Below are 144,179 nucleotides of genomic sequence, written 5' to 3'. Positions count from 1 at the left end.
TGTTTGTATTCCACTTTTTAAGGGAAACGTTATGACATAATTGGTTCAGAGTTTGCCCACTTAGAAACACTGAGCACTCACCAGGGGTCAGATGTTTCATATAAACATTACCTCATTTAATCCTTACAACAGTCTGGAGAGGCAGGAACAATTGTGCCATTTTACAAAAGAGGAAAAAATGAAGCTCAAAGTGTTTAAAGAACTATCTCAAAATAGCATTGTTTGGGGGAATCAGAACCAAGACTTGAAGTCGAAACTGCCTGATTTAAAAAAACACAAAAACAAAAACAAAAACAAACTCTGTTTCCTACAACACACCAGACTGCCATACAGCAATCTCCTCTATATTCTAGAGATACCTTCATCCAATTCCTCAGCAATTTCTCATTTCTAAATAAAAAATCACACTGTTCTTAGGAAACACCTCAAATCTTATTCCCCTGACATATTAAATATATTCTGGCAGCTTTCAGACTAAGAAGCACTTTTATAGATACTTGGACATCCCCAGGAAGTCATCAGTTGGAAATACTTTCATCGCTATGGGCAATGTCCCCTCCTCACTTTAGCATCCCTATTTATTTTAGCCTTACTCGTTTTTCAAGATTCAAGTAGTACCTCTTCCATAAAGCCTTTTCTTTTATTCTCAGCCAGGTATGGTCTTTCCTTCCTCTGTTAACGTTTTCTTTCTTTTTTCCAATAGTGCTTTGTTTATAGATCTATATGGTAGTTCATTGTATTTATTTGTGCATATTTATTGCCTCAACTAGCATTTATTGATTGCCTTCCAAGTATGACAGTATCTAAGTCACTGCTAAATGCTGAGTCTACAGAAATTAAAATTATGCAAAGACAGTCTGACTTCGGTTCACAGACTGGCAGCACATGCTTGCTTCATGCCTTTTTAAGACTGAAATATCTTTTATGTTTCAATTTATGTCTTGTTCATTTCGACATAAAACATGAACCATGTGTTATATCAGTCAACACATTGTCTTTCCCACAGCTGCTTTCTTTTTTTTTTTTTTTTTAGATTTTATTTATTTATCAGAGAGAGAGAGAGAGAGAGTGCACAGGCAGGTGGAGGGGCAGAAGGAGACAGAGAAACAGACTTCATGCTGAGCAGGGATCCCGGTGTGGGGCTCGATTCCAGGACTTTGGGGTCATGACCTGAGCCAAAGGCAGCCACTCAACTGACTGAGCCACCCAGGTGCTCCACCACAGCTGCTTTCAAAAGTGGTTGTTTAATTTAATTAGATTAAAATAACATGCAATACTTAAAATGAAAAAATCCATGTATAGTTATTTATCAGAAAATACAGCATTTGTGTCACTATCTTGTTACTTCAGGTATTTGAAACTAAGACTTTTTTCTGAAATATAAAACTAGGAACTAAGTATATGGAATTCCATGTTTATAGGCATATGCCAGGATTCAGTAGACTCTTAAATGAACACAGTCTGACATTAAATGCATTTTGAATGCATTACTGGTCAAATTAAATCCTGAGAAATGTCAAATAAATTACATAATTACAGTGCCTTAGGCATCATGCTCACAAAAGAAATACCCACATACAACAGTCAACAGAAAGCAAATCAAAACAATGTCCACTTCTTTCTCCCAGTGTTAAAAATGGATTCTCCTGTATTTTTCTTCAACTGAAAAATAATGAGATCATGAAGCTTATTATAGGATTGATTTAAATTTTGTATGGGAGGAGGAGTTACTTCTGTATTTTAGCCAGCCTACGTGACATTGTCTTAAAATCCCAGCATGGGTGATTCAATTTTTGTCAATACTTTTCCTATCCTTTTAGTCCTTTCTCCTGATAGCTGATTTCTAGATCCAAATGACTTGCTGTCTTTAGAATCTTCTTCCACTAGTTGCTTGAGAAGAAAGTATGTGTGTATTCCTCCTTGAAAGAGTTTTGTTCCATCAGTGAAATTGGGGCAGTGTAGAACATCTAGAAGAGTGGACTTGTGTTTTATTTCTTTAAAAAGCTTTTTCTAATGAAGGATATCTTCCGTAGTTTAAGTGGATTAGGAGTTTTCTATGTCAGTGCTTTGTAGAACACCTCTATTTCACCTTTTATATCTTACTCCTGTTGTTTCTCAAATAAAGACAGTAAATTCAATTTATTAATTTAAATTTGGTCTCCAAAAATAATCCACGTGGTGTTGGTGGAATAGAGTCTGATATAAGGACTAAAAGGTAAAAAGCTAAAAAAATAATTTGAGAACTCTACTGCCTGATAAATTTAGAGATTTTTTTAAGGAACTTCCTGCAATCATTGAAGCGGCACCAGAGTAAGAAGTAAAAAGAAAGGGGGGGGGGGATGGAAACAGAGGTTTACGGAACCAAATTAAAAATGGGTGAGGAGGTGGGATAGAGGAAGGAAACTGGAGCTCTATGCCCAGAGGAGGCCAGTGAGAAAGTCCCCCTCTTTAAGGTGGAGTAGCCATCCTTGCGTGAGTTCTAGTACTAGAATGAATGAAAGATTGTCTAATTTCAAAACTGCAGTTGCAGGTAAGCAAGAAGGAGTGGACGTTTATTCTGTGTCCTTGGAACTCTCTTCCAGTCACCCATGGGTGATCTTCTGATCACCCATCTCCTGCTGAGCAGTTGTGAACTGGGTAAGTTCAGCAGGTGTGTCCAAAGCATCTCATCAGATGTCTTCATTATATTTTATATCTTCCTCTGGCTGTATTTGTTTTTTCATTCCCTGATTCATATTTTGATTTTTTCAAACTGACAGAAAGTTAAAAGACTAATACAATGAACATTTTAATGCCCTTCACCTACATTTGCCATCTCCCTCTCTCTCTCTTTCTCTTTCTTTCTCTCTCTTTGACATTTTTCCTGAGCAATTTGAAATGTAATTACAGAAATCATGGCACTTCACCCCTAAATATTACATCGTGCGTCTCTTAAGGATAAAAACATAATCCTACCAAGAAAATTAACAATACCACCTACTCTCCATATTAAAATGTTCCCAGTGTGTTACCTGGTGGCTCACTCAGTTAAGCATCTGACTCTTGGTTGCAGCTCAGGTCATGATCTCCTAGGTCTTGAGATCAGGTTCTTCATGGGGCTCCACACTCAGCAGGGAGCCCACTTGAGATTCTCTTCCTCTGCCTCTTTCCCTACTTGGATGCACTCTCTTTATCTCTCTTTCTTTCTTTATCTTTCTCTCTCTCTCTAAAATAAATTTATAAATCTTTAAAAAATTAAAATGTTCCCAGTTACCAAAAGTATATTTTTTCTGAAAATATATTTTATCACTTTAAAATACAAGATTCAATGAATGATGAAGCATTGCATTGTCTTTTTAGCCTTTTTAAATTTAGAAGTCACATACCTTTATGTTGATTTGTTTTGTTTTTCAAGACATTGTGTATTGTTCGGTTTTCTAGAGGAGTACAGACCATTATTTTGAAGAACAGATTACATTTTGAATTTTCTGATTGCTTTTTTAGGAATGAGTTCAAGTTAAACATATTTGGAAAGAATAACAAAGATGTTATTGGTACTTTTTTATTATATCACATTAGAAGCATAAGGTATCAAATTGTCACACTAATAGTAATGCTGTTTGATTATTAGTTAAGGTGTTGACTGCCAAATATCTATTCATAAAACTGCATTTCCCCTATAAATTCAGTTAGTAAATAATTTGTGGGGGTGAATCATTGGGTTTGACTAAATATTCTGTACTCTAACCATGTTTCACCCAGAAGTATTAGCATCCACAAAGGAACCTTGCCTAATCTAATAACTACATTTAGGGTTGCCAGTAGTGATTTCTTAATTCTACTGTTTCTTTTACATTTACTAATTGATTTTTTTCTGAAAAGTGCTTTAATTTGCACCCACCCCCAACATACACAATTTCACAGGTATCATTACCACCTCATAAATATTTGTATCGGTATGTTATAATCCATTTCCATAAGTCTTTCATGCTCAAACTGTCCAACTTATGGTGAATGGGAGCCCCTTCAAGCCATCTTCCATGTCATTTTCAAATGAGGTTATTGTTCCTGAGCCCCTTTGCTTTCCGCCACAGATATTCCAGGCTCACCTTATGTTTTCCTGCCTCGAACTAGACGTCAGTCTTGTCAGCTATTTGTTAAATGACTTGCAGGTCTTTTCAGTGGGGAATGTAATTTAGAAACCAACTCTGCAAGCTAGATGTGCTCCTTAGTAATGGGATGTCATTGCTTTGAGATCCTTTCAGTAATCAGATTATTTTCTCTTTCTCCCCTTTCTTTATCTCTCTCTCTCACTCTCTCTCTCTCTCCCTTCCCCAGTGTTGTGTAATTTTCTCATATATTGCTTTGCTTTCATTGGTGTAATAACTTTTATTACTTTTTTTAAGATATATTTTTAGAGCAGTTTCAGATTTTCAGTAATAATGCTTTCTCTACCCATATCCTGAGGTAGATGAGAAGAACAAATAAAATAACATATACTATACCCTTTGAAAGATACAAACTGCTGTAAAAAGCTTAGTGCGTCGCCAGTGCTATTAGTCTATATGTTAAGAGTTGATCTGACATTTGGCTTTAGAAATGTGTCCCAGAAATTTTCTTAGTTTATCTATATTGCTAGATGTTTATGCTCTTTTGCTTTTAGTTAAAAATACCATTTGAGAATTTAATAGTGTAGTGTGTTAAATCTGGCATGGTTCTTATAAAGTTAGAAAATCAAAGTTTGGGAGGCCTGCAGTAACCTAAGGAATGGGCAGGTATTGCCAGATTTGGAACATGAAGTTTTCCACTTTACTGCTGGCCCTTATTGCAATCAGCAAACAAAATTCCTTATCACATTTCTTACTCCCAGTGAAGTCCAATGTGGTGAAGTACTCTCAAAAAGCATTGAATCATTGTGCAAGTCATAAGGCAGGTTATTAATAAGTGATTATTTCTCATAACAAAGCATCTTGTTATAATCAAAACTTTTGTCTATACTTAGAAGATATGTTCTTCTGTTCAAAATGAAGTTTTTTCCCATTTTTAGTAGAGTTTAAGTGTAGGTAATTAGAATGTAAAACTGGGTAAAACAATAAACATTACCTGGCAAGGTTCAAATATCAACCTACAATGTTTCCATCTTTCTCTGTCTCTGATGCTGCTACAGACACACACACACACCCACTGTGAAAGATCATACTTGTAAAGACCTGACACAAAAACACTGGAGTCATGAAAGCAGAAGAGACCATAGGGACATAAGAAACACTTGACCCATAAAGATGAAATTGAGATTTAGCAGGAAACTCTTTGGCCCAAGTTCACAGCGCAAGTCAGTGAAAGAGCAGAGCTAGAGCCCAGGGTCCCAGACTCCAGGTCCAGTGCTGTTCTGTTATGTGAAACAGAGACAGACATTGATTAAGTTAAACAATCAAGAGGTAAACAGAATGTAACCTGGTTGGTTGGGTGTGGGGAAAGCAAAAGGACAAAAGGAAGAACATGAACAAATTCTTACCTCATTCACCAGAAATCATGCCCCTAAAATTTGGTTCTTGAAGGCTACAGTGATTCTGTGATTCTGATTAACATTCCTGACATGGAAAGGAATGTTCTCTTTCATGTAGATACCTAATATAAAGACTTTACCGCACCAGGACTTCCAGTCCCTGAGTACTCTACTGCCTGCCAAGAGTATGCTTATTTTCTTAGTTTATATGCTTGAACAAGGGTGATGCCATGCCTGGACCCTAGAGACATGTGCCTAAGAGTAATGTCGTCCCTTGATGGTTTTCTCAGCAAACACTGTTGTTCTTAACTCCTGGGAAAAGTCAGTAAGAACTGTCCCTTCTTTTAGGATGATTAAGGGTCACAGTACAGGGCTAGGGTGAGAGAAAAGAGTATTCTTGTAAAATAAGAAAACAACAAAAAAAAATCTATAAAGAAAATTTTTAGTATATGAAAGGTGCATATGTCCAAAACAAAGACAGATTTTTCAAGGAAGTATAAATAACAAAAATATATATTAAGTGCATTGACTACAAGAAATAACAATTTACTATACACATCACTTGACCAGACCATACAAAGAGCTCAGATACGGAAGTTGTTAAGTCCTTGGTTCAAATTTGTGCCAAAATGTTACATCCTAGGGTCTTTATAAAAGTGTTCTGAGAGGGCTCTGTTAAAACACAAAGCACCTTAAATGACTGCATTCAATATGGAGAGCTGGGAGTGAAAGAAAAACAATGCCAACCAATGCAAGATATTGAGCCAGTTGCATGTAGTTTAATTCATAAGGCCTCACAGATGATTATAAAATGACCACCTTGATTTTCTTTTTGCAGTCACCTACTGAGAATATTAACGTAATGACAATTTGTGTATACCAGGTGAATGGGAAATACTGCATAGAAGGAAGTCAGTATTTTTGAACCCTCTTGGTTCAGTCAGCTTTTGAATCTAACCCAGGGAAATGAGGAGAAGCCTCCAATTAAGCTTAGAGTTTAACCCTGGGGAGCAAAGAGGGATAGGGGTGGTAGTTGAAGAACAAAAACTGAGACAAGGAACCAGGAAGCCAACCAACAAAGAGCAGACTTTCTGCCAACAAGAACCTTTTTCTTTGCAGGATGAACTTAAGGAAATCCAACAGGGGGTTGAATTTTTTCAGTGACTATTGAAAAAAAAAAAAAAAGTAAAACATGGGAAGTAGTCATACCTCTCAAAATATATGGCGCTTGTTAATTTAAAGGAGGTTGTTGTCATAAAATTTAAAGCTTAGTGCAACTTTCAACAAAAGTTCTTATTTGATACCCCTCAACCTTCCCCACAGTCCATGAATGGCCTGTTTTCAGCAGTTTTCATTTCTGTTCACACAGAGGTATTAGCTCACTCTCCTTACCCCATGACCTCTGGCCCTGCGAGAGACTCTAAGTAATAATGCAGGAAGAAAGCAGTACAGGGCAACCCTTCAGTCTTTATACTTCCCCTTAGATGTCATACCAGCTCACCAAGCAACTCTTCATTCAGGAAATCTGGTACAGAAACCAGAAGGTCATGGGCAGAGTCATGAGTCATGAGAACTAGCTAAATTCTGGGACATAATAACAACTACCTTCTCAGGGTGACACTAAAGAAAAGCAACTGGCTCTAAGAGGCTTCTTGACAATATGGAATAGGAGTCCAGAATAGTCCCTCTGCACCTTTGCTGTGGTTTAGAATCACCTGGGGGAGTTTTTAAAAAATATCCATGCTCAAGTTCACCCCAAGCTAATTAAATGAGAATCTGTGAGGGTGGAGGTTGGCCTTGGTATTATTAAAGCCCTTCAGGTAATTGTAATATGAAGCCAAGGGTAAGGACTAGTGTTCTAGAAGATCCAAGGAACAGATAATTAATATAATCTAGTTGCTTATCAAGGGTGGTTTTCTAACAAAATATTTAATTAGTAACTAATCAAGGCAGTTGAAATGGAGAATTAATCTCGGGGGTTTTTTTTACTGCATTTTTTGAGATCACAGTCTGATACCAATTTATAAAGTGATAGATTACAGAAGGCCTAGAAGAGTGCAATAGTAAAGTGTGTGAGGGAGGTGGGTGGGAGTCAGCCAATGGAAGTACCCCAACTCCTGACAGTAGGGACTGCATCTTGTTCATCTTTGTATTCCCATCACTAACATGGCAAGTCTGCACAGAGTGAGTTCACAATAACTACCAGGATTCGAAAGAATTGTCAGGATAAGCTTCTTTTGGTCTGGGTTTCTTCAATGGGTCTTGATACTAGAGGGTTTTTCTCCTGGAAGCCAGGATCCCTTCAGTAAGCACCTCCTGACAAGGCTGGGTAGACTTGTTGGGCATATAAAACTGGCTGATAATTTGGAGTTTCTTAAAGTGGATATTCACTTTAACTATTGGCTGGCCATTGTTTAGAAGAAAAGCCAGTCTCCTTTTGGGAAGGACAGGACTGAGAAGAGCTGGTGTTAGTAATATGGCTTTCTCACATTATGTGGACAAATAAGCTCTGGACCCAAATTTGCATATAGCATTTTGCAAAACAAAAGCCCTTCAGTTAATTAATCCACCCTACTCAAAACAATTTTAGTGATAATCTATTGTCATTTAAGCTTACTGATGGAAGTGTCACCTACACCATCCCTAAGTACGCTATTAATATTCCTACTGATAACATCTGTATTTTCCCTCAAAGAGACTATAAGAGATAAAATTTGATGGCTGTTTTACCTTTCCTTGGTTCCCTGGGGATTTACTTGTGCCCTGCATCCGTGGTACCCTGTGGCTGGCACATCTCTAAACCTACCTTATTTTCCTGATTAATTGCCAGTATCACCACTACATAGCAGTACCTCAGACGTTTTCTGGTTCTTATTGGAGATTTCAATCCATTGCCAGGTCTTCTACTCATCTTCAAGTTGTCCACTCTGAGATATTGCTTGGATTCCTCAAACTGACTCTAGAATAGTCACCCACTCTTCTTCCTTGGAAATCCCATGCCTCTACCATACTGTAATATTTGACTATCCAGAAATTCAGCTGACTCTTTGTCACTTGTGAATGTTTTCTCATCCTGGTCCTTTTCTTCCATCTCTGCTCTGAAAATATGATCTAGAAGATTTGCCTCAAATGTCATCACTTAAAAAAACTTTTCAGAACTAAGTATGAATCTCTCTTCTCTGAGCTTTTTGTGCTGTAATTCTTCTGCAGCACTCACGCTATTTTACTTCATATATATGTGGGTCTTTGTTAGCTGGAATCTTCTAGTTACAAGTAACGTAAAACTCACTCAAACTGACTGAAGCAACAAAATACTTAACTGAGAAGTCAAGAAGTAGAACAGGCTTCCCGCATGGTTAAAGAACTTGAGTTCCAAATTATGTGTGACTCTTAACATTTTTTCAGTCTGCTCTCTTCATGGGTTGGCCTCATCATTAGAACTGGCTTCTTTCATGGTAGTAAGTTGGCTGCTGACGGCAACCATAACTTCCTCCTTCACATATGGCAGATAGAAAAAATGATATTCCCTAATAACTGAAAAAGGAAATCTTTTTTCAGCTGTCTAACTCCATTTCCCAAGAATCCCTTTACCTAAGGAAATGTCATGCTTTGATTAGTCGATGCCTGAATCAGTCGCTGTACCACTGAAGTTTGGCTTAGACCAGGGGTCAGCACTGCCACAAACTGCAGCAGAGAGGACAAATTGGTCCGCAGCCCATTTTTGTAAATCAAGTTTTATAGGAACACAGACACGCTCATTTGTTTACTTTCTCATTGTGGCTACTACAAGGCCAGAGGTGAGTAGTGTGACAGGCTCTCTTTGGTTACACAAAACCTAAAATATTTACACTCTGGCCCTTTACAGGAAAAGTTTACTAATTTCTTGGTTAGTCCAGGTTGGGACCATACATGAAACTGAACATGGGATCAGCTCCAAAGGGAATGGCTGCTAAATAATGAGGAGGCGAGGGTCTTAAAAGGACAAAAAAAGGAGGAGAGGTTCCTTGAGAGCACTGACCAGACTTACTGTTTATACTTCACACAATGCTTTGAATTGAATTAGAACTCAACAGTTATCTGTAGATTTGCTGAATTGAATTGAATTGTTGCCTTCTGTCCTGTTAACTTCCATTTCCTCTGGGAACATAGATATTGAATACTCTAGAAATTCTCTTGGGTGTAAAGCAGTTTCTCCAGCTTCCTTCCTCTATTACTTTGCTGAAGGAAATTATGGGATGTGACATTGGATTTGTAATCACCACCTCTGTTTATTTGCCCAAGTCAACCATAAACCATAAAAATACTGCAAAAACTCTAAGAATGGAGAGGGACATCATGTTGTATTTTTTTAGAGAAGAACAAGACTGAAAATTCTGTAATTATATATTCAGGGAGGTTTCCTTGTTTTGTTTTGTTTTATTTTCACAGAAACTTTTACAAATATGGGTCAAATTTAAAAGTATATTCTTCCTTTTGTATAGCCTCATAGTAAATGAATATTTTCATGGACTAATTAAACTGGGTCTGTAAAATTTAGTTTGGAAGATTTCCTAGGCTGCTGAATGATATAATTGTCATTATCTGAAACAAGAATAATGTAAAAAATACATATAACAATTTAGTGTTTATAGTTCTGCCATGAAGAAATCATACATCTGACTGGAATATTTTTAATATAAATAAGGCACATGTTTTTCAGTTATTTGACTTATTAAAGTGCCAATGAAGTCACGAAGTCAGTTTGTCAAAATCATTCCTGCTTGATTATTAACTGGTATAATTTAGCCTTCTCATTTGTCTTTTTCATAAAATTCTGATTTTGAAAGGGAAGGGACCGAAATAACGAGGGAGTTGTAGAGCTGTTAAAGTTGCCTATTAATTGCAATAAAAAATTACAACAGTATAAAAATAATTATGTTATCCTAAGACCCAAGATAGTCAATATTGTATGTGAACATCAGGTTGAAAATGCAAAGGAAAAATGCTTTAATTTTCCAAACAAACTGCATAATTTCATACTGAAAGCAGAAATTGAATAGATGAGAATTTGATGCTGTAGCATACTCTGAGTTCAGAATCCTGCAATTTCTAAGGATTAAAATACTAGGGGACTCAAAGCTGTGCAATTCCATCTGACATTTAGATTGTCATTTACTATTCAGTTTCCTGCTCCATCACTCTAAGGAAACAAGTACTCTCCAACTGCATATTGGAGAAAACTGCTCCCCCATCTCAAATGCATGCTGTGAAGGGAAATGTCCTGCCTCATCACACCTAATTTCTTGTCTTCCTGTTTGGATTATGCATTGCCCACAATGGATTTCAAAACAACCTTGAAATGTTGTGGTATTAGAATCTCATTACCTGATATTTACCACTGATTTCCTTCCATTCAAAATATAATTTTATGTCCTTAATTTCTTAGCATAAACAAACCACTTCCAATACCCACATCTACTTGCACACTGTGGAATTGGTAATAACTCAGATTCAGTCGTTCTAATTCACCATGGCTCTTGAGGGCTGCCTCTGGAGAGGCAGATATTCTGGTTTCCTTGTAAATAATAACCCACTGTTGCCTGAAGGCTAAGAGTCTAATTTATCTGATTTTACAAATATATGCAGCCTGTAGCACTATAGGTATTATTGAAATACTGAAACTTTTACTTTGGTTTACACATTAATTTCCTTAAAAACCACCTTTAGCCTTTTAAAACCATTCACCACTTGGTAAGTTTCATGATTTTCATCCACATTTGTCAAGTTTCTGACTTCCACACATCTTCCACCCTGTTTCTTATTCTTTATTACTGAAAATAAGGGGTTGAGACAACAGAACTGGGGTTGTTTCGCCTATTTTGTAAAACATTAAAGGTTGGGACAAAAATTATGGCACTGGTTTAAAAAAAAAATTACGGCACTGTTTTCTTTCTGAGTTGCTCTTTGTTCCTACTCCACTTTACTGAATCTGAATGGACTACGTAGAAAGGTCCTTTTACCTTCAACTGCTATTTAATCATCAAGACTCAATACTCCCTTCTCTCTCCTCTGTTTACCAAGGTCTAACATTTACTTTGTCCCCGGAAGGAATAATCACAATAGACATATGTTAGTACTACTTTACAATTTTGATGTCACTACATCGCAGCATTTCGTTCTATCACAGACATAAAATAAAAGATTATATTATAGTTGGTAATAATCTTTTCACATGGATTATCACCAGAAAAAGGCCATAGTCTACATCTGTTTAAAACTTCACCCACATCAACCAGAAAAAGGAGAGAACAATGTCATGGTACCTTTGTATTTGAAGTTAAACTGAGGTGCAGTTGAAAAGTTTTGATCCCATGCATGTATATGCCTTTCTCCCTGTCCATATGACAGCATAGGCACATCTCAGCAGATCCAAGTGACAGAGACAGTGGACTTAGAACAAAGAAAATGTTTCAATAAAGGATGTATCAGTTAAGTATGAAGAGGAGAGGACATACACAATTTAGCCCCACAGATATGCTAAATAAGTATTAAATGAAGAAATTAACAAGATAAATTGCAGTAGAATTTCTCACTTACCACAGTAGGAGACCTCTAATGCTACTAAGTCTTGAAGGGAGAAGAACAAGGGCTGATTTACTGAGATTTTGAAGTCTAGATTCAGCAGAGAGGCTTGATTAGGATTAAGTAAAGGTGTTGGTGTGATAGTTCAAGGTTGACAGAATCAGCAAGGTGAAGATTTTGAGGTGAGGGTTTCAAAAAATGTTTGGAAGTAAATAGTCCACTGATACTTTCTATTGAAGATTTAATGAGTCTTTCAGGAAATTTCTGGAATGAATAATAAAATTATTTTCAACTTCTATATTGCTGGCAAAAGTCTCCTGGAATAATAATATCATATTGATATAGATGGTGATAATACTAGATCCTACACTTAATGATTTCGGTAATCTGGTAAAACATTTATTGTCTCTATGTCTCATTTTCCCCATCTGTAAATGGGGATACTTGTAGTTTGTTTGTGAAGAGTTAATGAGATATTTTTTAGTTTCTGACACAGTATTTGACTTAAGTCACCAACTTATAGTCATCTTATGCTTATAGTCATCAATGCTATTTTTTTTTCCTTCTTCCCTAATTTCTGGACTCTGGCTCCAAGGATTCAATCAGCTTTTATTATTTTATTCTGTTTTTTAATAACTGGAAGGTTGTACTCTTTGATCACCTTTACCCATTTCCCGTGCACCTGCCCCTTTCCCTGGCAACCACCATTCTGCTCTGTTTCTGTGAATTCAGTGTTTTTAGATTCCACATGTAAGTGAGATCATATAGTACTTCTCTAACTTACTATCTTTAGCATAATGCCATCAAGTTCCATCCATGTTGTTGCAAATGGTAAGATTTCCATATATTTGTGGCTGAATAATATTCCATGGTATATGTATATAACACCTGTTCTTTTTTTTTTTTTTAAAGATTTTATTTATTTATTTGACAGAGAGAGATCACAAGTAGGCAGAGAGGCAGGCAGAGAGAGAGGAGGAAGCAGACTCCCTGCTGAGCAGAGAGCCAGATGCGGGGCTCGATTCCAGGACCCTGGGATCATGACCTGAGCCGAAGGCAGAGGCTTTAACCCACTGAGCACCCCATAACATGTGTTCTTTATCCATTCATTTGCTGATGGACACTTAGGTTATTTCTGTGTCTTGGCTATTTGGAATAATGCAGCAATGAACATGGAAGTGCAGATATCTCTTCATGATAGTGATTTTATTTCCTTTGAACATACACCCAGAAGTGGAATTGTTGGATCAGACTGTAATTCCATTTTTAATTTTTGAGGAACTTCCACACTGTTTGCCAGAGTGGCTGCACCACTTCCAGCTTTCAACAGTGTAAAAGGGTTCTCTTTTGTACCCTTTTGCTTTACCCAGCTTTTAAATCTAACCCAAGAGTTCCTTCCATCTACTTTCCTGCATCTCAAAACTGCTGTAAATAATGACACAACCCTCCCAACTATTCTTTTACTGGATGTTGTAGGAAATTAGTACCTGAGTTTTATTTTTTTTTATTTTATTTTAAACTTTTAGTTCTAATCATCTTGGGGGAAATAGATGCGAGGAAGTTGTACAAGTTCCAGATAGTTCAGGAAATTTGTGTCATGGTTATTCTGAGATTTACTGAAGCACTCAGGTTGGGCCTTTCTTTTATTTAGCTTGGCCAACCTATTTCTTAAAAGCTTCCCAAGGAGGTTTAATTCATATATTTTTTTCATATAACAGGTCAATGTGCATACCAACTAAGAGAATGCATATACAAATGAACAATGACCAGACCGTACATGGCAATATAAATGTGACCCACATCATGACAATAGAAATCTGGTTTCTCTGCAGAAACCAGTCCAGGAAGCCAAACCACAACTTCTGCAATATTTGTTAGCCCAAAAAGGTCAGGACTTGATCAGTGACTGCCAACTTATCTATTTTTTGTCCTCCACTCAAATCAGAATCAACCAAAGAAAGCCAGATATGATCCCTAAACCAATATAGATTCTGTGCTTCTAGTTAGCCCACCTTGCACGCTGATAACCTCCAGTCAGAGAATTCCTAAAGTTTTCCCCATCCCTCCCCACTTTATTTTTACTACACTGCTTTCCCGTTACCCAGCCTATCTTTGAGTTTCTGCCAAATACAAAGACTCCCTTGCTATAGCAAACTCTAAATAAATAGCCTCTGCTTGTTCTTATTTAGATGGTCATGTATTTATACACAGTAAACCTTCAGCAAAATCCAGAGTCCCCATTCACTTTCAGAGAGCCACTTACTAAATACATCACTCACGTGTGAGCCCCTGGTTCCCTCTTGGTCTTCCAGCTTTCATTGACTTGATTGTACTCATCAGGAGCAAGCTACATTCCTGCCAATGGATCTAACCAGAAGTCAGTATTAATATACGAGGCTTTCTTCATCATTCCAATTAACAATGTTCATGTTGAAGTCCCACGCATGGATGCCATGAGTTAAAAAATGTACCTCCAAGGAGTAGGCCTCGGACACAAGAAGGTGACAAATATAGCTGATGAAACAGAGCAATCAGTCTCCTACTTAAGGAGAGACAGGCCCTAAATTTCATGACAAAACATTTGATTTATGCCAGAGAAACACCCAAATGTCTTCTTAGGTTTTAATAGATATTTTTTATGAGATTTAATTCTCAAAGAAATCCAGTGACATCAATAGATGAGAAAACCAAAGTTCAGGTACATGAGCATGTCCACAGCCAACCAAAAATTATCTGGATGACTACCAAAGGCAAAAACCAGGGATTCAAGTCCATATGGTTTGTTTGAAGTCTAATGTTCTCTCTATGATGTCCTAACAAAGTACATAGTGTGTGTTCCAAGCAACAATTTCACTTGAAAAACCAATGTCAAACTCATAGAAATGAGGACATCTTAAGTTAAATCAACATGTAAAATTAATTAGTTCTTCCATAGGGCAGGGGATCTGTATGATGTTTGTTTTGACTGCTGTCCTTACCACATTGCTCTATAATTATCAGATAGTCTTCATTGTCTCCTAGATGTTAGGAACTGTGACATTTTTGTTTTTGTGTCTCCAGTCTTTTTTTTTTTTTTTAAGATTTTATTTATTTATTTGACAGACGGAGATCACAAGTAGGCAGAGAGGCAGGCAGAGAGAGAGGTGGAAGCAGGCTCCCCGCGGAACAGAGAGCCCGATGTGGGGCTCGATCCCAGGACTCTGAGATCATGACCTGAGCCGAAGGCAGAGGCTTAACCCACTGAGCCACCCAGGCGTCCCTTGTGTCTCCAGTCTTAACAGTTTGTAACACATGATGGACACACAATAAATGTTTGCTGAATAAATATAGAAATTTTGTGAGGAAGTTGAGATTTCAAACCAAGAGCCATATTTGCACTATCCGTGGAAATTGGTCAGGTCAGTTAACCTGGAACTGGAACTTGCTCTAGATTAGTGCTTCTCAACTATTTTCTTCATTATTATTCCCCTAAGGAGTCTTTTGTAGACGTTTTCTAAAATATCCGGTCGCTCATAAGATTTTTTTTTAATTTTTTATTTATTTTCAGCGTAACAGTATTCATTGTTTTTTCACCACACCCAGCGCTCATAAGATTTTGCCACACATATACTATGTATCAGTTTATCATATACATATATATATATATATCTGTGTGTGTGTGTGTGTGTGTGTATATGTCTCTCTCTATATATGTGTGTGTGTGTGTGTTTTATACATAAAAAGAATAAGGTTTTTTCTTTTCCTCCAAGAACCAATGTTGCCCTCACTGAAAATACATGGTACTACATGGTTGATGTGTATTTCAGCTACAAAGTACTATAATTATTTGATTTCCTAAGTTTTACAAATGATTACAAATGATGTGCCTTAGTCTTCAGGGAAGTGAGGAACTGTGTGAAACCCAAAGAGGTAATTGATTGTAAGAATTATAGGATCAGGGTAAGATGAAACTTATTCTTATCATATATAATCAGGCTCCTTCTATTCTAGACCTAGACATTGACTTTTGACTAGGGATTAAAATCTTCTTGTGGTATTGCTTTCCAGTTTGTACCATCTGTCTCCCAGGGGCTACATGCTGGTAGACCTCACTCAGAAATGATGTACATTAAAGGAGAAGCTTCCAATCATAAATCAGATCCAAAGTCTCTAAACGTGAACTCCTCAGCAGGGATTGTAATATTGCAGCTTTAATTTGAACATTCTGATTTTCCTAAGTATTTATACACATCTTGGGTAGTCTCGGGGCTTAAAATCAAGGAACAAGCATATTCTTATAATGGACTTAATTAATTTGTGCCTAGATTTATATTGTATTACAGCCGAATAAGGATTAGAAGAATAATTTGTCCTCCTCAACACAACATGTTTCTCTGAAGTTATATAGGCTCATTTTTACATTCTTATACAATAATTCTCTAGGATTCTCTATCTCCCCTTCTCTCTCTCACTTTCTCTCTCTCTCTTTCTATTCCTCCCTCCCTCAATTCCTCTCTCTGTACCTCCCTTCCTCAGAATTTTCCAATATGATTGATGGACGAATGGGGTCTACAACAAACCCAAGCTGTATCATAATAGGTCATGATGAAACATTAGAACGATATTGACTTCAAAAATATTACCATGGTAACTAGCAAAATTTGGATTTGAATGCAGTGAGAGAAAACGACTGTCTCTCAACAAACAAAAGAAAAAATAATAGTCAAGGATATAGAGTGATCTTGTCTTAGTAACCTGATTAACAAAGCTCTCTGTAGGGAGTATCGCTCAGTGGTAACATTGCCCTTCATTTCCTTGGCACCGAAATGAATAAACGGTGGGACAAAGAAAACAAACTATGTCTGAGTAATAAGCTAATAAATACTCTGGTTTTAAAATTTGGGTGCTATGTTGCCAGTGATGGCGCTTTGATTGAACACATTTCAGTAGGGGTTTAAATTTTTTTAAATGTACTACAAAGAGAGAAATGTCAAAACCCAGATATAGTCCATCTCTGGCAATTTTAGTTCATGAAGGTCACAGCTCTCTGCTCAACACAATTTCAAAGCCTGTGCTCCTCTCACCAGACTTCCCTAAATAATGCCAAGTCAAGCTAATCCCCAGAAGTTTTCTACAGGCAATCTCACCTTATTGCCCACTCAGTCAGATGGGCTTTCTAACCATTTCATTTTTTTTTCCCAAGTGTTCAGATTTTCAGATTTGGTTGTACAAATCATTAGAATACGCTTGCCATTAAAAGATATATGTGCTGTTGCATATTTGATGATATTGTTTTGAAGTTGGAACCATCCTGTTTGAAAACAGCAGTTGCCATAGGAACAGGTTTTCCAACTAGATCTTACAAGGAGAAGTATGTCATAAATAATTGGCAATGTCCTGAGGGAGCTGTTAAACACCCAAAGAAAGGCAAGAAAAGAAAAAGAAGAGAGATGCCAGAGGACAGCCATAGAGTATCATTCCACAGGGGAAAGGCAAATGCTGTCTAAATACCCTAGATTCCGATTAAGGAAATAAATTAAACTTTAAGATTCCAAATCAATACCTAAAATGCAGTGCTGAGTTAATTCTAATGCAGAGTTAAAAGAAAAGTGGTCATAAATAAAAGACCACAATCACATTCTGTATTAATAACTTTTCTATCCAGGAGTGAATTAATGGCACTCAGTTCCCTGTTACATAAATGTAATAACATAACTCAAAAAAAGCATATATTATAGTTCAAAGACTCATTCCTAAATGCACAGATTTCTCTTCAGGAAGAGCTGCTCGGCCATAAAGCCCTTGGCAGCCAGGATGCAGGAACCAGCTTAGTGGTGTGATGCAGACGTGGAGGGAGCGGAGTTTAGGCCCTTGGCTCTAGGCTCTTTCCTTTGTTGCAAAGGGTTGACTTTTTTTTTTTTAATAAAGATTTTTATTTATTTATTTGACAGACAGAGATCACAAGCAGGCAGAGAGACAGGCAGAGAGAGAGGGAGGAAGCAGGCTCCCTGCCGAGCAGAGAGCCCGATGCGGGGCTCGATCCCAGGACCCTGAGATCATGACCTGAGCCGAAGGCAGAGGCTTAACCCACTGAGCCACCCAGGCGCCCCAAAGGGTTGACTTTTAATCTTACTACTCCCTCTCATTTTCTCCTCAAGCCCTCTCCTTTCACATTAATCTGTAGTTCTAGCTCTAGTTACAACCCTGTTGATTTTGCATGGGAGAAATTGTCACTTGGGATTGAAATCTAGTTGAAAGGGAATGAAAAGAAAGAATGCTGGTATGTCTGGGGGAAGGTCTGTGAAGTCAGAAATGTGTACTGGTGACCTGGCATTCCTATGGAAAAGGAAAAGCTATTTTCAGACGTATTTATTTAAGAAACAGACCCATAAGGACTCTCTTTACATGGACCATGCCCTACCTTTAGTTGAAAACTGAAAAACAAATCAGACGCTGGCTCTGCATCCAGAGTTCTCCTCATTCAGGCTCTCATTGGTTCTAGAAGCCTCCCCAGGGGTGGGCTGCTCAGTGGATGAAACACTAGAGGCAGCAAGTGCACAGTCCTCTCCTTAGTTCCCCTTACCAAAGCTTTAACAGGCTGGATTATTGTCAGACATAGCTCTGTTATATCAACAAAATTATTCAAGAAAATAAAGACTACACATTCCCATAGACAAGTTTCCAAAATCCCTGATAGTAAAAGCACTATTGAATCCCAGAAGTAGAAGGTACTTGCCCCCTTTCCTTTTTTACTGTCTTCACATGGTGCATGTGGTTTACACAAGTCAAGATGCAAACCTGAGTTTTAATCCAAGTGGTATGTTTGCTGTACTGTATGGTTAAGCCCAATGATTTTGGCAGCAATTAGGACAAATTTTTTCAATTTAGAGTCAGAAAAGGGGCAGGCAAAAACGGTCCTTTGAAAGTAAGGTGCATTACTGGAATTACAAAGAGAAAGAAGAAAAAAGAGGAGGAGTAGGGGAGAAGACGGAGGAGGAAAAAATAATGCTGCAAGCTGTTGTAAAGAGTTTTGTAGAAAGACAGGACTTCCTTAAATTCTCTACAGTAAAGCCCAGGATATATAGTGGATGAAGATTCTTTTTTAAAGTCTAGAAACTGCAGTTGCAAACCATGTGGTTGAGAATTCCTTTCATGTACCAGTATGAATGTGTTCAAACAGGTAAATAGATAAAGCATACTCTGATCTCAGGAAAAAAAGAGAAGGAACCAGAATAAATTGGTCCAAAGATACTGCTAAAGATTAAGAAACCATGATTAAGAATTTCGTGAGTTTTCTAAAAGACGAAAATGCAACATATTGTTATTAATTTATTATTTGTAAAACTAATTTAAATTTATTATTAAAATTATGAAAGTTAATTTTAAATAATAATAATATTTAATTACATAGTTCATTATGTTTCATCTCAGTTTCCTTTGCTGGACCTACCCAGGAGCCTGGGTTTGTGGGTGCCTGATGGCCATGGGATCCACTCAGGTGTGCTGGAACCAGCAGGTGCCAGGGCAGGTTGAGGTGGAAGGGAGGGAGAGGGATGGGTTCCTAGAAGCCCTCTGGAAGCCTAGTGCTACAGAAACCACCTGGGTTGCCGCAGGAGCCTGGTGCCACTAGCGCTGACAGGCACTGAGTAAGCTGGGGCATGGGTTCCTGGGAGAATCCAGGGAGCCACCCTGGGGCCGCCAGCTCTTGGGTCAGCAGTGAACTTGGCACTCACTTCACTCTCCTTCCATGAGGAACGTGTGTCCCTCCACGCTAGCCCTGCCAGGGCTTAGGGGATGAGTGTTGGAGGTATGTAAATCTGTTATTCCTACACTCCTCAATGCATTTTTTTTTTTCTTATTTCTCTGCTTCTCCCAGCTGCTCTTATACCTCACTTGGAATCTTGGCTCTTTCGATAGTATTTTTATGGTTTTAACACCCAGTGACTACAAAGTTCCTATGTTTGAAATTCAATGGAAATCAATTTAATACCTAGGAATAGCTATCAGGGGCTGTTTTAATTACTTCTATTCATTAACATAGAAGAAGTTAAGAAGAGCATGAGTAAAAACCAAAATGTATGCAGAAATTGAAGAAGCACACAGAGGTAACATCTATCATTTCTGCTTAAACGCTTTGTGGCCACTCTGCAAAATATATGAGATAATGATGACCTAAATGGTGTGGCATTAGAAAGAAACATTTTGAAAAAAAAAAAATGCAGTGTGATTTAGTGATTAAAAGATGATGGAATCTAACTAAGTTCACTTTAATCAAAGTTTTGAACCTAGACAATTTGCAAAAAATGATAATTCCATGAATGGAGAAAGAAAACTGGGGAGGTAATATGTTTTGGGGGTAGAATGATTAAGTCAGCCCTTAGGTAAGTGTCATCTAATGTGACAATATAGCAAAATCATGTGACAGTCATAGCTCAAAAACAGGATGTAGCTGGAGACATAGTGTTTGATGTCATCATTAATCCAGCTAAAGGTAAATAGAGATTATTTATACATTAAGGCAATATTTTGAAAGCAGAGACTGAACAACAGGATAAGTAAAGCAGTTTGAGGTTTTAGTTTAAACAACACTGTCTCTCATGTAGATAACATAGAAATAGTTCTCAGTTATTATTCAGTGTGACAATCTGTGGCTTTAAATTAGAGGTTTGGGGCCATTTTTGTTTAACGTTTTGATAGGATTGGATTTGGCTCTATTGCCATTCGTTTTCTTTTAGTCCAATTTTTTTTTCCATTTCTTTTTCCTGTCTCCTTTAGGATTAATCAAATATTTTTTTGGAATTCAGTTTCAATTCCTCTATTGGCTTCTTAGCTGTACCTCTTTATATTGTATTTTATTTCTTTTCTTTTTTCTTTTTTTTTATTTTGTTAGCTGTTCCAAGGTTTGCAGTATGCTTTATTTTTCATAATCTACTTTGAATTAACATTATCCTACATTATATAAAACATGATATTTTTACAGCAGTGTGGTTCCATTTACTCCCTACCTTTATGTTTCTGTCATAGGTATTACAAATATATCCGTAGATTTTATAAGTCCCACAACACAGTTTTATACATTTTGCTTTAACAACTGTCAAATGTCTTGGAACGCCCGGGTGCATCAGTTGGTAGAGTGTTGGACTCTTGGTTTCAGCTCAGGTCATGATCTCAGGGTTGTGAGCTCGAGCCCCACATCAGTTAGTGCAAAGTCTGCTTTAGAGTCTCTCTCTCTAAATTAAATGAACAAATTTTTTTTCAAAAATGAATAAATAAATCTTTAAAAAATACTCATATATATATATTTTTAATGAGGAAATAAAGAAAACATAAGTATTATGTGTATTATATATACATATACATATATATTAAGTATTATATGTTTATTCACATCACATCATATCACATGTATGATATTTTTAATTACTTCATATAATGGAGTTGCCATTTGATCTCATTTTCCTTAAGTATAAAGAACTTACCTTAGCATTTCTTGTAGTACAGATTAGCTAGAAATGAATTCTCTGTGTTTTATCTATCTGAAATTTTTTTTTTAATTCATGAAGAATTTTTTGAGAGAGAAAGTGTGTGAGTGTGAGCGGGGGAGGGATGGGAAGTGCACAAGGAGAGGGACAGAGAATATTAAGCAGGCTCCATATTTAGCTTGGAGTCTGATGCTGAACTTGATCCCACAACCCTAAGATCAGAACCTGAGCCTGAAATCAAGAGTCGCATGCTTAATGAGGTGCCCCTTGAAGAATATTTTTGATGGATGTAGCATCTCAATTGACAAGTGTTTCTTTTTTTTAAGACTTTAAAGATATCATCCCACTGATTCTAAACTTTACTGCTTCTGGTGAGAAGTTTGCCATCATTTTGTAAGTAAAAGATCATTTTCTCTCTGTCTGCTTTCAAGATTTTCTCTTCGGGGCACCTGGGTGGCTCAGTGGGTTAAAGCCTCTGCCTTCGGCTCAGGTCATGATCTCAGGGTCCTGAGATCGAGCCCCGCATCGGGCTCTCTGCTCAGCAGGGAGCCTGCTTCCTCCCTTCTCTCTCTGCCTGCCTCTCTGCCTACTTGTGATCTGTCTATCAAATAAATAAATAAAATCTTTAAAAAAAAAAAAAAAAGATTTTCTCTTCATCTTTGGTTTCCAGAGGTTGAAATACATTTCTAAGTATGGCTTTTCTTTGCTGTACTCTAATTGAAGTTTGCTGAGCATCATGAATGTTGAATTTATATCTTTCACCCTATTTGAGAAAATTTTGGCCATTGTATCTCTAAATTTTTTCTGCTCCATTATTTATTTCCTCTCCTTCTGGTTGAATTACATATATACTTGACCAATCAATAATATCTTATGGATCATGAAAGATATGTTTATTATTTTAATCATCTCTTTCTCTCATCTTCACATTGGGTAATTTTTAATGATCCATCCTCAAGTTCAATGATACATTCCTGTGCAATCTAAAATTTTCTTTTCAGATATTACACATTTTGTTCTAAATTTTCAATTTTTATATTTTTATAAAAGAGGATTTTTATTTCTCTTATGAGATTCCCCAGCTGTTTATTCAGCATAAGCGCATTTTCCTTCAAGTCCTTGAATATGTACATAACAGCTTTTTAAAAATCTTTGTTTGCTAGTTCTAGATTTAGTTTTGAAAGACTTAATTTTTCTTGACTATGGGCAAGGTATTCCTATTTCCTCTCAAGTCTAGTAGTTTTCACTGTATACATTAGACTGCAGACAATGGAAGGTAGGGAGTCTGAGTTATGACTCCATCCTTTAGAGGGTGTGGACTTTTGTTCTGGCAGTTAATCAAATTACTATGGGATGATGTTGGTTCTATCAGACTTGGTCCTGTGATTTTTTTGTGGCAGATTTTTTTTTTTTTTTTGGTGTTGAATCTAGAAATGTGATCCTTTATCATAGATGTGATAATATCCTTAAAATATCGAAAATGTGGACATTGTGAAGTCTCTAGCACTGATAGCTCCAGCTGTCCAGCAAGGCCTCCACTCTGACTTGGCTGGAACTCCAGTGTCTTCCAAAACTGCAGAACCTCTAATAATCAGCTGACCTCTTTCAACTCTGTCTTTCAGCAGGCAATCTCTTGCTAGACCTTATAAATACTTCCCTGCATGTGTGCAGCTCAATCCTTGACCGATTATATATGAGGAACTCCCACACAGATGTCTGGGTCCTCCCTCTCTCTGTTCAGCTACCTCTCCTCTAGTATGCTGCCCCACAAATTTCAAATATTTAAGACAATGTGGAATTTTGCTCTGCTTCCTCAACCCAGAAATCCAACCCCCTCTTCTATTTGGGATCCATCTTCCTGCTCTACAATAGCCAAGTGCCATAGATGAAAATCCAGAGAAATCTTGGTCAATCACTGGCCTCACATTGTGTGTTTGCCTTTTCGAAACAATCACAGTCCGATGTTGTCTTTTGGTCTATGCTTGAAAATAGTTACATTATATATTTTGTTCAATTTTATAGTTCTCGCTATTGTTGTTTGTTTGTTTTATTGAGAAGGCAGTTACCTTGTTGTGGCCAAAAGCTAAAATCATCTGGATCTATTTTTTCTCATAATAGCTATCAGCCCTTGATATATTATAGATACTAGTTTATTTTCTTATTATAAGTCTCCCCCATTGCATCTTGATTGAAAGGTCTAAGAGAGCCAGTATTTTATCTACTGTTTAATGCTCCAGTCACCTCATCTAGAAAGTAACTAACACGTGAGGTTTTTTTAAAGTCACACTAGTATACACACATCCATATTCAGATGGGTTAACTGGGTGATGCACATTGGGGAGGGTATGTGTTGTAATGAGCACTGGATATTATGTTAGACTGATGACTCATAGACCTGTACCCCTGAAACAAATAATACATGATATGTTAGTTAATTGAATTTAAATTAAGAAGAAAAAATATAAATAAAAAAATCACTCATTACTCAAGAATAGATGAACAAATTCTGTAATCTTTTCCATAATCTCATGTCTGTAACCTCACATATTCTCAGTGAATTGGCTTTTTAAAACAATATTACAAATTTTTTGTTTGTTTCTCTAATTATGAAACAAAGATCTCTAAACTGGTATATCTCACCTGACAACTGTGACCAGTATTTCATTCTCAGAGTAGTGGCCATGTCCTTGTAGGGTATGTTTATGTACACCATTGTTTGCCACATTCCAAGTCCACCATTTTATTATAAAATTATCAAACCTATGAATATGGATGTGTGTATACTAGTATACATAATGTTTTACATAGTTTCAGAAATAATAATAAAAACTATGACCAACCACCCTAATCATGAAACTGTCCATTACCATTAACTTTGAGGATCCCTTTGTGCCCTTCTTGATTTCATTACCTTCCCTCTCCTCAGGTAGATTCACCTACAAGTCTGATTTTTGTGTTAATTATTCTTTTGCTTTTATTTTTAGTTTTGTGTGTTATATATAAACACATATATATATTGTTTGCTTTTTTATGATTTTGAACTGACATTTATTGTAGGTAGTCTGTGGTTTTCTCTTTCTACTGTTTTTGAGATCCTTACATGCTAATGCATGTAGCTATGATTTCATTTTCTGTAATATACCAACACATGAGTATGCTGTAATATAATTCCCCATTCTGATTGCTTCCAGTTTTTTGCCATTGCAACGATTCTTCTCACGATGAGCTTATGCATGTCTTCAGATATAACATACAAGTTTCTAAAGGGTGTATTTACACCTAGAAGTGGAATTTTTAGGTCTTTGTTATGGAAATATTAAATTTAAAAGGTGATTTTAAATAGTTTTTCCAAAGAGTCTGTTCCAATATACACTCCAAAATGCAGCTCATAAGAGTTCCCATTGCTCAATGTACTTATCAATATTTAGCACTATCAGATTTATAAATTACAGCCACTCTGGTGGGTGAAATGCTATTTTATGATGCTTAATTTGCCTTTTCCTAATTACAAATAAGGTTGAATATATGTTCTCGTTTGCAAGCCGTGTGAATTTCCCCACTGGAAAATATCTATACATATGTATTGCTCATTTTTTTCTATTATGTTGCTTCCTCTTGTTGATTTATAGGTATCTTTATATAGTATGGGTACTAATAATCTCTTTATTTTAATGTTTATCAAATGGCTTCTCCAGGTCTGTGGCTTCTTTTTCCCTCTTCTTAAAAGTTGCTTTTGAAGGACAGAAATTATTAATTTGAATATAATAAAATTTCTCTCTGTACTTAGCTGTGTTGTAAAAAGGATCATTTGTGTCTTGTTTAAAAGTCCTTCTATACCCCAACTATAAGTTCCTTCTCTCAAGTTCTTTTCCAAAATGTTTATAATTTCACCTTTCTCATGGAAGTTCTTGTCCCAGTTGGATTTGTCTTTTGTGTATTTGAGGAGAAGATCCATTTTCATTTTTCCATATGGATAAGTAGTTTTCCCAAATGTCATTTATTGAATAGTTCTTTCTTTACTCTCTGTTCTGCAACACCAACTTGTTTAATTATCAAATTCCCATATATCAGCATGAGTCAATTTTTAAGCCCAGTTGTCTGTTCTGTTGTCCTCTTGGAGCTAACGGATCTCCTTTACGGTGCCACCATAAGCATAGTCCCACTCCCTAGATTTTTTTTAGTCTCTTTGCCTTTTTAGATTTTCTGGCTTTAACTGTCAGTTTTATATTCACAAGAAAGAGATCCTAATGGGCCCTAGTCAATCAAGTATCTACTCCAAGTTCCATAATGGATGGTAGGGACCAGGATCTTCCCCAAGCACAGAGAGGCTCTACCTCCAGAGAGGGTGAAACTATTGTAGGAAAGGAAGCCAACCCAGAGCTTTCTGTTCTGAGGATGTCAAAGCATGGTACTATAGCCATATGCAGTTACAAAAGAGCATGACTAAATTCTTTGCAGAAATTGCTCACAAAGAGCTCCAAAATAATTATGACAATGAAGTATTCTTTGCCTACCAAACAAAGATTTATTCAAATTATAATTAATAATATTCAAAAGGACACAATGGAAGAAGCACACATGCATTGATGGTAAGAATTTAATTCTGTACAACTTTTCTACAGAGCAAATTAACAGTGTTTGTCAAACACTTTAGAAAGTATGTACCCCGTAAAAGAGTAATTCTAAGATACTATCTTATGAGAATAATCATATATTTATGAAAAGATGTCTTAGGCCAAGTTCTTCATAAGCAGAGTGCAAGACAAAGATTTATTCCAAGTGATTTATTAAAGAAGTACTCCCAGGGGGAAGCGGTAAGCAAGCGGAAGAAGCAGGAGTGGGAAGAGAGGAAGCAAAGGAAGGGTGTAGTTGTAGGTAAAGCTCCAGGCAGGCTTCAGCTAATCCCTCAGGGAAACTTTGAAGTTGAAGTCATACCTCAGAGTTGTCCCACCAGAGGCAAAGTTCCTGTGCAGTCATATCCGGACATCTGCCCGTCATTGTTTCAACATTGAATTTCCCAGGCATTTAATGATGTTGTTACAACAGTTGTATATTCCAGTTAATTATAATAGCAAAACAGAACAAAATTAAACTGAAACAATTATTTAATGGTTAAAAATGGTAAAAATAATAGCATACTATCATTAAATATCTAGTTCTTTAAGAAAATGACAAACTGCTCATAATATATTTTTAAAAATCAGAATAAAGAACTACATATATATATTATAAGGCAAATTATGTTGTAAATAGATGATAGAGATAAAGAAATAGGAACACATATGCAGGAATAGTTATATTTTCTACCCTATACTCTGTATTTTCACAATTATTTACTGTTACAAGTACAACAGTGAAAGCAAATGAGAAAGCAAGAGAAAGAGAGACAGAGAGATCTCTCATTAACATATATAAATGTAAATATGCAAATGCATCAAGCCTAATGCCATTCCCTCCTGGGCTGCTATTACTCGGAAACTATTTGAGAAGTACTTGTCTCACCTCAACTCCACTTCATCCGTTCAGCATCTGGCTACCTGTTCCCTGTGTCTTGGGGCAATGCTTATACCACAGCCTATGATGTAGACACCCCGATGATTCTAAATGCTGTGGCCATGAGTGTGTGTGTGTGTGTGTGTGTGTGGATGGGTGGGCGGGTGCATGGGTGGGTGGGTCTACCTGCCTTAATTTCCACAGAAATCAACAAAACTGTTCTATGCAGTACATTGGAAATTGTGACTGAGAATCATTGTCATAGGTGATGCTGGAGAATATTGGACAACTTTAGAAAGCCCTGAGTGAGCTACAGGGAGAGGAACTGAGCTGCTTCAGATAACTGCTAGCCTCAGGAAGGACATTTGAGCTGCTATCTCTCGTGGACCATCTCACTGTTGCTGGTATACAACTCCATAGGAGAAACACTGGGGAGTCCTCTAGGGCAACTCCACACGAGAGCCAGTACCATCGATGTGCTAAAGGCATCTCTTTCAAATACTGCATATTTGCTCTTTCTAATCTACGTTATTTTAAGTCAAGTAAAAGAATTACTTAAACTGAAGGCCAAACCATTTTTGAATGATCAAAATCTTAAAATTAGGGTCAAAAACTTCATCTACCTGAAATACGTCCTTCACATTTGGATGTCTCAGAATTGGCGAAATGAGTTTTTGTGTAACCTCACAATATGTGGCTGAAATTGAGATGAAGCGTGAGAAATTTCAGCAAATGGGATAACAGGAAATAGGAGTTTTAAATGAAAATGACTTTTCCACCCATAAACATAGGGTTGGCACTTTCACATTACTATACAATCCATTTAACATCCTTGGGTGACATAAAATAACTTTACTATCCATGGCCTATACCTATTTCAAACAAAATGTTTCTGATTTCTCATTTTAAAATAAATTCTGGATTGTACCAGAATATGCAATAACATGTACATACACATAAGGCCATATCATACTCCTTACATTGGGTTTTATTTTATTGTATTTATAGTCCTTACAGTAAAGCAACATCTGAAAAGTCATGTGAAACTATATATTATTGTTAAAAATCACATTTTTGTTTTATTTCTCCCAACTAAAATCAGTAGATTATTAGTCTAAATATATGTAGCAAGAGATTATCCTATCAGTTAGAGATTTACTTTGAAAGATAAACTTCTACCCTTCGTCACTGTATCAGTTTTTTGGGGCTGTCTTAAGAAAGTGCCACAAACTGTGTGGTATAAACAACAGAAATGTAGTTTCTTACAGTTCTCAAGTCTGAAATTCTGAGATCAATGTATTGGCAGTGTTGGTTTCTTTTGAAACCTCTCCCCTTGCCTTGTAGATGTTCATCTTCCCTTTTTGTCTTCAAATGGTGTTCCCTCTGTACCTGTGTCCAAATTTCCTCTTCTTATAAGGACACCAGTCATACTGGATTAGGGCCCACCCTACTGGCCTCATTTTACCTTATTTACCTTATTTACCTTATTTACCTTATTACCTTATTTACCTTATTTATCTTATTTATTTATTACCTCATTTTACCTTAATTACCTCTTTTTAGACCCTGTCTCCAAATACAGTAAACATTCTGAAGTATTGGGGGTTAAGACTTCAATATGAATTGGAAGTTGGGGAAGACATAATTCAGTCCAGTCATATACATTTGGGCTCTCTCCATAGTTTGGCTGTAGTTGATAATACTGCTATAAACAGCAGAGTGCATGTACACCCTTTGAGTCTGTATTTTTATATTCTTTGGGTAAATACCTAGTAGTGCAGTTGATGGGTTGCTGGGTCATACGGTAGTTCAGTTTTTAATTTTTTGAGGAAAAGGAACATTTTTGATGTAGGTAAAGGTTTGGAAATCACTTACATACAGATATTAACTGTAATTGAAATTATGGAACTAAATAGACATGCCCCAGCAGAGAGGGCATGGTGAAAAGAGGAAGGACCTACCACCCCTAGAAGACCAAAATTAAATGGATGAATAGAGTAGGAGCTCTCAAAGTAGCCTAAAGTTAGGGGCCAAAGAAACAAGGAAAATGACAGAAGTAGGGCATCTGGAAAGACACAAGAAGAGAGTGTTTAAGGGAGCAGATAGTGGTATATAATGTTAAATGCTCCCAAATGACCAAAAAAGAACAGGGTTGAATTTTATAATTTTATAATTTATAAATTTAAATTGTACTAAATTGTAAATTTAAATTGTACTAAATTGTACTAAATTTAAATTGTACTAAATTTAATTGTACTGAATTTAAATTGTACTAAAAACATATAATATAAAATATTAATATATAAAATAAAATATATAAAATATATAAAAAGATATATATTATATATTATATATTATATATAATAAATATATACATATATAATATATATAAAATATATAAAATAAAAACATATAATATAAAATTTAATTATATAGTAGTGAATTTAATTATAATTTATACTTTAAAATTTTAAATTTATAAATAAAGGTCATTGGTGACTCCCTTTTTTTTTTTTTTTAAGATTTTATTTATTTATATGACAGAGAGACCATGAGAGAGGGAACATGAGCAGGGGGAGTGGGAGAGGGAGAAGCAGGCTTCCCAGCAGAGCAGGGAGCCTGACACGAAACTTGATCCCAGGACCCTGGGATCATGACCTGAGCCGAAGGCAGCTGCTTAAGGACTGAGCCACCCAGGCGCCCCCATTGGTGACTCTCTTAATCAGTTTGAACTACTAGAACAATTTACCATAGACCAGGTAGCTTAAAACAACAAATATCTGTATCTTACAGTCCTGGAGGCTGGAAAGGTCAAGATCAGGGTGTCAGCATGGTTGGGTTCTAATGTGTCTGTCTTCTAACTTCTTAACATGGTGGAAAGCAGAGAGCAGAAGCAAGCTCTTTGGTGACTCTTCTTATAAGGGCACTAATCCCATTCATGAGCACTTCACCCTCATGACCTAATAATGGCCTCCCAAAAGCCCACCTCCTAATACCATCACATTGGGGGTTAGGATTTCAGTAGATGAATCTGGAGGGACATGCATATTCAATCTATAACAGTGACCTCAATAATTGTGATGGTATAGTGGAAGCAGAACCAAATTACTGTCAGAAGAGTGAATGAAAAGTAAGAAAGTAGACACTCAGGTAGAGATAATCTTTCAATTGACACTTCATACTTTTTCTTCACTGCCTACACTGTACTCTCTATTAACGTACTTTGTTGTTTAAGACAGTGTACATCCCAATCAAGATTAAAGTTTATGCAGATTTACTATTATTTATTTACTAAAAATATGGTTAGAAAAAAATACTTTAAAAAATCTTTAGAATGGGTTACAAAGACCTCTTTGATTTGGTCCTTATATAGCTGAATCCCTTTATCTTCAGTTATTCATCACCCCAGCATCTCATCATATTTCCATCCATTTGCCCCAAATGCCAGAGTATCTCATGCTTCTCTGTTTTCACATACAGTGCTTTCTTCTGTATGCACTGCCTTATCCTTCACATCTATACCTGGCAAACCCCACCACATGCTTTTAGGATATATTCAGGTAACGTTCTCTGAAAAGCCTTCACTGACATCCTTCTCCTCCAGTGTAGGAAAGATGACTCTAAAACTCACACCATGCCTTATATTTATCTCTGTTATGGCAACTATATAATCTGAATCCAAACACCCTAAGATTTCCTTAAATTACCTCACTACATTTTTTTAGAGAGGGAGAAAGAGAGAAAGCAGGAGAGGGGCAGAGGTTGAAAGAGAGAGAGAATTCTAAGCAGTCTCCATACCCAGCATGGAGTCTAATCAGGGCTCGGTCTTACAACCCTGAGATCATGACCTGAGCCAAAATCAAGAGTAGGACACTTAAACAACTAAGTCACCCAGGCTCCCTGACATTTTCTTTCAATAGAGACAAATTCCTCAGAAAATCATAACTAGCAAAGCTTTCTTTCTTCATTATTCTCATATTATCTCCACAAGATAAAAACCACTGGGTCCTATATTTTCTTTAGCTAAGAGAAATCTCAGAAAGGCATTTTATGTTATAACATCTAAAAACAATTTTTAGGTTATTCCTCATATTAAGCAGAGAAGACTTATGATACCGTCAGTATCTGAAATGAACTGTAGAACTCACTTTCTTAATAGAAATAGTTTTCTTCATCAATTTAATCAACTATGTAGTTTTTCCCATGCCTCACAAATGTGATCAGCTTTCAGGAATTGGTGAGTATGTTACCCCACATGAAATTTAGAAGCATTATGAGCTAGCATGTTGGAAATGTGGAGTTGAAGAACAAGAAGCCCTATAGGAAAGAAGGATTTGGAACATAATAATGATTTATCTGTGGTTCAAGGAGTGAAACAACTCTAATGACAATGCTATAACATTGCAAGAGATTAAAAATAAAAATAATAATCTCCCAACCCATCAGCTTTTAATGAATGCAAAATACAGTAAAAATAAATAAGACAAATCTATATAATCTCCAAATTCAGCTAAGTAAAGTATTGACAGACTAAAATAAGAAGATGAAAGCTAAAAATATATTATTAAATATAATATATTTAATATTTAATTAATGATTATTAATTGATCTTCATTAATAATCATTAATTAATTAATTTTATTAAAATTTAATATTAATAAAAATCTATGAAAAGGAAATTGTCCTGAGTATATTACAGACATGAGTCAGATAGCAGAATTACAAAGAGTATTACGTAAAATATAAGAGCCCTGGAAGAGAGCAATATGATCAACTTTGTTAAAACCTATTCAGACCTATTTTGCAGCTTGTTATAGAGCAGAAAGGATGATTAAATATGGACATCATCTCAAAATCTGGTGCTCAAAGCATTAAGCCTAGAAACATTTGTATTTTTAAATAAATTGAACACAAAACTAGATTTAGAGAATAAGAAACAGAACAAAATAAATAATGCATCATATTTAGTTAATAATTTTTCTATTTTATCTCTGAACTGAAATCCTGCTCAGGCATGGAAGCAAATTGCTTCAGAGACTCTGAGAAAGGAAATCAAGTTAGTAATATGGAACTGGACCAAACATAGACTGTGATGTCAAAAGGATTTTTTTTTTTTTGAATCAGTAGGTGATGAAAGACTTATAAAAATCATCCAGAGATTTATTTGATCAAAATCATATGTTTCCCAACCAGTACAGCTTTGTAGTAAAACTACTCAAATTTTGTATGGTCAGTGCTCAAAGCATGTCTTTTTCACCACAGAAGTAATTGCCTTCCAGTTTCCAAAATATGGCATGGTTAATATTATTTTTTTAAATATTTGTATTGGTAATACAGTCATATTATTCAGTATTAAAGCAATATAGCAGAAAGTCTTCCTTCACTGTCCCTCATGCAAGTATAACTTTCATGAGTGTCTGGTATATCCTTTCAGAGTTTCTTTATGGACATAAGAGTGAATATGATTCTATGATCTTGTTTTCTACCTCTTTAGACACACAAAATTATAGATTATTTTTTCCAGTTCCTCACCTTGTTTCCACCAGTAAACACATATCTTGGTAAGCATAATATATCAACAGCATTTCCAGATATATTTGGAATAGATTTGAAGGGAAAAAAGTAATCTCATAAATTTTCTAATTTCTATCATTTCTCAGAATACTTTTATTTATTTCCTGTGTTTTATATTTCTACTTTCCCCTTCTGTTCTTGGTAAAGTTAGATTGTTGTTTAACTGTTTATGATTTGTTGAAATAAGACTAATAGCATATATTATACACTATATGTGCACACATATATACATACATTTACATGTATAGGTGTGTGATTTTGACAGGAATTACACTATAAATTAATTTGGGGAAAATGAATATAATTTCAATCTTCCCATCTTAAATTTCCCAAATCTTTTTGTCACTAAATAACATTTTTTTCCATGAATTTTCTCATTAAATTTTTTAAAAATTCTGAATTTTTAAATAGAAGTATAAAAGTTGAATGACTATTCTTTTTTTATATTCAGAATGATTCAAACTGCCATTTTTCCCTTTTTTTGTTTTTGCAAAACTTAGTTGTTTAGTGAAAGTGTTTTGAGATCAGCCAGGTTGCCTTTAGAGCCATACTTTGCCACTTTCAAGCCGTGTAACTTGGGGCAAACTATTTAATCTCCATGAGCTTCATTTTCCTCTTTTGTAAAATGAGAATGATTTTAATAACAGTATCTACATCATAGTGTTGTGACAATTAACTGAATAATAGAGCTAACCAGCTAGTAATGTTGCCTGCTATAATAAACACACAAAAGCGATGATGATTATGAATATGATACAGTAGAGCAGTAACTTGAATTGATAACCCTGGCAAGAAATGTGCAAGGGGCGTGTGTGTGTGTGTGTGTGTGTGCACGCGTTTATGTGTGTTTCAGTAAACAAGTGCTTACCCAAATTTAATTTGCTTCCCTTTAGTTGTCATGAAACAGTTATCCTGTTGCTCAGGGCAAAGACGAAGAAAACAACCCTAATTACTCTTTTTCACATACCTGCAACTCACTAGCAAGTCCTGGAGTTCTTCCTTTAAAATAGAACCCAATTCAGACCTCGGGGTACCATCCCCACTGCTAACACTGTGTTCCAAACCAACGTCTCTGGAACGACCTATTTCACAGGCTTCCCCACAAGCCTTCCCACTTCGTCTCTTGTCCTTACATTGTCTGTTCACACAGCAGCCAATGTGGTTTCCTTAAACTTATTAGATCACATTGTTCCACAGCCAGAACTTTCTAATGACTTTCCATCAAGTGAAATACAAATTATTTGCAATGGCTTAATGAACCTCTGTGATATGACTTATGTCTCTGTCTCCAAAACAGATAGCCATTCCTCCTCTCTCAAGCCAACCCCGTCATGTTGGCTCTCCTGCTATTTCTTGAACAGTCATATTCATCCCTACTACAAGATTTTACACTTGCCATTTTTTTTAAATCTTGAAATCTCTCTCTCTAGATCCAGTATGTACACAGTCTTATCACTATTCATATCTTGGCTCAAATATTATGTTGCCAGATTAGGAAATAAAAATTCAAGATACCCTGTTAAATTTGAATTTCAGATAAACAATAAATTCTATACTCTAACTATGTCTAAAATAGTGCATGGGACACACTTTTACTAAGAAGTTCTTTGTCCTTTATCTACAATTTAAATTTTATTGGTCATCCCATATTTTATTTGGCATTCTTACAATTAGCTCCTCAAAGAGGCCTTTCCTGTTATCCTGTATCAAATAGGCCCCTCTCTTCCTCTATCACTCTTTAATCTCCTACCCTGAATTATCTGTCTTTATAGCACTTATCACTACCTGAAGTGTTATTTACTTGTTTGTGATTATGGAAAAATATTCCTATCTAAAAGTGTATATTTCATGAGGATAGAAGATTTGTCTTTTATTATACCTTTTTACCAATTCCCAGCATGTAATAAATGCTAAAATATATTTATTGAATGGTTAAATGAATAGCACATGGTTATGTTAAAAATGAACATAAATATTTCTTTCTTACATTTTCTAAGCACAGAATATTTCTAGAGAAATACAAAGCTATTTCCATCACACAGTCTTGGACAATTTAAAAATCAATATGAGACTCTTCTGTTCCTAAAGATACACTCTCAAACCACAAAAAGAGGTTATTTTTTCCACTTTTATGTTACCCTTATACAACATCCAGACTCAGTTAAGACTTTCTGCAAGGTAAATAAAAAAAAATTAAAATGTAAAGCAGAACATTAACTTATAGATACAGGAATTATTAGAGATCAGCATTCTAATTTTATGAATAGAGAGACTGAGTCTCAGAAATAAAAAATAATTTTTCCCAAAGCCATGAAGTTAACATATTTGTTTGTATAGTTTACTATCTATTTTCTCTCCACTATGTTATAAGCTCCCTGAAAACAGAAACTTCTCCTAATTGGTTGACTGAATGCTCATAGCTCTTTGAAGAGTGCTTTACACATAGGAGGTGCTCAACAAATATTCATGATTGAATGATGAGTCAATGAACTGAAATATGACTCCTGTGAATTTCAGCCAACCAGTCTTCCTATAAGATACAGCATATTGTTTCATTTAACTATGATGGGCATTTACTGAATTACACCAGTTCTTTTATTTAAAAAAAAAAACTAAAGAAAAAATTTATTTACGATATTATAAATAAATACCAAGTTGTCAACATTTAATTAAGTCAAAAATATCCACATATAAAAAGAGAGCCCTATCTTTGGAAAGTGTTAATTGACTCAAACCTCACAAAATGATACACGAGAAATTTAAAGCTTTAAATTTTCTTTAATTTGTACAAAAGTAGATTTATGAAATAGAACTCTCTAAATTATCCCTGCTAATGAGTGTCTTTGGAGCATATCAAATAATAACCTGTCTTCATTGGATTTCAATGGTCATAAAACTTGTTCTCTCTGTCTTGTTAGAAGAACAACTACATTACAAAAGGATTTGGTGATAGGAGAGGATTTTATGAAAGAAAAACAGAGCAAATATATCTTCAAAGATAAGCCATGTGTCCAGAAGTATAAGTCAGGGGATTTCTGAGTGGACTGGAGACATGTAAGTGACAGAGAAGCATGGACAAAATGGTTTACCTAAATGCCTATAGGGCCTGACAGATAAAGGAATAAAACAGGAAACCAGTAGAATGTATGTTCTATTTAAAATGGACAGTCTCGGGGCACCTGGGTGACTCAGTGGGTTAGGTCTCTGCCTTCAGCTCAGGTCATGGTCTCAGGGTCCTGGGATGGAGCCCCGCATCTGGCTCTCTGCTCCACAGGGAGCCTGCTTTCCCCTCTATCTTTGCCTGCCTCTCTGCCTACTTGTGATACCTCTCTCTGTGACAAATACATAAATAAAATATCTTTTAAAAAATGAAAAATAAAATGGACAGCTTCTACTCACCAGGAAAAACAAGGCTTTAGTACTCCAGATTTTTCAATTTTTTTTTAAGGAATCCAAAATCATTGATTTTTTAAAATATGAAATCTGGTATTTTATAAATATCATACAAGCCAAACAAAATTGGGGTCAGACGCAATATGAATGCCAGAGATAAAATAAACAGGAGAAGAAATTGGAAATTACAGAAAACAGAGAGAGAAATAATCACTTTTTAAAATTTAATTAACATAAGCAGAAAGATTAGAAAAGTATTACATCCATAAAAAAGAACAAGATGCTATTAATTTTTTAAACATAAAAGAACATTTAAAATGAAAAATGGCCAAAAATACAAATTAATGGTATGGAAAAATCAATTAAATAAATGGAAGATGAAGTCAAAATAATCTTTCAGACATTATAGTAAAAAGGCAATATGAGGAAAAAAAAATTAGATCATTCAAGTCTCTCTTCCATATTACAGAATTTTTAGGAAAAGACAAATGTGAAAAAGAAAAGAAAAATTGGCATATCGGTAATACAGATAATTTCCCCAAACTGTTGGAAATGAGTTTCCAGTTTGAAAAGACCCATCAAATGCTCAAGAGAATAAATTTTAAGAGATACACATATCATTGTGAAATTTCAGAAGATAAGAAATAGACAATCCCAAGATCTTCAAGTGAACTTCAGTAGCCCTTCAATGCAGAACCACAGATCATAAATGTGAAATAAGTACCAGAAAGATGTCAGGTTTTTCAGCTGTACTCCCAAATTTTAAAATGCCTTCAAACCTTTAAATTCTAAGGGACACTGATTTCCAGTCTATGATTCTGAGCCAAGTCAGAATAGTGTGGTCATATGCAGCAATGATTTCAGAATTACTACTGTCATTTTACAGATGAAGAAAATTATTCTCATGAAAGTTAACCAGTTTGATCAAGATAAAGCAATAAATGATACAAAAGCACATGTTCACCAAAATCCCCAATAAATTAAGAGCTCATGTTTCACAGATGGTATGATCTTATATAAGGAAAATCCTAAGATTCCACAAATCAATGAATTCAGTAATGTTGCAGTGTAAGTCAGATCCAAAAATCAATTGTATTTCTATACACTAGCAATAAACAATTCACAAATGAAATTCAGAAAACCATTCCATTTATAGTAGCATCAAAATAAAATATTTAAGAATAAATTTAACAGAAAATGTGCAAAACTTACACACTAGAAACTAAAAAATGTTATTGAAATGGATTAATGAAGACCTGAATAAGTGGAAAGATATCACATGTTCATGAAAAGACTGTATTATTAAAATAGCAACACTCAGGATGCCTGGGTGGCTCAGTTCACTAAATGGCTGCCTTCAGCTCAGGTCATGATCCCAGGATCCTGGGATCAAGTCCCATATCAGGCTTCCTGCAGAGGGACTTTTCTCTCTCACTCTGCTGCTTCCCCTGCTTGTTCTTTCTCTCTCTCTCTCTCTCTGGCAAATGAATAAATAAAATCTTCTTTAAAAAATGGCAGCACTCCTCAAATTTGTCTATATGTTCAGTACAATCCTTATCAAACTCCCAGTTGCTTTTTTTGCAGGAACTGAAAAGGTTATACTAAAAAACTATATGGACATGCAAATGACCCTTAATAGCCAAAAAAATTTTGAAAAAGAACAAAGTTGGAGGACTCATGCTTCAAGGTCTCAAAACGTACTACAAAACTATCATCATGAAAACAATGTAGTACTGGTAGAAAGCTACGCATAGATCAATGAAACAGATCTAAGTGTCCAGATAACTCCTGACATTTATGACCAATTGATTTTCAACAAGGATGCCTAGACAATTCAATGGGGAAAAAATAGTCTTTTCAATACACAACACTGGCACACTGCCACATGCAAAAGAATGAATAACTCTTACTTCATACATGTGCAAAAATTAACTCAAAATGGATCAAAGAGTAAATATTAGGAGCTAAAACTAAAGGAAGCATGCAAAATCTTCATGGCCTTGAATCAGGCAATAGTTTCCTAGTATGACACCAAAAACACAAGCAACAGAAGAAAAATAAATTGGGCTTCATCAAAATTAAAATCTTTTATATTTGAGAGGTCATTATTGAAAGAGTAAAAAGATAATTCACAGAATTCGAGAGAATATTTGCAAATCATATATCTGATTAGAGATGTGTTTTCAGAATATATAAATAACTCTTAAAATTCAATAATGACAGGAAAGGAAGGGGAAAATTTTAAAAATAAAAATTAGCAAAGGATTTGAATACACATTTTCTAAAGATTTACAGGTGGCCAATAAGCACATGAAAAGATGTTCAATATCCTTAATCATTAGAGAAATACAAATGAAAACCATAATGAAGCATCGCTTCACATCTGCTAAGATGGTTATAATAAAAATTTTTTAAAAGCTAGAAAATAACAGGTTTCCATAGGATGTAGAGAAATTGGAGCCTGCATATATTGGTGGGAATGTAAAATCGTACAGCTGCCTTGGCAAACAGTTTGACAATTCCTTAGAAAGGTAAGTGTAGATGACCCAGCAATTCCACTCCTAAGTAGATACCCAAGAGAATCAAAAACATATCCACCCAAAAACTTGTACACGATGTTTATAACATTATTCATATAGCCGAAAGGTGAAAACAACCCAAATGTCCATCTATAGATGAATACACAACATGGGGTATACTCATATAATTGATATGACTTGCTCATCGAAGGGAACAACATGTTGATAATGCTACAACATGGACGACCTGTGAAAACATGATGCCAAGTGAGAGAATCCAGACACAAAAAGGCCACATAATATATGATTCCACTCATATGAAATGTCCAGAATAGCAAATCCATAACAACGAAAAGTAGATTAGTGGTTGCCACAGGCTTTGAAGGTGGGTGATGAATAATGGGGAGTGATTTGTAATGTGCAAGAAGTTTCTTTTGTGGGTAATAAAAATTAGATAGTGATTTTTAATCTCCTAAAAATCAGTGAATTTTATCTTTCAATAGAGTGACTTTTGTAGTATGTAAATTACATCTTAGATTTTTTTTGGTAAATTGTTCGTTTGTTTCATCTTTGTTCTACCAGTGAACCAAATAAACTGGAACTTTGTTGGAGATTCTAAGGGGGGGTATGAATCTGGGAAATAAAATAGTTTCTAGCATCTGACTTTAATAAAAATAAACAAAAAATGACCTCTCCTTGCAGAGCTCAGAAGTATATCGAGGATATCCAGAATGAGTACTAGGAAATAGGTGTTTTGTACACTTGGACTAAAGGATGTGTATGGGGAGTGGTAGGCAGTGCTTGGGAAAGGACAGACAAGTGAATGAAAGGTTAAAGGGCCTTTCATGAAAGGATGAAGCAATTTTGATTTTTTAATATGGAACAAGTAGTTTCAAAAACTAGCATTATTTAAGAATCACCTGAGAAACTTTTGAAAATACTGCTCTCCCCTCAGTGCTATCACTTCAGAGCTGCTGATTGTGTCCATCTCATAGGGGCTGGGAATCTGTAGTTAAAAGTCGCCACAGGTGGTTCTAATGGTAGGCAGGTCTCAGAAATGCTTTGGGAGGCTATGGCTATTTTGAGAGTGCTGATAAGGAAAGACAGGTTCTGAAATGAGGGTGTGAAGAAAGGAAGAAAGAGAAGAACATTTAGAGAGGCCTAGTAAAATTCATTCCACACAGTCTTTTTTTTTCTACCTATTTTTATTAAGCAATCATCCTACATGGAACACGTGGTCTAAAATGTTAAAATCAATCCTCCTGCAGCCTTTATCTATTTGACAAAATATAGTATGTATGGAAGAGTAAGAATTCAAATGATAACTCTAAGCTTTCTAGCAAAACTGGCTGGATAGGTGGCTTATGTTGGCCTCATTCATTAAGGAATAAAATAATAATATCAGGAAACCTTTATGTGTCAGGTTAGGACTATGCACATTCACTCTTTCATTTCTCGCAGTAAACATATCCGTGTTTTAGAAACCTGTGCCACATGGAAGATGATGGGCTGCTTCTCACGCCTCAGCTAGGGGGTTGAGGGGAATAGTGGGGTACAACCAGAATTTGAACCAAATAGTTGACTCCAGAGAAACACTATAGTAAAGTCAGTGCTTTTCTTTACCAAAATCTCATTTTTATTGGATTAGTCTATCCCTGACTTCCATCTCTAGGGTCTGCAATATTTATTCTAGAGAAGACATCCTTCCCTTGGAGTCTTCAGATGAATTACAGGAGGGCCTTGAATCCCTGAAATAGTACGGAAATTTTTCATGTGTATGCTCACTTGCATTCTTTTTGGAGAGAGAATCCATAGCTTCAGTAAAATGAATTCAAATTTTAAAAAAAGATTAAAAATACCTCTTCTGATACCCATTTAACTCATTTTATCACATGTCTGATGAAATTTGTGGGAGAGTGCTTCCTGTGCAAGCATGTGTGATGACAATAATTAAGAGTAGAAGCCTCTCCTCCTCCTCTCCCACCGACCTTCCTCCTCTTTTAGGAACGCTCTACCGAGTACCAATCAGGCAGAAGCCTCCCTGCGCACTGCCTCCAACCTCAAGCCTTCAGCTGGGTCATCCCCATCCAGGGGGAGAGCATGGATCTGTTCCTTCACCATGTCACTAAAGTTTTTCTTGTCTCTAAACAAATTATTATAAAATTTCCTTTGCTAATTAACCTATTACATGTGCCTGAATGTGACTTTTCTGAGGTCCTTGGCTCACATCTTCCACAACTGTTTTGTTCTTAGGCACAGTTCCCATTGATATAAAAAAGGGCTCTCCCCTTGAATGAAGGGAGGGGTTGAAAGTTGAGGAAGCTGCATTAGTTGGTCCTTGGATATCTCAGTGGTGTTGTCTTCCCAGGAGAGGCCTGTTCCTTCTGAAAGTAGCCCAGTCTTCCAAGGCTAAGTCTTAATTTCAGAACATTGCCCAGTTAGGTTTAATTTTTAAAGAGAGGTTCACCAGCAGTTATTCAAAAGTAGCATCTACTATTGCTACCTATCTTGGGAGTTGGAAGGAAGAAAGGAAGAGAAAGACCTTTGAAGGCAAGCCTGATATTTAGAGCACATTTTTTAAAATGTTGTTTCTGGACCATCTGCATTAGAATCACCAAGGATGCTTATTGAAAATTGCAGATTCCTGGGCCCCATACAAACATTCTGAATGAGACCCTCCCTAAAATCTGCCCTGTTAGAACCACTCCAGGTGATTCTTGTGGAATTTTAAGGTAACTTAGATGTCTGGGAAACTGAACCAAATAGTTGACTATAGTGAGGTCAATGCTTTTCTTACCTCAAATCTCATTTTTATTGGATGGTCATGAAGTACTAAAATGTTGAGACTCTGTATCAGATTGCTAGACATTGTTCAACCACACTGCTGGTTTCTCTTAGCTCCTACACAACTTTCAGGGCAGAGGAAATGATGCAACCTGCAGGGCAGAGGAAATGATGCAGACAGGAGGCAGGCGCCGCGGAGGTCCTCTGTCGACGCGTGGCTTTCAGAGTCACTCGCTAAGTCCCACTTTGAAGCAGAAGACCCGCCGCCTGTACCTTCTCACTCTCCCGCCTTCCTTGCAGTAGGCGTGGCCATGTAAGCTTTTCAAACCAAGATGCTCCTTTGGGGTTTACATCATTTCAAGAGTTGATGGAGAAGCAAAAAAATGTTTCTGGGACATAGAGATGAAAGAAAGACCTTTTTGCAAATCCTCTTCTTTGTACCATCTCATTCCCTGTTATTTACTCTAGACTGAATGCAAAAATGAAAGTGAGGAAGAGAGAAGCAGCTACCAAAACTCCGCAAAGTGGGCGGTTAAATAACAGGCCAATGCCGCCTTCTCTCTTTTCCCAACTGCCAAATATTACTTTGCTCTCCTTAGTTTTCAGTCAGTTCCTGAAATACTCTTCTTTTTTTTTTTTCTTTAAAGATTTTATTTATTTATTTGGCAGAGACACAGTGAGAGAGGGCACACAAGCAGGGGGAGTGGGAGAGGGAGAAGCAGGCTTCCCGCTGAGCAGGGAGCCCAGTGTGGGACTCCATCCCAGGACCCTGGGATCATGACCTGAGCCTGAGGAAGATGCATTAAGACTGCGCCACCCAGGTGCCCCTGAAATACTCTTCTAACTCAGCTTTTTCCTGTCCTCTCTAAAAGACTTAACCTCCTCCTTACTTCCAGATGCCCTCATATCTTGGTCAACTCCCGAACCACTCACGATCTCCATTTTTTAAAGATTTTATTTATTTATTTGACAGAGAGAGAGAGCGCGCAAAAGCAAGAGGAGTGGCAGGCAGAGGGAGAGGAAGAAGCAAGCTCCCCACTGAGCAGGGAGCCTGACCTGGGGCTGATCCCAGGACTCTGGAATCATGACCTGAGCTGAAGGCAGACACTTAATCAACCAACTGAGCCACCCAGGTTGCCCCACAATCTCCATTTTAATAACATCTCAATATGCACAATTTCCTACAAAGCTATCTCCATTCCTCCAATGCACAGCTGTCTTTGAGTGCTCCTTTGTTCTTGAAACTTCTGCAGCAGTTAAGGAGGGAACTAAAGGGCCATTTTGTGAATGGAATAGTGCTGATCAGGGGCAAGCAAGACGGGAGAGAGTGCTTACTTTTCTCCAACTTGGTTTGGTAGAGCTAGAGCTGCTCCAGAGCTGCCTATGTAATAGTCACAAGCCTCTTAGTAACCAAATTAAACTCTAATCAAAAATAGCTAACTTCTGCTGTATGTTCACTGTGCAGCCAGCATTTTATTGACTGTTCTGAGTGCAGTCTGCCGTTGTTTAATCCTCTCAACAATCCAGTGAATTGGACTCCATTATTATCCCCATTTTAGAGATGAGAAAACCGAGGATCAGAAGACTTAAGAACAATCTGTAAAGGTCATACAGGTATTAATTGAGAAAGCCTTGATTCAAATTCAGAACTGTTTGGTTCTATAATGAACACACATTAATAGTATTAGATCGCTTTTATTTCAGATAATATAGTTTTGCCTGCAAATAACAAAAAACCTTAGATGAGATGGGTTAACTATTTCAAATAACAAAAAGAGTTAGAGTTACATGTTTCCAAGGTTAATTAAATCATGAGGTGTCCAATGCCAAGGCTCTTGGTTATATCCTCAGAGATATTTTTGCCTTTCTCTTTATGGTCATAGGATGGCTGACATGGTGCCAAACATCATCTCTTCATTTGACAACATCCAAGGGCAGAAAAGAAAGGGGTAGGGTATCTCTTCCTACATGCATCTATTTTTATCAGAAAGAAAAATCTTTCCCAGAATTCCCCAGCAAACACTCTCTTCTGTTGGGTCCCCAATGTTGGGTCCCCCAATAATGGGTCCATGGTCAAAGGAGCGAGACTGATACAAAGCGAAGGTCAAGCAAAGCTTTATTTAGCACAAAGCATCAAGAATCAAACCGACCGTCAAACAGACCGGTTGGGGCTGCCCCTTACAGAGAGGGCGACCCCTCCCTGCATCACAGACTAACTTTTCTGGAGCAAAGACCATGTTGTTGAGCCTGGCCACACACAGGTGGCCAATGAGATTGTAACACACAGAGAAAGCTGCACAGTCATGCTAGGTCACACACGGGTGGCCAACTGAATTACAATTCACCCCATAGTAGCTGTTTGAACTAGCCTATCACCTTGGTCAGAATTGGCGCCCAAAAGGCTGGACCCAAAAGGTGGGGCCCACACTCCTTGGTAGCTAGGGAGACAGTGTGCACGCTTTACTGACTGGATGTCTCCACCTGACCTGACTCATCCCTGCATTCGGCTGTTATTTCCACCTGACCTGACCCACCCTTGTATTTGGGCTTTGTTACCTGGGACTGGTTTCCTGGACTTGCTTTTAAGTAAGTTCCCGGGGGGGGAGGGGGGGTCCAGGGTCAATTTAAGTTTTACTGCATAGACAACAAAATGGCTCTTCAACCGAGGTGGGGCCACTCTGGTTAAATAGGCCCTTACACTTCTAAGTTACGAGTCAGAGCTGGGTCACTTACCCCATCTATCTGGTCACTGGAGCTGACTGACACTTTAGGGGTGAAGACACGGAAGGCCATGCCAGAGCTTCCTATTCAGCTCAGGGATCACCTTGCCTAAAGCCTTGGCAGCATGAATAGAAGCAGGGATGATAGTCAGGCAGCCCCTTGACCATCATACCACAACTTTCCAGAGGAGCTATCCACAGTCTTCTGGGTGGCAGTGATGGCATGAACTGTGGTCATGAGTCCCTCCTTGATACTGAAGTTGTCATGGATGACCATTGCCAGAGGAGCCAAGCAGTTGATTGTGCAGGAGACATTGTTGACAATATTGAGGGACTTGTCATACTTCTCATGATTCACACCCATCACAAACAGGAGACATCACCAGAAGTGGGAGAAATGATGATCCTCTTGGCTGCACCCTTCAAGTAAGCCCCAGCCTTCTGGTGAAGACCCCAGGGAACTCCAAGACATGCTCAGCACCAGCATCACCCCAATTTGATGGGGAGGATCTCACTCCTGGAAGATGGATATGGACTTTCTTTTTTTTTTTTTTTTAAGATTTTATTTATTTATTTGACAGACAGAGATCACAAGTAGGCAGAGAGGCAGGCAGAGAGAGAGGAGGAAGCAGGCTCCCTGTTGAGCAGAGAGCCTGATCCCAGGACCCTGGGATCATGACCTGAGCCAAAAGCAGAGGCTTTAACTCACTGAGCCACCCAGGTTCCCAAGGATATGGACTTTCCATTCATGACAAGTTTCCTGTACTCAGCCTTGACTGTGCCATGGAATTTGCCATGGGTAGAAGCATACATGTAGAATTTATAGTTGTGGTCAGTGAAGGGATCATTGGTGGCGACAGTATCCACTCTGCCAGAGTTAAAAGCAGCCCCAGTGATCAGATAGATGCTTGATATGGGCAAATCCATTTACTCTGACCTTCACCGTCATCTCTCAGGGACATAGCTGGCACTATACCAGAAGATGTGCCTGTCTATCAAACCAAGAGGAGCAGATCACATTTTCAGGTTAAAAATAATAGTAAAAATGATCTTGCCAACCTCTTCCATTTTATACACCAGGAAACTTGGGCTGGGGTGGAATGAGGCTACTTGTTAATGGTCATGCAATTCTTCATTGCTTTGAGAAGGTTTCTCCTCCCCGAAACCAGATGAGAAGGGATAGGAGAAGGGCATAGAGAGTTAGTGGAAGCCACAGTAGAAGAGGAGAGTAGCAATCTTAATTAGAGGGTCTGGGAATCCCAGAATGGATGTGTAGGATGGAAAGAATTTCCAACTCAGGCCCAATGAAAGGTGGGTAGCGTGAACTCAGTGTTTACTTCCCTCACTTTCCCCACTCAAAAAGATTAGTGTAAATCATCTTCTCAACAACCTGTGGGTAATTTTCGTCTAAGTAGCACTCAGCATTTAAACCACCCCTATCCCAGTTCAGTGCTGCTGGGTAATCTGTTACTAAACCCTGCAGGGTAAGCAGTTTTGTTTTCTACCAAACTAATTTCAAGAAAAATAAAAGCTACATAGGAGATTCCATTACTTGTGTCTCTTTTGGTTGCAAGTGATTGAAACTCTTATTTCAATCGCATGTTAAGCAACCAGGTTTAGGTAACCAAAAATGCTGCCAGGATTCTCACCATCCCTTATCTGTTCTCTGCACATAAGCCTCATTATCACATGGTGATGAACTTGGTTAGAGCTTCACAGCTTCACCCACAGGAGAACTGACCTCTACTTTCTCTAGTTTCATCTTCAAGAAGTGTTAGGTCATGAGCACATTCCTCCACCAGAAAAGGAAAAAAAAAAAAAAATCCAAAAGAACTCCAGGGAGGGGGCACCTTGGTGGCTCAGTAGGTTAAGCATTTGCCTTTGGCTCAGGTCATGATCCCAGGTTCCTGGGATCAAGCCTTACGTTGGGCTCTCTGTTCAAAGGGGAGCCCTCTTCTCCCTCTGCTAGCGCCCTCTCTCTCTCTCTCTCAAATAAACAAATAAAATATTTTTAAAAAGAAAAAGAAAAAAGAACTGCAGGGAGGACCTAGGGTATGCAAGACCTCAGCAGCTGCCATTCTACTTCTGGAGACCTTCTCAGTAAGGAAAGCAGAGGTGGTGCTGAGCAAATAAAATATGAATTGTCCACAGCAAGTTTGCATTCAGGAGATCGTGAGGACAGAGTCCTCCCATTCAGTAACTATTTCTTTAATCTCATGGGATTATGATACTTTTTCAGGGCTTTAAAAATATATAAGTATGGGCGCCTAGGTGGCTCAGTGGGTTAAGCCTCTGCCTTCAGCTCAGGTCATGATCTCAGGGTCCTGGGATGGAGCTCCGCATCAGGCTCTCTGCTCAGTGGGGAGGCTGCTTCCCGCTCTCTCTCTGCCTGCCTCTCTGCCTACTTGTGTCGCATAAATAAATAAAATCTTTAAAAATAAATAAATAAAAATAAAAATATGGAAGTAGATATAAGTGATATTGGATTACATTAGTCAAATAATTGAAAACAAATCTGATAGTACAGAACCAAAGAAAACAAATGTAAAATTAGAGCAATAAAAATCAGTTACTTAAAAGAATCTTTTCATTTCAGCACAGACATACTGTTTTGATTAAAGTTGTGACATTTACTCCAAAATGATCTTTGGATTCCTATAGCATGTCAGTAATAAATAAATATATGTAATTGTTTTTATATTAGTTGCACATAAATTAGTTACATTTGACACAACCTCCCAATATTTTGAATGTGAATATACACTCAACAAATTGTCATTATAAATTTATAAAATTTATTTCTGTAAATATTAGAAAACCCAACTCAAAAGAAAATTTAATCATAAACCATAGTGAATTCTGAAGGTAGTAGTAGCTCCAGCCTTGAGTGTTTTGAAATTTTCCTGACTTATTTGGACTCTGCCTGATATAAAAGTAAATTTCCCTCCCTCTTCCACTCCATGCTGATCTCTATATTTCCCATTTGTTTAATGCTTATTAAGCATATCTAAAATTTTACCCATCTTAAGACTGAAAATTAAACAGAAATGTCTTTTTCTTTTTACAGTAATAGATTATACATTATTGACTAAGGTTCTCAGTAACTGGAAACAGTATCAAATATAACTGGTTTAAGCAGAACGAGATTTATCAGAGAGCACTAAGTACCAGAGTTTCTGGCAAAGCCATAGAGACAGCTTTGTATTATATGCAGTCCAAACTAAAAGGAGCCAGAAGAAGGGCCCACCTACACCACAGACTATTCTAGCAGAATATCTACTATTGAGACTACACAATTGGGCAGCCAGAAAACTGGGACTTGACACCTGAACCTAGAGCATAGCCGTCCCAGAAGAGCCAAATGTCCCCAGTATCGCTCATTAGAGCTCATTTCCACATACAGCTGTGTCTCACCTTGTTCTTCCTTATCCCATTATGTCAGCCCAGGAGAACCTTGGCCACATCTAGAACCCAAGATTCACATGAGCTTGGGAAATACAGTTTCTGCCTTTCCAGTCTCACAAGTGCACAGAGGCATGCTGGGGAAAAAAAAAAAAAGTTGGAGTAGACCTTGCATAAGCCAACACAAAGTATCTGCTTCACATTCTGTACAATTTGTTGACAATTTTCTCTTTCCACTCAACAGCTTGATGTTTTTCTGAGTCAGTACACATAAAGCCATGTGATGGTTAATTTTATGTGTCAACTTGGCTAGGCTATAATATCCAGCTGTTTAATCAAACACTAATCAGGGTGTTGCTGTAAAGGAATCAGTTGGGCTTTAAGTAAATGCAATTACTCTTGATATTGTGGGTGGGACTCATCCAATCAGTTGAAGACTTTAGAGCAAAAATGACAAACATCTATCATAACAAATAAAAGCTCAGGGTCATCACACAATAAATGCTTATTCCTTGATGGTATAAATCTGACATGGGAGGGTCAGTCCCTCCTCCATATTGTAAGAAGTGTGATCTGGAACACAGGCCCTGCAAAGCCCACATGGCAGAGGAAGAGAAGAATGGGAGAAATCACACCTCTTCCAACTGCCTCCACATGTCAGTCCTTTTGCTTACATTCATAGGCCAAAGTAGTCCTGTGGTCCCAAGCTAATTGCAAGGATGTTTGGGAAATGTAGATAAAGCTATGGAAATTTGGGAACACTCAGAGGTTCTGACATAAAACCTTCCATTGCTGAAGGATATTTAATTAAACCATGTTAAATTCATGTTTCTTTAAAATATATATATTGTTAATAGGAAGGGGGAAAGGGGAGAGCAGAGGAAGGAAGGAAAGAAGAAAGGATATTCTTTATAGGTTATTTAATTCCTATAGGTTATATTTCTAAATGGAATAGTGGGAAAAACTACACTTAAGTTTAACAGATACTTGAAAAGTAATTTCTGATAATGTGTAACAGGTTCACTCCTACCAGCAGTAGCAAAGCATGTGTTTTTGCACATCCTCATCATCACTGAATAATACTAATATTTTAAAAGTTTTCATTCTGATGATATTTTCAAGTTATAAATGTTTCTATTAGTTAGGTATGGCATAAACTTATTGTTTATATTTCACTTTCTGGAATTGCCTGTACATACAATTTGCCCATTTCTCTATTTGATGGTAGGAGCTTTTCTTACTTTTAGAGAATAGCTTTATTTGTTTTATGGCACTCGATCTGTGTATTATTTTGTTGCAGATATGTTCTTGCTGTTATGTACATTTGTTTTGTTTGTTATCTCTTGCAATCCAGACCTTATTTTTATCTGCTCAGATCCATTACATTTATCCTTTATGACATGTCCTGTTTAATTCAGGAAATTCAGTTAAAACCAAAGTTATAAAAAAAATAGTCTACTATAGTTTTTTCAGACCCATTGTATTTCCTTTTTCTAATTAGCTTTTTCATTCACCTGAAATTTATTTTTAAATTGTATGAGTTGAATATCACTTTATTTTCTTCCAAATCAATAGTCAAATAGCTAAAAACTTATTGTTGAATAACCATTCTTTCCTCTACCTAATAGAATATAATCTCTAATGTATATTTAATACCCATATATACTGAAGCTTATTTTGGGCCCCCTGTTCAACTCTGTTACTTTGCTTGGTTATTCCTTTTCTTAATCTGCACATTTATTGCAAATTTTAAAATCTGGGATGAGACAAGTCCCCTTCTATTTCATGTAGTTTTCAATATTTTCTTAGTGATGTTATACTTGATTCTTTCATATGGTTATGGACATTTGTCTCTCCAGTTTCACTTGCCTCTTTTCACCAGCCTGTTCTATATTTTAGGAGGCTGGCATCTGAATTCAGATGCTTCACTCTGAATTTCTTGCCTGTTGCCATTTGGGTTTGGTCAAGGAGAAGCATCTACAGGAAACTGAAGAACAGATATGGCATTTATTACTCAGCTCCTTCCCAGCAGGAATAACAGTCCTCAGTAGTTTCCATCCAATGACCCCAGTTCTTGTGGAGTAGTCCTCTCCTACACCTAGAGTTAGAACTCTCTGGTTGCTAGTCCCTCCCTTTCTCATTGGTTAAGGACTCATGATGATAATGTGAGTCTAGGGCTTCATCTCCTGCAGGATCCACTTCACCCTACCAAAACCTTTGTAAATCATCTCTTTATTAAAGTTCCTTCAATTACTCCCTTTGAAATTTGAATGTGCCTTCTACTTTCTGCTACAAAGCTAATGACATACAGAGGAACCGTGAATGGGACACAAGAGATACCACTGGGACTATTACTGGAACCATGTGAAATGCATATACTAATTTGGGAAGGATTTATATTTGTTAGTAAATTTTCCCCACTGGGGATATCATCACTTTTCATTTCATTTGTCATTCAATAAGTGTTTTTCTTTAAACAAATTTTTAACATTGTTCTTTATTCCTGTTGAGATTAGAATTTTTTTTTAATTTCCATTCTAACAGGGTTTTGTTACTATAAAGGAAAATCGTTAAATATTTATCATGTTTCCAGGTAACTTCCTCTTATTATTTTTTTCATTTTATTTTTATTTCTTTTCAATATTCCAGAATTCATTGTTTATGCACCACACCCAGTGCTCCATGCAATACGTGCCCTCCATAATACCCATCACCAGGCTCACCCCCCACACCCCTCCCCTCCAAAACCCTCAGTTTGTTTCTCAGAGTCCACAGTCCCTAATGGTTTGGCTCCCCCTCCAACTTCCCCTAACTCACTTCTCTCCATCTCCCAATCCTCTTATTATTTATCATGATTTTTTCTGGCTTGTGGAATTACATAGGTATACAAACAAATCATATGAAAACCATGAGAATTTTAATTCTGGTTTTCAAGTGTTGCTACAACTTACTTACTCTCTTGTTATGTTGCATGGACCAGAAATACAAAATAAAACTGAAAATAATGATTTATTAGAGCCTTCCCTCTCTTTTATTTGATTTTAATATCAATGACTTTACTATTTGATCATTTATTAGGATTTTTCTTCTTTTTTCTGGAGAACAATTTTTACCACTTTTATTCCCAATTTATTTATTTATTTTTTTACTTTAAAATCTATTGACTAGTGAGAGGGTTTTTTTCCCCCCTATAATTTAATATTACTAGTTGTGTAGTTACATCTTAGCTTTGAAACATTCTTGCATTCTGCCTTCGGCTCAGGTCATGATCCCAGGGTTCTGGGATTGAGCCCCACATTGGGCTCCCTGCTCAGCAGGAAGCCTGCTTCTCCCTCTCTCTCCCCCTCCTTGTATTCCCTCTCTCAATGTCTTTGTCTCTCTGTCAAATAAATAAACAAAATCTTAAAATAATATAAAATAAAACACTCCGGTGATTCCATTTGCCAAAATCACAGTTGGGATATTTCCATCTTTATTCAGAAGTGACCTAGACTAAACTTTGTACTACATTTTCAAATTTTTGTGTGAGGGGTTGTGTTCACTTTATAAACTGAATTTTTGAAGCTATTTTCCATGCTCTGGAAAAGTCTGAATACATAGAAAATGACTATTTATTGAAGACTAGCTAGAACTTAACTATAAAACCAGCCAAAGCTTATACATTTTAGTGGTAGATTGTTAGTATTTTAAACACACACACACACACACACAAAACATAAAAATACATATGGTATTGGTCTGTTCAAATACTTTATTTCTTCATGAGTAATTTTTTTATTTTATTTACTGCTACAAATCATTTCTTCACTTGCTTTTGCTTTTAGTGTTCCACTCTACTTTTTATTTATTTTATTTTTCAATTCTTTATATTTAGATAACTTTACAAATTTTATTATTTTGCTTTCTTTTACTTTTCTCTTTCCTTAAGTTGAACACTTAAACATGCATGTTCTCTCCCTTTTGCTATTAAACATAAGGTTATGCATTTTTTTCTGCCTTTATCATATCAATATTAGTATTATTTTTTTATTAACATATAATGTACCATTAGCCCCAGAGGTACAGGTGTGTGAATCGCCAGGTTTACACACTTCACAGCACTCACCATAACACATAACGTTCCCAATGTCCATAACCCCACCACCCTCTCCCTCTCCCTGCCCCCCTCCACCCGGCAACCCTCAGTTTGTTTTGTGAGATTAAGAGTCTCTTATGGTTTGTCTCCCTCCCAATCCCATCTTGTTTCATTTATTCTTTTCCTATCCCCCAAACCCCCAACATTGCATCTCCACTTCCTCATATCAGGGAGATCATATGATAGTTGTCTTTCTCCGATTGATTTATTTCGCTAAGCATAATACCCTCTAGTTCCATCCACGTCATCACAAATGGCAAGATTTCATTTCTTTTGACAGCTGCATAGTATTCCATTGTATATATATACCAGCTCTTCTTTATCCATTCATCTGTTGATGGACATCTAGGTTCTTTCCATGGTTTGGCTATCGTGGACATTGCTGCTATAAACATTCAGGTGCATGTGCCCCTTCAGATCACTACATTTGTATCTTTAGGGTAAATACCTAGTAGTGCAATTGCTGGGTCATAGGGTAGCTCTAGTTTCAACTTTCTGAGGAAACTCCATGCTCTTTTCCAGAGTGGTTGCACCAAGGTTATGCATTTTTTAAACTAAAGCCGTATCCCATAGATTTCAATAATTAGTGTCCTTAATCCTGTCAACTTCTAGATTATTTCTAATTTCACTTTTGTTTTTCTCTTGACCCAGTAATTACTTTTAAAACCTTCTTAATTTCAGTTGCAGTTGTTTTAAAATTTCATTAAACTTTGCTTAAGTTATCTCATTCCTGAGATGTCATTCTTATTTTTGTTTATATTTTTATTTCATAGCCAAATAATGAGATGCTTTAAATAGCCACATTTTGGAACTTTTAAGATCTATTTTTGTGGTCAAGTACATGATAATTTTATTGTAATTCTTACATTTTCTGTGTGAAATCCTTTTGCTAGCATTACTTTTTTTTTTTTTTCCCCAATGACCTATCCAGTTCTGGAAGAGAGGTATTGAAGTTCCACAGTCCTGAATACTCTGCCAGTTATCAAGTTCTTGTCTCTCAGTTCCAAATGTACCCTTCATTGCCCTCTTTGTGAAACTAGAGCTGGTTGCTCTAAATGTTTCTCTTTTGACACCTGGCATAATATTAGCCTTTGTCAGTAGAGGGTGGTGGAGGGAAATTGCTTGTAAGTTTCATAGTCACCCTAGGTAGCTTCTAAGCAATTCCACTTCATCGCATGGGCAACCTCCCGGCAACTTCTGTTGCTCTTCCAATAAGCAATTCCTGCTTACCATCTGCAATCTGCCATACCAGTACCATGGTGAAGTTCACTATCCAAGGGCCTAGTTACATCCTTTCTCGTGATACCTAAATCTTAAGCTGGCGTTAAGAGTAGGTGAGGGAGGTAACTTTCCCAAACTTGTTCCTTCCTTAGGTACTTGTCTCAGCCCTTGGGGTGGTGGCTGTTCTCTTTATCTGCCCTTCCTGCATTCTTTAGAGCTCACTTTACTTCTTTGTAGCTAATCTCCTGTTACTAGTTAAAAATTCTTTGTATTAAACTTTCCCTGTTCAAATTGCAATGTGATTATCATCTCCTGACTGGACCCTTTCTGATACATATACCAAGTAGTTTTTCAGCTTTTTAAAAACTTACCATTGGTTGATGTCTCTCTGCCGCATTTTTGTGTGGAATTCCCAATTTTTTTAATATCATAATGACCACCCCTTTTTCTTTGCATTTACTACTCATATCTTCGCTCTCCCCTTTCTTTATAACCCTTACGGGTTGTTTTTTGTTAGTATTGTTTTTGTTGTTTGTTTGTTTTTTATTTCAGTTACATCTCATAAAAAGCAGACAACTGGACTTTGTCTTTTAATTGGAGAATTCAACCTATTTACATTTATTGTGAAACGTGATATGTTTGTTCTAATTCCCATCTAATTTTATGTTAATCTCTTTATTATACTCTTTCCTTTTCTCTCTCTCTCTCTTTTGTGTGTGTGTGTGTGTGTGTGTTCCTCTACTTTCTTTTTTTTTTTTCTTTTCAATGTACCAGAATTCATTGTTTATGCACCACACCCAGTGCTCCGTGCAATATGTGCCCTCCATAATATCCACCACCAGGCTCACCCAACTTCCCACCCGCCCGGTACTCTTTCCTTTTCTTATGCTTTTTTACTTCCACTAGCTTAAACAAATTGTGCGTGTGCGTGTGCGCGCGTGTGTGCTCTGTTTATTTTGTTTTGCATTCCAGTTGCCCCTAACGATCATTTAGAGATAGTACTCTTTCTCTATTTGCTAGTTCATTAGCATGTATTTTAAACAGTCACATTAAAACCCATATTTCTCTGAGATTTTATTAAAATTAGTAGTATATTTACCATTCCCCACAATGATGGGACCTTAAGAATATTTTACTCTCTCATTCATTCATATCATTTCCAAATCCTAGATTTTCTGAACTACTTCAGAAACGTAATTCCATATTATTTTTCACTTTTTCCTTTAGAGTATGCCTTTTCTCAGTATACTTATTCAAAAGTGATACTACAATTTGCAGTCACTTTATTCTCATCCACATATTTTACTAGATTCATTGCTCACTGCTATATCTTTACCCTTTATTTTCCATTTGCTTTAGATCTCTATTCAAATTTACTAACATTTATGCTGGAGTACATCCTTGAGTAATTTTGAATAAGAATATGAGTAAAATACTTTGAGTTCCTACATATCCAAAAAATGTCCCAGTTTTGTTATCATATGAATGATAACTTTTCTGAGAGTAGGATTTTTATGCAACAGTGCTTACTCTCTGAAAAGTTTATAAACATGATTCCACTAGCACCTAGTGTGGCATATGAGAAGTCAAAGTCAAATATTCCTTTTCCATTATATTCAAACTTGTTTTACTGTCTGAAAAATAGATATTTTTTTCTTTTTCCACAGAGGCCAAAAATTTCACAAAGATATGTCTAGATGTGTGTGTGTGTGTGTGTGTTTCCCATCACATCTGCCTGATGTTTAGTAAACTTTTTGATATTCAGATCAGGGAGTTGAAGATTATTGCTTTGATTGATTCCATTTCCATCTGTTCCTTTTTCTCTTGAAATGCTGATTATCATATCACTTCTCTTAAGGCTGTCCTCCATATCTTTTATACTTTCAGTCATGATTTACATTGCTTAGTATTTCTCTTTTGTGTTGAAATATAGTTCCTCCATTTAACCTTCTGATCACAAACTCAGTTTTCAGTAGTAATGATTCTTTTTTTCACTTTTAATGGTACAGTCTCCCCTATCAGATCCACCTGTTTCCATTTTTCAGCTCTGTCTCCTTCCTGAGCTTTGTTTGCATATTCCTGTTAGAAAATGAGAGTCTCTTCAGCATGAGCTTTCACATAGCTTCAGCAGTGGTATGTTATCAGGCAGTAAAATATATTATGGGATTTTCTCTACCAGAGGATGGGAGGTGACAGGGCTAAATCAAGTCCTTTCCACTAGGGCTTAGTCAGGAGGCTCTTCCAGTATAGAGAAATATACCTCCTAGCTGTATGGGAAAGGAGTAATTCCACCCTACCTAGACATTTTTCTCAGACCTAGTATCAGCAGGCAAAGTATTTCTTCTGGGTACTACGTAGTGTGAGAAAATAGGTTGGTTCTTCTATGTTAGCTCAAGTGTTTCACCTATGTTAGCTATAAGGCAGAGATTTTTACTATGGGTTTTGCCAGAGATGCAGAACCACACTGAAATGACTAGGTCCTCGGTCATCTTGGCATTGACAAAAGTGGTGCCCTGACCTTGCATCTTGTCATTAGTGAATCTGAGGACTCAGATGTCACATTTGGGATCTCCTCCACCTTTTCCAATTTTCGGGTAGACTTAGCTTAGTAATTCAGTGCCCCAACAGAAATCGTGGTGATATATTGCTCAGGGCATTTCCCCTGTTGATGTTAATCTTCATTATTTTGGTAAATCTTGCTACAAAAGAAATTATTCTTTTTGTAAAATATTCAAACATTAGAGAAATACACAATGCACTTTGGGAAAATTGCTCTTATCTCCTATCCCATTCTACTCCACCCCATCCCCGCCCCCAAATCACCATGAGAGATTTGGTATTTTCCATCAGGTTCTCTTTCTATGTAGATACTAATATAAGTATAAAATTTATAGTCAAAATCCTAAACAAATTCTCTTCATTTTTATAATGAGTTCACATCTGGCTCTGAAATCCCAGCTTACTTAATGTGAATGTACTACTCAAATCAACTTCAGGATTTCTTGCAATCCAGACAGTGATTTCTTGATGGCTTCAGGTTTATGAATCAGTTACATCCTAGATTCATATTCATTTCCAGGATTTTCTCTACATCTGCCTTTTCTCTTACTTGTCTATATTCTTATGGCCTGCTGCCAAATAGGGTTAGTAAGTGTATTAGTCATGGTTCTCCAGAGAAACAGAACCAACAGACATATAGAGAGATATATAAGAGGGTTTTTATTATAGAAATTGGATCATGCAGTTATGGAGGCTGAGAAGTTCCATGATCGGACGTCTACAAGCTAGAAAGCCTAAGAAACTGATGGTATAACTCAGTCCAGGTCTGAAGGCCTCAGATGGTGGAAGTCCCAGGCTGAGTCCAAAAATCTGAGAAGGAGGGCAAAAGAAGATGGATGTCCCCGCTCAAGCAGAGAGAGCAAATTTGCCTTTCCTTCATCTTTTTGTTCTAGTCAGGCCCTCAACAAGCTGGATGATGGCCACCCATACTGGGAAGGACCATCTGCTTTACTTAATTCACCAACAGAAATATTAATCTCCTCCAGAAACATCTTCACAGACACACTCAGAAATGATGTTTTTACCACCTATTTGGGCATCTTGTAGCTCACTCAAATTGATGCAGAAAATTAACCATTCCAATAAGAAAAAAGAGATCATTTTTAGATTTGGGCCATTGTTAGGACTCTATAGAGTCCTAACCAGACTCCTCCCATCTGTGTCCACACTTCCTAGAGCTTCCTCAAGCTTTCAGCTCAGCTGGTGTTTCCTGGAGTAGGGTTTCTTGGAGATTTCCACCACATATGCTGACTATCTATGACCCAGGATGTCCTTTCCTCACCACTACTATGCAATTTTGATTTTTCCCCTCACCTTACACTTCCTCAGATATTTGCAGGTCTCCTGACCCTGCCCCTCCACTACTTCTACATCTCACTGGGACAATTGGGCTCTGCCCATTCCTTTTGGAAGTCAAAAGAAATGCTCTCCTGTCTCCCACTTCTGCTATCTCCACATGCCACAAAGCCATTTCTTCTGTTCTTCATATCTTATGGTCTGGAGTACTCCAACTAACTTCCTACATGAAGAATTATACAGATTTTTCTAATCCTAGGTCTTTAGTTCTAACTAAAGTTTAGTTCATACAACAAAGTAAAATTTGGTTTTCTTCTCTCCTTCCTCCCATTGTGTATATGGCATAGGGAGGGGGTGTTGGAAGGCAGGAAAAAAGCAACCCACTTACTCCCAGTTCTTCCTTCTCTTCCTGCCAAATTCAGCCAAGCTTTGCAAATGTGTCTTTACTTTCACACTAGGAAAGAAGAACAAAACTAGCAGTTGTCATAACAAATTATTGTTATCAAAGTATTAGTCTACCCACAAATTAAAACCTTACATAGCAATAAAGCATATCAACATTTTATTGTTGAACACCCAGATGTGCTGGCCTCCTGTGGATATTAGCTTTTTTTTTCACTCACCTTAAACTAAACATTGCATGGGACATACTTATACTAAAAAACTATTCATTGTTTATCTTAAATCCAAATTCAGCTGGGTATCCTGTATATTATCTGACATCTTTACATTAATCACATTCAAAAGGGCTAGTCAACCTCCTGACCTGCCTTCTCAGTAATCAGCACCTTCCCCCATCAAAGGATACTGGCTTGGTAGTTCATCATTAGTTTGTATGTTTGTTTGTTTTTCAGTACCTTAAAGAAGATTTTTGAAATGTATTTTATCTGTTGTCTGTGAGTTGAGTGGAAAAGTTGACATGAATTGCCCACCATATCTGAAAATAAAAGCCTTCATGTTTATGTCTGAATCTGTCATCTACCATGGTCCACAAGATGTTGAAGGGTTTGGTTGCTATCCAGGTAATATCAAAAGTTTTATTTTTGACCTAAATGACTATCCTGGAAGCAATGTAATGTTGTGGGCCACCCCACCACAAGACCCTGTGCTGGCTATTGAACACTTCTGATTAAGGGGGTGTACCTCCTAGGACTAGGACCTAGGTTGTATGACAATCAAGAGGGATGATCACCTCTTCACTACTTCTAGCAACTCAAGTGAGCACTGAAGTTTCAAAGATGAAGCACTGAGGGGCATCTGGGTGGCTCAGTTGGTTAAGCGTCCTACTCTTGGTTTCGGCTCAGGTCATGATCTCAGGGTCATGGGATCTCGTCCCATGCAGTCAGGCTCCAAGCTCAGCACGGAGTCTGCTTGAGATTCTCTCTCTGCCTCTCCATCTGCTCTTTGCCCTGCACTCTTGCAAGCCCACATGTGCTCTCTCTCTCTCTCCAAAATAAATAAATAAATCTTTAAAAAAAAATAGAAACTCTGCTTGGGATTCTCTCTCCCTCTTTCTCTACCCCTCTGGCTCATGCACTCTCTCTCTCAAATAAATAAATAAAATTTTAAAAACACAAAACAAAAACAAAGACCAAGCATAGAAGACAGTTTTGATGTCCAGAATAATCAATAAAACCTCCCTCTTTCCCATCCCACAAAGTTTCACAAATAGTGAGAATCATGAGGATCTGGGACTCCTCCATTTTCTGGCATAGTATGAATTTTTCCTGTAAGGCTCTGACCTTCTCTAGTCAGACCTAAATTTCCTGGCTCCACCCATATACTTTGTCAAATGGATCCATTTAGACATAGGATATAGTTGAGGTAGGCAGCCTCCCACCTTATAGATCCTTCAACAAAGGTGAGGCATTCAGCTGCAGAAACAAAGGAACATGCTGTTATAAAGCCATATTCAGTTTCCAAAGTTGCACCCTGCAGACTTCTATCTGATGCCTACAAACTGGTAACATTCCAAGGGTATGTTTTAACTGTAGCTTATTTACAACAAGGAGATCATATTATACATACTGTGTTACATTTGATTTACTATCTCTGTGAAATCCTCTGGGGCAAGCACATACAGTCCTATCTTGTTCCTTTTAATATGTGCAGTTTTCAATTGCATTAATAATATATCATGATATTTGTCATTATTTTAAAATTCGAAATTAACAAAAGCTTTTTTTATAGTCTTGGGGGGAAATAGCCTAACTGCATGTATTTAATATAATGAAGTAATGTAAATGAGAGAATGGAACTTTTTTTTAGCTCCACCCCTCAAATTAATATCTGGATGTGTTTAAGTGTCGGTAGCTCAGAGGTGGCTTCATCAACATTCATCCTAAAATTATATCCTGACCATATAGCAAATCTGCACTGGCTACATGGGTCTGGGAACTTGACTGTTGTGCATTATTGCTTACTTTGTCCCTAATCACTCCCACCCCTTTTCCTTACCCATGGGATCCTCTAAGATGTTATGATCCCTTTTAAGCTTGCTTTCCCAGCTCTTCACCATAAGTCATAATATTGCCACGTGCTCCACTGAGAAAATAGAGGTATTTGAGTAGAATTTTCCTTACCTTACCTTACTGCAACCTTTGACTGACCTAAAACATTCCCTCATCCTTTCTCTTTCTTCTAGCATCTCATCTCACACGAAGATATTTCTCTTCTCCACCTGGACACCACAAGAGGATCAGATGTCATGTGAGTACCCAAATAAGAATACATTGGTACTCAGGAGATTAAACTACATGAAGGTTTAATATGTATGCCTGACCTCCAAGGTATGAAATAGAAGGAAAGTGTACATTGAAAGGAAAAAAGAGGGGAGGGGGTAATGTGCGATATATTAATAATACAACAACTAAACCCCTGAACTTCATGATGTTGCAGACTGGTAAAGTGACAGAACAATATTTTGAGTAAATATTCAATCATAGCTTCCAATGTCTATTGATACTTAACATTCCAGACAATGTTGTGTGATATTAGCAGTCATTTTTAAAACGGAAACAATAGGGGGACTTCACAGACAGCAGAAAAACCCCAAGTCTTAATTCTCAAGCCTGAATCAGATTAATAAACATATGAATTTTATATCATGGAGATTAATCTCCATAGGATTAAAGAAAATAGGTACTAGATAGAAGGAAAAATATGGAATCATAAACTTAAGTGAGTAGCATTCATCATTTTCAAGTACATTAAAACACATCTTTATTTTTGACAATGTATATTATCCCTTTTTATTATAAATCAGTTCTCTGGTCTGATAATAATTGTTTTACCTTCCCTTTGGGCCATTAGCCACTCACTAATGACTGTCAATGATCATTATTATTATGCTGTTAGAGAAAGAAGTATCTCCTTTTTATAACCACTTGTTTCAATTTATTAAAGACTATTTTTCCTTTTAAATTAGGACACTTGTGATGTAGAATATTTTAAAAATAATATTGATTACACAAATAAAACATAGGTAAACGTTTTGCAAATTTTAATCAGACATCACAAGATCATGTATATTTTTGAGTATACAAACTATATATTACAATCTTTACATAACAAAGGACTGGATTTCACTGAAGTATTAGGTATTTAATGAGTGGAATATTCCATTTGAACAGGTAAAATTATGAGTTGAGCAAAAGTTCTTCCTTGTAAGCTTTGGGTTTTTTGTTTTTGTTTTTGTTTTATTATGGTATGTTAGTCACCATACAGTACATCATTAGTTTTTGATGTACTGTTCCATGATTCATTGTTTGCATATAACACCCAGTGCTCCATGCAATCTATGCCTTCCTTAATACCAGTTACTGGGCTTACCCATCCCTCCCATCCTCCCACCCCTCTAAAACTGTCAGTTTGTTTCCAGGAGTCCATAGTCCCTAATGGTTCATCTTCCCCTCTGATCTCCCCCGCTCCATTTTTCCCTTCCTTCTTCTAATGTCCTCCATGTTATTCCTTATGTTCCACAAATAAGTGAAACTATATGATAATTGATTCTCTTTGCTTGACTTATTTCACTCAGCATAATCTCCTCCAGTTCCATCCATATTGATGCAAAAGTTGGGTATGCATCCTTTCTGATGTCTGAGTAATATTCCATTATATATATGGACCACATCTTTATCCATTCGTCTGTTAAATGGCATCTCGGCCCTTTCCACAGTTTAGCTACTGTGGCCATTGCTGCTATGAACATTGGGGTTCATGTGGCCCTTCTTTTCACTACATCTGTATCTTTGGGGTAAATACCCAGTAGTGCAATTGCCGGGTCATAGGGTAGCTCTATTTTTAACTTTTTGAGGAACCTCCACACTGTTTTCCAAAGTGGCTGCACCAACTTGCATTCCCACCGACAGTGTAAAAGGGTTCCCCTTTCTCCACAACCTCTAGTACAGCATCCTTTCCTGATTAAAACTCTTCAGATTGTAGGGATAGAGGGAACATTCCTCAATTTCATAAAAACCGTCTATGAAAAGCCCATAACGAATATTCTCAATGGGGAAAAGCTGAGAGCCTTTCCTTATAAAAGTTTCAAATTTATTCAATGACCCCCTGAACAAAAAATAGTTATTTTCTCATGCCTTGAACAGTTCATAAAGAAATCTTTCTGCAGATGCTTAGGGAACCTGTGTAAGGAGTCATTTGGGCTTACTGGTCAAAAAACAGAGCTTCAAAATTAGTCAAACCTGGATTCTGATCCCAACCAGACCACTTGAGCCTGTATAAACCTTGATAGATTATCCAGATTACTTAAATTACTTCCCCAAACCTCAAGTTTCCCATACAAATACAGCAATGAAAATACCCACTTCATAACATTGCTGTTGAGAAGATTAAATGAGCACATATAAGCCACACAGCTTTGCATAGAATTCCTTCAGTAATGGTCGTTACTTAATTAGCATAATACTTATTTAAACTGATGTCATTTGTATATACTTTGTTTACATTTGCTCCAAAAGTTTGTTTAAAATTGGGGTTGAACATGCTAAAATTTGCTACATTTACTAAATGTAAAATGTATATTTTAACCCAATCTCTGTCAGATAATGAAAATTTGTAAGTTCATTCATTTTTTTAAATCTTGCATTGTTATGAAACAAATACTGCATTATAGAAGCAGAGAGCTCAGGAAACCTCAGAAGTTAGTGAGAGGTGTAGGGAGCTAGAGAGAGACTAGTAGCACTTAGAGTAGTTCAAGCCATGGCGATGCTGAGGGTACATTCATTTGGAGGCAATTACGTTTCCTCTCATTTTGTTTTACTTTTTCACGCTGCCATCCCTGGAAATATAAAGAGCTAATAAGGCTTTTTAAATGGCTGGTGCTGGTAAGTAGTCAAATATTTAGAGGCCAAGGGTCTTTAATCACCTAAGTGCTTTTCAATGAATACTGATGTGACAAAGGTTCATATTTAATTGATTCCAAAGTGACTTTATGCTAAGTAATGGTTCGCTAAAGAATTTGAAATCGTAGCTACTCCCAATTAAAAAGTATACATCTTCTTCTATGTCAGAGTTGTTACCAGACATGTCAGAGCAAGTCACCAGGTCACTGAGACTCTGCGGACAGAAGTAGTAAATATAAGCATGTCTATGTGCACTTGTGCAGCTGTGGGAGGAAAGATGAAGGAGGAGCAACTTCCAATTATTTTAAATTTGTCTTATAAATATAAGTGAATTTCCCTTGAAGGTCTCTAAAGACACAGCTGGTAGAACTGATCAGAATATGACATTTTGAGAACTGAATACAAAAACACCAGAGTAATCTAAGTTCACCAATTACCAGTACTGGAAATACATGTTTTGTTGCAGCAAAACAAATCCCAACAAGGCTTGTGTAGATCTCTAATTTTGCTAGAGGGCACATCTATATTTCAGATATTCATAAGTATTTCTTCTACTATTAGAACTTTTTTATTATTGCACGAGCTAATGTAAATCTAAGAAGCTCGTTGAGCATTAATGTATAAAATTACCATCCTCTCACATCGACTTATCACTGCAATCATTATTCTAACTAGAAGCATGCTAGAACAGTTTGAAAGTCAAAAGAGAGTAATCAGTGATTTAAATCACTGGTCTTATTACCTATTAACAGAAACCACCAACAGAAGTTGGTTTTTAGGAGAATCAGAACAGCTGGAAAGAAAGATAAGGGGAAAGAAACTTGTGTTGAAATCCTATTTTCACTGAGCTCTTCTGTGAGGTTTAATGAGAGGGATGCTGTACTCTGTAAAGACATTTTAATTCCACTTTCATAAAGGTGGAAGAGAGCACTTACAATGCCATTTCTATAACAAACACTGTATTTATGATAAATATTAAATTCAGCCAGTGTTGCCAAGAAAGCATTCACACAGGTGATGCATTACTGTTGCATTAAGCAAAGTTATGAGATTTTAATTGTCTTGGGTAATAATGGATCTGAATTATCTTGAATCACATACTGTTGCATATTTCCTGGCTAATTATTGCTTTGATAACTACCGTAAAGAAAGTTTCTCCCCTCACCTCCCCACAGGCATGTAAGGCAAATACAGATATAAGAGTATAAATATACTCACCAGAAGCCACACCACTGTATCTAAAAAGTTTGGTTTTGCAGTTTATAGATGAGAATAGTAGCTTTTGAAATGCATTCTTATAAAAAAGATGATTATTCAAACCAACCAATTGGCAATCATATTGTGAAGATTAATTGTATATATCAAGAAAGTGGTCATGTTGTTTAGTCTCCTTAAATTTTCTACTAAGAAAAAAAGGTAAGTGAGAGTTTGCCTGGTTGACACTTATGAAATCAGTATCCTTGTTAAGAAAAATGTTTTTACTTTATTCTCTTTAATAAATGAATTTCATAGACTTAAAACATACTTGACAATATTCTTAGCACTGCAAAGCGTACCAAAGATGCCAACACTCAAGAGCCTCATATGTGTTGAGAAAAAAAAAATGTAATGCGATAATTGAAGCACAATAGAAACTATGATATTCATGCACCAAAATGATTGCAAATGTCTCACAATTAGAAACAAGAAAGGTTACCATTGAGTAAAATTGAGTATTTAGAAGTCCGTGAAAGAAGAAATCTTTCTTGAAGATTTAGGATTAGGGAGTCAGCAAGAAAGCATGACATACTTCCTTTCTTCAAAATTACTATGTTTGTAAATATTTTCCATTTTCTTATGAAACTTATATTCACAATATTACTATAAAATAAAACCAATATACTCTTGACATTTGAAAAAGTTATACTAGAGGACTTTTGATCCTCGAATCACAAATGCTGCACTATCCTAAAAACTTCCCCATAAAATAAAACTCATTAAATATTTTAAGTTGCCCTTTCTGACTCTTAATAAGATTCACTGTATAGAGAAGAAAAATCTGGGGCTGGGGGGGTGTGGGGAGGGAGAGTCTCTTCTTAGCTCAGAGAGAATGGAACCCATTCACACAGTAACCTCAGTGGGATAACAGCTGGCTTTTGGGAGTGCTTGAGAGTTCAGGAAAATCTCCAAATCCCAAGGGTTTACTATATAACCCAAAGTGAGGACATTCGCTTTGGGCACACCTGAATCATGTTAAGAGCTCTTTAAAAAGAGAATTGCTTTTACTCCCTTCTGGACAATCGGAGGAAGATCAAGCCATCTGCGTTTTTTAAAATTTCCTATGCGATACTGATGTTTAGTTACTGGAACCACAGAACCACCTACTAGAAAAAGTTATCTGACCAAAATGTTTCAGTAGGCCGTATTAAAACTTGTGAGTAATTAACTCCACTCCAGCATGTCAGAATTTTTTCCCGCAAATATATCTGAAACACGAAAAAAAATTTAATGTCTGCCTTAGAATATTTATTTAGTTATCAAAATAAGGACAGTAAAATACGAAAGCTTACCAAAGAAGAGTGTGAAAAGAGTGCCAGAATCTTCAGAGTTCTGATGTCTTTGTCAAAAACATGATTTCAGTCTTTAAGGACTATTTTGAGTATACTCTAATGCAGTGTTGTTGAAATTGCACTTTAGAGAGATAATGCAGCTTTATATTTCCATTTATTCATCATCTATAATCATATAATGAACAAAATCAGGTCACAGATGAGCCTTTCAAAAGAATAAGATAACTTGGGGAAAATTGTAAGTTTATCTCTTTTAAGCTAACCTCTTTTAAAAAAACCAAATTGTTGCTCCTTATATAATATTATAGATATTATAGAAGTTGACCTATTAATTGCCCAAGTCCTGCCAATCTTAATGACGCTCATATTCACTCTGTGTTTTTCTACAAGAAAATCACTTTATAAAAGACATGCTGCTGATTTCTCTAAAAAATGAAAATCACTTTCATTGGAAATATTAGCACAATAAATTTCTCAAAAGGCCACAAAATTTTACTCAAAAATAAAAGATATATTTTCAAGGCACCTGGGTGGCTCAGTCAGTTAAGTGTCCAACTCTTGATCTCAGCTCAGGTCTTGATCTCAGGGTGATGAGTTCAAGCCCCACTGTGGGCTCCACACTCAGCATGAAACCCATTTAAAAAAGAAAAGAAAAAGATATATTTTCTTGGAAGGGAATATTGAATATTGAAATTTTTCAATTCTTCAAATATTTATAGCTGAATTAACAAAATTCAAAAAGATCTCAATTTTTTTAATTAAATTGACATATTAGTTCTCTATGGTTGCTGTAATAAATTACCCAAACTTGATGGTTTATATCAGCACTCAGTGATTCTTACAGTTGTAGAGGTAGAAGTCCAAAATCAGTTTCACTAGGCTGAAATCAAGGTATTGGTAAGACCATGCTCCCTGAGACGCTCTAGGGAAGAATTGCTTTTTTCAGCTTCTAGAGCTGCTTTCCTTGCATTCCTTGGCTCCTGGACCCTTTTCATTTTCAAAGCCAGCAGCTTAGCATCTTCAAATCTCTCTCTGCTCCATCTCCACATGGTGGATATTAATCACTCAAATATCCCTCTGCTTCCAATTTAAACTCTTGTGATTACATCTAAGGCCTACCTACATCTCAGGGTCCTTAATTTAATTACATCTGCAAGGACCTCCCCCAACCCCCTCATAAGATAACATTCACTAATTACAAGGATTTGAGGGCCATTATTTGGCTAACCAGAGTTGACAAGATAGCTCTTAGTCTGAAAGTAAAAAAAAGTAATAACAGGTGAAACTTTTTGAGAAAGGAAAGTAGGGAAGGGAGAATTATCTTACTAGATATTAAAATGTGATTTAAACCTGCAGTAATTACAGAAAAAAGGACACCAGTTTAGGTTTCATCTTGTATACATGAGAACAGAATATGTGGTAAAAGCATCATAAACCAATGAGAAGGAAATCGATTATTTGGAAAATGCAGTTATTTTCATTTTTTTAAAAAAGGCAAAGAATGTATCATGTGACACCATACCTCAGGAAATATTTTAGAAAGTCTAAAAAATTTCAAGATTTTATTTATTTATTTGTGAGAGAGAGAGAGAGCCCACAAGGAGGAGGAGCGGCAGGCAGAGGGAGATATAGGCTACCTGCTGGGATCATGACCTGAGCCCAAGGCAGACGCCTAACTGATTTAGCCACCTAGGTATCCCTAAAAGGCCCATGGAGCACTGGGTGTGGTGCATAAACAATGAATTCTGGAACACTGAAAAGAAACTTAAAAAATAAATAAAAATTTAAAAATAAAAATTTAAAAAAAATTAGCCTAAAGGGTCTAAAAATTTTAATCACAAGTGGAGAAAAAGTAAAATATGTCCAAGAAAAATGGTAGGTATTTTAAATGCTTGAGTTCATTTATAGGGACCTGCCAAATATAAAGGAAGTGAGAAGACCATAAAAAGTTGAGTGTACAGAAATTCTAAAAGCATATCTAACAAAAATATAAACAAATTTAAGAATCAAGCAATAAATTGGAAAAATACTTGCAGTAATGTTGTAAGAAACTGGTTAATATTCTTAATGTAAAATTGACTCTACATATTAATAAGAAAAACATAAAACCAAAATGAGAAAGAGAACAAAAGCCACTGCTAGAAGAAATACAAAAATCTAATAAACATAAAAATATGATTACTCCTAGTTAATCAAATAAATACAAGTTATAATAAGGAATGCTCTTTGTTGCCAATAAAATTGCATTATTTTTAAAGAATAAAGCTCATTGTTCTTCACAGTGTATAAGACAGGTGTTTGCAAAAACAGTGCCACAAGAATATAAATTGTTACAATTTCTCCAGAAAGAAATTTGGCACTGTTATAAACCTGGTCTTTCAAAAGGTGTATTTTCTTTGATCCTGTAATTCCATCTTCCCATAGTATATCCTAAAGAAATAATCAAAGATATAAATGGAGACATATGTACAAACATATTCATAGCAATGTTTCTTAAAATAGTTTTCAAAAAATGAAAGGAAGATACATAGGAAAAGAAAAGTGGTTGAAGAAGTGATCCATGTGACCAAATAATATATAAATATTAAAAGTTATGTTATAAACATATTTTTAATGACTGAAAAATACCCACAGTAAGATGCTAAGTTATTAAAACAAAATCCTACATTGGATATATATTTTTTCAAACACAGATGCACACTATATACAGTTCTCAGCATATTTCTGGGCAACTCTTATGTGGACAAGCAAATTGCATTTGGTAAATAAGAAAATTTTAATAACAAACTGCAATATTGACGATGAAGAAGCAGAGACTAGTAATTGAAGGTAACTGGGGATGAAGGGCATCTCCTTAGTTGGGGCAATCATGAGAGGCCTCTCTGAGCCCTCATTTAACCTGAGAGGAGAAAGAAGGATGGATGGAAGGAAGGAAGGAAAGAAAGAAGGAGGGAGGGAGGAAGGGAAGGGAGGAAGGAAGGCAGGAAGGAAGGAAAGGAAAGGAAGGGTGGGAGGGAAGGAAAGATGAATCCTGCAAAGAAAGGGTTAGACAACATTCTGGGCAGAAGGACCAGTGTCTAGAAAGGCTCTGTGGAAGGGAAAGTACTTAGTGGGTTCAAAGCTTCAAAAAGAGGCTAGTGGGCTTGGGAGGTGAGGAGTAAGAGGCTATGGGATATGGTTGGTAGAGATAAAAGTGCTCATACGGTGCAGTCATTGAGGTCACAGTGGTACTTATACCTAACGTTAATATCTCCAGGTATTTATTTTATATGCCATTGTAAATATCCATATTCTTCAACTACAATTCAGAATGAGCAATACTTTCAATGTTAAAAAAAAAATCTCATTTAATTTTTATGATTCCCCTTTTACAAGGGAAGAAGCCAGGGCTTTGGCAGTACCGGTACATAGCTAGTGCACAGCAGAGTGGGATTTGAACCAGGGGCCCTCGCAGTTCCACACCTGTGTGTTAGCCATTCTTTTACACTGCATTTCTGGAACATTATTCATTAACACGTAATGTAGAAATTGGGAATTTATGATAAAAAAGGGGTAGGTACTAAACTTCCAGTTGTAAGATAAATAAGCACTAGGGATGTGATGTACAACATGAGGACTGTGGCCAGCACTGCTGTCTGTCCTGTGTGACAGGACACTTGTTAAGAGATTAAATCCTGGGGTGCCTGGGTGGCTCAGAGGGTTAAGCCTCTGCCTTCGGTTCAGGTCATGATCTCAAGGTCTTGGGATCAAGCCCCACATCGGGCTTTCTGCTCGGCAGGGAGCCTGCTTCCTCCTCTCTCTCTGCCTGTCTCTCTGCCTACTTGTGATCTCTGTCAAATAAATAAATAAAATCTTTAAAAAAAAAAAAAAGAGAGAGATTAAATCCTGAGTTCTCATAAGGAGGGTTTTCTTTGTTTTTTTTTGTTTTTTTTTCCCCACTCTTCATTGTATCTATATAAGAAGATGAATGCTGGGTGAACCTACCATGGTCCTCATTTCACAATATATGTTAATCGAACCACCGTGCTGTATACCTTCAACTTACATAGTGACGTATGTCAGCTATTCCTTAATAAAACAGGAAAACAATAAAACAAGAACACTTTTAAGGTGGGAGGTGTGTGAGTACTGGTCTTCACACAGCCATTTACTAACTGTGTAATCTTAAACTACAGATCTCTGAGCTTCACTTTTCTAGTCTCAAAAATAGGACCCATCGCCCAGTCCTTCCTCCTTTACAAGCCACTAATATCAGACAATAGGTGCATTTGTTCTTTGTAATCAGTATGTGTAGGACACAGTGATAAACTCTGAAAAAAAACTACATCTATTCAACATCTGGTCACTATATGAGGGAGCTCATAGATGAAACAGCACACATGAAATAATATAAAAATTCAAGAAATAAGTTCACAGTAATAATTCTAGAGACGTGCTTCAAATAACAGAGCTCCATTAAATCAATTGTAACATTTCTGTTATTACCACGTTATATGACCATAATGAACATAATAAATGCCTGGCATTTACAGAGTTTCTTTCATCTAAATATTCCCATAGAGCTCAATCAACTTTATGTGCAAATTGATTATGAGCTATATACAGGTGATACAGAGCAGGTAGCATAAATCACACTAATAATAATGTGGATCTCTCTTCTTTCCACCAATTCCTTTTATCCAAGCTTACTAATTGGTGCAAGAACAAGAGCCAAATATCTTTTAAAATAATGAAAATGGGAGATAATTTTAAGAAGCCTCTTATCAAGGGCCCACTCTAGTAAAAGGGCTTGGGAAAAAGAGTGAGTAATTTGATAATATAGTTATCATTTGCATTTTATACTTAAGGCAGGGATATAGTTTTAGAAGACAGGTCAGCTTTATAAATCATCTGTATGTGAGAGAAAACAGGAGCTTTCTTCCCGGCTGGTTATAACAATGTCAGTCTATATATGTCTCCTGGCACTTCCCCAATCTACAAAAATCAGATGCCCACTTTCTCATGCCTTCCTGGTTTTATTTTCTAAAGGGCAGTGTCCAGTTCTCACCTCTTAATCTCAGTAAAATAGTACATAAACCCCAATAGCGATCAATAAGTGCTTTATAATAGTAGTAGTTACCAATTATGCTGGGACTGCTCTATCCAATACAAGAGTCACTGGCCACACATGGCTACTGAGCACTTGAGTATGACTATGTGATTAAGAAACTGAATTTTTTATTTCATTTTAATTAATATTAATTTAAACTTTAAAACTTTACCAAATGTAATTATGTTTGAAACAACTGGGATATGTGAATCCACTTTCTCAGTAGTCAATTACATGAAATCTAAGTACAGGTCAAGTGTTTCTGATAAAAATTTAGCATCCAAGTTGAGATGCAATAAAAGGGAATAATACAAGATTTGAAAGACTTAGTAGGAAAAAAAAGAATATAAATTATCCCGTTAATAATTTTTATACTGATTATGAGCTGAACTGATAATGTTTTAGATATATGGGGGTAAATAAATATATTATTAAGACCTGTTTCTTTTTTTTTTTTTTTTTTTTTACTGACTGTTAGAAAATTTTAGAAATATGCTCAAGATCCACATTATGTTTCTACTGGACAACTGTCTTGGGGGTTTGAATTTCTGTTTCCACCTTTCTGCACTTCCTCTTGATGACAGGAGTCATTGAGACAATTCAAGGAGTTCTTAACCCAGCTGAAGAAACACAACATATATTTCTAATGTTGACGTCAACTGTGGAGTGCAGTCCTTTCATCTTTTCATTGCTGTCCCACTCTGACCAGAACCAAGCCCATCCTTCACCCTCCAGACCTTTACCTTCTCCATTTCTTGGCCCTTACCTGGCTGCCATCCACTTCTTCAGCTCTCCTTACTAGCATTTTCCATGCCCTCTTGCTCATGAGTCCCAATAACCCACCTATTAGCACTTAATTGAATGCCCCACAGGAACAGTTGAAAACCTTTTCAGGTCTTTCCAAGTTCTTAAGCTTTAACCCACATCAACAGATCGAGAGAAATTTAAGGCCAGTGGATCTCTTAGCTCCCTTCCTTTCAGTCTCAAACATTTTCTAAGTCATCCCTTTCTGCCCCTTCTCTCCATTTGTTCTGCCTCATTCCAAATCCAATGACTTTGTCTTTACTCATGTTTGCGACCGATCTCCTTCCTTACCCTAAGTAGCCTCAGCCTCTTCCTCCCCCTAACTTCCATTCCCCTCTTCTGCTGATTACCTTTCCCCACCTCTTCAGATGGAGAATCCCCAGTACTCCTGGACACTGAGAGCAGAGAAAGTGACCTAAGCAATAGGGGTTTTTGGCTTCTGTGAGCCAGATCCCCTCTCCAGGCTGCCACGGAGAGTCACAGGTCCCCATTCTCTGGTCCAAGGCTTACTCCAGTCAATAATGCTGAGTAGAAACCTGGTTTCACAATGACATGGTTTCTACTTTAATGCTGATTTTGACCAAAATCAGAGTGAGGTGACACGCCTGCATACCTGGATAATCTCAGAATATCAGCTTGGAGTCATGTGCTTTTGTCAAACTCCAAACCCTCTCCCTCCTTTGTTCTCTTGCTTTACTCTCTCCAGGCTCCTGCTGGAGCCATATCAGGCCACACTTCCTGTCATTATCATGTCATCATAGTATGAGGAGTGGCTGGGCCCAGGCTTCCTTGTTTAGCCCCTCCTCAGTCCTGCCTTGAAGATAACCCCGTTGCTGGTTGGTTTCCCTCCAAGTGTGTGCACACCATATGTGACCCAAACTGCTATGATCAAAACTACTTAAGAGCCTAATATCCTTTTCCAGCAGAGCTCTCCAGTGCCCACCAATGTTAAATCAACCTGTTTTCCACTGTTCTCATCTTTGGGTCTGTTTTTTGCCATAGGTCTTCTTCCATTTGCTTATATATAGTTATTTCTATAGCATGATTATCATTAATTTTATGTGTAGTTTATTCTCTGTGATGATTCTTTCATTCCTTCTCCTTCACCTATAAACACATTCAAAACATATTCCAAGAGCCAGGCCCCTCTCCTCTTCCTCCTCAAGCTTCTAACCCATTTCTCCCCTTTCATCAACTCCTCAACTTCATACAGTCTGAGTGTCACCCTCTATTTCCTTAAGGAAATTATTTTTCTAGATCATTAATATGTGCCTGATTTGTAAATTCAAGACATTATATTCTTCATCTACTCATTCTGTCTGCTATTCATAACTCTCTCTCTCTCTCTCTTTTTTTTTAATTTTTTTTAACATATAATGTATTATTAGCCCCAGGAGTACAAGTCTTGTGAATCACCAGGTTTACACACTTCACAGCACTCACCATAGCACATACCTTCCCCAATGTCCATAACCCTACCCCCATCTCCCTACCCCCTACCCCCAGCCTCCTTAGTAGGGTATTCTCCTCATTTCATGATTGGGCGTAGTCAACCAGACTCTCTTCTTCAGCCATACTCTTTATAGGTATCTGTAAGGGTTCTAGGCTCTATCTTTGCCTTTCTCTCTCCACAACTTAATTACCATTATAATAATGATCCCCAAATCTGTTCCCTATTCCTGATCTGGACCACACACCTTTAATCACCTGTGGGACATCATTTCTTAGAAAAATTTTAAGTGTTTGAAATTTAGTATTTGTACCACTAAATACATCTTCTTCCACTAGTTATTCCTCTCCACCCTACACTTCCTCTATCTGTTATATTTTGTATCTCAATAAGTAGAATCACCTGATCCCAGTATCTCAAGCTCAAAACTTTGGCAACATCTTAAAGAACTTTATCTTTGTATTAAAATATTTTCTTTCTCTGTCCCATCCAAGTGGTATCAGATCCTGTGAGTTGGTTCCTGAGGTATCTCTCACCCTTAGTCCTTCAGTCTGGTCTCCTTGCCATTATTCTGGGTCCAGTCATCATTAGGCTTGTCAGAAGCATTCCAGCGGTTTCCTGAGTGCTCTGTTCTATCTTGTCACCAAAGTTAGCTCCAAACCCAAGCCTGATCAAATGAATCATTCTCCTTCTGAAAACATTTAATGTCTCTCAACTGCACATAAAACAAAATCAAATATCCTTTACAAACTGACTATAGCACACTTTCCATGTTACCTCTCATATGCCACTCCCATTGTAGCTGGTGCTGTGGTCACACATGTGACTCTCTGCATCACAAACATTTCCTACAGTTTCCTAGCTGTACCTTTTCTGTGATGTCCCCGGAGCCTTCAATACCCTGACCTCATTCCCCCCTACTGAATTTCTGCACAGTCTTCAGGCAGTGCTTGGTCTATCAGGTCTGCTAGGGATTCCCTTCAGACAAAATGAATCTCTCCCTCCTCTATTTATCATTGCACTTTATTCTTCCACTCTAATTCTTATGGTAGGCTGCAGTGTTTCTTCTCTTTGCCATGGTCTCTCCACTAAATTGTGAGTTGCCGGATGCAAAACCATGTCCCATTCAATTTCATTTCTTGCCTACTCCTCAGAGTAGATACACAATAAACATTGACTGAGTTGTTGAAATAGAAGAAACTAGATTGTAACAAAAGGCAACCTTTCCTTAGAAATTGTAAAATTCTAAGAAGAGTTCTAATATTTGCCAGACAGGCCAGGGTAGGGAATTAAGGTCTTTCTTTAAAGCTAAACACATAGCTCAGGGGTCCTGAATATGGCAAAGCTCTTAGATTGCTTTCCATTGAAGAAAACTATTTAGCTTTTCCTGTACTCACTCTCCTATTCTTCCTATTCTTCTGAGTAAAAAATGAAATTGTACAAACTTTCCAGATGTCAGATTAAAAAATGAAATTCAGTGTGCATCCTCTAGCTGAACTCACAGGGGTTGTCCTTCAGATAAAATCATGGTTTCTTTTCTATTTTGTCATTTTACGTGCTCATTCAGCCAGCACATATCCACTAAGGACACAATGGGATCCTAGCATTGTGCTCAATGTTTTGACGATTAAAAGAAAACAATTAGAGACTCAGGTGAGAGTTATTAAGAAAGCTTCCATGGAACTGAGCCTTGGAAGGGGGATCTCCCATGGCAGATGTATGGTTAACAGAGAAAATGGAAAGAGCTTACCAAGTTGGAAGAAAGAAAGAGAAACAATGAGCAAACGGATGCAAACAGTTGCAAAGTATGTACAGTTAAGGGATGCAGACAATCCAGTGAGCAGAAAAGATGGCTAATCCTAGAATCATAATTTTCAAGTGGATCAGTCACTGACTCCCTCCAGTGGAATCAGACAAAGGAGCACAACAGGTAAAATGAAAGCACCTCAGTCAAAGTTTGGGGAGTGAAAGATGGGAGGCCTGCCTGCTGAGTTGTTGCCTCATGATAGCCCCCTTCCCCCAGGCCCAGACTTCCCTCTCGGGAGCTCCTCTCAGTAAATTTGGAAAATCAGCAGCCAAGTGAAAAACAGAAAATAAGAAATAAGTAGGATGGAGTGTGGAGCCCCTTGTTACCTGACCCCAGTGCATGGGGTCTTCTTTCTCACACAGCATGTAGCCCACTGCACGTGTAGATCCTTTATAATTTGTAAGCTAAATAAATCATTTGTATGTCCACGTGGCTAGTCCCATGCTTTGTGCATATCTGGCACCCAAAATTATTTTGGAAATTTTGAAGTGAATGGATAAATGGAGAGCTGAATGAATGAATGCCAGCCTCTGCTGAAATAAACAGTGTCTCTCCAAGGTCTTTGTCAGTCATTCCCTGCACTCTAGTTTATCCCCACCCATTTCTAGCCAGGAAATAAGCTTTGAAGTTTGAATGCACAGCCTCAGGCTAAGCCATCCTGAACGGAAGACCTCACTGTGACTCCACCTCTGCACATCCAAAGGCATTATGATGACTCCTGGAAAAAGAGAAACCTCCCAAGCACACTTCTTTCTCATTGCCTTAATTAATAATTCACAAGCTTCCTCAAGGTGCAGAGACCTCACTGGGCTACTTTGCAAATCTCAGAGGAAATGGCAGATCCTTTTTTTTAAGTGAGAAATACTCTAAAAGCACAACGTGGTCAGAGGTTTTAGCCAATTCTCAGCACAAGCAAATAACCTTACTGTGTAGAAGAGACATCTGGGAATGGACTGGAAAGGATGACAACAGGCTGTTTTCTATTATGTCCTTGTAACCTGTTGGGCCATAGCATTCATACATTTGTGTTCTTTATCCTGGGGATAATACAAGTAGAGAGGCATCATGATTAAGGGAGCATTGCACATGGACAGGCTGATTAAAAACCACAGATTTGGTATTTCATCCAAAGAGAAAAACTGAAAAGAAAAACTCCTGGATGTATAAGGGAAATAAAACCAGCAGTTTCATTTTTTTTAAGTGAAGATATTAAACAAAAAAACCAAAAAACAAAAAAAACCACTGCCATCCTTTTTTAGTTACCCAAAATTTCCCTAAGTAGCTGTTACCCGTTAAATGTTCCTTAAGTGTGAGAAGAAAAAGAAAGCATTGTGTATCGAAAATGATAGTTCCTTTTTCTTCCCTCTTTTTCCTTTGCCTTATATCCAATTGCCAGTTAGATTTCTCGACTGTTTAGCTCTCAGGCTCCTAAATTTTACTCTCTGACTAATAAATCTCATTATCAGCTAAGACAAAGCATTTATTTAACACATTTTTTAATGGGCATCTACTTGGTGCCACACAGTGTATTGATGACAATGTATGATTTAAAATAAATGAGTAACTAAATAAATAAGCAAGCAAATGTGTAAACCCCTCCTCAAATTTAGAATCTAGTGTGAAAGACAGATAGCAATCAAATAATCATAAAAACAAATGTAACATTACAACTTTCACATAAGGTATATGGTTTTGTGCAAGGATAAAAGGAAAACTCTTCTCTGTGGTAAGGTCAGGGGAACTTTTCCTAAGATGTGATAATTGTCCTGAGAGTGGAAGGATTAGTAAGAATAAACTAGGCAAGGGCACCTGGGTGGCTCAGTGGGTTAAAGCCGCTGCCTTTGGCTCAGGTCATGATCCCAGCGTCCTGGGATAGAGCCCCGCATTGGGCTCTCTGCTCAGCGGGGAGCCTGCTTCCTCCTTTCTCTGCCTGCCTCTCAGCCTACTTGTGATCTGTCTGTCAAGTAAATAAATAAATAAATCTTAAAAAAAAAATAAATAAACTAGGCAAAGGGAGTTGGGGAAGATGGAGTGCAGTGGGGATAAAGATCATAATTAGCAGAATAGAATGTCATAGACAGCGCTTTCAAGGTTTTCAGTAGGACTAGTGAGGTTAGTGCAGAGTGTAGGGACATGGTTCCAAATGAGACTGAAGAAGTAGAGGACAGTCATGCAGAACATTGTAGGTCATGACAAAAATTTGGTTTTATCTTAAGCACAATGCAAATCTATTGGGAAGTTTTCAGAAAGTTTTGGAGGTGATGTTACATGATTAGATTTGCTTTTTTTTTTTTAAGATATTATTTATTTATTTGACAGACAAATAGGCAGAGAGGCAGGCAGAGAGAGAGAGGAGGAAGCAGGCTCCCTGCTGAGCAGAGAGCCTGATGCGGGGCTCAATCCCAGGACCCTGGGATCACGACCTAAGTTGAAGGCAGAGGCTTCAACCCACTGAGCCCCCCGGGCACCCCTAGATTTGCTTTTTGAAAAGATCGCTGTGGTTGCATCATTTAGGAGGCAAGAGAGCCATGAGGTGGTTTAGAAGTAATGATGGATTGGACTAGGGTAGCAGCTATGAAGATGGAGAGTAGATAAAATGGAAAGATACACAAAAGGAAAATCTGCAGAAAAAAACTGGTGATAGAAGCTAAGGAAGAGAAAGGTGTCAAAGACAGCTAAGGATTCTGCCTTATAAAACTAGATGGATGTCAACAATGAGATACCACTCCATCCCTTTTAGAATGGCTAAAATCTAAAACACTGACCCCACCAAATGCTGGAAAGAATCTGGAGCAACAGCACCTCTCATTCATTGCTGGTGGGAATGCAAAATGACATAGCCACTTTGGAACTCAGTCTGGTGGTTTCTTACAAAGCTAAACTTAGCCTAACATATGATCCAGTAATTATCCTCATAGGTGTTTGTCCAAATGAGGCAAAGAATTATGGCCACACAAAAACTTGCACATTAATGATAGCATTTTCATAATTACCAAAAATTGGAAGCAGTCAAGATATCCTTCAATAAGTGAATGACTAAACAAATTGTGGTACACCCATATACTGGCATATTATTTAACATTAAAAATAAATGATCTCTCAAGCTAGAAAAAAGACATGGAGAAATCTTAAATGCATTTTGCTAAGTGAAAGAAGCTAATACGCTGTATGATTCCAAATATATGACATTCTGGAAAAGGTCAAACTATGGAAACAGTAAAAAGATCAGATCAGTGGTTGCAGGAGAGAGGAAGGGGGATGTAGTAAGGGGAGTGAGTAGATGGAGCAGAGGGGATTTTCAGAGCAGTGAAGGTAACCTGTATAATATTGTAATTGTGGATGCATCATGTTCTCTATTTGGCAAAAATCCATGGAACTATACAATACATGGTGTGAAATTTAATGTGACCAATGTAATTTCATTAATAATATCAATATTAGTTCATCATTTGTAACAAATACACCACATCAATGCAAAAATTAAGAATAGGATAAACTAAGGGCAGGAAGAGAGGAAGAATATGGGAACTTTCTGTACTTTCTACTGTTTTTCTTTAAACCAAAAACTGTTCTATAAAATTAAGTCTATTAGTTTTGAAAACTTCAGATACACATTTTAAAAAGGAAATGGGCAGTGATATTTATTTAAATATGAATGATTAGAAAAGAGTCAGGTTTGGGAAAAGATCATTACTTTGGTTTCAGATATACGGAGTTTAAAGTACCTTCAAATACATAAAGGATATGTCAAGGAGTAATTGAATATACAGGTCTTGAGTTCAGAGGAGAGGTCTAAGCTGGAACTATAAATGTTAATCATTTGCAAATAGTCATAATTTATGTTAAAAGCATGGATGGAATCTCCCAGGTGAAATTATACAGACCATGCTCTGGCATTGGTTACTAAAAACATAGGGACAAGAAATAAACGAGAATTGGCCACATTTTGTATTAGTTTTGTTTGTTTTTTGTGTTGTTTTGCTTGATTTTATAAAAAGTGGATGTTGGAGAAATTTTGGAAGCAAGCATCTCAGAAAACTGGCCAGGAAACAAAGAAAAACGTGCTACTGGGAACCGGAAACATCTCTCTCAGGTAAAGTAAAATTCACAGAGGAGAGAAGAACAAGGAACAATCTTGATAAAATTAAATAGAATAATAGAGTGCCTGGGTGGCTCAGTCAGTTAAGCTTCTGCCTTCAGCTCAGGTCATGACCCCAGGGTCCTGTTATGGAGCCCCACAGTGGGCTCCCTGCACAGCAGGAGTCTGTTTGTACCTCTCCCTCTGCCCTTTGCCTCCCTCCCCCACACTCCTGGTCTCTCTCTCTATCTCTGAAATAAATAAATAAAATCTTAAAAAAAAGATTAAATAGAATATTGGTGATTCCTTCAAAACTAGGGTGAGCAAGCGCTGACTACTATGTTACCTATGGATTCTTGGAATAGGGGGAGAAAAAAAAAATGGATCAAGAATTCCACAAGCCAGTGGGGGATTAGAGCCAGTGACAGGAGAAGGAAGAGCAAGAAGGTTAGCGGGGATAGATTTCGGTGGATATTCCTATCCTGAGACTTATAATATATAGGAACTAGCCCTAAAATAGCTGTGCTCTGAAAGTATATTCAGTTTTACTACCAAAGGGAGCAGAAGTTGGTGCTTAAATGGATTTTTGGAAATTTGGGAAGATGGGCAACCCCGAAACAGAAACAAGTTGCACCTCACAGTTTGATGTGCCAGTTCAGGAGGGCTTACATAATCATTTCAAGGAGAGGTAAGTAGACTTTACATAAAATCTCAGATTTCCAGGATCTCTCTAGTATCTAAGGTAGCCTGTAGAATTTATGTGCCCCAGCCAAGTTTTTTGTATGTGAATAAAACTTCTAAATATAATTCTTGGTAACGGTGTATGCCTAGTATTTCACATCTTCCTAGGAGTAAGAGTAAAGGGACTATGACACTCCAGGAATAACCCATAAAACAAATTACCTGGGGAAAAAAAGTATGTATACATATTCATTGAGACAGCAACATCTGGCTATAGCAGACTAGGTAATTCAAACCAACATTCCCTCTTGGAATAATTGAAAAACATAGACATCAGAGAGTTAATGAAATAGTGAACTATGAGGGCTTGATATGGGTGAGCTGCTTTCAAGAAGGGGAGCCCAGCTTTCTAAACTTCTTTTCTTTAGAAACATTTATTTGTTTCAGAGAGGATGGCTAAGAAGGCAGGAAGTGCTTTGGGCCGTGTTATGTGGCTAAAGAGATGGAGATCAGAAGCCATAACCCACTAAGAGAGGCCTCTATTACTCCTCCTTCCTTTGGGTTGGAATCACAAAACGGTAACAACTAAAAGTAAGAGTGAACGGGAAGGAGGAAGTATTCAGGTCTTCTCAGGGATTATAGCTCAGTTTGAAGTCATTTTTATCTATAAAGTTGGATTCCAGTGTTTCTAAATTGGCAGTACCCCCAGGTACCTGGCAGAAGCAAACTCTACATCCTTCTCTAGGAGATAACATCCTCTTAGGTCACACATTTTTTTTTTCTACAAACAATTCTGAATATAGAATTGGCATAGAATCATAAACAACAGAGCATACGAGGGTGAGGAAACAAGACAACAGGAACAAAAACAACAGAAACAAGAGACAACAGAAGAAGACTCATAAGGAAGGGTTCAATATCCTCAAATCATCATACACACTTTAAAAAAAAAAGTATACTTTGTTCAAGAAATAAAAGACTAGGGTAAAAAATTTTAACCTAACATTAACAGCTATTGAAAGAGCACCAAATAAAAGTTCTAGAACTAAAAAATAACCAAAAATAAGAAATGAATGGATGGGTTTAATGGCAGATTAGACATAGCTGAAGAGATCATTGGTAACCTAGGAGATAAATCAGGGAAAAAAAAAAATGCTTCCAAGGAAAACCAGAGAACAGAGTGCCTAAAAAATAAGAGAAAGAAATAGACATGTACTATATGGTCATAGGGTATAATAGACTTATATTTGGAGAGACAGAAAAGACAGAATGAGACAGAAGAAACAGTGAAGGGATCATAGCTGTAATTTTTCCACAACAAATGAAAACCATCAGGCCGAAGAATCAAGAAAACTTGGAGAGCTTCAAGAAGATAAATAGAATAAAATAGCAAAACGGAATAAAAGTACCCAGAAGTATAGCATATGAAGATTACTGAATACCGAGAAAACAAACTGTTAAAACAGCTACAGAGAGAGAAAGAGAGAGAGAGAGAGAGGATATCTTTTGAAGAGCAACAATTAAAGTAACCACTGATGCCTCAACAGAAGACATAGAACAAAATGCTAAGGAAAAACTTGAGGTAATGAAAATTCTATTCCAAGTGAAAATACGATTCAAATAATAAGGTCATTGTAAACAGGTTTTCAGACAAGAATGAGAGATCAGCGAATTTATTGCCATCAGACCCACACTAAAATACATACTAAGGATATTTTATAGGCAGAAAGATAATGATCCCAGATGGAAGATGAGAGATGGAGAAAGGAAAAGGAAGCATTGAAATAACAAGTTTCCAGGAAAATATAAATTAATATTGACTGAATAAATCAATCTTTATATTCCTTTGGAATTAAAATATACAATAAAATAAAACAGAGGAAAACAATAGCATGCAGATTAGAAGATCAGTGCACTGTCTAGGTAAAAGTGCCAATTAATATTAGCCATTGACAAATTAAGAATGAATGCTCTAATCTCTAGGTAAGCACTGAGAAGATGGTAAAAGAATGTACATCCTTTAAACACATAGGAGAAAAAATAATAATAAAGGAGAGAAAAAAGAACCTAGAGCACTAAGATTGCAAATTTCAATCAAAATACATCAGTAATTACATTAAAGCAAGTGAACTTAATGTTCCAATTCGAAGACATATCTTGCCAGATTGCATTTTAAAATAACCTTATAGGGGCACCTGGGTGGCTCAGTGGGTTAAAGCCTCTGCCTTTGGCTCAGGTCATGATCTCAGGGTCCTGGGATAGAGCCCTGCATTGGGCTCTCTGCTCAGCGGGGAGCCTGCTTCCCTTCCTCTCTCTCTGCCTGCCTCTCTGCCTACTTGTGATCTCTGTCTGTCAAATGAATAAATAAAAATCTTAAAATAAAATAACCTTATATATTTTTCACAAAGCAACAAGTATATAGTAAACTTAAGGAGCAAAAAATGGAAGAAGGTCATGAAAACACTAACCAACAAAAGGCTGGGGTCATTACATTAATATCAAAATGAGTTTTAAGTAAAAAAGCATCACTAAGGAGAAGGAAGTGCACATCATACAGATAAAACATTTACTTTACCAGGAAGATACAAAAACACTAAGTTTTTTTGCGCTGAATAAAGTAGCTTTAAATCTTTAAAGCAAAATCTTCACAGGGGTAAAAGAAGAAATATACAATTCCAAAATCATATTGGAAGATTTTTAACATATCTCTCTCAGTAATTCATGGAACAAGCAGACAAAAATTCAGTAAGGAGGTAGAATATTTGCCTAACACAATTGATCAATTTTACCTATTGAATATATGGAGAACAATTTACCCAACAACTGCAGAACAAACATTTTTTTAAAAAATACACAGAACATTTACAAAAATTAATCATATTCTGGGTAATAAGTATCAACAAATATCAAAATCATGTAATATATGTTCTTTGACAACAATGACATTTAGCTAGAAATTAATAATAAAAAGATAACTAGAAATAATTATATTTTGAAATTAAGAAATATAGTTCCAAATAACCCGTTGGGTCCATAAAAACTATCACCGTTAAAATTTGCAATAAAATATTTTGAACTGAATGATAGTCCCAAATATACTATCCATCAAAACCTGTGTAAGTTTCCAGAGTATTAAGTTGGAGCTTCAACTGCATACATGAAGTGAAGTGAAACATGGATAAATCTCACTCAAAATAGGAAAAATCCTAAACAAGATCTATATAAACCAAATTTAGTAATATTTTGAAAAGGAAATAACATACCAGACCAAACTGCTTTATTTTAGGAATTCAACAGAACTCAACATTCAGAATGCAATTACTGTGTTCAAACATCTGCAGAATCAAGAAGAGAAATCACATGATTGTCTCAATAGTTTTAGAGAAATGGTTTGACAGAATTCACTATCCATTTGTATATAGCAAATTAGATATAGAAAGGAACATCCTAAATCTGATAAGTCATGTCTACTAAAAAACACCTTCAGCAAGCATTGTATTTAATCATGACATGTTGAGAAGCTTTCCACTGAGACTGCTAACACCACTTCTGTTAAAATTCTCCGGGGGTTTTGTGTCATTCAGACTCCTTCCAGGAAACAGAACACACACACACACACACACACACACACACACGCACGCACACATACACAGAGAGAAGCAGCTTAATTGAAAAGAGGTGCTCCCAATAATAGGGGCACCAGCAAGGACTGGTGAAATGTCAGAAATGGGAAGAGTGTGGCCCTATCACCAACGCTGGGCCAGAATAGCAAAGGGAGTGGACAATGATGGAGGCATTCAGTGGGGGAAGTTTCATTTCTGGAATTTTGGCAATGTTCCATTTCTTGGACTCTGGTGGTTCCACGAATGGCTGCTTTGTGACAGAATCGCTGACTGTATGTGTTTGCTCTCTGCACAATAAGAAGGTTAAATATTAAAATAAGAAAATTGCTGATGTGGATGTTGTAACTACATGTCAATGAAAGTAACTGGATGTCACATGCAGATACAAAATAATTAGAATAAAGATAATTATATATTCACTAACAGGTTAATTAAAGCAATTATAAAGTAGGGCATGAAAGCAGTTTCCTAGGACTTCTAAGGAAACCCCTAAATTAAAAAGAAGCAAAGGCAGAAAAGTAACAAAAATGAGTTCAGATTTATCCCTTAAGATCTTATACACAGCTTTCTTTCTCTTCTCTCCCTCAGGAGTGTTTAAGGGCACTCCCTGAAGCCTAATGATTTTGTGGCCAAATCTCAAAGACTAAGACAGGATCTAAGAAGGACTCAGTGGGCCGGGTTCAAGGATGACCCATCAGCTAACTTCAAGCAGAGCAACTCTGCTTTCATCTGTCCAAATATATGAGGTTTCTCTATAAGAATAGATTTGGAGAAAGGAATTATTCTTTTAAAATAAAAAAGGCACCAGTTTTGTGAATAAGTAAACCAAGTCCCCAAGGATGGAGTGACTAACCCAAGGTCATTATACACATATACTCGCAGAGTCATTCGGCTAACACAGGTCTTTTTAGACACCAGCGCAAGCTTTTTCTATTACAACACAGATCACTCAATCATAATGCTCTCAGGGTACAAAAGTGATCCTAAAATAAAATAAAGAAACCAACAAAGGAAACAAAAATCCATTCTGTTAACTATCATGACTTGTGACTATTTTAGTATGCCATACTTTCTGTCAGGAAAATCTCTGAACTTCACCTCATCAAGTCTATAGAAATTGCTTTGCTCCCTGAACTTGAACCCTTCACCCCCTAAACCTGTCAGGCCTTCCTGAAGCCCAGCTAGCCATTGATGAACTTCTGGTGTTCACACCTCTGTGACTTATACTAGAAAAGTGAAAAGAAACACTATACTATTTGATGAACTTTGGGAACATTCATCCACAGAATTAAACAGCTGAGCACCATATAATTAAATTGTTAAAAACATTTGGAGGTATTACCTTTTAATATTTAAAAGGTAAAAAAAACTTTTGTGAACTGGATAACAAACTGTAAAAGTGTAACTTACAATGCGTAGCTAAATATATTGTACCTCTGTTGTTTTCTGATTGCAAATAGTTTCCTTAAAAACACTATCATATAATGGTCCAAAGAAGCCAGCCTCATCTATGTTTCAGTTTAGTTGAAAAGGAAGGTCAATGATATTTTAACCCCAAATGCTGATGGATAATGAGAGCTTATTGCCTAAGGCACAATTATATCTACAAAATAAAACAAACTCACAGAAATCAATATTTAAACACAGTTACTAAAACATCCCATCCACTTGTTTTTCTTTCTGGCAGATCGGTACACAGACATATTTGTTGTCACTCACATTTTAAGATTTATCAATACAAATGTTAGGGCCTTGGGAGCTAATTTCTAAGTAAAAAGTAATAAAAACCACAATCTCAAGAAAACAACTTCAAGGAAGTCATTCTTGAAGATGAATTTATAAATACAACAGCTCATGTTTACCATCAGGTAGTTAAAACGTCATTTACACAAATTCTATAGAAGCTAACTATCATAGGCATTCTTAGCTTGTAAATCAGTCTCTGTTACCTTCTGGCTTAAGATCCTTTCATTGAGGGCAGGAATGTGACCAGATCCATGTGATAGTCTGGCTTTCCCAGTGTCCACAGGAGGGAGATAGGGTGACTCATCATTCCGAAAGGGAGCATGAACCAAGATATGTTGGTGTGGCCTCTGGGAAGGCATGAACACCCTGATAAAAAGGGATATATACTTGTAGTGAGGTTCTTTCCCCTTCTTAATGCACTTATTGAATAGCATGCAGTTGCTAGAATTGATGATATTATACAACCATGAGGCAACAAGTATTGGAAAACTAAGAAAAGGAATTCCCCATTTGTTCACCTCCAAACCACTTGTTATATGGGGGGAAAAAAAAAAGAAAAAGCCAGATTTATAACGTTAAGCCTCTGTAAGTCGAATATGCCATTACTTACAGCTGAAAGCATTTCTAACTAATAGGCCATTTATAATTTTATTTCTATTTGATAGAAATCTTTCTAAAATACCACACTTTCCTCCCTTACTAAAAATAAAAGATTGAATTTTTTTTACATTTATTCTTTAATGACTCAGGATCATATTAAGATGTGAAGTGGGGTTTTTTTTTGTTTTTTTATACCAGCCAGAAAATACTGTTTCTATTGTTATATCCTGGGCTGGCACTAGGGTAAGGCAAGTGAAGCACTCACTGAGTGAAATTTGAGAGGGATTCAGAAACCTCAGTAATCCAGATATTTTCTTTTCTTTTTTTAAAGAGTGAGAGGTTGGGGGCGCGGTGCGGGGAGGCAGATACAGAGGGATAGAGAGAATCCTAAGCAAGCTCCACACCCACCATAGAGCCCAAGGTGGGGGTATGTCTCATGACCCCAAGATCATGACCTGAGCCAAAATCAAGTCAGGCACTTAAATGACTGAGCCACCTGGGCACCCCCAGATGAATATTTTAATAAAAAATCTTTTTAAAACTCAAAATTAATTAATAAAATTCATGTGAGCAAAAGTTATCAAAGTATTCAAAAATTCAAGATCAATATTACTGATTTTCCCTCTCATCTCGCGCTCTAACATGGCTAAGCGTAGTGCTACCACTAGTACCACTTATTTCATAACAGAACAAATCTCTTGACAGAGAAGCATTGAAAATGAAGAAAGAAACTAAAGACCAAGCTCTCCTATATTTTTCCTGTACTGTGCATAGGCTTTGTGACAGTTTCTTTCCCTTCTTGTTGTGTAGAAGCCTTAGTTCAATTACATGTAGAATTCTGGTTGTATTTCCAGACGGTTATAGTCACCAGAATTCTCTATTCTATATCAATGGATATTAATTCCATAGTGCTGTAATCATCCCCCAAATTCGTTATGTAAATATAAGCATGTCTTTAAAACCCATAAATATATACAAACATTCCTGGAATGACAATTCCTTACAATTTTGATTTGGTTCAGTAAACATTTATTGAGTACTTTATAGTTATCAGGAGCTCTAGACTTTGAGGATGCAAAACTGAGGGGAAAAAAGATCCCAGTGTTGTTTGCAATATTTTTAAACACTCATTTTTCAATTGCCTGTGGGACTGAAATGTAACACTGTCTTATGATTAAATATCAGGTGAACTGATGATGGAATAGCTAATATTTCATGAACAAAGAGACTGCTTTCTGCAGTAAATGTGAAATTACACCATGTTTATCTAAGTCTTGTAACTGTCCCATGGGAATAGCAACTGAGAGCAGGTGCAAATGTGGAACAAATGTCTGGAAGGAGAATAATGGAGCATGGCATCTGGGTATTCTCCAGTCCACCAGGAATAAAATTGACTGGATTAGAGCTTTTGTGGGACGGAGGGTCAAAGAACAAAGGCCTTCTCCTTTCTGTCCCTAGGCAAGCTCAGAAAGGACAGAGTCAAGCTCTATGTGTCAGACATAGGCCTTTTCATGCCACCAATCAGTGAGATGAGAGGCTCTTTCCGTTCCCTATAGGATATCAGTGGAATTAGTGATGAGAGGCAACATGCATCAGTGAAAACTCATTATGACTCATCCCTTTTCAATTATCTAAGAGTCTCCCTCTGCGATAAAGGAATCATCAAAGAACTGGGACTTAAGTGATTTAAAATGTTTTTTGAAAAGTCATAAAGAATAGTAGGTTCTATAAAATTGAATCACATTAAAGGTAAGGTACTTGTCTGCATTACTAACAAGTTTTTTTCCTGTTGATAGGGTCAGAGAACCACATTTATCTGGCTCTAAAATGGTACCTTCAACATCTACCTCCCTAAATACAAGCAGAGTATCAGTAATCATCACCTGAATTTCAAGTGCTAATAAATACTATTTTGGAATCCCCAAGCAGGGCTCAGGTAATGTTCTGTAGATTGGAAAGAGCTGTACAATTGTTAATTTAATTTAGAAGCAGCTTGACACCATGGAAAAGCATGGACATTGGTGTCTGGAAGACCTGTGTGCTTTTTTTTTTTTCATTTTGTTAGGCGTTTTCTCCACCCTCCCCCGTCAGCTCTGCTGCACTTCCTATCCTGCTGTCCATCCTTTCTCCCCAGAGACCAGGTAATCTACAGTCTGCATTCTTGTAGATCAAGGTGCTCTGTAGGGATCATATCCATGGTATACACAGTGCCTCTTTGAGCTTCATCTATTATGTTAGATTTTCCAGTCCATTCATTATTAATGGCCATCAAGAAGCTCACGTATCTGTTTTTAATGGTGCTTTGATCCTCCAAATAACCATGATTCCCTAATTCTTATAGTCCATTAGGATTGTATCAAGATTATAATGCACACTACAGTAACGAGAGGCCGTAAGGAAGCTGCTGATCATGGTACAATTCCATCCACAAACTTGTGTGTACGAGATCCATCTGTGCTTTACCAAAAATCAAATAATTTACCAACCTTTTTTAAGTCAGGGGTTTAAATAAAAATCTTAATTTCTACTTTCTTGAGGAGTTGGACAGTGTGGCAACACCAGGACTGTATTCCTATATGGCAACATTGCCTGGGACTGAGTAGGATCTGCTTGTTTTAGGAGTGTGGTCTATTCAGTGTGCCACAATTGACCCTAGCATAATGTCTCCATTTATATTACTGTCAGACACCTTTAGACGTTTGAGTTTATGATACCTGATGAATCACCGGGACTACCACAAAATGGCAGTAGGACCTGATATACTTAAAATCTCCAAACCACTGAGAGGAATAATGATAATTATATAATTATTATGATATATGGCAACATATTTACTATGACAGCATAAATACAAAATGCTTTACATAAATTAACTCATTGAATTGTCACACAACTCATTGAGAAAAGTATTACTGTGATCCCCATTTTACAGATAAGGAAACCGTGGTACAGGGAAGTTGAGTAACTTGCCTGCTCATATGGCTAATAAAGGGCATTGCTGGAATAAAGTGAGATAATTGTGAAGCTGCCCTGAAAAAAATTAAATGCTATGCAAACGTAAAATGGATTATCATTGTTATTATTGGTGTTATAGCATATCCTTCCCAACAGTTTATCTAGAAGGAAGGTGCAATTCTTTTTACAAGAAAAAATGAGTGTCAGATATATGCTTACTATAAAATTTCTTCCTGTGAATGAATAAAGGAATGTGTACAAACAGAAAAAATGAGAACTATGCAAAAAGGAAGGAAGTAAGGATATAATTATGGTAATAGATTATAATTTTTAGATTGTTGATTTAACCTTGAAACTTTAAACTATCACATTAATTAATTAAAATTTTCAATTTACTTAGTTTTTGTTTTGCAGACATACTGTTTGATGGTAAATTAATACCAATACATCCATCCCTTGTGCTTGTCTCATTGCCTTTCCCTACGTCTTAAAGTCTTTTTATTCCTATAATAGTGTAAGGCTATTTTTCAATAACAGGAAGTTAAAAAAGCAATTGTACACCTTCTTCAAGTAAAATCTCCTTCTTCCACATTTACATTCCTTGCATACTGACTTTATTCAGTGTCCTAAAAGCCACATAGTAGAAGCTGAATCTGGATGTAATATTTCAGTGCCTACATGTTATTAATGACTGACAGTATTTCACTTTACAGTTTGTGAATTTCTTTCACATTTTCTCTTTTAATCTTCACAATAACCCTGTAAGATATTAATGCATGGGTGATTGTTAACCTCTCAACAATATAAATGTGACTTATCTTGACATAGAATATTATGGGCATATAAAAATAAAGGGCATTAGCTGTGAATTTCTGAATTATTTAGATTGTTATTATGATTTCATTACTTGGATTCAAAAGGGGACTTTATGGATCCTCCAGACCAACTATTTTATTTTCCAGAAAAGAAACCAATTCTGAGTAAGTTAGTGGCAGAACCAGGGCAAGAAACATAGTGTCTTGATTCCCATTTCAGATTTCTTTCCACTCTTACATACCTTATTTTCTGAAAATAAAAAGGTGAAAGAATATACAGTTTCCCTCCGTTTGCAAAAATGGTCCTATTTACAGAGGTAAGCTATAAGGGAAAAGTTTTAAACAGCCATGAAATATTATTAGAACACCAATATGGGTGAAAAGCAGGGTTTTTTTCCTTCAGTTAGAAGAGATGGGGATTGGGAATAGGTAGTAACTCCCATTACACAGACTGTAGTTTTCAATAAAGAATCTCACTTCTGGAAGGGAAAGTCACACTAAATATCCGTTTCATAGGTTACCATGAAGATTTTTAATTGTCATAGTTTATTAACACTGCTCGTTCAGCTATTCAGTCATGTTCTCCTTGAGAGCAAAGCGGTAATTCCCTGTATAGCCTCCGTGTTTGATGTCATTAACCATTACTCACTGGAATTTACGCTGTTCAGCAGTATTCCGTGTACGCAGATGCCGAAAAAATAGTATCTCTGCCACCATTCGGCTAGCTAGCTAGCATCCCAGCCTCTTAACACCTTTAGAGTTGCAACCGTGGATGGATTGTTTGTGCTCCAGGAGTAACCCTCAACCTGTGCTGAGATCTCATTGCCTCAAACTTCGGCCTCAGCAATGCTGCAGCTTTCATCAACCTACAGACGCTGCAGCTTTTTCCACCTTAAATATTTAAAAAAAAAAAAATTCCTTTGATCCTACGTCTTTCCTCAAGTGTCATTATATTTCTCTGCTCTACTCAATAGAAAACCTACAAAAATGTGTTGATGCTTACCCTATTTCCTTTCCTCCCTCCTCTGATAAACTGTCACCAACCAGGCAGCTCTGTCCCAGCCACTAACTGCCTCCCCATCCCGTGGTCAACTCTCAGTCTTCCTCTCTCTCTCTCTCTCTCTTTTTTTTAAACTCCTGACCAGTATTTGATTCAAGTGAACATCCTTCCAATCTTGAAACACATTTTTCACATGGTTTCCATGATACCATATTTTTGGTTTTCCTCCTTTCTCCTCTGGTCTCTCTTTCTCAGTCTCTGCTGGATTCTTTGTATATCCCAATCTTTTAGTAATGTCCCTACATATAGTCATCTGAGTATTGTATGTCTCTATCTACTCTCTCTTCCTTAGTGATCACCTTCATTTCCATAGCTTTGTGCACCATCTTTACAACTCCCAAATTTATACCTCTGGCCCACATTTCCAAATGTCTCTATGAAATCCAGAATCTGATATCCAATCTTTACTTAATATTCAGTAGTCCTCTTGGATGCTCGGTGAACATCTCAAAATTAGTTGGTCAAAAATATAACTCCAGCTTTGTGCAGTGGCAGTATCATAGCCAGTGAGTTTTATCTGAGGCACTGTTATTGCTAATTCAAAAATATAACTCCTAATTCTCGGACCTAACAAAACTGTACACCTCCCACACACTCCTCCCCATTTCTGAAAATGATGACTCAGTCCTTTTGGCCATAATGGCCCTCACTGGTTCCTCATCACCCTTTATAACAGTTATACCCCTTGCCCTGACAGTATCTATTCTTACCCGCATAATATTTTTCCTGAAGCATTTATCACTAGCTGATAAATGGATGTCTGAATGTAAACTTCATGAGGAAAGCGACTTCTGTTTTGCCCACTGCTACTTCCTAAAATCCTGGAACTCTGTCTTATAGCAGGGAAGAAAAGGTCTGCTCAGTGAAAACCGTCATTTAGAAATAAATATCTCTTAACATAGTTCTATATAAATAGGACTCTACCATAATTTTTTAATCCCTCATATCCTCCTGAGTCTTTCATACCATAATTCTTTAACCCCTCATATCCTCCTGATTCCTTCATTTTCTCTCTACACCTGCCCCTCCAGCTACTCATACCAATGCCCACAACTTGAACCATATCATCACTCAAAAATATACCACTTCAGAAACCTCCAGCATCCTGTTCTCTGTCCATAATCTTCTCTTCCTATAGAGCTGTCATGCTTCCATCTCCTTCACAACTTCTCCCCAGACTCAGAGACATAAGTTCCTTCTAGTGGTCTTTCTTCCTGGCCTTACTTCCTTATTCAGCCTGGACGGCATGATTATGGCCATGGAAAGTTTAGTCCCCTTGCCTTATTGAAACTTCTTGCTGTGTTTGGTCTTTAATATTCCAAGTCTTTGATTTAAAACAATGTACTTCCAAACATAAACAGCCCTGCAGAAGCTCAGTCTCTAAGTCAGACTGCCCGGGTTCAAGTAAATAATAGTATGTACATACAGGCAAATTTCCTGGCCTCAAAAGCCTTCGTTTTCATTGAAATAATAATTGTACTTTTCAGAGGCTATCTATGAAGACTAAATGAGCCAATCTAACTAAAGTGTTTATCACAGCAAGTTACTATTACCATTATTATACCCAAACTGTTGTGCACAGCAGAATATCATAGAACCACCATCCATTTAAGTGCCCCTAGAATGTGTGGACCTTCCAGTCCTGCTCAGCAGTGTATTTTTGATCTTTAGTTATCTGCCCCTCTCATTTTGCTGACCACTTTTGCAAATCATCACCTTGTCATGAAGCACTTAAGTTCTAAGAGTATCTATATATCCACCCATATTTCCCTCTTCCTTCCAGTCTCAAGGCTGAAGAATCATCACTTTATTCTTGAACAACTTGTATGTTGCTCTTGAAACTTTGCACTCTGATCAGTTACTCCTTTCTCCTGATCCTCAGTCTCTTCTTCCCTCCTGGCACTCTTCCTCAGCTTTTTAAAATAATCAGGCTGACCCTATGCATCTTTTTTTTTTTAAGTTCCCTTGACTCTGTGATCTCATTTAGATACTGTCCTCATAATCTCACATTCTTTTCAGTCATGCTTTTGAAAAGAGTTGTGCCATCTTACATTATCCATTCTTGATTTCCCACTAAATTCTTAACTCTTTAAACTTATATATTTAGCATTTTCCATAACTAATATTCTTGAACACATGATTTAAAAGTTGTGTAATATCTTTGAAATTTCCACATTGTTTTGAGATTACAGTCTCACACAATAGAAATGTTTTTGTGGTGTAATAAACTAATAATTATTTCTCTTGATAAGGATAGTGGAATCAGTGATTATAGTCCTTCCAGTCCCATTTTGATTAATTCTTTTCACTTAAAAATGTTTGCATTTATTTTCAACAAAATAAAGCCAGATATTTTCTTTTGCATTTTGGTCACAATATAAATCCTACCCACTTTAGGTATGTATTGAATATTTATCAAATAAATAAATTAGTAATAAACTCTAGGTAAGAAACTTTATGAGTAGACTCAAACAATAATTGTGAAGATTGATAATACATTTGATTTTTATTTGCAGTACTGCTGTATGTAACTGTACTCCATTAAATAAAAGAACTCTATGACAATCATTAAGAAAGTTCCTTTTGGGGCAGCTATGGAGTACTAAATCCATCAGTCAATTTAGCCAAGTAAAACTCATCAAGTAGTTAATTGGCACAATGGGAAGAAAAAGATTGATTGATTTTCCACCTTTTCAATAAGTTAATTTTACTTTGTGAAATAACCTTTTGAAGAGTGCTTTCTGAAGCTTCAGACATTGGCTTCAGACTGTTCATCATTCAACACTTTCTAAGTTAGAAATGGAGACTGCAAGAGACTCATTTGGCAGGAAGGGAAATTACTTGGAGGAGTGGAGTGTGCCAGTCAATTTGTCAGGTGCTTTCTCATTAAGGACTTTAGAGATAAGGGTCAGTCTTTGAGCAAAGAACAGATTCTAAACACACACTTTGCTATTAAATGGTTTCACAAAAAGCCAAATTCTAAACCATTTGTAACTCTGAAGATAAGGATATACACATTGCCAAGTTCCTATCAACTGAGCTGCCATTGTTATTAATTATTGTAATAATGGCTCACACACAAGAGGTATTACCCGACATGCATTGACTCAGTGCTTTATCGACCACAAATGGAAAAACCACAATAATAACAGATGTAGGGGAAATGTAGCAGTCCCTTTCCATCAAATGACTTCTGTTATGAATAATTAAAATTTTATTTTTAATTTAATCCAATTGATCTTGGTTTCAAGTTTTTCCCTTAATTGAAAATGACTGTCCAACATTTATAAAAAACATTAGTTCAACCTTCTATAAATGTATGAAGGGAGCCATGGGAATGCAAAGATGGACGAATCAGGACCCCATTCTCAAAGTATTTAATAACCAATAGGGAAGCTATGTATAAAATACTGTAATACAAAGTTATATGATTGACATAAGAAGTACAGAGCAATATTGTGGATTAGGAGAGAATGGAATCTCTTTCAGCTGAGAAAATAAAGGAAAGCCAAAGAACTCTTGTTGAGATGGTTAGAACTTCAGGATGGATGGTTACACCTGCAAGAGGAAAGTGCATTTAGGTGAGGGGAACAACTTTGAACATAAGAGCCTTCTGATATTTAGCAGGTGGTGAGTAGACCAGTTTGCCTAGAAGACAGGTTTATTTAAATGATTGGGAGATAGAAATGGAAAGGTAATTTTAGAATATATTGAGTAAAAAAGCCTAGAAATAGGGCAATGATGGTAAAAAAAAAAAAAATCAAACAAAAGGGAGCATTATTTTCACATATATGAAAGGTAGTCTCCAAACTTGCAGTATGCTCCCGCAGTTGTAAAACCGAAGTAAGCACAGTCATTCCACAATTCTGTAGATGATTCTGTCTTGATATTTTTTGTTTTCCTTTGCCTTTGTGGTTTTATTATCACAGTCACTTTTGAAACCTTATTTATGGGCTAAATTCAGGTTGTACTCATACTCACACCCTTCTTTTTTGTTTATTTGTTTTTAAAATAAGCTTTCTATTTTAGGATAGTTTTAGATTTGCAGAAAATTTGCAAAGATTGTGTAACAGTTCCCATGTACCCAGCACCCAGTTTCCTCTGTTGTTAAGATTTATTTTTTATTTTTATTTTTCAGTGTTCCAAGTTTCACTGTTTATGCACCACACCGAGTGCTCCATGCAATACGTGCCCTCCTTAATACCCACCACCAGGCTCACCTAACCCCCACACCCCTCCCCTCCAAAACGCTCAGTTTCTCAGAGTCCACAGTCTCTCATAGTTTGTCTCTCCCTCCAATTTCCCCCAACTCACTTCTCCTCTCCTTCTCCCAATGTCCTCCATGTTATTCCTTATGCTCCACAAGTAAGTGAAACTGTACGATAATTGACTCTCTCTGCTTGACTTATTTCACTCACATAATCTCCTCCAGTCCTGTCCATGTTGATACCAAAGTTAGGTATTCATCCTTTCTGATGCAGGCATAATACTCCATTGTATATATGGAACATATCTTCCTCATCCATTCGTCTGTTGAAGGGCATGTTGGCTTTTTCCACAGTTTGGCGACTGTGGCCATTGCTGCTATGAACGTTGGGGTACAGATGGCCCTTCTTTTCACTGCATCTGTATCTTCAGAGTAAATACCCAGTAGTGCAATTGCAGGGTGATAGGGTAGCTCTATTTTTAATTTCTTAAGGAATCTCCACACTGTTTTCCAAAGTGGCTGCACCAACTTGCATTTCCACCAACAGTATAAGAGGGTTCCCCTTTTCTCCACATCCTCTCCAACACCTGCTGTTTACTGTCTTGTTGATTTTGGCCATTCTAACTGGTGTAAGGTGGTATCTCGATGTGGTTTTGATTTGAAACTCCCTGATTGCTAATGATGATGAATATTTTTTCCATATGTCTGTTAGCCATTTGTATGTCTTCATTGGAGAAGTGTCTGTTCATGTCTTCTGCCCATTTTTTGACATGATTATTTGTTTTGTGTGTGTTAAGTTTGAGGAGTTCTTTATAGATCTTAGATATCAGCCCTTTGTCTGTAGTGTCATTGGCGAATCTCTTCTCCCATTCCGTGGGTTGCCTCTTTGTTTTGTTGACTATTTCCTTTGCTGTGCAGAAACTTTTGATCTTGATGAAGTCCCAAAAGTTCATTTTTGCTTTTGTTTCGTTTGCCTTTGGGGACATGTCTTGAAAGAAGTTGCTGTGGCCAGTGTCAAAGAGGTTACTGCATATGTTCTCCTCTAGGATTTTGATAGATTCCTGCCTCACGTTGAGGTCTTTTATCCATTTCGAGTTTTTCAAAGAGCTGGAACAAACAATTCTAAAATTTGTATGGAATGAGAAGAGACCCTGAATTGCTAAGGAAATGTTGAAAAAGAAAAACAAAACTGGGGGCATCACATTGCCTGATTTCAAGTTTTACTACAAAGCTGTGATCACCAAGACATCATGGTACTGGCATAAAAACAGACACATAGACCAGTGGAACAGAGTAGAGAGCCCAGATATGGACCCATAACTCTATGGTCAACTAATCTTCAACAAAGCAGGAAAAAATATACAGTGGAAAAAAAGACAATCTCCTCAATAAATGGTGCTGGAAATATTGGACAGCTATGTATAGAAGAATGAAACTTGACCATTCTGTTGTTAAGACTTTATATTACTATTGAGCGCCTAGGTGACTCAATCTGTTAAGCATCCAACTCTTGATTTTAGCTCAGGTCATGATCTCAGGGTTCTGAGATTGAGCCCCACATCAGGCTCTGTGCTGGGCATGGAGCCTGCTTAAGATTCTCTTTCTCTTTCTCCCTCTACCCCCAACCCCATGCACACTCTCATTATTTCTCTTAAAAAAAGAAAAAAGATTTTATATTAGTATGGTACATTTGTCACAATGAATGTCACAACCAATACTGATACATTATTACTAATTAAAGTCCATGTTTTTTTTCATATTTATTTAGTCTTTAACTAATATTTTTCTGTTTCAGAGTTTCATCCAGAGTTCCACATTGTATTTAGTTGTCATGTCTCCCCTACCCTGTGACAGTTTCTCAGACTTTTCTTTGACTTTTTTGATGACCTTGAGTAGTAGTTGTCATCTATTTTGTGGACTATCCCTTGATTTATGTCTGTCTGATATTTTTCTAATGGTTAGACAGGGTTTATGAGTTTCAGGGAGGAAAACTACAGAAGTAAAGTGCCGTTTTTATCACATCATATCAAAGGGCACATACTATCAATTATTGATGTTAAACTTGTTCACATGGCTGAGAAACCTGTTTCTCAGGTTTCCATACTATAAAGTTATTCATCTTCCCCCCCTTTCCATACTGAACTATTTGGAAGGAAATCGTTATATTTAGCCCACACATAAGGGATAGGGGAGGAGTCAGAGTTATGTTCCACTCTTAAGAGTGAAGAGAAGTATCTATATAAATTCCCCCTCATTAATTAACTTATTCAATCAAATATTTATGTCAGAATTGACTTATGAATATTTATTTTGTACTTTGCATTATAATCCAATACTGTGTTATTTATATTTTTGCTCAGTTGCTTCAACTTTAACCATTGGGAGCTCTTTCAGTTGGTTCTTGCATCCCTTTGAAATGCCCCATTGGATATTTTTTCTTGAGTACTTTCTTATTTGTCAGTACTACAATATGATCCAAGCTCAACTTGTATATTCCCTGCTCCTGCTTTTGAGTTAGCCATTTCTCCAAGAAACCCCTGTTCCTTTAAGAGAGAATGGTATTAGTAACCAAGATATGGATTCTGGGTATGCTCATTACTACTGGAATGTACTCATTGCTTCCAGGCCTTCTCAGCAAACAGAACTTGGAAATATATGTCTGTCTACTAATCCAAAAACATATCTATAATTGTTTCTATATTTAGCCATCTGTATCTATATAAAACTAAACATGAATTCATATCAGTGTACCCCATCATAATCCAGTACTAAATGATTTTTTCTAGTCTTCCTCCTTTATGTATCTGTAACCTTCCACTCCACCAGTAACTCCCACCATTCAGACATTTATTTAAATATTTCTCAATCCTAGTATACATGTATAGTAATTTCAGAATTGGTAAACTCTTCTCCTATAAGAAACAAGTTTGTTAACAAGACTGCAGTGCTTATGTATAGTTCCTTTTGTCTTTAGTCTTAAAATCTCCCCTCATTCCTTTAGTTATTTAGGTCAGCACCATATTTTATAATTAACAAATAATTTTTTAGGTTTACAAAAAAAGTGAACAAAAAGTAGAAAACTCCCATGTACCTCTTCCCTACATTCCTACACACAGTTTACCTATTATTTCTCAATTTTTAACATTGGTGTGATACAATTGATGAACAAATATTGATATATTATTATTAACTACAGTCCATAGTTTTTTTTTTTAAGATTTCATTTATGTATTTGACAGAGAGATCACAAGTAGGCAGAGAGGCAGGCAGAGAGAGAGAAGGGAGGAAGCAGACACCCCGCTGAGCAGAGAACCTGATGTGGGGCTCCATCCCAGGACCCTGAGACCATGACCTGAGCTGAAGGTGGAGGCTTAACCCATTAAACCACCCAGGCACCCCTAGAGTCCATAGTTTACATTAGGGTTAGCCGTGTATGTTGTATAGTTTTATAGGCTTTGACAAATATATGTCATATGCCCAGGTATGTGTCATATAGAATAGTTCCACTGCCCCTAAAATATCCCCTCTGCTCCTGACAACCAATGATCTTTTTATTGTCCCTACTTTGTTTATTGTTTTGAATTTTCATATAACTGTTTTTAAATTGTGGTAAACTATACATAACAAAATTTACCATTTTATTCACTTAAGTATACAATTTCTTCTCATGCATTTTTAATTGCAGTAAAATACACATAACATTTATCATTTTAAGCATTTGCAATTGTATAATTCACTAGCATTAAATATATTCACAGTGTTGTATAACCATCACCACTCTCTTTACTGAAAACCTTTTCATCATTTCCAACAAAAACTGTTTACCTATTAAACAATAGTTTCTCCACCTTCCCCAACTTCAGTAAGCTTATATCACACATTTCCAGTGATATGGTTAGATTCCTTTGTAACAATCTGCTTTCCAGCCTGGGATCCCTTAACCTCCTAATTGATTTTTTTATTTGCATACACTAAGGTTCACTCTTTGTGCTGTAAAGTTGTATGGGTTTTGATAAACACACAGTGTCATGTGTCTGCCATTACAGTATCATACAAATAGTTGTGTAACGTTTAAAAAAATCCTCTGGGCTTTATCTGTTCTATCCTACTCCCTCCCCAAACCCCTGATGGCCACTAAATGATCTAATGTCTCTATACTTTTGCCTTTTTCCAGAACATTATAAAAAAAAAAAATCATAGAGCATGGAGACTTTTCAAACTGGAGGGGTTTTTTCACTTAAAAATAAACCTTTAAGTTATGTCTGCATCTTTTTGTGGCTTGATAGCTCTTTATTTTTATCACTAAGCAACATCCCATTGTATGGATTTACCACAATTTATCCATTCACCTACTAAACAACATTTTAGTTGCTTCCAGTTTTTGGTGATTATGAATAATGCTGCTATAAACATTATTGCCCAGGTTTTTGTGTGAACATATCTTTTCAAGTCAGTTGGGTAAATATCTAGGAACACATATGGGATAAGACAATGTTTAACTTTGTCAAAAACTGCCAAACTGTCTTCCAAAGTGGCTGTACCAGTTTGCATTTCCACCAGCACTAAGATTTCCTATTGATCCACATCCTCATCAGCAATTGGTATTCTCAGGTTTGGAGATTTTAGCTATTCTAAGAGGTACACAGTGGTCTCTCATTTTAATTTGCAGTGCCTTAATGATAGTTGATATTGGACATCTTCTCACGTGCTTATTTTTAATCTGCATCTCTTTGGTGAACTGCCTATTCAAATCTTTGCCCATTTTTCATTGGGTTGTTTGTTTTCTTTTTGTTTAGTTTTAAGAGAGTTATGTTTCTTTAACGTTTTCAGTGTGTACTTCTGCATATTCTGGGTATTTATTAGAGATGTGGTTTGCAAATATTTTCTCCCAGTCTGTGGCTTTTCTATTCATTCTCTTAACAGTGTATTCTGCAGAGTTCGCTTGTTTTTAAAACTTTGATTTAATTAATAATTCAACACTGACAAAATTCAGCCTTGTTTTTTTACTGGTCTAGATGTAAATTTACTATTTGTTTATATCTTTCAATTATTCAAGTTTTAAAAGTCTGTTAAGATGGCATTAGTTTCCCAACAATATCCTTAACTCAGATTGGTTCAAAAAGTCAGGAAACTAGGGAGAACCCACCATATGAAAGATCACAGCAACCTGTGGGTCCTCAACAATGATCACCATTCTTTCCCTCTGACCTGTTCATTTGGGACTATATCAAAGGGAGAACACTTGCTTGTTTCTGAGGGTCATCTCCAAATACAATTCCATCAAAGAAAAGCAAGAAGCCAGTGAAGTGAAAAGAAAATAGATTCCGTACCATTTAAAACGATTGCACTAATTTTATGTAGCGGTAAACATCAATTTATTCAGCAGTAGATTTCAATTATGTTTCTAATTTGCAAATGTTGCCCTCCAGTAGATCTCAAATTAGAGGGCTAAGCACTAAGGAATGGCAAGACAATGACATTGCAATTAGAAATTCCTCTAAAATATTCAATTAACTATTTGGGGAAACAGTAAATGTTCACCTTATTTATTGGTAAAAGACATATATGAAATGTGATTTAGATTGGACTCATAACTGTGTTTCCTAGATTGGCTGTGATCTATTTTCAGTGTAGGGGTATCTAGTTATATCTGAATCTGCTCTGGGATAGTTGGGATTTAGATAAGTTTCAGGATATCATGGAATATTAACTATTTGGTTACTCTAAAAGATGTTAAAGAAACATGTCTAATTTTTACTATAATGGGATTTGCTTTGTTCAGGAGAACACTAGAAAAAGAAGAAAGCCATTTCTGCCATATTCCTAGCATGTGAGAAAATACCCAAAAGAGATCCTTCTAATCCCTTCCATGTTTTTTTCAGATTCCCTTATCACCTTTCCTAACCTCCCTAATCCCAAAAATGTGAGAATCAGACAGATCTTTGTTTACAATCATGGTTTAACTTAGACAATGTGTGAATCGTAGACTAAGAACTCTGAGTCTTAGTTTCTACAATTGAAAAGAAATACGGAAAATACATGCCTTTTAGGGTTATTATGAGACCTCATTGAAATAATGAAGGTGAAATATGCAGAATCCCCAGGACAGTATTTTGGTTTGGTTTGGTTTGGTTTGGTTTTAATTTTTTAAATTTATTTGACAGAGAGAGATCACAAGGAGGCAGAGAGGCAGGTAGAGTGAGGGGAGAAGGAGGCTCCTTGTTCAGCAGGGAGGGGCTCGATTCCAGGCCCCTGATATCATGACCTGAGCCAAAGGCAGATGCGTAAGGAGCTGATCCACTGGTCCCCAGGACAATGTCACTTCTGTGTTAATTTTCTTTCCCTTGAAATGCATTCAGCAAATGCTTCATAATTTATATAATGTGCCAGAGTAATGAATTTAGTGTTCCTTTTTGTTTCTCTGTTAAGAATACCCTACCTCTTGTGGTACCTGGGCGTTTCAGTTGATTAAACCTCTGACCCTTGATTTTAACTCAGGTCATGATCTCAGGGTTGTGAGATCAAGCTCAGCTGGGAGTCTGCTTGAGATTCTCTCCTTCCCTCTCTCTCTCTCTCTGCTTCTCCCTCCACTCGCTCGCTCTCTCTCTCTCTCTCTAAAATAAATAAATAAATAAATCTTTAAAAAAGAATAAAATAAAGAATAAAAATAAATAAATAAATCTTAAAAAAAGAAAAAAGCATATATGACCTCTTACACACAAATGTCTTGCTATTCTGTTGTTCACACTGTCCATGTACCCAACCTTCAGGTTAGATCCCCTTTGCCAGCTGCTGCCACACCCTCCACCACCCCTTCTTCTTCTCCTTCTCATTCTTCTTCCTCTTCCTCCTTCCTCCTTCCTTCCTCCTCCTCCACCACCACCACCACCACTACTACTACTACTACTACTACTACTTCTTCTTCTTCTTCTTCTTCAAGATTTTATTCATTTATTTGAGAGAGAGAGAGAGCACTCAGAGAGGGAAAGGGAGAAGCAGACTCCCCACTGAGCAGGGAGCCAGATGCAGGACCAGATCCCAGAACCCTGAGATCATGACCTGAGCTAAGGCAGATGCTTAACCAACTGAGCCACCCAGGCACCCCTCCACTGCCCCTTCTGACAGACCTGCTGGGACTGAAGGACATAATATATTCAGGCATAGTTTAAATATTTATTTCTATCTTTATTTTCATGAAAGCAGGAACCATGTCCTATATACTTCATATTATGTGACATCTTCATGGTTGTTTCTTGGAAAATGTTTAGGAACGGATGGATGAAGGCAGGAAAGGAGTCAGGGAGAGAAGGAGTAAAGGAAGGGGGGAAAGGAAGGCTGTAGCTAGAAGACAGACATGGAGAGACTTTTCTCTCTTTTATAAGCACCTACCTGGAGAATAAAGAAAACTTGTGTTCCTTAATTAGAGCAGTCAAGATTTTAAGAAATCTAAAAAAAAAAAAAAAAAAAAAAAAGATTTTAAGAAATCTGGAGAACATTAGTCTGGTGTAGCATGGAAGTTAGCTGCCTGTCCTAGACATAAATGCTGCCTTATCATTTGTCTTTTTATCACCCTCAGTGCTTACGGTGAGATCTGGGCAAAACTTACAGGGCTTTAGATTTTCTGAGCCCTCAAAGTGCTTCCATCACTTTTCTAGTAATGAAAAGCTCCCTAGGTTCCTTACAAAACCTGCAAATGATCTCATAAGCAACCTGTGTGCATGTGACTACAGTGAAACAACGCAGCCTTCCCCCAGGGCAAGTCTGTTTACACCAGAGATCTCACTTCCGCAAAGTCCTGTAGAAGAAAATTTATTATTTTTTTTTTTATTAAATTTTTTATTTATTTTCAGCGTAACAGTATTCATTGTTTTTTCAACACACCCAGTGCTCCATGCAATCTGTGCCCTCCCTAATACCCACCACCTGGTTCCCCCACCCTCCCACCCCGCCCCTTCAAAACCCTCAGGTTGTTTTTCAGAGTCTGTAGTCTCTCATGGTTCACCTCCCCTTCCAATTTCCCTCAACTCCCTTCTCCTCTCCATCTACCCTTGTCCTCTATATTATTTGTTATGCTCCACCAATAAGTGAAACCATATGATACTTGACTTTCTCTGTTTGACTTATTTCACTCAGCATAATCTCTTCCAGTCCTGTCCATGTTGCTACAAAAGTTGGGTATTCGTCCTTTCTGATGGAGGCATAATACTCCATAGTGTATATGGACCACATCTTCCTTATCCATTCATCCGTTGAAGGGCATCTTGGTTCTTTCCACAGTTTGGCGACCGTGGCCATTGCTGCTAGAAACATTGGGGTACAGATGGCCCTTCTTTTCACTCCATCTGTATCTTTGGGGTAAATACCCAGCAGTGCAATTGCAGGGTCATAGGGAAGATCTATTTTTAATTTCCTGAGGAATCTCCACACTGTTCTCCAAAGTGGCTGCACCAGTTTGCATTCCCACCAACAGTGTAAGAGGGTTCCCCTTTCTCCACATCCTCTCCAACACACGTTGTTTCCTGTCTTGCTAATTTTGGCCATTCTAACTGGTGTAAAATTTAAATTCCAGAGAAAGGTGTTTTGGTTTGGTTTGTTTTTTTTTTTTTTAATTAATTGCTTATAGGTTTGGGGATGATATTGGAAAATTTCCCCTTTGCCCTGAAATCTCATTTGTCCCAAGCCAGTGCTCACGTTTGGTTGTTTTCCAGGTTGGTGGATTAGGCAGGATCCTAAAAATGGATCTTTATCATTAGAAAGCTCAGGGTTTGGAAAGGGTTTTTCAGGATGAAATGGGGCCAAAGTATCATTTGTGTACTGGGGCTACTGGCGTCCTGGCATCACATCCTTGAGGGCCATCTGATTTCATAGCCAGGAGGTTCTTAGACCTGGGCTACCTCACCAAATAAATAAGGCTTCCAGAACACCTAGCCTCCTGGGCATGCCCTGCCCTTGCCCTTTTCTCCTTGTTTGACCTCAGTTCCATTGCACACTGTAATCTGCTTTCCAATCTTCTTTTGGGCCTATGAAGGAATTTGTTTTGAAAAATTTCCTCTAAACAAGTAAACTGTCATTAAGACTGTAGAATCCAGTTTATTCATTCAAAAAGTATTGATTGACTACACGCCCAAGCTAGGCACTGTAGAAAGTAAGAGCTTAGACAAAATTCCCATCCTTGGAATACTTGTCTTCATAAAAGATCTTACGGTTCAATGGGGATCTTTTTTATTCATTTATTAATTCATTACTCTCTCACTAAAGGCATTTTCTATTTCCAATGTGCCATGATTTATGTGAGGCAACAAAAAAAGGGTTTTCTCTTTCCTCCATCTTTTTTCACTTGTTTGCTTTGTTCGAAGCGAGTACAGTGCTGTTTCAGTCAAATCACATTTGCTACTATATAATATAACTGTCGTGTCAAAGTTATTATATTATTATGGAAGTTAGTAAATATAAATAAAATGCATTTTCAAAATAAAATGACATAAAACTCCTTTTATTTTCCTATTTTCCCTAAGAAAGTATGGATTTCCCAGCAAAGTACTCTTTTATTTTCCCCTCTTTAATTTTTCTCTCTCTCCCTTTCCTATTCACGAGCACAGTTACATGCTAACAGCAGCCTTTGAAGCCCTGGCTGGATCAGAGGCAAGCAGTCCCAGAAGACACTTAGGCAGGAAACCTCAAGGTTCAGGGCCATGCATGTCTTCTGCTCCCTCTCCGGAGATAGTGAGTGATCTTGGAGATGTTACATATTGTGAAATCCCTAGAAATGGAAAAGCTCTGGGTCACTTAATCGTCACATTCTGTATTACCTGGCTCTTTTCATTGAGCTTCTTTCTGGAACATTGTACTGAGTATATACAACATGGGAGTAGAACCGTGCTAAATGCTCACTAGGGTGTAGATTTCCCCTGCTCTTGATGGACTCCAAGTGCAAAATGAAGAACCCTCAAAATGACCCTTCATGTTAGAATCTTCTTTAACCCAAGGCTTATATATTTTAGAAAGCAATTCCTCTATGAGTGTTTGATGTGTAAATATAAAAAAGTACTGAAAACAACTGTCCCTCCCCAGTCTGTAGATCTATTTGTATTTGAAATAAAACCTAAAAATTCAGTTCAGCAGGATCTTTATTGGATTGGCCAGTGCTGTCTAAAATAAATGTTTCTCTTGTCAATTTTTCAGTGAACTTGTCAAAACCAAATAAAGAGATTTTCAGTGATCTTCATTCTGTGTGTAAATACAGTGCTGTTTATTCACTAAAGGAAACTGCTTCATGAAAATCAAATTATTACTGTGCCAACTAGTTTATTCAAAGCTCTCTTTAGGCCTACGAAATTTTTTTGCTGTGCATTTTTTTTTTTAGAAAGATGCTGGTGATTCCTTCCTGCAGGTAATGTGAAAGTAACAGACTCTGAGCTATGTGACTACAAGGAGACATAAAGCATAGTTCGACCCTTCCTGGCCACCTCTAACTTCAATCAATATTGCAATTATAACCAAACATAATCAAATCATTTGGAGTGTTAAGGCCCAGAAGATTGCAAAAGGCTCTGTAGGGGGTGTAAGGGCTCTTTTGATTCTCTCAGATTGACTGGGGAGCTGCCTCATCTCAATGCTTCAAACTCTAACTGAAACTACTCCAAAAGGAGAGAAATGGGATATTAGGAAGCAGATGACCTTTGAATCTATTTACACCTCTGGGCAGACACAGCAGTGAGGCTGTGAGGAGCTGTGAAGGCTATTTTTCAATAAGAATCTTGTGTCGCTTGCACCTGCTTGAAAGACGGGAAGAGCCACAGGAAGGTTTCCACAGTGTTGGCCTTCTATCTTCCAGAAAAACCCTGCCCCAAACAAACAAACAAGAAATCTTTTACTTTGCTCTGCTTTGTTGCATTTTTCAAGAATAAGATCATCTTATCATCTTGCTGTATTATTTTTTCCAGTAAGCAGACCCAGTCTCTGAAGCCTGTCAAGAGCGCTGTACTCGTTAGCCATCAAGTCACTTCGATTAAATTCAATAAATAAGGCAGTAAACATGCTTTATGGTTTATTAAAAGTACAATTGATTGCACACTGAAATATTCAGGGGCCTCTGAATAAATCAACTAGTTAGCAAATTCAATATTTTCAGACAGGGCAAATTTATCCTATAAGTACTCTGCAAAAAATAGAAACACTCTCCTTGTAGCCTTATATGCTCACTTTTAATGGAGTAAGAGCCAAAGACTTAAAGGGGAGTTCAGAGGCATGCTTCAGATGAGACTAACTTAACTCTAGTTTGAAATATCTGCATCTTTACTTTTGAATCTCTCCCAGATGAGAGATTCAAAACCCCATTAATCTATTCCTATGTCTCATAAAAACAATTAGGACATTCTTCCTGTTTAACTTAAATCCTTTCTTATGTAATTGTAATCTTTGGAAATAAAGAGAGTGTGAGCCAGGAAGAAACGTGATGCAAAGGTATATATTGATCTAGCTCTCCATTTCTGCAGTGTCTGGTTCTTTTATATAAAGCCCTGTACCTTTCCACTAGAATGACTCTAAGGTTGTCCATGACCTGAGTGAGTACTGTCATCCCCACAGCCTCTTTAATCTTCATCTCATTTGACCTCATTGCCAAACATAACCAGCTCACCATCTCTCCTCACCACACTTCCCTACACTACTGCACATTTGGATCTCTGATAGTTTCTTCTTATTTCCTGTTGCCTCCGATGTCTTCTGTCCCTCATGAACTTGGGTGTTTAGTTCTCTGTCTTTACCCTGCCTTTCTTAGGTGATACCACCACCTTTAAAGACTTCATCAGTCATCGGATATTAACTCTTAGACCAATACCTTGGACTTAAATTTCTTTCTAAGCTCCACACATTTGATGACTCCTGGAACTACAGAGTCTAACAACTCTTTCACACCTAACTAGTTCCTCTCCAAACCTGCTCTATCTTGATTAGTGATGTCACCTTCCATTTAGCTGCCCAAGCCAGGGACCTCAGAGTCACCTTAAGCATCTCCTACTTCCTGACCCTCCACATGAACTCATAACAGATTACATTAATTCTCCTTCTAAAATGCCTTTCAAGATATCTGCTCTTCTCTTTCCAAGCCACTGGCTTGGTTCAGGCCTTTAGTGGCTCTCGCTTGATCTGCTTTAATCTGATCACCCTAATATCATTCTTATACCCACCCACTCTCATTTCTGCCTCAGAGATCAGGAGAAAGTGAAAATTCACTTTACAAAACAAAAATGAAACAGAGAGAATTTCTTTGATGGCTCTCTTTTGCCTAACAGATACAAATCAGCCAACCTGGGTCGAGTGCATTAGACACCGTAGTTGGTGCCATGCATGCATTAGGTCTAAAGATACACACTAGAAGTTAGGAAAAGTGGGTTCTCATCCCATATATGAGTCCATATACTTCTTCTCCAGTCCTAAGTCTTACCATCCGTAAGTGAGAGGGTTGGATTGGATGATTTCTGAGGATCTTTCCATTTCTGACATCTTTATGAGAAAGGCAGTTAAATATAATAAGTTCATGTCAGAAGACCAGTTAGGCTGCTTTGGGATATCACTACAGATATTATGACCTTAATTCTCATTTTAGTTCTGTTAACTAACAAGTGCCTATTTTTGGGGCATCTGTTCTTTGTCAGGCAGAGGGACTGATAGAAGAAGGAATCAGTTCTAATTCCCTAGGAATACCTGTTCTGATGCCCTAGGAATACCTGAACTAGGTGTAAGAAAAATAGACTGGCTTATTATTCAAAGAGCAGAACAGCCATAAATCTGTATTATTTAAATGAATGATTGAATAAATAAATAAATGAGAAGAACACATAACTCTCCCATGCAAGAGAATTCCAAAGTCTGATCTATTTACCCTTATCCATAAGAAGGTAAAGCATAGCTCCCCACCCCTTGAGTGTGGGCACACTGCAATGTCAGAGTTTGGAAAGAGGAAGAAGAACAGACTATGTGTGATCAGCATGAAGAGGTGAGGAGAGGGTTATCCACGTTATCCACCAGTACAACACACTTGTCAGGGAGTGGGTGAGCTTGAACTTGATAAAGTTTGGCATCAAAATCTAAGTCAATTCAATTTGATACGCAAAGCTTGAAGGCATAAACATGGGTTCCAAGCAAGTTTTGAAGGTAGTTGGGATGAAAAACATTGTCATTCAGTGCAGGATGGACAGGAGGCGGAGATAAATTCATTGAGATCTGGACGAGGTGATGCTGAGGACAGAATCCAGGCTCCTCACAGAGAACATCAGCAGGGACTAGAGGAGGTGAGAGCTCCATCCAAGCAAGCTGGAGTTCAATCTCCAATCCTTGCAAGAGAACTGAGATACTAAACCAAACCTGAGAACAGACCAACAAAGCAGGGCTTGGAGAGAGCCTGAAACCCCATACAAATGTATCTGTGTGTGAGCTTACTTTGGCCACACTGAACATCAGACTGCATAAACATGCATAACTTGGACCCCACTCATTGTTGGAGAGGAGACTCCCTAAGTGTTCTTTGATCTGCTCAGCACCAGATTAGATGCTAGGTAGAGCTGAGCCTAAGCAAAGGGGTTGTCTCTGTCCACAGACAGGCAAAGCCCCAAAAGCCGGGGCCTGGAAAACAGGGTCTTTAGCCACACAAGGGAAGGGTCAATCCCAAGTAGACCCAAAGAGTTAGATTGGAAAGTTTCTGTGGCCACCTCACAACTATAACTCTACCCAAGTATCCACAAGTAAGGAAGACACCTATGGAAAATGACTATATAGTAAGATTCAAACAAATAGAGATATAAGCCAGCTTTTCAGAAAAGTGTTCTGAGTCTCTCTTGCTAAAGGACAGCATCATCTTCAAAACATTCAGTGTTACAAGGATGGAAGAGGAAATATGGATTTCTCTCGTCATTTAAAAAGAACTACAGGAAATTAGGATAAGATACATAGCTGTACTCTGATTTTGACCAAACAGATCCTTGTTGCTTCTTTTGAATAAAAACTGCCCTCAAGAAAGAGATTTGCCAACCATGTATCTTATAGATTGTATCCTGTGTTAAAATATCAAATAAACCCAAACAATCTGAGGGCTCATTCAGTTCTGTTAAAATTAAGCCAAACACCATTATTTTTTAGGGTCCCACCGTGATTTATCCAGGAGGAATATTCCCTTGACTGAAAGTAAAATGTTCACCCCCTGTGTCTAATTAGGTTTTCCAGGCACCCGCAGACAGTGGCAATAGTCACACTGTGAAAGTGAAATTAAAAGTCAGATCATTTTCTAGCAAGTTGAAGAGTATGTCTGGCCAACCTAGAGGATACCTTTGTTCCCAACAAATTCTAAGATTTTCTTAGCAGACAATCTCCATTTTTATTCCCTAAAGGGAAATTCCGTAAAAATTGGAGTTCTGTGGGCCTGGGGTGGGAGTGTGAGCAGATAGTATACATCTTCTTGTAGTACAAGACGAGGGATGGGCAAGACATTCTTTCTTCATCAGCCCCTCTAGGCGAGGGGTCATGGTGGCAGGTGTTAGCATATGTCCCTTCTACTAGAAGTGCCTAGAAGGTGCAGAAGGGGTGGACAGGTCACAGCAGCCTCCATCTCAAAATAGACCAGTTGTGGACTCTGTTCTAGCGTAACTTGGAAAAGTCATTTAGCATCTAATGCCCTCTCTTATCTTTTTTTGGTTTCCATTGTAAAAGAATATGTTTTGACTAATTCATTTCAAAGATCAAAGATATTTTTGGTGCTAGTGGGGGAGATTGGAAGACAATGCCCTACGGCTGGTTCTCTTCATCCCAGTTCCCAGTGTATAGTAGTCAACTGTGTTCATATTTACGAAAAGGAATGCTTCCTGGAAAGGGATTGGAGAGGGATGATTTACTGAGAGGGGCTAAAATAATTCAAGGCGCATGGATTTATACCAGAAGAACATCTGCTTTACAGATCCTCAGACTGGTGCATAGGAATAGAAAGCTAGAATCTTGAAAGTAAGGACTTTCAGGCTCTCAGTTTGATCAAGAAGATGATGAGACCCAAGCAGCTATAGCTTGGTATGGATGCTTGTGTTGTTTTTTTGTTTTTTCTTTTCAGTGGATCTAGAAAGTAACTATGAAAGCCAATCTGTTCTTTAACAAAAAAAAAAAAAAACATGTATTGATTTATGTGCTGCCCCAAACATAGTTTTGTAGTTCTCTAGTTACCTGTGGATGTTGCATATTTACTTCTATCCCATCTGCTCTTTAAGAACTGGAAGCTCCTCTAAGGGAAAGAGGAAGCTGTTTTTGATTCTGATGAATATATGCCAACTCACCAGCAAGGGACCCTGAGAAAACATGCTAACCATTTGCTCACTTACAGTTTATCACTCGCTATTATTCATTCTCTCAGAAATTAAAGACTTAAATGCACTCATGAGCATAAAAAGCCTTGGGTTTTATTTCCTTGTGTTAGGATTTCTGGATCTGGGAAAAACTAGCGATTATTTCTTTCAAAAGAATATTTAATTCTAATGTTCACATAACAAATAATACATAAATAGTAAACAATGTTGACATAAACAAATACGATTTTTACTTTGAAAGAGGGCTTATAAACCACAGGAATGAATAATATAAGTTCTTAGAATACACAACAGAGTCATGGATAATATGCATGTTTTATAAATATATGTTACAACATACGTCCTTTTTCTTAAACTTATTTATATTCTCATTCCCTCAGTTTGTTCACTCTAAAAAGATCAATTAGCAAGTCTCATCTTCTGAAATTAAATTCGGTTTCCATCTCTTAAAGAGATTATGAAAAATATAGATATTAATTTTTAAATTTGTTGATTTCTAGCAGAATGAGATGCAGAGAGGACCTTAATTTTCACATAATCGACTTTTAAACAACCCATTTCTACAAATAATTCTTTGTGACAAGATTCATTAAAATTATATGGAAATAATACTTATGCATCAGCATAAAAATATGATGTATATAATATTTTGCACTCTTACACAAGTGTTATTCTCTTCAAAATAAAAATGTTTCTAAATTATAAGTTCCCAGGGTGCCTGAGTGGCAAAGTCGGTTAAGCGTCTGCCTTCAGCTCAGGTCATGATCCCAGGGTCCTGAGATAGAGCTCCCCTGTTCAGCATGGTCCGGGTTTGTTTATCTGTCTCCCTCTGTCCCACGCCCGCCCCCACCCCTGCTTGTGCTGTCGCTCCCATGCTCTCTCAAATAAATAAATAAATAAATAAATAAATAATTTTTTTTTTTTTAAATCCGTAACTTCCCTACACAATTGTAGAGTCAAATAGCTCCTTGATCCAATAAACCAACACCCAGAGCTTTAGGAGGGGTTGTAAATCATGTTGTTGCTGTCAGAGCATAGGGTGCTTCCTTCCCAGCCAGAGTTCATATTAAGAAAGTAGCATGAGAAAGGAAATGTGGTATAGTATGAAGAACAATAGGATGTCTCTTGAAATGTCCTATTTATTCTAAGACATTGTTTTTTTTTTGATTTGTGACAATGGAGAAGAAAAGTGCTTTGGACTAGGATGCAGGTAAAGTAACTGGATGAAGTACAGTGAAGATCAAATGGGCAATATGTGGTAGCCCCTTGCTGATTCCACTTGAGGTTTGCATGGAATTTTTCAACTTGTTAAGGAAAATAACTAAGGAATGGATTTTTATCATTATGCAAATACGCAAAGCTATGGAAGACCTGTTAAAAATATTCAAAAGAATATGTAGCTGATCTTTTAAATGTTGGGGGCAGGGGTGGGCGTTTCAGGAAAGGGGAGATCTCTGCCCAGATTGTTTGGAAAAAGTAGTGTCCTTCTGTCACTAGTGAAAAAGGCAAAGGGAGACTGGGACCTAGAAGAGAGAGGATCAAGGGCAGGTGTGGTCTGTTCTGGGTGGCTATAGGGCCAGTCATCTTTAAAACTGAGAAGCTCATGTTTCTTCTAGATGAATTCAGATTAATTCAGTGGCCATTTTGGAATCACCCACTTCGAACCCTGCCTTCCTGAGTAACCCTTCAAGCTTTTAAAATGATATCATTTCTCTGATTATTCCCTTCCTTTAAGCACTGTTGTAGATTTCCAATGTAACAATAAATGATTGGGTATACCTTTTTTCCATTAAGTGCTACAAATTGAATTGGTTTCTTGGTTCGGCAGTGTTGACTAGCTTTAAAAAAAAAAAAAAAAAATCCCCAAATCTAAAGAAATATCACTGAGATGACAAGCAAGGGAGGTGACTGTCTGCAGGGAGGTGTTGATTTGAGGGTAGTTTCAGTGAAGTGTTAGGCTCCATTTTTAGAATTTACTATTCACTGCAAGTAGATGGCGCCTATTTTACTCACAGGCAACACCAAAATTCAGTGATTTCGCCGGAGCCCCAGAACAAGAATTTTCCCAGCGCAACTAAAACTTTCTTTTACCATTTGCTAGCTATTTCTTTAGGAGTTCTGAGGCAAATGTCCACAATTAGCTCTTTACACAACTATAGGGAACAGAATATTGATTTTGCCATAAGAAAAACGGAAGTATTCCTATCACTAGTTTCGTGATGTTGCTGAGTTACTTAAATTCTTCTCAGTTGGAAAACTGCCTCCTGTAAAATCCTTAATACAATACCTACCTCATGCTCATAGGAGATGGAAAAGGTCATTAGAGATATATATTGACCTTATCTAAAGCAGGGAGAACAAATCAATTTCAACTCCTGTAACACATCTGGTTAACTTATAACTGTCTGTAATGCTTAGGAGTTTGGAACCATATCCATGTTGAATAGGAAAAAGTGCTATGATTGATTAGTGATGTCTGTCATGAGAGCCAAGTATAGGAGTGGGACATATAAGTGACATCCCTGATATAAGATATTATTTATTATTTAACCATTTCGGGTGGTATCTCCTTCTTCTATGAAGCCCTGACTGATTAAAACTAACCAGTCTATACCCTTATTCTGATGGAGAAGTGAGCTCTGTAAGTTTACTCAGTCGATGAGAAGTTATTGGAATAAAATATCAATCGTAAGTGTAAATAGGAGCATGCATCATTTTCATTCTGCAAAAACAGATAAACTATGATAGGGCCACACAGATCAAAGACATCCAGCAAAACTCTTAAAGTGAGAAAAGCATCTTAATACTTGCATCTGTGTTTTCATTTTGTTTTGTTTGCTGTTACTTATGGGCAGAGGGTAACATCTGACACTGTTTTCCTTTTTCATGATCAATGTGGCTGTTTGATTTAGAAGAAGGTTTCCGTGCAGTAGGGGAAAGATGCTAGAGAAGTAAAGAAGGAAGTTTCAAATTAAAGAATGGAGTGGGAATTATAAGGAAATGCAGATCAAAGCAATAGGGCCGAGGGGCCAAGAAAGGACAAAAGAAATGGCAGATCAGAGCAGAAAGACCAAAGACAGGGTAAAGAGCAGTTAGAAGGAAGGAAGTCAGAGAAAAATATGTTTTCACTTATGCTACTCCGGAAGGATATTTTAAAACATGATGTCACTTCCATGTCAGTGTAGCAAAGATATTCCATAAAACAGAGCTATATTTCTTTTTTCCGTCAGGACCCGATTATTGCCCCCTGCAGATTTGATTTTTCTATTTTTTAGCATAAATTTTACAGAGAAATGCTGAAATGATTTACTTTCAAAAAAATTACAGCTTACTTAGGACACCTTTAAGAACATTCTTAAAATCAAGATAACCTAATCTTACTTTCATTTTGTGTATCCCATAAAGTATCCTGGTAACTCTGAATTCTTATTCTCTGAAATATCTGTATCATTTAATGGGGAATCACTGCCAAACCTAATCTCACACTTTTAAGAATCATAAATCTTTTATTTTTTTATGAACATCCAAGCAACAATGACATCCTTGACACAGAAGCAATTTCACTTTAAAATATTGCTTTCCTTCATAAATTTGCAAATCCAAACATAACACTTTGGATAGTATTAGAAATACAAAAGAAACTTGCAATTGTTATTTTTATTTCTGTTTGACTATTTTAATAAATTGGAATTTGGGGATTTCCTTGAACTACAAAATTTTTTTTAGAGAAGTATAGGTATGTGTTTCCCTTGTACCAAAGAATGAATCCTTACCATGCTTTGTGTGGTACAAACCCCAAATGGATCCCTTCCAGGATCTGTGCATATGTGCATGTCTGCACACACACAGTTTAGTGTATGTGAGCCTCTGGGTCCTCCTCCAACCTCCCAGGATGTGATCAATTACAAAGCACAGTTCCTTAGAGCATCTTATAGCCAACTCTCACCTCAACTGATGATAGGTTTTGCTGAATTGATTGATTTCCCAAGAGTGGGATCTGATATAACATGTGATATGGATTATATAATAAGCCTATAAACATTTATATGAACATATGACCTGTTAAACAACGCAAATGTTCATAGTAAGTGAAAGCCTAAAGAAATTGATGTATATCCATTAACTGGAATACTATGCAGCCATTACAGACCATATTCAAGTGTTCTTAAAGATAAAATTTTAAAAACTCATGATTCAAAATTGTATATGCAGTATAATTAGTATAATTATACACACAGTGTGGGGAAAATAAAATTAATCATTATAAAAGGACCAAAAGGAACTAATACCATCATTGTGACTGGGTGGCTAGATTGTAAGTGATTGTTTTCCTTCTATGTTTCCATTTGTTTTCAACATCTACTTTAATGAGGTTATGCAATTTTAATAGTATGTTTATATTTTAAAATACTTAACAGGACTAGGTTTTTTTTTAATTTCTAAGTGAACTTTAAAAATTTTTTTATTTAAATTTAATTCAATTAACATACAGTGTATTATTAGTTTTAGAGGTAGGATTTAGTGATTCATCAGTTGCATATAACACCCAGTGCTCATTACTTCAGGTGCCCTCCTTAATGTCCATCACCCAGTTACCCCCTCCCTTCCCTCTTCCCACCTCCCCTCCAGCAACCCTCAGTTTGTTCCCTATAGTTAAGAGTATATGAGTTATGGTTTGCCTCCCTGTCTGTTTTTATCTTACTTTATTTCTCCTTCCCTTCCCCTATGTTCATCTGTTTTGTTTCTTAAATTCCAACATATGAGTGAAATCGTATGGTATTTTTCTTTCTCTGACTTAGTTCATTTGGATCACTTTTGTTTTTGTTTTCCTCCTAAATTCACCTTTTTTGTCAAATAAGAGAGGACGAAGGCAAATTGTAGCAGTGATAAAAGAAACAAGAAGTGGGCATTCCACTTGGGAACCCAGGATGAGATATAAAAGTTGCCATAAAGAGGTCTGAAATCAACTGGGTACAGCTACAGGTTTATCATTATATGGTCAAAGTTACAAACTGGCATTAGTCCACCTAGAAATGGAAAGATGGACAGAAACCCAAATTTACAGCCCAAAGAAAAAGGGGAGGGGAAGGAATAGGAGGCAATACACTGGCATATCACAGGATATCTCATATAATTAATAGAATCCCCATACTCTCTGCCTCTTTGGAGAGAACTAAGCCACCAGGCAAGACTTATGACCACAGGGGCACTTAGTCAGCAATACAGAATGCACAGAAGTACTTTTCCTCAGGGGTGGCCTGGGATCATCCCATCAGAAATGAGGCAAACTCTTGGTGTCTTTTGAGTTCAGCTGAGCAGTCATGCTGATATTCAGGAGTTTGCTACTTGCATACTAATTCTTGATGCTGACGAATTTGGTCAAATTTTCATTTATTTTGGCTACATTTTTGGCCATGTGCTACACGACTTCCAATACTTCATTCTCTGCATAACCAGTAAAACTGCTGCTTTAAGATCCATTTTCCTTAACCTAGAATCATCTGGGACAGGCAGGAAGCAGCCATTACCACCCTAGAAGGGTGATAGTGCATCCTTTCATAGTCAATGAGAGTCAGCTCCATCAAATATGGAGAGTTAGCACCATATCCTGCCTTCGCCTCTGCAAGTACACACATCTGTCAGCAGGGCCTTGCTACAAATACTAAGGGATGCAAGTCATAGTGCACACCTGAATCTCATCCCAGCCATCCATCATGCAGTGGAAAGCCTGACTACTCTTAGTCCTCAGTCAGCCTGCATTTCCACTCAATCCAGCCAAAGTGTGAGGGAACCTCTGGATCAAAATAGAAGGAAGTGAGCAAAGGGCAACTGAACCAAGGTAAATAATTGCAAAGCACAAAAATTATTTTGATTATAACCAATCCTTGTGCTCTTTCTTTCTTTCTTAAACAACATCGGTATGAAGGAAGTTAATTTCCACATATGGAGTGGTATGGTGAAACATAATATTAACCTATCAGCTCATTCCATCAATTTCTAATTCAATATAATTCTCTGAGAGCCTTCTTTGGGCCAAGCACTGTCTCAGGCACCGAGATTGCAACAGTAAATAAAAGAGAAAGTTCTCACACTTGTGCAGTTCATAGTCTTGATTGGGAAAGCTGATTTTTAATAGAAAAAAAAACACAAACCAGATAACTAGATAACTAGATAGTTTCAAGTACTGGTAAGGGTATGAAGACAATAATAGGATGACATGACCAGGACGTCTACTTCAGAGAGTCAGGAAAGGACTGTTTGAAAAGGTAACATCTGAGTTGAGTCATAAAGATATTAAAACCAGCAAAGACTGGGAAGGATGGTATATCTTCAGAGAACAATCTCACATAAATCAGGGACCTGCAGAATGTAACACATTCCATGAAAAGAGATAAGCTAAGCAAAGAGTTTCTGTTGAAGGAGACAATGAAGACATGGTGTCTCATCTTGGCTCTTGGTGGAGGGAAGGGACAGGGAGAAACAGTTCCCCCAAGAATTTACATTTATGAGTCTGATTCACATGGATTACAGCCAGAATTTACACTATTCACATTAGGGAGGGGATTGTTTAGCTTAAAAATTAGTTTAGAATGAGAATTTACTTATCATAAACAAGTGGAAAGCATCTTAAAGTTGGTCCTCAAGAAAAAATCCCACAAATTATTTTCCATAAAACATATAATTTCAAAAAAGTGGAAACAGACCCAGAAATACTGCAAACATTAGAACTGTCAAATGCCCGTCCTAAAATAATTATGCTTAATATAGTTATAGAAATAAAATTATCTAAAGCATATCAAAGAGGAGCCTATGAATGAGATATACTTGGAAAAAATTAAATAGAGCTTATAGAAAAAATCAAAATAATTTCTAAAAATGACATTAGAAAGTCAACCAATGTCTTAACCAGGAGATGAGGTACAACTGGGAAAACATGTATAAAAGTATTTTGCTGGACTAGTGTAAAGCACTGATAAAGTTAGGGGTTGGTAGATTTATGAATATAAAGCTGGCTACCCCTGATTACTGCCAATGGGATGTTAGAGGAGAGGTGAGGTTATCAAGCACACTCTCAGGGTAGAAATTTTCCCTGCATCCTCCTTCTATTGAGAGAAGAATATGAGCTCCAAGAGAGACGGACCCAGTATAACTTATTCACCAGTGGACCTGCAACATTTGGAATAGTTCTTGGTCAGTGTTCACTACACATTTGTTAACTGAATGAATGAATGAGTAAATGATGATGTATTTAGTAAATAGTTGGTAGAAATCCTGCAATGCTATTTGGAGATTTTAGTCTAACTCTGGGACTACACATCTCTAAAATATCTAAAGAAAAAAACAAAAATTTCATACCATTAGAAAATATTTTTGTGCCAATACCAAATGCCTAGATGTGGCCATCTAAAGAAATTTAGATTTCTGTACATCATTGGAAGGTCTCTTTTCTCATCCTCTTATTTGGTCATGTTGACAAAACTTGAGCACTACTCCAACAGTTCCTGTTCCATCCCCCCACCCCCTGCACATTTTGAGACACTGAATTTAAAACATTTAAATGCCATCCAATAGGGCGCTGATGTAGTCTTCGGAATTTCAGACCTCTTTATCGGTTCTCACAGATTTTTCCACACTTGTCTTTAATGCAGCATATCAGTTGAGGAAGTGGAAGGGGAAAAACACGAGTAAATAATTTTCACTACTGCATCTCTTCCGGTCTGTTCCATATTGCACATCGTAAGTATGTTCTCCTCTGGCCGCAATGACTTTTTTCCGGCTCTCAGGCAGATGTGATTCCATCAGTACAAAATCAGGTGAAAACCCATCTCCAAGACCACCTATAAGTCTGCAGATACGAAGCCATTCCCTCAGAATCAGCTTCACACCGGGCACTTCATCTGCAACACCATTTATGGTCCTATAGGGAACAAAATGGCGGCTCTATGTCTGTGTCACTGGGATCTCAATGTTGCTTTTTTTAAACAGGGTCATTTTTGTTCTCAGGGGTGGAAAAGATTTCCTAAAATGAATGGATGCTTAGCAAAACAGAATAATGAGTAGGCTCTGCCAATCTGCTATAATCTTTATACCCTGAAATCCTAATTGAACTATAAAACTCAGAGTAATAACCACAAGTTATATATGAATGACAGGCTTGTAACTAAATTACTAAAAGGTCAATATTGCTATAAGCTTTCATCCCCAACTATAAGGGCCTGTGGAAGAAGCCTACACAATTTTTCACTCTTTTCTAGGCACTATAGGTAGAAGAAAACTGTTTCCTACATAGAAAGTTTTAGAAGAAAGAACAGGTATTCTAAAGTTCGAGTGATAGTTCTCCAAAGACCTCTGAGATTGAAATCAATTCTGCAGAACATTTACTAAATTCTAATCCCTCACAAATCTACAGCTTCACATAGTTTGAAGTTTAATTGCAAGTGAAAGGAGGCCTCAGTTCATTTGTATCCAGCTCAGAGACATTTTTAACAACAATTATCTTCACAAACGCTATGTAGACAAGCACTGAACAGAAGCAACATGTGCAGCTTTCTGTAGCAACAGACATCAGAAAATGTCTGCACCCATTGGGGTGAAATATCCCCTCTTAAAAGAGACAAATAAGTGTTTGGAGCAATCTCTTATCCAGGTTCCCAGTATTAGATTATAAGGCAAATAAGAAACCTAGTTTGCAAGCTAAATTTCTAAGCATCTCTCATAGCTGTATGACAAAAAGTTCCATCATATGTTATAAGAATGTGCCATTTAAGATATTAATCACTTCATTACTGCATGCAAAGAGACAAGTACACATTGGAGGTAAGTTGCTCAGAAAAATAGAAACATGCCCTATCTGATTGCACTTATGCTTATACTGCAGCAAGTTCTTGAGATAATGAGTTGAAACATTCAAAAATTGCTTGGATGCTATAGATATTGGTCCTGAGAACATAGGGAAGGTTTATTACAACACTCTACTGGGCCTAAAATAATGCTGGAAAGAAATACTAGAAATGCTGAAAGAAGGTATGTATGAGATGCACAAATGTGCGTTAAAAGAACACTTTTGTGTAAATCTGAATATCAGCCATGAAATATGTTGAGTCCCAAGTCGCCAGAAAATAAGTTATTATAGACAGAGGAGAATATACTATTAGGTTGTAGAACATGATAGAGATGCACAAATTTCCTACAAATACATTTAACCATGAAGGATTATTTCTATCTCTGACACCTCCTCAATCAGTGCGGTATGCCCCACTGGAATTGATACAGTGTTCTACAATTCCTTAAACCTCCATCAGCACCCTGGAGGTTGGATGGATTAAAATTCATTTTCTTAAGGTGTATAGAGTGCTTGGGGAAGGTGGAAAAGAGGACATGGGTTGGGATTTGGCAGTATAACATTAAAGTAATGGGGAGAAAAAAGGAGAAAATTCTGTCAATCATCCATGTATTTGATATATTCTAGAAACCCTAAAACTCTAGACATCTAGACATTTAGAAACTTCTTTTTTTTTTTCTTTTTCCATTATGAAGACAAAAGATCCAGTCTTTAGTCTGAATGTTTTATTTCCCCACCTCCCGGCTATTTGGGGGAGGCATAAACCCAGAGTTAAATTAAAGCCTTGAATTACATTTCAAAAATCATAGACCAAGAATTTGCAACTATTTTTCTCCACATTAAAAATCACGGCTAGGATCTAAGCTCACGGAAGTGAGTGACTTCACTTTTAGTATATTCTTCACCTCTGAAGAGAAAAAAACTGACTATTTTCGCATCATCTGTAGTTTCATGCTTGAAGCAGCACCTAAGGTATATTCATGAACCAGACAAGGCCTTATTACTGTTATACAATTCCATTTTGGCATCTACTCAGCCATGAAAGCAGTTTCATTTTTATACGAAATATGCCAGATGGCATATGCGCTGCATGGTTAAAACAAACACGCAGAACTCACTTCTACTGCAAGCACTTTACTGGAGGGAACATGTGGTCATGTGGTTATATTACCTGTATGTGGTATTTTAAGAGTAACCAAAGCCCTGATGTTAGAAGATACTTTTGTTGGTGTTTTGTTGTTTTGGCAAGGGGGGAGTACAGCAGGTGGGAGGGGGGCAGTTACTGAGAATCACCCTGCTGATAACTGAACCGCCAAGTGCTGGTGATGTGTGGCCCTAGCAGAACTTCTAAAAAGCTCAGATTGCTATTAAAAAAAAAAAAATTCCTATAGGAGCTAATGCAGGTAGAATGGCTGGGGGGAAAAAGTACATTGGATTGTCTCAGGGTGGAGAATGAAGTCTCTTGATAATTCAATTAAACCACATAGGATTTAAGAGCTGAAAGAGTTATTCTAATACAATTATTGCAAAAACAGGAGAGATATAAAAGTAATTTCGTTCAAAGGAATTAAGTGTTAATATCATCTTTATAAGCTGGAACAACATTAATAGTATGAAGGCTACATATGTATGTGAGACAAATATACCCTGTATGTAATAAAATTCAATTTAAGCGAACAAATATTGACCACCTGCTACCTTTCTAGCATTGTACCAGGTGAAATGGGAGGTACATGACCTCAATTCACTTATAATCTTAGAGGAAACAAGTTTTAAATGCATAAAGCAGAACTAAAATTGAATAGCATATTGCCAAATATGCAGTAATGAGGGATAATCTTAGTGACTGTAGCCCAATAAGTTGCTACATGTCCTTATGGAGATTTGAGGTAAACTTTACCACTCTCAGTATCATCCCCTTTTGCCAAACCTTGGGATAGGGTCAGAGGAGATCTAGTCTTTGTCCTTGCTCAAACATTGTCACCCTCATTTTGAGCTGAACTTGGAGCTTACCTGTCCTGGCTTACCTGTTCTAAATCCATGTCCAATCTGCCCACCTCTCTGCCCATTTACTATCAAGCCAAGTCTTACTTGTGCCCTCCCAGTTGCCCATTCCCTGTAGAGGAATACTATTTCGAATCGTCCGTAGTCATTTCCATGCTGGCAACAACAGGATTCGGAACCCACCCTATGAGTGAGTAGAGGAATGAGGGACCCATGCAGGCAACTGGAGCTTGAAAGAACTGGGAAAAGAAACCATCAATATGAAAAGGGGGAAAAAAATTAAGAGGATAGGGTAGCTGAAAAAAAACCTCACTCGTGATATAGTTGCCCAGGCAGGCCTTCTCTTCTGCCCTACTGAGCAGAACCTACTGAGTCATCACGAGTGAAGAAATGTCTTAGACACATTGTCCACCTGGCAGAAAAGGACCTTGGAGATGATGATATTTTGATTTTCGACAGTCAAGCGTAACTCACTCAAGGACATGACCCTGAGTCCCGGGTGCTCTGCCTAGTGTCCTAGAAAGCTCCTGGGACAAACCTGTGCTGAATGCTGTGGGTGACAACTTTCTGAGGGAGTAAAGAAAGAAAGAAGGTGAATCTGGCAACTCTGCTAAGGAGTCCTTTCTTATTTTTCCTTTTCCTTCTGGCTTTTTCTTAATCCCACAGTTGGTACATACACGGCGTAATTTTGGTCCATACTCTCATCGCATAGTTAGTACGTATACTGTCTCATTTTCTAGTGTGATGCATGTGAACACCTCCCAATCTAGCTCATAACATTGGGACAGACTCAGGGTGAGGACGAGGTGATAGAGGCAGCCCTGGGACTGCTTCCTTATATTTTTCACCCTCCTGCCTCACTTACCTCATGTTCGACCCAACCCTCCGTTTTAACAAATCGAACCATTTTGACTGCGTGCCTGATTTATTTATAATATGGGTCAAGATAGAGAATTGTGGAGACTTTTATTCAGATAATTAGCCAAAAAGATGACACATATAAAACGAAACTCTGACGGCATTCCTGACCCTTTCCTGCACAGTGATTATAGTAGCAAAACAGAGATGGAGCACCAGTGCCTTGGAACTAACTATGAAAAATATATAAACGTTAGTATGTTAAAGGATTCCAAACCCGAAATAATCACAGCATCTCCGGCAGACTTATTTTAGATATATTTCAAACATCAATCTCTCGCCCATGGGTTTTAAATTTAATTTGAAACACATTTTGCTGTCTAAATTATACAAGTAATAATTGCCTCGAAAAGAGAAAAACTGCTCCATACTACTGCCACACGACAAATGAAAGAAAGAATAAGTAAGCAAGACAACTGGCAAAAAATGAGAAAGGCACATCTCACATGTGATCATTTGCTAGAACACGAAGCTTTTGAGCTTTTGAAATATAGACGAGATTGGAATGTGGCTTTTCTTTTGCTTAAGTACTGCTATTTGAAGAGGACACATAACTCTATCAGCACCAAGGGCTGAACTAATGAGTAATATCCATCTCATGTTGTTATGAAATGATGCTCAGGCTGAGACTACTGGGGCTAATGCTTTGCAAAGTAGAGTGAGCTCTAACCAGCCAGTGGACAATCATGAGTCTCAAGAGTCTGAATACAGATAACAAGAAATCAGGGAAGACAGTACTGAAACCCTAAGGCAAACCCAAACCAGTTTAAACACCAAAGGGAAGTTGGTTGGCACAGGGACTCCAGTTTACAATTGAGTCATCAAAAAGCAGGACGGTTGGGGGTGGATTTGGGCCTCAGAACAGCTAGAGCTATGACCAGAGTGATGAATGCCTCTCGCTCAATCTCCTTCTCTCTCTCTCTCTCCCCCCCCCCTTCCCCTTTCTCTCTTTTACTCTTTCTCTCTTCTATTTGTGTCTTTCTCATATTGGATTCCTTCTTTCCCACTGGAGCCCATCTTTTTCTAAATATCAAGAAATTTGGCCTGGAGAAAAGGGTCATGTGAGAAAAGGGCAGCCCTGAGATAGCCACACAATAACCTCACGGAGAGGAGAGGGAGTAAGGAAGGATGTTGCTGGGGAGACAATTCCATAGATGTCTTTTTGGCATTCATTCTAAATGTCACCTTGCACCAAAGACTGTTTTACCCTTTAAGAAGAAGAACCCCAACAGATGTGTGCTAAAGACTAAGTATTTCCTTATTTTATGTAACTTAAAAGATTGGAAAGAAGGAGGGCATGAGAACTGCTTTTAGCGACAACACAATACACTTATATTTATATGGCCTATCTTTCCTGTGGTGGGGACACTGACTTTATCTTGTTAAGAGGGAAAAACAGGGACAGGGAAAGTAGGGTCACTAATTTCTTCTTGGTCACACCACTCAGAGAATCACCATCCGTATCTCTCATAGCCAGTACATGAATCATCATTTGAGACAGTCTTGTGTTGTGGCGGTGGTGGTTGTGTTGTTTCATTCTGAGGAGTGAGGGAGCTGAAGAGTCCTACTGCTGTACATCTCAACATAAGGAAATTTCCTAGACCGATGCTCAGCAGATACTTCTCCCTGCCCTCCTGGGAAGAAGTTTCCTACCCTGCAGGAGTTTGTGCCACTCAGCAGTTCTCTGAAAAGATGAAAGAGAAAAGTTGACCATGCTTTCCTGATTGTAATAATAGTAGCAATAATGATAATATAGCCATAGCATCATCAACAACTAGTATTATAACTTTTAAATAAAAACAGCTAGCATTTATTTATAGTTTTCAATACACAGGTGCCACCCTAGAAGTTGTACGTGCATTTAACCACTCCCCCTTTTTTTTTTTTTTTAAAGATTTTACTTATTTGTTGGACAGACAGAGATCATAAGTAGGCAGAGAGGCAGGCAGAGAGAGAGGAGGAAGCAGGCTCCCTGCTGAGCAGAGAGCCCGATGCAGGGCTCGATCCCAGGACCCTGGGATCATGACCCGAGCCGAAGGCAGAGGCCTTAACCCACTGAGCCACCCAGGCGCCCCAACCACTCCCCTTTTATTATAAACTAATGAGAATCCGGTTGCCAAATGAGGTATATATGCTTAAGACCCTTAAAACCTAACAACGCACAATTACTAAAATTCAATCTACCAATTAACACAATGGTTAGGCAAGTGATAGTTGTTTAAAAACCAGTAATTAGCCAAATGAGACTCCCTATATTAAACCACCACCCCCAGAAACTCTGTTGCCAAATATTGTCAATGAAAAGAAGGAAAAGTTATTTCTTTGCTCTCTCAGATACTGTAGGAATTTCCTGTGTGGCCTCGATACTTGAGTGGCATAACCTATTGTCTGAACAAATTCATCAGTTTGGTCATGAGGTATTCTTTTTTTTTTTTTTTTAAGATTTTATTTCTTTATTTGACAGAGAGAGATCACAAGTGGGCAGAGAGGCAGGCAGAGAGAGAGGAGGAAGCAGGCTCCCCACTGAGCAGAGAGCCCAGATGTGGGGCTTGATCCCAGGATCCTGAGATCATGACCTGAGCCGAAGGCAGAGGCTTAACCCACTGAGCCACCCAGGTGCCCCTGGTCATGAGGTATTCTTAACAAATGGACCAGTCTGTAGCTAATATCACATAAAAAGAAAAAAAAAAAAACACCTTCTCTTAAGATTTACTCACATCCCCACAGAATCTATTGTTTTGTAAGGAGAGTGAGCTCTGCTGGCATTCCTTTTCCAATTTTGGGGAAAATGGGTCTTGCCCTTTGGCTCCTTTATGGATTAAAAATGTTAATTCAATAATATTTATTTTGCACCCATAAGGACATACCCCTTGAATGACTCAACAAAGTAAATGCTTCAGTTAAATTTGACTCTGCTTTGCCTGTAGCTCTTAAGATATTTTTCCCTCTGAATTAATAAAACATACAAAATTCAGATAGTAGCATATGGTGTCTTCCATGGGAACATTTCATTTAAATTATTGAGAATTCTGCAATCTGATTCCACTTTAATAAACACACAAAAAGTACCTCTTATATTGTAAATGTCTAACTAGCCAGATTAAGTATTTTCATATGCTTTGCTGATTTTTCCAGCACCTTTAGGAGTTATAATAAATGTTTTATATGCAATCAAAGGATCTGTGCAAGCTATTTATCATCTATTAAGCACCTGCTTAAATATTTCTAAAATATTAAGGAGAGTGGCAATCTACATGAAACTAGCAAACAGCCCAGCCTGACGCTTAATACATTCCAGTGCCAGTGCACATCCACAGAACTTATTAATCAAATAATCCATTAAATTGTGATCCCCTTAATTTCAAAATTGACCACACATGGGAAATAGGGGGGATATAAATTATTAAAAAAAAAAAAACTCCTGGAGAACAATTTGAAAATATTCATTAACATCCTTAAAATTATTCACAGCTTTTTTTAAAAAAAAAGATTTTATTTATTTATTTGACAGAGAGATCACAAGTAGGCAGAGAGGCAGGCAGAGAGAGAGGAGGAAGCAGGCTCCCCACTGAGCAGAGAGCCCAATGCGGGGCTCGATCCCAGGACGCTGAGATCATGACTTGAGCTGAAGGCAGAGGCTTAACCCACTGAGCCACCCAGAGCCCCTATTCACAACTTTTTTGACCTAGAAATTCTACTTCTGTGAAGTCATCTTAAGGAAACAAATAAATACATGAAAGAATTTATGTTTATTACAGCATGATTTATATCAGTGCAGTTGGCATGGCCCAGCCTGTGGTTTTATAATAAGGTAAAATTTTCACTAAATACTCAAAATGGCAATCATATGCCATTTTACCCTTAGTTGCCTATGCTGGTTATAAGCTGGCCTCAGACTGTCTTTCACTTATTCCTGAGAGGAAAAAAAAAAAAAAAAGATGTTCTGATCTGCAAAGAGTACTGTTGTACATTTTTAAGAAGGCAGGTTATATGTATATACAGGAGTAGAACATGCAATACCCGGGGGAAAAAAGGCTTATCGGTATATATACCAAAATGCTAATAATGATTATCACTGAATGGTTGGGTTGCAGATTATTTTTTTTAACACTTATTCTGCAATTTCCAAATTTTCAACATAGTGGTTATTGTTTTCATTATTATAATCAAATTATACAGTACATATTATAAAAGCTGTCAAGGTACTAAATAAGGGTGCTACCCAGCTTTTCACTGATGACCTGCTCTTCTGGAATATTCCTGCCTCTAAGTGCTGTTTTCTGTTTACCTAAGAAAGCTCTTGGGAATCCTCTGACACTGCTTCTCAGACTGCAAAGCCCCTCAGTTGTCATACTGTGATCTGTTCACACATCCCATGCACTTCATTCCTACTCATTAATTTTATGAGTGGAAACATAGATGAGATCACTGGCAAAGTCACACAGGTGTGTCCTCGCAGGTGAGATTTGAACTTCTATCATTTTGTTACCAAGTGTGTTCATTCAGGAGTCTAAACTTGCAGATTCCATTTCTCTCCAAATGGAGAGAATCATTCCCACAAATGAAAAACGGAAAGATTGTAAATTTTCAATTTAACCTGGAAAGGACTGGGTTCAGAACAAACCCAGATACGCAGCATTCTACCCAACATCTCCACTTGTATCTACAGGTTGCTGCTCAAACTCAGTTTGTAGAAACACTTCTCCTTATTCCTCACTGAGTCACATTCAGACCCCTAAGTCCAGCATTTCAGATCCTCTATGCCCTGTTCTTAAAACCATTTCTGCCCATATTGCTTTCTGTTTCTGGACATAATTCCTTTTTACCCAAACATTTATTCACTGTAATTTAAATATATAATGTGTCTTTCAGTTTTCATGCATTTACTTATGCTTCTCCCACTACTTAAAATTTTCTGCTCCATATGGATTATGCCATCCATTAAATGCTGTATCTTACTTTTCCCTACTTCTGTATCAGACCCAACTAGTCTAATCTAATTTCTGGTTCTGCCTTAACCCAGACTGGGGAGAGAATAGACAGGCTGAATTGTTTTTAAACTTCTCTATATTTAAAATATCTTTTCTCATTTGCTAGAGAAGCAACGCCTGCACAATAATGCTGACATTATCCTAATAAAAATGTAAACATTTGCACATAAACTATGCTTTACCGTCAACAGATTCCAAGACAGAAAACAGAGTTCGAGACAGGAAAATGGGCAAGTAAATCCTCATATCTATTTAATTACAGAGCACTCATGTAAAATTTCCTTTGGCTGCCTCCATCAATATAGCAATGATTTTCATAACCACTTTGACAATACAATTTCATCAATTTGGCAAAACAAAAAGGAAAATAAGATATCATCAATCCCTTTGATTTGATTCCTTTCTTCTTTCATTTTTAGCTTATTAGATTGCATGCATTTCTAAGAGCCACCAGAATAGAATGGCATTTAAAAATACAAATAAAATAATCAGAGAAAGACCAGTTGTGGTCAGAAGATGAGTGTCAGGCTATGAAGTTCACCATGTTATCTTGTAGGCAAAGGGGACCCTACTTGAGTATTTCAGGCAGGGGAATAATGTGATCAGATTTGTTTCTCAGAAAGTAACATGGTCAAAAAGAGAAGATGGACTAGGATTGACGAGGGCTGAGGTATAGGGAGCTATTGTCGTGATCAGGCAAATATTGAGCTTGGGTATTGGGGTTCGAGAAAGAAGTGCTAAGGATGGGGACTAGAGGTCAGATTGTAAAGTGTGTTAGAAAAGCAGCATGTCAATTGCTGGAAGTTAGGGAGTGGTAGCCTGTGGATATTGTAAGAAACTGACTTTTAAGGAATCTTTTTGAAGACAAACGTTTATTAGCATTTTTCATGTTTGTCTTGTATGTCTGTTACCACCTGTAGAAAAGCAGTAGATACAAACCACAGCCATCCCACTTTTAAAGCCGAGAGAGAAAGTAAGCACTGCCCATTGTTCCCTTGACTCTGAATCTGCCCATTTGTGAGTTTGAAATGATGAAGAGGCAAAAAGAATGTCTCCTCCAGACAGAAGAATTTGAGGACGATGATTTCCTAACAGAAACAACATCAATGCACACAAACGGGAAAATATAAAGAGCAGAGGGTTAAGTACGCAGTTAAGTCCAAATGCTGAGTGTTGAGTCGCTAAAATAGAGAAGCGCCACCGGAATTTATTCTGAGATGAAGCTTTCACAGTGCTTGTCAGTTCCTCCAGTAGTCATTTATCACCACATAGACTGGCATACCACACCATATTTTTAATATTAACTCATCCACAGCTCCAGACGCAGGTGCTGCAAAGAGTCCAAAGTCCATGGATGTTGTAAACAGGGTTAGCTGCCCTTGTTTTCTCAGCCTTAAAGATAAACTCCCAGGCCCTAGATTCATTCTCCTGACATGCAGAAGAGAGTCGAGAAGGAATTGGCAGAACTGGTTTCTTGGTGAGCCCCTTTCTGCACAAGTAAGATGGTAATCATCAAAAAATTGAAGGCTGGGCACTTTAATTTTCTACCATCTATAATCATATGTAGGCTGTGGCAAAGCCAAAAATGAAGTCAAAGTACAAAGGCATCTAATATGTCATTCCTTGTGTCATTTTTCTGGACTATGAATCTGGAGAAAATAAGCTGTTTGCAACAGGGTAATTCAGTTATGTGATGCACTCATGCAAAATCCCATTTTAACTGACAGGGCGTCATTACAGAGTAACCACATGATATGGATAGGGCCTGGCGTAGATTCCAGCCGATGGCCGCACTTCTTTATTTGAGCTGTTACATCATGAATCACAGGGGACCAAAATGAAGAAGATCTCTGTTTTAAGAGTAGAAACTCCATGCTGGCCTGAGAACAGAAGGCTGATTAGGCAAGCTGGCAGTTTCTGCAGCACTCAACAGGGCAGTCAAGTTTCCAATAGATGGGAAATTTTTATAATTTTTTATTTGCATATAATTGACACAGTGTTACATTAGTTTCAGATGTACAGCATAGCGGTTCAACTTCTTTATAGGTTATGCTGTGCTCACCACAAGTATAGCTACCATCTGTCACCATGCAACCCTCTTACAATATCATTGGATATATTCCCTACACTTTGACTTTTATTTCCATGACTCATTCATCTCCCACCCTCCTTAACCCATTTTGTCCATCCCTCAGGCCCCCTTCCCTCTGTCAACTATCAGTTTGTTCTCTGTATTTATAGGTCTGATTCTGCTTTTTGTTTGTTTGTTTCTTTCTTTCTTTAGATCCCAAATATGAATGAAATCCTGTGGTATTTACTTTCTCAGTCTGATGTATTTCACTTAGCATAATACCCTCTAGGTCTAGATGGGAATTTCTGATGGAACCAATAAAATACCTAAAACGATAACTAAATTTAAACTACTCCCTCCAGTAATGCCTTCAAAACATGTGAAAGTTGTGTAGGAGAATCATCGTTAGGTCTAGAAATATAAGAAGAAAGAAAGTTCACATTTATATGGGATAGCAAAATTAGACAAGATATAGTAAAGTTTAAATGTTTATCTAATAAATATGTAAGCTTGGTACATTGGGTCACACACACACATAAAAACATAGGTGAGAACTTCTCTGGGCTTGAATTGGAGCTAGAAAAAAAATTGTCTGCCTCAATATTGTTAGTAACTCCAATTATTTAAGAAAGAAATTCTAAGCATGTAGTTTTTCAGTGAAACAGCAAGAGGTAGAATAAGTACAAGCTTAAGAAACAGACGCAGGTTCAAATCCTGTTTCCTCCCACTTAGTAGCAATGTGACTCACCAAGTGTAAATTTTGGATGAGACTATTGGCTCCATTAGCTAGAGTGAAGGTAACAGGTGGAAAACACCTGACATAAGCCATGTTAATTTGCATCTCTCTTCCTCCTTCTTTTCCCTGTGAGGCTGAGGTTCTTTCAGCCTCCCAAGGGATCAATTACAGCAGCGGTTGGTCCAGAGCAAGGCTGTGTTATGAGGCATCCCACGCAGTTTCTTGTTCATTTCATTCAAGCCACCTTCATTGCAGCTTCCTTCCATTTTCTGACTCCTTAGAGATGAATTGATGTGTCTGCCTAGAATACAAATTGCTAAAGTCGTGCTTATGTCTTCGTCCTGACAGCTAAGATAAAAGTTTCATGGAGAAGTGGGTTGTGCTCAGGCAATAGCACAGAAAATACAACTCTTTAAACCAGCTTAATTTTATCATTCTCAAAAAAAAAAAAAAGAAAAAGAAAAAACGCTGGAAATATTTCCTCCTCTGTATTAGTTTTTAGAGATTTGATAAAACAAAAACCTCTTCTTAGTCCCATAATTCTTCCTCACACAGAAGAGATCTAATGTATTTCCCGAGGATATACTTTGACGGTTGAGCTCTACAATGATTTCATAAAAATATCAGGCATAAAAGAAATACCAAGGGTGGACTCTCTCAGAGAGAAACAAAGTTCTTCTCAGTTTAGCAGTTTGCACGCCAATATTGTTCTGGCTGAATTTAGTAATGGAAGCAACCACACTCGTGCACATGGCACTGAGGACGGGTGTCTCCCTGCCCAGCTGCTGCTCCACAAATTCCCAGCCCCTGGGTGGCCCAGGAGATGGCAGACGGACAGTCAGGGAGCTCCGCTCAAGGGTTCATTGAGGCCACTTCACCCTTTAACTGCTTGGACATCCACATTCACTGGCATGAAGTGAGCTCATCTCAGCCTCAAATGAGTCTGGAAAAGGGGCTTTGTGTTATCTACGTAACTCTTTCAATCCGCTGATGACGCAGGACAGAAGCCAAAGGAAAAAATTGTGTCCCTCTCTTGGTGGCGAGATACTGACAATGGAACAAAAGAATGAATTAGTAGATTCTGTTAGATTATGAGACCTAAGATTAAGTGTGTACACAGTGACTCTACTTGTTCTTTGTTCCAAGATGGCTTCCTCTTCCCACATTCTGAATACTGGAACGGAACGAGAGAATACGCTCATGGTTTGTGTTGGCTCTGATGAGGTTATGATACATCACAAAAACACATTTATATCCACTATTCAAAATGTAAGACCAAAGTGCCCATACTTGGGGAGAAGTACAGGTGAAAGAAGAGGAAAGAAGGAAGTAAGAGTATCTGATACAGAGCAAATGCCCACCAGAGATTATCCGATTGTGTCATTATTGCTGTATTATTGGATTGTCATCGTTACCAAGGGTCAGTATTGGATTGGTTGGGTAGATAGACATCACAAAAGAATGGATAGAGAAGATAAATAAACAAATGTAATGAGAGATTTTAGAATGTTAGGAAGAGGAACATAAGGGAACCAGTAAGGGAACATAAAGAAATAGAAATTAGATAATTAGGAATGCTTTGGGACTTGATTTGATAAGTATAGATCAGTGTCAGCCATAAAGCACTGAGTGCTTTAGAAGCATATGTGTTGCATAAATAAGAGGGGTTTTTTTCCCTAAAGGGACAGACAACACAAAAAATTCACAGGGTGTGTAAAAATTCAGTCTATCATTCTCAGTGGACCTCTCCCAGGACCTGTTTCTCATTTCGTTCTAAGCTATATAAAACACATTTAAGTATGGGATTTCAAGTATATTGACTTTTAAAAAAGAACCTCACTTTGGGAGCTCTTCAGGGACAAGTAACAGAACCTGGGTGCTTTTCATCTTCTTCAGAACACTCTTGTCTTCCTTCACTGTCACAAACATACGGTGCCCATTTTTCAGATACTATAGTGTCTTATCGATTGCAGCTGACATCTAGAACAGAACCAAATACGTTAAGAGTCTTTTCTGCAGGGTGTGTTGACATTCTAAGCCTGAAACTTTTCAGAAACAACTTAGGCTTCTCATACTTTATTCATAATTGTTCATGTTTAATGTTTTTAATTCTAATTCTAGTATAACACAGTTGTTAATAAATGTATGACTTTGAGCCTTTGGTTTCTTTGTTCAACCAGTTGCCAGATAAGCCCTCCATTTTCTCCTACCAAATCCTTCCTTCCCACTACCATGTAATAGAAGGCCTTGAGTTCATCGGGGCCATATGAATGCATATTTGAAATTCACCCGGTCATGGAATGCCAAGAGTGTCTTAGTGCCCAAACTGCACCCACCATTTCACTGAACCGTTTTTAACACAATTTCAGGGTTATTGTCAGCTAGTGTGCCGCTGTTTAATCAATTCTTTATTATATATGAATACATTCAACTCCCTAGACAAATAGGAAGGTCCACACCTGTTCACCTGATGGCTTCTAATGAGAGAATATTCATGTATCATTGGTATATTGGCACACCAGTGAATTTAATTGTGCCCACAATTCAGGTCCAGGCCACTCTGTGGATAAAGCCTCACTACACATTCAGAAGTCATCATCTATTTAGGGAATGAAACTTACTAACTCACTAAACCTTTATTATTAAGGTACTGACAGTGTCCCAGACACTATACTATAGAGTTCATAGGTGGTATGTATTTATCTCAGAAACAACACAATGAAGCAGATACTATCATTGGGTACAATTTACAGATGAGTAAAACATTGCTCAGAGAATGAAGTCACTCCCAAGGCCGCACAGCTATTTGGTGGCGGTCAAATTTGAATCCGGGTCTTTATGTTCCCAGAGCCATGCTCAGAAACAGCACTAGTTTTAGTGCACTGAACAATCACATGAAGGTCTTATTTAAAGCTACAGAGTCCCACGGGGATTCTGATTCTTATCCAGAAAATCAAGAATGAGATGCAGCATTCTACATATTAACAGTACCCCATCTCCAGGTGATTCTAATGCAGGCAGAGTGCACATCACACTTTGAAAAGCACTGGAATCCTTGCAGTGTCTCCTTGGTTCAGCTATGTGGCCTATTGTATATTTTAATGCCAATGGCAACAGTGTCATTCACACATGCTCTTTTCTTGCCATATCCTCATCAGGAGTTAGAATTTAGGGATGCCTGGGTGGTTCAGTTGGTTAAGTGTCTGTCTTCGGCTCAAGTCATGATCCCAGGGTCCTGGGTTCGAGCCCCACATCAGGTTCCCTGCTCAACAGGGAGCCTGCTTCTCCCTCTGCCTGCTGCTCCCCCTGCTCTTGAGCTTGCTCTCTCTCTTTCTCTCTCTCTCTCTCTCTGACAAATACATAAAATCTTTTAAAAAAAGGAAGTAGAATTTATTTCTCTACCCTCTTGAATCTAGTAGGCTTTGTGTCTACTTTGACCAATAAAATACAGAAGAACTGATGATGTGCAAGGTGCAGGCATAACCTTTAACTAGCCTGGAATCATTTGCTTCCTGCATCTTTAAACCACAAGAATACCCTGAAACCACCGTGCTGTGAAAAGCCCAAGCCTTACAGAAAGGCCCTGAAAGATGAGACACCATGTGATGAAAGAGAATGAGAGAGAGAAATTGAGAGACAGAAAGAGAAATGCTGAGGAGCACTAAAGCATCGCACATGAGTAAAGATGCCACCTTGGGAGTGGACCTTCCAGCCCCAGCCACCCTGGTGGATACCACATGGGGCAGAGATAAACCACCCAGAAGAGTCCTTCTTCAGTTCCTGATCCCAAAGTCATGAGCAAAATAAATGATGATGTCAAGCCCTACGTTTTGGAATAGTTTGTTATGGAATAATAGAAGACAGTATACTACCACACATAATTAAAATTAATTATAATTATATATCATATACATATATTATATATATATATACTGGATATATATAGAGATATATATATATATACTGAAATCAAAATAAATTGAAACCCTTATGCAGAAAAGTGTTTTAGCCAAATTTAATAGAGTAAAACATTTTTTCATATAATTATCTTTAATTTCCCTGAATTCTCATTTTTATTTTGACTGTATAAACATGTCCATAAAATTCTGACTCTGGTATGAAATTTTTATTTTAGCTTTAAAATATTTTCTATACTGAAGTTGTTGTTATATTGTCTTTAATTTTGCATTTCCTCTTACCTTTATTTCATTTTTTCAAATATATTGAGGTTACTTGACAAAAATCATATATACTCAAGGATTACAATGTGATGTTTTGATGTATGCATACATTGTGATATAATTATCACAATCAAGTCACTTAACACACCCATCATCTCACATAGTTCCATTTGTATGTGTGTGTCTAGTAAGAATACTTAAGATCTACCCTCTTAGCAAATTTCAAGTATACAAGACCGTATTACTAATTATAGTCACCATGCTATATGTTGGATTGCCAGAACTTAATTATAGAGATACATTTATGATTCCAAAATTGTGCTATCTTCTGCAAAAGCAATGTGATATGAGGCACACATAAAGATCTACATTCTAGCTTTTTGCACCTGATTCATCTGTTCAGAGATCAAAGTCAGTCTGAGTTATTAAATGAATTTGTATATATTCTTCCTCTAGAGACCCGAATTAGGACTGAAAGGCTTCATTATCATAAGTTCCCAGATGAACACAAATCCAGAGTAAAATTTAACAAACTTTTAACTTGCATAGCGATTGTTAACTTTTCAGCATAATCCATTTCCACTCTGGAGATATAATGGCATTTTATCCTTTTAACCTCATGCCTAGACACTCTACACAGGAAATCCTATTTTGATCATTAAAATTGATGCACATACCAAATCATTGAATAACTATACTCATTCCCATCTGCTAGGGAGGCACAGTGCCACATAGAGGTGGCTCGCCAGGACTTTTGAGGCATAACAATCAACTGAAGATAGGATCAGACATAAAACATGCTGCTTGCACTAGCAGTTCTGCCCAGTCTGACTTTCTGTTTAACTCTGGGCAAAATGTTTCAATAGAAAACATTATGACCATCATGTGTGGACATAATCAATTATAAAGGTTTAGTATTTGGGCCTGCCAGATGGAAGCTGTATCTGACTTTCCTAAAATGCCCACGGTGTCATGAAGAACTTCCTCATCAGTCTCAGGGCCACCTTACCATCTGAATGGGAACACCATGTCTTTACCTTGACCTGCATTGGAGGTCCACCTTAACCTACCCACAACCAGACCCTACTTGGCTCTGTTTAGTTTATTCCTGAGTTTTTGATAGAATCTGTGCCAAACACAACTTCCAAACACAACCCAACTTCCTTGTCCAATCTCATGGTTTAGGTATAGGTTATACCTGATCACTTCTCTCCAGCAATTCAGGCTCATATACCCAACTGTTTGTGGGGCATCTCCACCTAGATGTGCATGGCACTTCAATCTTAATGCATCCCAAACTGAATTTGCTACCTTCTGTTCATCATTTGCCGTGTTACCATGGCAACATCATCACCTAGCTCTGAAAATCTCCCTTACTCCAAGCCTTCAATCAGGTACCATGTCTTGCCATGTTTAGCTACTCATATGTTTCAAATTTAGCCCCTTCATGAAACCCTTCTACCACAACCCTGGTTCAAATGCTCATTATCTCTCACATCAACTGCTGAAAAAGATTTTCAGACCTCTACACATTAGCCCATCAAAATTAATAATAGTTAACATTTATTGAGTGTTCCCATGTATCAAGCACTTTTCAGGGTTCTTGCATATATTAATTCATGTAATCCTTGGTAGGTGTTTTTATGATCCTCCATGTTAAAGATAAGACATCAAGGCAGAGAAATTAAGTTGCTTGCCCAATATCATGTCTAAGTGTATCAGAACCAGAGTATGGGTCCAGGCAGTCTGACTTCATAGCCCAAGCTCTTACTGCTCCACTCTATGACCTAAATATGGCCTCCATTCATTTCAAGTGGCTGCCAGTCACTCACAGGCTTCAAACTAACCTTCCTAGGAAAGCATTCAGAGCCCTTTGTGATGTAACCCCCACCTACTGCTCTTTTGTATCTCCAGGCTTTCCTTTTCACTGATCTTTGCTTCCTGTGTGCAGATCTACTCAGGATTCTACCATTTTAAGAAAAAGATCTTCCATTAACCCTGTCACCCTTACAAGTTCCTGCCTCACCTCTCCCCTTCATACTCTTCAACCAAAGAGAAGACAACACTCCAGTCCTCCCACACATTACTCTCCCATTAACCCTCTCTTCTGGCTCCCACCCTCTTTTACTAAACCTACTTCTCCAGAATCATCAAGGCCTCTCTAATTGACAAACTGAAGGTTGTGAAACTGAAGTCAAAGAAAACCCGTTGAGCCCAACTCACTCTTTCTAGCAAGGTGTTCTTTAGCAAGTTATTTAACTTCTCTGAGCTGGTTATTATTCCTCTTTCCATCTCTTCCTCTCTGAAGTGTATCTACCTTTCTTCTATCCTGATACTGTCAAGCCACCTCCCCCACCCCACTCTAATCATAACACCCTCATCTGTACCTGTTTTCCCTAAAAATGACCTTCCACCCCAGGACTTTGTCTCTCCTCTCTTTCCACCCAGTCCATGCTTGGCTGCTTACTACCTGCATGTTCTTTGGTATTTAACTTCTCTTCACCATGTATCCTCATTTAAAATATAAAATTAATACTACCCATATTCATACTTCACTGTGTTTTTTATAAGTATTAGTTAATATAGAGAGAGTTATAATGAAAACTCTGAAGAGTCATTCACATGTCAGTGTGGTTGTTGTATTAGTGTGTATGTTGGGAGGTGCTTTTGAACCCATCTCAAACTTTGAGAAAAGTTACAAAGACAGTACAAAGAATACTTTTTCCTTGAATTGTTTAGTTCAGACTTAGGCCCAATCTCCCCCTAATACTTGAATGTCTATTTCCTGTAAACAAAGACATTCTCCAACACAACAAAAATATCAGGAAATTGACATTGATGCATTACCACCACCTACTCCTCAACCTTTCAAGGATTTCCAGATAGCAAAATGATCCAGTTCAGAATCACACATCACATTTAGTCATTATGTGTCTTTAATCTCCTTTGCTCTGGAAGAGTTCCTCAGCTTTTCCTCAACTTATATGACATTGACACATTCGAAGATTAAAGGACAGTTATTTTGTGACATGTCCATCAGTTTCACTTTGTCTGTTGCTTCTCATGATTAGATTCTGGTTAGGAGTCTTTGGCAGGAATATCACAAAAGTGATGGTGCATTCTTTCTCGCAACCTCTTAGGTGATGTGTGATTTTTGTTTGTCCCACTGATGATGTTAACTTTGATCACTTGCTAGGGATGGTATCTGCCAGGCTTTTCCACTGTGAACTTACTTTTTTTTCCTTTATTCATATATATTTTGTGGGGAAAGGACTGTGTGGAAGAGGTATCTTGAAATTATGTAAACATCCTTTTTCTCATCAAAGTTTCCGCTTATTCAATTGTTTATGTATATCAGTATGGACTCAATGATTGATTGTTTATTTTGAGGCCCAAATAGTTCAAGATTTTCCTGGGAAGAGCCAAAATAATGTCATTTTGATGTGCTCTATCATCTTTAGCACCTTCTTACTTTCTAATACAAAAAGCTATTCCAGGCTCTTGTACTTTCCTTGTCCCGGCTCTGGAATCAGCTATTTCATGGATATCTGGTTCCTTTTAGACCTTTCCGTGGAGAATGGTATTTGGAGTCCAGGATGTGGGCTCTGGGAATACTCCTTGCTATAGTAGAGGAAGCTATTCCAAGACCTTTTCACTGGAGAGAAGAGTAAGGGTATGTATCTATATGCATATACACATTCACACATGCACATTTACATCAAATACAAACAGCTTGTGAGAGAAGATTGGCTGTGAAAGGAAGAAGAGATAACAAAAAATAAGATAAAAAAAAATACAAGTTTTTCCTTCCCTTTCCCCCCTTTTCTCTTCCTGAATAATTCATTTATTTATAATTTATAATTCATTTATAATTTATAATTCATTTATATCATCCTATAAAGCTGTAGGATGGGGCAAAACAAGAGAGCTATTTACAAGGAAGCTTGGCTGGTATGGGATGGAGAAGCCCAAGCAGGGTGAGGAGTGTGTTCACACAGAGGAAAGGCCCAGTTTGAGATTTCCTAAGCCCAAGACAGAAGACATGTGGGGGGCTGAGCAGGATAACTGGGCAGAGGAGAGGAGTGGCCTGGCGTGGGCTACTGGAGCCTAAGCAGGGTGAGGGAGGAACAGATTAGTCTGAATTTTCCAGGGAAACAGAATCAATAGGGGAGAGAAGTAAAAGAGAGAGACAGATTTACTATATGATTACTGAGGCTAAGAAATCTAGGATCTACAGTCAGCAAGCTGGAGACCTAGGAGAGCTGATGGTGTAAGTTCTAGTCTGAGTCCGGAATTATGTCTTGGCCAATCTTGGTCAAGAGAAGACTAGTGTCCCAGCTCAAAGATAGTTGGGCAGAGAGCAGGAATTCTTTCTTGTTCTTACTCTATTCAGGCCTTCGATGAGTTGGATGAGGCCCATCCACAATGGGGAAGGCAGTCTGCTTTATTTAGTCTACAAATTCAAATGTTAATCTCATCTAGAACCATCCTCACAGGTACAACCAAAAATAATATTTAACCAAATATATGGGTACCCCATGACCAAATCACGGAGATACATAAACTTAGCCATCACAGTATCCATATAGGAGGATATTCTGGCTGCAATTTCAGAATCTAAGGGGGGTGATAAATGTGTTCATACAGGGAGGACCCATTGGGAGTTATTAGAACACAAATGAGGTTGGAAGGGAATCCATGAATGGGGGAAGTCTCACATAGGTGTCACAGCATGGCAAGGTGAGCATGTTGTCCATGCAGACATGTTGCTTGGTGAAGGACCTCAGAGCCCAAGCAGGATGAACGGAGTATGCATACTGGGGAAGGCTCAGCATGGAGTATAAGAACACAAAGCTATATGGGATGGAAAGACAGTATTAAGAGGGAGGAGACGGTGGCCATGGTGATGGGTGCACACAGGAAGGTTGATCAAATGTATAACACCTCACACTGGCCTTTCCCCTATGTGGACACACTCCTCATCCTTCTTAGGCTCCAATGTCCCACACCAGCCAGCCGTCTGTGTGCACAGCTCTCTTACTTTGCCCCACCTACTGGTTTTAGGACTGAATTACTCAAGAAAGGAGAAGGCAAAGGGAAAGGAAAAGAGGCTTAGTGTTCTTTTTATTGGCCTTTTTTTGTTTGTTTGTTATCTGTTCCTCAAGCACTGCCAGTATTCTCTGACAAGTTGTTCATATTTGCTGTCCTCATTTTCTACTCTTGAGTCACTCCTCAACCCACTCCCATCTGGCTTCAGCCCTCAGCACTTTCTGATATCACTAGGTCACCAGTATCTTCTTTATTTTGAACCCAAGAGATCTTCTTTAGTCATTATGCCACCTAATCTGTTTGAGGCATTTGATAGTTTGACCTTCTGCGTCCATGACACAGCACTCTTGTGATCTTCCTTTTGCCTTACTGGCTAGTTCTTATAGCCTCCTCTTCCTCCACCTACTGCTTGAATGCTGGCATAGCCCAAGGCTCAGTCCCAGGCCTTCTGCTCTTCTCACTCTTGATGCTCCCACATTCCAGAACTGGTTTTGTTCCAGTTGTCATCCATATGCTAATATTTTAGAAAACTTTATCTCTGTCTCTGTAAGCCTGACTTTGAGCTCAAAACAGATACACCCCACTGTCTGCCATGTATTCATTCAACTCAGCAGTATATATTGAGCACCTACTATATACTAGGCGCACTGTTGTAGGCTCTTAACATCTTCATTTAAATATCTCAAAGGCACCTAAAATTCAGCATACTCAGATAATGCCATTATCATCATCTTTTCTCCATGTCCTATGCAAATATCCAAGGTTCTCCAACTCGTTACAGTGCATAATCATCATCTCCTCTGCCAGAGCCAGAAACATCTGACCCTCAACTCCTCATCCTCACAGCTAGTCAATTACTAAGCCCTACTGATTTTACCTTTTATTTATCTCTTAAATCTGTCCAATTCTTTCCATTTCCATGAACACTTAGACCTGGACACCATTGTTCCTGGATTCCTGACTCTAGGCCTCCTAGCTTGTCTCCCCGCCTCTAGTCTTGACCTTCTACATAAGACATGCTTTCAAACTACTGTCCGTATGGTAGTCAGAATGATCTTTCTACAATGAAGATGTAATTATATCATTCTCCAGTTTTTAAATCTTTCATTTGTGCTCCTTTTGGCCTTGAGTTAGGGGAGAACTCCAGCATAGCTTCAAAGCTGCCCATGATCTGTCCTGCTTAGATCTTCAACCTCAGTTCTGCTCTTTCTGCACATTGAACCTTCTCTACAGGCTCCAGATGGTTCTTTTGGCTCATAACCTCCCCCATTTCAGCTACTTCCACTTAGGAGTACCATTCCTCTTGCCCTTTGCCTGAAGAACTTCTACTCATCCTTCAGGTCTCAGTGTGAATGTTGCTTCCTCAAAGAAACCATCCCTGATACATAGACATGGTTAGGCCTTCTATACCCTGGAACACCCCCACCCCCCATCCCTTCACATGTCATGCTTGCTTTCTTATAATCACTTGTTTAAAAGTCTGTGTTTCTAGACAGGCTGAATATTCCATGAAATCAGGAATCCTGTCTATTCTGCAACATCTATGCCTCACACAGTGACAAGCATGCAGCAGAAGTTCAATAAATATTTGCTAAATGGTTGAGTGAATTATTGTTGCAATAATAATAAACTAGACCCTATTAGGTTTATCCTTTTACAATCTGGAAACATCATGAACTGATTTTAATGCATTCAATTAGTGTTAATAGATAAATATGTGATGCTATATGGTGTAATGGCTGAGAACAGCCTGCCTTGTTTCAAATCCCAGCATCTCCCCTTATTCACTGCATGCCTTGGGCAGCCACTACCATTACTGTACCTATATTTGCCCATCTGTCATATATTGAACATTAAATGAGTCAATGTGTGTAAGTTACTTAGAATAGTGCCTGCAACAATGCTATGTAATTAAGAGTTATTATTATTTTTGTAGTATTTTCTTCTAGACAAGAACCTTGCCTTTACAAACTCCCTTGATCATTGGGAATAGATTCAAAAGATCAGGAATTTCAGGAAAGTGGACAGAATAGTGAGCAAGACCATTTTGAGGGAAGGTTCCAAGGGAGCCCAGTCTAAACCTGCTGTATGGGCATGACTATGAGTCCCCTTCCTTTTGATCTCAGTAGCGTTTTTTTTTAAGTTACCCCAATAGAAGTTAAGTTGTAATGGCCAGCCTAAGCAGAGAGAACCTCCAGAGCCTCCCCATGTTTTAAGGATATGATCTCCACTCTGGCTCTGAAGCCAGGGACCCTTATCCCTTCTTTGCAGGGACTTCCCAAGACTCATCATAGCAACACAGAAACACTAAGACCTCCCACTAGTATGTGGACATGATGCACTGCTTCAGGCTGCATGTGACTCCTCTCAGTGCCACATTTGTTCTTAAATGGAACTTAAGTCACAGGAGGAGGGATAATGGAGAGAGTGGCTGCTTAGCAACAGAGGTGACTTTATGGGTTGGTTGGTCTATAACCTGTTCTCTTTTGATGTTGTATCGATCCCCAGGTGAGGAGAGGCACAAGTATAGAGGAAATGTCAGGTGTGGATCATGTTGTTAAAAGCTTGTTTAAAAATACCTGGCACAGTAGTTGATGAGTAAATAAAAAAATATTTAAACTTTTTAAATGGCCATAACAAAAGAGAAGTTTTAAAAGTTGGGACGCCTAGGTGGCTCAGTTGGTTAAGCCAATACCTTCAGCTCAGGTCATAATCCCAGAGTCCTGGGATCGAGTCCCATATAGGGTTTCCCCTGCTTTGCAGGTAGCCTGCTTCTCCCTCTCCCTCAGCCTCTCCCCTGCTTGTGCTCTCTCTCTCTCTCTCTCTCTCTCTCTGTGTCAAATAAATAAATAAAATTTTTTAAAAAGTAATTAAAAATAGGTTTGTAAGAGGATAGGGATTTAATGATTTATGCTTTCTAAAAATTATGATGAAAACCTAGTTTTAAAATATAAATAAGTAATGGGGATGTAATGCATAGCATTGTGACTATATATTGCATAATTGAAAGTTGCTAAGAGATTAGATCTTAAAAGTTCTCATCATAAAAAAAATTGTTTGTAACTGTATATAGTGAGATGTTAACTAGACTTCTGTGGTGATGATAATTTTGCAATATATAGAATATTGAACCATCATGTTGTATATCTGAAACTAGTATGATGCTCTATGTCAACTATAATGATTTAAAATCAAGGACCAATATCAAATTTAATAAATGTTAGTGTTTTGAAAAGTATGTAATGTGCAAAATGTAAAAGAAGCTTTCCCACAGCAAGGGTTTTTGTTTTGTTTTGTTTTGTTTTTAGAGAAGGGGGAAGAGAGAGAGAGAGAGCGCACAAGCATGAGCAGAGGGGTTGAGGGAGAGGGAGAGAGAATCCCAAGCAGACTCCACACCCAGCATGGAGGCTGATGTGGGACTTGATCTCACGACCCTGAGATCAGGACCTGAGCCAAAACCAAGAGCCAGACTCTTAACTGACTGAAGCACCCAGGTGCCCTGTCACGGAGAGGTTAAACAAATATGTAAATAATATACATAAATAAAATGAAAAGCACTCGGTTAATAACACATATTTCCAAAAAGTGAATCAGGGTATTTGTTTAAATGATAGAAAATGCATTTTTTGAAATACTAAAACCAAGCATTTTTTACAAACCCGTGCAGCAAATCAACTAGATTAAGAGAGAATTAGCATGGAAGATGTTCTCCCTCACTTCCAGAAGATACAAGGAAAGTCTGAATAAGAAATCAGATATCAATCCCCCAGGATTAAGTCGACACATAATTTCTGCCAACATCCAAAATATGGCACAGATTCAGAACCTGGCAAGATACTCAGTAAGAAAGGGAATAACTAGAACCAAATCTGTACATCATCTCAGGGTAGAAAGAAGGCCTTTACTCACACAGAAGCAAGTCAAACCCAAGCTCCCCACTTGCTAGCTGTGGATGTTTATGAGTGTGACAGTTACCTACACCTCAATTCCCTCATCTGTAATTTGGGTATAAAAACATACTTACCTAAAGGTGTGGGGGAGTATTAAGTTAGTTCATACCTGCAAAGTACAACACAATGCCTAGCAAACAATAAACTGCCAGTAAATGATAGCTATTACCATGTTTATTCCATTGATCTCCACTGCACCCTAAGTGATGGCTTCCTGTATGCTAACAATCATGTACATCGTTCATGGAGAAGGTATTTGGAGGCTGGGATGTTTGAGATTTGCACTCATTTGCATTTATATCCAGAAGGACCTTCACCTTCAGAGTGAACAAAACCTGGCAATCAGTTCTAGTTTCTTCATTTGCAGATAGTGAAACTTTAGGTGGGCAGTTTTAACTCCCTTGTCTTCAGTGTCCTTCTCTTTAAGATGGAATAAGACTTACCTTGCTAGGTTGTAATAAAGACTAGGTGAAATAATATGTGTAAAGTGCCAGACACAAAATGATGTTTCACAAAGAGCAACAATATGATGGGTACTAAGAAGAGATGTTTTATCAATGTTCCATTAATATTTTATTGGGAAATATAAAAATGGAAATTCAGGTGAAGAAAAAATATTTCAGATTGATGCCAGCTCAACAAACAGACAAAAAAATCTCTAGTGAAATAATTCTATGTCACTGTTCCCAATGACTGGGATGAGCTGGTATGCTAATTATAAAATTTTTTGGAACATTTTGAAAAAATAAGGCATTTGTATATTTTGGCAGCATAGAAAAGGAGCCCTACTTGGTATGATTCACTGTAATGATATATTTATCAGAAGCAGTTCAGTTTATCTGCTGCAGAATGTTCTTTGATGTCATTAACCTACAGAAATAATTATAGGAAAGCAATGCAAGATTCTTCAAAGGGTGAGGTGACCGGAGCTTTCCTCCACTCCTGAAGGCTACATCAATTAATGTAGCAAACCACAGTCCTCTGGAGTCCAGGAAGTAAGTAATCAGAAAGCACCCGAATCAAAGGCCCTTAATAATTCTTTTGGTCACTTATATTAACCATATTGACATTGGTTCTTGGAAAGAAGATGCTGGTAATTATCTAATAATGCAAGTCTTTGCAAAACTCCAAAATTCAAAAATCTGAAATGTTTTTTAATTTTTTTAGATTATTTATTTGAGAGAGAGTGAGAAAGAGAGGGGAAGGGCTGACTGAGTGAGAGAGAGAGAGAGAGAGAGCATCTCAAGCAGACTCCCCGCTAGGTGCAGAGCCCAATATGGGGATCAGTCTCAGTATCCTGAGATCATGACCTGAGCCAAAATCAAGAATCAGTCACTGAGCCACCCAGGCACCCCAAGAATCTGAAAATTTAAATGATAGTATAAATCATGATCAGCATGCTCCTATTGACTCTGGAGGAGAAGGTTTGGGTTTAATAGAAAGACTATCACACTTGGACTCAGTATACCTAAATTCAAAACTCTAGTCAGCCAATTACAGCTGAATGCACAGTGCTCCTCGCCGAGTTCCCCAAGTCTGTTTCCACACCTCTCCATGGCGTAAGAATGCAATGACCTTCATGTTATTCCTTATGTTCCACAAGTAAGTGAAACCATATGATAATTGACTCTCTCTGCTTGACTTATTTCACTCAGAATAATCTCCTCCAGTTCCATCCATGTTGATGCAAAAGTTGAGTATTCATCCTTTCTGTTGGCTGAGTAATACCCTAACATGGAGGATATCAGGAGAAGGAAAGGAAAAGTGAAGTGGGGGAAATCGGAGGGGGAGATGAACCATGAGAGACTGTGGACTCTGAGAAACAAACTGAGGGTTTTAGAGGGGAGGAGGATGGGGGTGGGTGACCCTGGTGGTGGGTATTAAGGAGGGCACCTATTGCGTGGAGCACTGGGTGTTATATGTAAACAATGAATCTTGGAACAGTACATCAAAAACTAATGATGTATTGTATGGTGACTAACATAACACAATAAAAATTAAAAAAAAAAAAAAAAGAAGAATGCAATGATCTCCACATGGCAGTGGAGGCAGGGTGAAGATTGCACAAACAAAAGTATATTTGTTACTGGTCCAGAGTCTTACCATATGATCCAGCAATCCATTTCTGAGTATATATCTAAAGAAATTGAAAGCAGGATCTCAAAGAGATATCTGCACTCCCATGTTCATTGCAACACTCTTCTCAATTGCCAAGAATATGAAAACAACCTAAATGTCCATCAATGGATGAATGGATAAATAAAATGTCATATATATGTGTGTGTGTGTGTGTATACACACATATATATATACACATATATACACATATATACACACATATATGTACACACACACACATATATACACATATATACACACATATATATATACAAACACACACACACACACATATATATATAAAACAGTATATTATTTCACCTTTAAAAAGAAGGATATCCTGCTATTTGCAATAACATGGATGAATCTGGACAACATTATATTAGGTGAAATAAACCATAAAAGACAAACACAGGTCTTATATGAGGTATCTAAAGTAGCCAAACCCATAGAAACCCATAGAAACAGAAATAGAATAGTGGTTGCAGGAGGCAGGGGTAAGAGAGATTGAGTTGCTGTTCAATGCCTATAACATTTCAGGTATCCAA

The sequence above is a fragment of the Martes martes genome, assembly GCF_963455335.1.
Source record: "Martes martes genome assembly, chromosome: 9".
Lineage (NCBI taxonomy): Eukaryota > Metazoa > Chordata > Mammalia > Carnivora > Mustelidae > Martes > Martes martes.
The sequence above is the reverse complement of the archived record's forward strand: the minus strand, read 5'-3'. Positions refer to the sequence as shown.